This window comes from Papio anubis, chromosome 16 (assembly GCF_008728515.1).
Source record: "Papio anubis isolate 15944 chromosome 16, Panubis1.0, whole genome shotgun sequence".
Taxonomy (NCBI): domain Eukaryota; kingdom Metazoa; phylum Chordata; class Mammalia; order Primates; family Cercopithecidae; genus Papio; species Papio anubis.
In genome coordinates, this window is record NC_044991.1 from 9,503,103 (window position 1) to 9,647,281 (window position 144,179).

Here is a 144,179-nt window from a genome sequence, read left to right on the forward strand (position 1 = left end):
ATGTAATCACAAGAGAAAACTAAGTTATAAACAAAAACCTAGGAACTATTAGCCTTGATTTCACTTTCTCCCACTTGCAAATCTGTGAGCAGGTTCTGAATCTGAACGACTTCTCACCACAAAACGTATCTCCAGTATGTCCCCTTTCTGCATCCCCACTGCTACCACCCTTGTCCAGCTCCTGAGTGGCTCTCTCCTGTGTTCTACCACCGCAACTCCCAACAGTTTCCCAAATCACTGGCCGAGGGAAACTCCTCTCACTGATTAGAAATCTTCTGTCCTTATTAGGCTAAAGCAAAGAATCAGGTGTGTTATTAGGGCTGTAATGTCTATCCTGAATGAACATTTTTTGGCTGTCTTATACCCTAACAGCATGTCCATTTATCCCTATTACTGGTTTCAGTGGGGTCTGATTCATATGTCATGGCTTCTCATGAAGTTGCTTCAACTGCAGTTCACTTTGTTGTTACATCACAAGACCTTTTAAGCAACAGCCAAGGGAAATGTGTGTAGACTGAACTTGGGTGTCCACGACCTCAACTGTGGTGCAGTGTGGGAATTTCTGTCATATCTCAGTTCCAAAATGTAAAAATACTTGTTGCTTTTGTTTCCCTTTTTTTTTTTTTTAAAGAGACAAGGTCTCACTCTGTTGCTCAGGTTGGAGTACAGTGGTGCAATAATAGCTCACTGCATCCTTGAGCTTCTGGTCTCAAGTGATCCTCCTGCTTCACCCTCTAGAGTAGCTGGGACTACAGGCCTGTATCACCATGCCGGGCTAATTAAAAAAAAATTTTTTTTTTTAGCTGGGTGCAGTGGCTCACGCCTGTAATCCCAGCACTTGGTAAGGCTGAGACAGGCGGATCACCTGAGGTCAGGAATTCCAGACCAGCCTGGGCAAAACCTGTCTCTATTAAAAATACAAAAAATGAGCCGGACGTGGCACGTGCCTGTACTTCTAGCTGCTCGGGAGGCTGAAGCAGGAAAATCTCTTGAACCCAGAAGGCAGAGGTTACAGTGAGCCGAGATTGAGCCACTGCACTCCAGCCTGGGTGACGAGCAAAACTTCGTCTCAAAATAATAATAATAATAATAATAAATAATAAAAGAAAAAAAATTTGTTGTAGGGATGGGGTCTCCCTATGTTGCTCAGGCTGGTCTTGAACTCCTGACCTCAAGTGACCCTCCCACGTCAGCCTCCCAAAGTGCTGGGATTACAGGCATGAGCCACTGCGCCCGGCCAATAGCTGATTCCCCCGCCCCCCCAGTCTTTTGGATACAATCATGTAACTGATTGTTTTGAACTCTTCCCTTCTGTGGCTAAGAAGCTAAAAGTCAAATCTGTGACCCTGTCCTTGCAGGTGTATGGATCTGATGGCATGTATTTTGAATACTAACTTAATCCCTGTTTCAACTTAATTTTTTAAAAATAGAAGTGTAAATTGTATTTAATATTTTTGCACCATATTCTACCGTTATAATGATTTCTATAATAATAACTTAGTTCTATATGCTCTAGAACTTCATATAAATATAATCATGCAGTATGTACTCTTTTGAGTTCTCCTACACAGCATAGTGTCAGATTTAGCCATGTCAGTGCACATATTTTTTTTTTTTTTTTTTGAGACGGAGTCTCGCTCTGTCGCCCAGGCTGGAGTGCAGTGGCGCGATCTCGGCTCACTGCAAGCTCCGCCTCCCGGGTTCACGCCATTCTCCTGCCTCAGCCTCCCGAGTAGCTGGGACTACAGGCGCCCACAACTGCGCCCGGCTAATTTTTTTGTATTTTTAGTAGAGACGGGGTTTCACCGTGGTCTCGATCTCCTGACCTTGTGATCCGCCCGCCTCGGCCTCCCAAAGTGCTGGGATTACAGGCGTGAGCCACCGCGCCCGGCCGTCAGTGCACATATTAGTAGTTATTCATTTTTGTTGCTGTGCAGTATTCTGTTGTACCAATTTGTTTATCCATTCATCTGTTGCTGGACATTTGAGTTGTTTCCAGTTTTTAGCTACTGTAAATAATCCCGCTGTAAACATTCTTTTTGTGGACAAATATTTTCTTCAATAAATACCAGAAGTAGAACTCCTGGGACATAGGGAAAATGAATGAGTAACTATATAAGAAATGGCCAGCCGGGCATGGTGGCTCACGCCTGTAATCCCAGCACTTTGGGAGGCTGAGATGGGCAGATTACCTGAGGTCAGGAGTTCGAGACTAATCTGGCCAACATGGTGAAACCCTATCTCTACTAAAAATACAAAAATTAGCCCAGCATGGTGGCAGGCGCCTATAATCCCAGCTGCTTGGGAGGCTGAGGCAGGAGAATCGTTTGAACCTGGGAGGCGGAGGTTGCAGTGAGCCGAGATGGCTCCATTGCACTCCAGCCTGGGCAACAAGAGTGAGACTCCATCTAAAAAAAAGTAAAAAATAAAAAAAATACATAAAAAGAAATGGCCAGCTGGATGCGGTGGCTTATACCTATAATCCCAGCACTTTGGGAGGCTGAGGCAGGTGGATCACCTGAGGTCAGGAGTTCGAGACCAGTCTGGCCAATATGCTGAAACCTCATCTCTACTAAAAATACAAAAATTAGCCAGGCATGGTGGCTTGTGCCTATAGTCCCAGCTACTGGGGAGGCTGAAGCAGGAGAATTGCTTGAACCTTGGAGGCAGAGGTTGCAGTGAGCCGAGATCACACCACTGTACACTTCAGTCTGGGTGACAGAGCGAGACTCCATCTCAAAAAAAAAAAAAAAAAAAAGAGGCTGGGTGCCATGGCTCACGCCAGTAATCCCAACACTTTGGGAGGCCGAGGTGGGCAGATCCCCTGAGGTCATGAGTTCGGGACTAGCCTGACAAACGTGGAGAAACCCCATCTGTACTAAAAATACAAAATTAGCCAGGTGTGGTGCTGCATGCCTGTAATCCCAGCTACTGGGGAGGCTGAAGCAGGAAAATCTCTTGAACCTGGGAGGTGGAGGTTGCAGTGAGCTGAGATCGCACCATTGCACTGAGCCTGGGCAACAAGAGAAAAACTTTGTCTCAAAAAAAAAAAAAAAAGGGCCAAACTTTTTTCCAAGATAGTTTTACTATTTTTACATTCTACCAGCATTAGATGAGAGTTCCCATTGCTATTGTCCATCATTTTGTTTTAGCCTTTTTTGTGAGTATGACTAGTGTCTTATTGTGGCATTCAACTTCATTGAGATATAATTTACATACAATAAAATCCATCTTTTTAAAATCTCTGCTTCAGTGAGTTTTGACAGACATACACAGTTGTGAAACCACCACCGCCATCACTTCCATCACCCCAAAAAGCTCCTTTGTGCCCCTTGCCCTTTCCCAACCACTTTCCCCTCAAAACCGCTGCTTTCCTTTATTGTCTTTTCTCGAAATCCATATGGGATTTACTCTTTTGCATCTGGCTTTTTTTTTTCTTTTCTGGCTAGTTATGATTACTCATTTTCTTTTATTTTATTTTTGTAGAGACGAGTGTCTCACTATGTTGCCCACGCTGGAGTCAAACTCCTGGTCTCAAGTGATCCTCCTGGCTTGGCCTCCCACAGTGCTGGGATTACAGGTGTGAGGCCTGTACCCAGGCAAATCTGGCTCTTTTCATTTAGCATAACGCTTTCAGATTCATTCATGTTGTGTTTATTTGCTGTTTGTTCCTTTTGATTGCTGGGTGACAATGCATTGTTTGGATGTATCATGATTGTTTATGCCATCTAGTAGCTGTTAGGCATTCTGGTTGTTTCCATCATTTGGCTATTTTTAATAATGCTATCAAATGCTATCAACAGTCACATGAAGGTCTTTGGACATACGTTTTTATTTCTCTTGGGTAAACAGACATGGGATTGCTGAGTGGTATGTTAAATGTATTTTAAAGTTTTGATACATATATATTTTTATTTTTTGAGATGGAGTCTCGCTCTGTTGCCCAGGCCAAAGTGTACAGTGGTGTGATCTTGGCTCACTGCAACCTCTGCCTCCCAGGTTCAAGTGATTCTCCTGCTTCAGCCTTCTGAGTAGCTGGGATTACAGGCATGCGCCACCACACCTGGCTAATTTTGTATTTTTAGTAGAGACGGGGTTTCACCATGTTGGTAAGGCTGGTCTCAAACTCCTGACCTCAGGTGATCCACCCACCTTGGCCTCCCAAAGTGCTGGGATTACAGGTGTGAGCCACCCCGCCTGGCCTAATGTTTTATTTTGTAGTATAACTCAATAAAAATATTTTTTAGTTTACTGATTTTTTTCTGTGTATGCTCATGAATGATACTGATCTGTAGTCTTCTTTTTATGCAGTATCTGGTTTTGGTATGAGCTGTGCTGTCCTCATAAATCAAGCTGGGAAGTATTCCTTTCTCCTCTACTTTCTGAAGGATTTGTATAAGATTGGTGTTATATTGTCCTTACATATTTGATATAATTCACCAACAAAGCCATCTGGGCCTGGAGTATTGTCGGGGGAAGATGTTGATTATTAACTTTTTCTATTTTATTTGTTTTTTTTTTATTTTTGAGACAGAGTTTCACTCTTGTTGCCCAGACTGGAGTGCAATGGTGCAATCTTGGCTCACTGCAACCTCTGCCTCCCAGCTTCAAGTGATTCTCCTGTCTCAGCCTCCCGAGTAGCTGGGATTACAGGCATGTACCACCACTAGGCCCAGCTAATTTTGTATTTTTAGTAGAGATAGGGTTTCTCCATGTTGGTCAGGTTAGTCTCAAACTCCTGACCTCAGGTGATCTGCCCGCCTTGGCCTCCCAAAGTGCTGGGATTACAGGTATGAGCCACTGTGCCTGGCCTGAATTGCTTATACTTTTAATGAACATTTGTGTATGTGTTTTCATGTGAACATATATTTTCAGTTCTCTTAGGTGTATACTCAGGAGAATTGCTGGGTCCTATGGTAACTCTGTTGAACTTTTTTTTCTTTTTTTTTTGAGACGGAGTCTCGCTTTGTTGCCAGGCTGGAGTGCAGTGGCACAATCTCAGCTCACTGCAACCTCTGCCTCCCGGCTTCAAGCAGTTCTCTGCCTCAGCCTCCCGAGTAGCTGGGACTACAGGTGCATGCCATCACGCCCAGCTAATTTTCGTATTTTTAGTAGAGATAGGGTTTCACCATGTTGGCCAGGATGGTCTCGATCTCTTGACCTTGTGATCCGCCTGCCTCAGCCTCCAAAGTGCTGGGATTACAGGCATGAGCCACTGCGCTGGGCCAACTCTGTTGAACTTTTTAGAGGAACTGCTAGACTGTTTTCCATTTTCCATGATCACTAGCAGTGTATGAGGATTCCAGTTTCTCCCTATTCTAGCCAATACTTGGTATTGTCCTTTGGACTACTGCCATCTGAGTGGGTGTGAAGCAGTATCTCATTGTGGTTTTGACTTGCATTTCCCTAATGACTAACGGCTTTGAGCATCTTTTCACGTGCTTATTGGCCATTTGTATATCTTCTTTGGGGAAATATCTATTAAAATCCTTTGCCCATTTAAAAAATTACTCCTTTTTTTAATTGTTGAGGGTAATTTTTTTTTTTTTGTCCCCCAGGCTGGAGTGCAGTGGCGTGATCTTGGCTCACTGTAACCTCTGCCTCCTGGGTTCAAGTGATTCTCCTGCCTCAGCCTCCTGAGTAGCTGGGACTACAGGCGCCCACCACCACGCCCGGCTAATTTTTTGCATTTTTAGTAGAGACGGGGTTTCACCGTGTTAGCCAGGATGGTCTCGATCTCCTGACCTCGTGATCCGCCTGCCTTGGCCTCCCAAAGTGCTGGGATTACAGGCATGAGCCACCGCACCTGGTCTTTTTTTTTTTTTTTTTGATACTGAGTCTCGCTATTGTCACCCAGGCTGGAGTGCAATGGCGCGATCTTGGCTCACTGCAACCTTTTCCTCCCAGGTTCAAGCAATTCTCCTGCCTCAGTTACCTGAGCAGCTGGGATTACAGGCGCCTGTCACTGTGCCCGGCTGATTTTTTTTTTTTTTTTTTTTTAGTAGAGACGGGTTTCACCATGTTAGCCAGGCTGGTCTCGATCTCCTGACCTCATGATCCACCCACCTTGTCCTCTGGAAGTGCTGGGATTACAGGCGTGAGCCACCGCCCCTGGCCCAAAATTTTAAAATATAGTCTAGGTACAGAAGTATGTGATCTGCAGATATATGCTCCCATTCTGTGTCTTGTTACTTTCTTGGTCACGTCCTCTAATGCATGAAAGTTTTGAGGTCTAATTTGTTTTTGCTTTGGTTGCTTGTGCTTTTTAGGTGTTATATCTAACAAACCATTGCCTATTCCAAGGTCATGAAAATTTATACCCATATTTTCTTTCTTTTTTTTTCTTAGACGGAGTTTCACTCTTGTCACCCAGGCTGGAGTGCAATGGAGTGATCTCGGCTCACTGCAACCTCTGCCTCCCAGGTTCAAGCGATTCTCCTGCCTCTGCCTCCCGAGTAGCTGGGATTACAGGTGCGCACCACCATGCCTGGCTAATTTTTGTATTTTTAGTAGAGATGGGGTTTCACCATGTTGGCCAGGCTGGTCTCGAACTCCTGACCTCACATGATTCACCCACCTTGGCCTCCCACAGTGCTGGGATTACAAGTGTGAGCCACTGTGCCCAGCCTATGCCTATATTGTCTTCTGTAATTTTAATATTTTAGCATTTACATTTTGGTCTATGATCCATTTTGAGTAAATTTTTGTATTTGGTATAAGGTAGGGAGTCCAACTTTATTTATTTATTTTTGAGATGGAGCCTTACTCTGTTGCCCAGGCTGGCATGCAATGGTGCTATCCAGCTCTCTGCAACCTCTGTGTCCCAGGTTCAAGTGATTCTCCCACCTCAGCCATCAGAGTAGCTGGGATTACAGGCCCCATCACTATGGTAATTTTTAAATTTTTAGTGGAGACAGGGTTTCACCATTTGGCCAGGCTGGTCTTGAACTCCTGACCTCAAGTGATCTGCCCACCTCCACCCCACAAAGTGCTAGGATTACAGGTGTGAGCCACCGCGCCTGGCCTCCAACTTTATTCTTTTAAATGTGGATGTCTAGTTGTTCCAGAACTATCTGTTAAAAAGGTTATTCTTTCTCTATTGGATTATTTTGGCAACCTTATAAACAATCAATTGACCATAAATGTATGAATTTTTTTCTGGATTGTCAGTTCTGTTCCAGTGATCTAAATGTCTGTCCTTATGCCAGTACCACAGAGTCTTGATTACTATAGCTTCACAGTAAGTTTTCAAATTAAGAAGTGTGAGTCCTCCAAAATTGTTTTTATTTTTCAAGATTATTTTGGCTGTTCTGGCTTCTTTGGATTTTCAAATGTATTTTAGGGTCAGCCTTAATCCCAGCACTTTGGGAGGCTGAGGTGGGCGAATTGCTTGAGCTCAGGAGTTCAAGATTAGCATGACAAAATCCCGTCTCTACAAAACAAAAGACAAAACAAAAGAAAAATTAGCCAGGCTTGGTGGCATGTGTCTGTGGTCCCAGCTACTTGGGAAGCTGAGGCAGGAGGATCACTTGAGTCCAGGAGGTGGAGGTTGCAGTGAGCTGAGATCCTGCCACTGCACTCCAGCCTGGGTAATGGAGAGAGACCCTGTCTCAAAACAAAAAAAATTTTTAAGTAGGCTTTTATGTTTTATTTTTATTTTTTTTTGAGACAGGGTCTCACTCTGTAGCTCAGGCTGGAGTGCAGTGGTGCAGTCTCAGCTCCCTGCATCCTCCACCTCCTGGGTTCAAGTAATCCTCCCGTCTTAGCCTCCCGAGTAGCTGGGACTACAGGCGTGTGCCACCACACCCGGCTAATTTTTGTATTTTTAGTAAAGGTGGGGTGTCACTATATTGGCCAGGCTGGTCTCGAACTGACTTCAGGTTATCTTCCTGCCTCGGCCTCCCAAACCCAAAGTGCTGGGATTACAGGTGTGAGCCACTGTGCCCAGCCTGGTTTTTTTTTTTTTTGAGATGGAGTCTCACTCTGTCGCCCAGGCTGGAGTGCAGTGGCACAATCTTAGGCTCACTGCAACCTCCACCTCCAGGGTCAGAGGGATTCTCCTGCCTCAGCCTCCGAGTGGCTGGGGTTACAGCACGTGCCACCACACCTGGCTAATTTTTTGTATTTTTAGTAGAGACGGGGTTTCACTGTGTTAGCCAGGATGGTCTCGATCTCCTGACCTCGTGATCTGCCCGCCTCGGCCTCCCAAAGTGCTGAGATTACAGGGGTGAGCCACCGCGCCCGGCAATGGTCTCGCACTTTTGTCCAGACTGAGTGCAGTGAGGCCATCACGGTCCACTGCAGCCTCAACCTTCCAGACTCGAGTGATCCTCCCACCTCAGCCTCCCAAGTAGCTGGGACCACAGAGGCATGCCACCATGACTGGCTAATTTTTTTGTATTTTTTATAGAGATGGGGTTTCACCATTTTGCCCAGACTGGTCTTGAATTCCCGGGCTCAACTGATCCCCCCACCTCAGCCTCCCAAAGTGCTGGAATTACAGGCATGAGCCACTGACCCTAGCCCAGGAACACTGCTTTAACAATATACGGTTTTCTGATTTATAAACAAGAATGTCTTTCCATTTATTTAGGTCTTTAATTTCTTCCAACAGTCTTTTCTTTTTTTTTTTTTTTTTTTTTTTTTTTGAGACGGAGTCTAGCTCTGTCGCCCAGGCTGGAGTGCAGTGGCGCGATCTCGGCTCACTGCAAGCTCCACCTCCCGGGTTCACGCCATTCTCCCGCCTCAGCCTCCGAGTAGCTGGGACTACAGGCGCCCGCCACCACGCCCGGCTAGTTTTTTGTATTTTTAGTAGAGACGGGGTTTCACCATGTTAGCCAGGATGGTCTCGATCTCCTGACCTCGTGATCCACCCGCCTCGGCCTCCCAAAGTGCTGGGATTACAGGCTTGAGCCACCGCGCCCGGCCATCAATGTACAAGGTTTTTGCACTTCTGTTAAATTTATTCCTGGCCGGGCGCGGTGGTTCACGCCTGTAATCCCAATACTTTGAGAGGCTGAGGCAGGCGGATCACCTGAGGTCAGGAGTTTGAAACCAGCCTGACCAACATGGAGAAACCCCATCTCGACTAAAAATACAAAATTAGCCGGGCGTGGTGGCGCACGGCTGTAATTCCAGCTACTTGGGAGGCTGAGGCAGGAGAATTGCTTGAACCCAGGAGGCGGAGGTTGTAGTGAGCTGAGATCACACCATTGCACTCCAGCCTGGACAAGCGTGAAACGTCTCAAAAAAAAAAAAAGATTATTCCTAAACATTTTTTCTTTTTTTTTTTTTTTGAGACAGAGTCTTGCTCTGTCACCAGGCTGGAGTGCAGTGGCGTGATCTCAGTTCAAGCCATTCTCCTGCCTCAGCCTCCTGTGTAGCTGCGGCTACAGGTGCACACCACCACGCCCAGCTAATTTTTATGTATTTAGTAGAGACGGGGTTTCATCATGTTGGCCAGAATGATCTCGATGTCTTGACCTCATGATCTGCCCGCCTTGGCCTCACAAAGTGCTGGGATTACAGGCATGAGCCACTGTGCCCGGCCAACTTTATTCTTTTTGATGCTGGCCTTTGTCCTTTGTCTTTCAATAGGATGACCTCATCATTAACATAATACTGTCTGGAGATGTTTCCTTGGTTGTAAAATGAGAAGCCTAGGGAGATTATTTTTATGACTCCTTAGTTGTCCCCCTCCCCTCCACTTTTCAGTGTTTAGTCTGTATTTTGAGTTTGCTTGAAAGAGGTCCCTACGACACATCCGCTGGTTAATCTGCAGCCATCACTGGGGCTTCTCTACCGTAAAGGAGATAAAGGACATGGAGAGCAATGGCTTTGGAGTCCAACAGGCTATTGTCCTGGTAAGCCTTTTACTGGCCGTGTGATCTTGAGGATGTTATTTCACCTGAGCTTGTTTTTCATTTGTTGAGTGCGGCTGTTACTGAGGATTCAATAGGCGAAGTGAATGACAGCACCTGGAGCACTGCTAGCCTACTGGGCCCATTTCATAGATTGACGTGCTATAACAGCCTGGGAGGGTCTCACTTGGCCACCCTAGCAGAAGTGCAGTGCCACAATCATGGCTCACAGTAGCCTTGATGTCCTGGGCTCAAGCAATCCTTCCCTGTCAGCTTCCTAAGTACCTGGGACTCCAGTGTGTGCCACCATGCCTTGTTTTTTTTTTTTTTTTTTTTTGAGACGGAGTCTCGCTCTGTCGCCCAGGCTGGAGTGCAGTGGCCGGATCTCAGCTCACTGCAAGCTCCGCCTCCCGGGTTGCGCCATTCTCCTGCCTCAGCCTCCCGAGTAGCTGGGACCACAGGCGCCCGCCACCTCGCCCAGCTAGTTTTTTGTATTTTTTAGTAGAGACGGGGTTTCACTGTGTTAGCCAGGATGGTCTCGATCTCCTGACCTCGTGATCCGCCCGTCTCGGCCTCCCAAAGTGCTGGGATTACAGGCTTGAGCCACCGCGCCCGGCCTGTTTTTTTTATAAATTATTTTTTATCGTAGAGATGGGGCTCTCACTGTTACCCAGGCTGCTCTCCCAACTCCTGTCCTCAAGCAATCCTTCCTCCCTCAGCCTCCCACAGTGCTGGGATTACAGGTGGAAACCTGCACCTGGCCTCTTCTTAACTTTTCATTGTGAACATCCAAAACACTACAAACGTTGAAATCATCTTCTTGTATTGCTGACTCTGGATTAATCCATATCTTCTACCTCCATAACACGATTTCTGATCTGGGCAAGGGCAGCTTTTCCCCCCTGCCCTTTTTTTTTTTTTTTTTTTTTCTGAGACGGAGTTTTGCTCATCTCCCAGGCTGGAGTGCAGTGGCGTGATCTTGGCTCACTGTAACCTCTGCCTCCTGGGTTCAAGTGATTCTCCTGCCTCAGCCTCCTGAGTAGCTGGGATTTCCAGTGCCCGCCACCACACCCAGCTAATTTTTTTTTTGTATTTTTAGTAGAGATGGGGTTTCTCCACATTAGCCAGGCTGGTCTCAAACTCCTGACCTCAGGTGATCCACCTGCCTCTGCTTCCCCAAGTGTTGGGATTACAGGAGTGAGCCAGTGTGCCTGGCCTCCCTCCTATTCAATGACTTCTGCTGCTACTTCCTGCTTTCATTATTGCAGTGAGAATGTGCTGGTCTAACACTTCAACCTGGCTGTCTTTAGCCAGAGGCAGAATTTGAAAACTGGGAATTTACTGCTTGGAAATGGGATAGAATTCTAAACATTTCCTTTTTGAGGGTTTATTCAGATGAATCCTGGGCCTAGTCTTAGGGAGCTGAAAGGCTGTCTTTCTGGAACAGGTATTCACTACTTCCTGGTCTCAGCTAAGTAGACCTGGAGCTACTCCCTGGCAGAATCTGGTGCACTCTTCTGGGCGCCTCCTCTTCCTATCTCCCCTCCAACATCCAGCTTCCATGCTACCCTTTCCAGAAACATTTCCAATTCCCATCAGCTAGGTTTTCTTTTATAGATTCCCTCTTGCATTCCTTGCATACATCACTTGGTACTTTGTCACGCTGTCTTCTAGACCTTAAGCTGGTTAGCTTGAGGGCAGGGCTGCATGCTGTTCATGTGTGCTCTGCCTGGTCTGGCACAGATGTAGCTGCTCCATGGCTACCTGCTGGGTCACTGAGCTGAAGCAGGTGGATGCTTGATACATTTTCTGGGGCTGGCTCTGATTAATGCTGAGTGAGTTCACCTCTCATTAAGATGCTGGTAAGGTGGCTCGTGCCTGTAATCACAAATTGGGAGGCCAAGTTGGGAGGATCACTTGAGTCTAGGAGTTCGAGACCAGATTGGGTAACATAGCGAGACCTAGTCTCTATAAAAATTTTAAAAAAATTTATATGTCATGTCAGCCAGGCATGATGGTACACACCTTTGAGTCCCAGCTACTAGGGAGGCTGAGGTGAGAGGATTGCTTCAGCCCATGAGTTTGAGGCTACAGTGAACTACAGTTGTGCCACGGCATTCCAGCCTGGGTGACCAGACTGTCTTAAAAATGAAAGATGCTGGTTTTTTTCAGACTGTAAAATAGTAGCAACAGGTCAAGGTATCTGAAAATCTTCTTTAGCAGTCATATATGGTTAGTGTAAATCTCTGTGATAAAAGATCTGGAACTGATACCAAAGCAGCTCAGTACTTTTTAGTGTACTAACGTTTTAAGAACTTGTTCACAGTCAGTGCAATGTTCAGTTGGAGGATCAATAACCAATAACCTCTCCATAAGCATCTAGCGTATTACTGGACTCGTCATCTCTCTCAGCCTTCTAGGTTTTATTTCCACACATTTTCCTTCCCTTCAACCTGATTCCAACTAACTTCTTAGTATGCAGTTATTAAACAGGAGTGTTCCCCTAGCTTCGTCTTGTTTTTTTTGAAGGATGGAGTCTTGCTCTGTCGCTCAGGCTGTAGTGGTGCGACCTCGGCTCACTGCAACCTCCACCTCCAGGAGTCTAGAGATTCTCCTGCCTCAGCCTCCCAAGTAGCTACAGGTGCCTGCCACCATGCCCTGCTGATTTTTACATTTTTAGTAGAGATGGGGGTTTCACCATATTGGGGCTAGGCTGGTCTTGGAACTCCTGTCCTCATGATCTGCCCGCCTTGGCCTCCCAAGGTGTTGGGATTATAGGCATGAGCCACCGTGCCTGGCAAGTCTTGTTTTTTTCAAGAAGTTACTTGGGACTTAGGCAGGTATGATCCGTCGTCTTAAGTCCTCCTCCTCATCCCTGTAAGATGGTGATTAGAAGACCATGTGGTCATCCTTAAGCGATCCTGTATCAAGGTGTTAAGTAGGTATCACTTCCACCTTGACTGTTAGCTGGTACCTGCAGTCCTTTTTCCCAGAACTTTGGACAAATTAACCAAGATCTACTTGTGAAAAATTGTATGTAGTAAAGAGGCTATAAGCTAATGCTTTCACTTTTTCCTCTGAATCCTAAGCACGGGGCACTTAAACTGGTGCACACCAAGACAAAGATGTGTTATCAAGTGAAACAAAGTCAGGGTGTCTGTCTCACACAGTTTATTTAACAATAGGTAATAAGAAATCAAATTTAACAGTCTATACAGTGATCCAAAGTTCATATTTATAAGTAATCAACTTTAATTGCATGATTTACAACAGTTGAGGGTTTTTGCTCTCTATTTTCAAGTTTTATAGAAAGTGTGTGTGTGTGTGTGTGTGTGAGTGGGGGTAGGGTAAGGAGGAAGAAAGCAAGCAAAGAAACCCCCAGGGACATTTTGCATGTTAAAATCATCCCACCGGAATCGTTTCTTACCCTCTTTTTAATTTTTTTCCTTTGTTAGATGTAAAAATAACGAAAAAAATTCTTTCAAGAAACAGAAACCACAATATATAATACATCAATTTGGCAGCTGCCCCTGTATATTTTTGAAAAAGTCATTTTTCTCTCTACATGTACAAATTATTTTAATACTTGAAGTTTTACGCTCAGACTTACAGAATAGAAAATTTTCTGGAGCACAAAAGTTGACTTGAGGGGAAGAAAGGGAGTTTTTTTTTTTTTTTTTAATGTTTTTTAAAAGAATGAACATCTTTGCACCCAGAGAAAAAAAACTGGTATTTTAATATATATTTATATATATTTATATATATATAGAATGTAATTTTAAAGTAACATTAACCCCTTTTGTCCTCTGGTTTTAGAAATGTTTTAACTCTTCCATAAAGTGAGGAAAATAGGGAAAAATGTCAACCATCTGCACCAGTAAATAATAACTATTAATATTACATATTTTCATTAATTTAAAAAAAATAATAAAACCTATTGGAGGTGCAAGGCAGGAGCATATTGTTTGGCTTCACAGGCCTCAGCCTCCTCCCAGTGCACACTTGAACCACACACACAAGGGGAAAAAAAGGCTGGTGGTAACCAGCCATAACAAAAATATATTCTTTGTATTCTATCATCCCTCAGGTTCATCTTGCATGTTTGCTTTAAACCACAAACGGCTACTGCACAGTTCTTACATGTTCCAAGGAAAATTGTCTTTTAGGCTACGAAAGATTCAAAAAAATTGTTTTCAGTACAAAAAGTCTTGTTAAGAGAAAATAATCTTTTTGCTCCCAAAATACTACAAGGTGTCTCTAGTGTATGTCTAGTGTACTCTGTGAGAGGTTTGAATTCAAGTCTGAGTTATCGGTGCTGAGTCCCAGGTCCGTGGCGCTTGCACCATGGAGGTTTGCCATGCCTGGATTGCTAGCAAGCTGAGAAAGCATTGAATTCTGGTCCGGGCTGGCAAAATGCCCTTGTTCCATGGGGTTGGCCTGGGCAGCTACCAGTCCAGGATGCGGGGAACTTGTCTGTGGGGAAACGTGGTGTGGAGAAGGCTGAGGCTGCATCCTTGGAGAAGGGCTGGAGTGGGGGGGCTGGGACTGTGGCCGTGGAGAAGGGACAGGCTGCGGAGAGCGCACTTGATTGGAGAGAGAATTAGGGATCTGCTGGCCTTGTAGGTGTGGAGACTGGGCCTGATTTGGGAGCATATGCTGCTGGGGGCTCATGGGGTTGGGCTGAGCAGGAGACCCCATCTGTTGCTGAAGGAGTCGCTGCTGATAGGCCTGTAGACTGGCACCTGCCTCTGCTCCCAAGGCCTGGGGGAGCTGGCCCATCTGTCCCATATTTCCTTGTTGCATCTGTTGCATGTGATGTTGCATCCGCTGCTGCTGCTGCTGCTGTGGTGGGTAGCCAACTCCTTGGGGTTGCTGGAACTGGTTATGGTTGGCCATTCCTGGGCCTATTCCTGGCCCTGCTCCCTGTTGCTGCTGCTGTTGCATCATCTGTTGTCGTCTCAAGATGTCTCGGAATTGTGAAGGCATGGTGTTGTGGTTCATGTTCATCTGCTGAGCCTGGGGGCTCATCCCTCCCATGGGCGGCTGGAGTTGCTGCTGGGGTTGCTGCTGGGGCAGGCCAGCCCTCTGGACGCCCGCCTGCATTGGATTCATGTTCTGCATGGCTGGATTGGAGTGGACCCCCTGCTGACCTGGCATGGTAGGTGGCTGCAGCCCTGGCTGCCCCTGGGGCATGCCAGGCTGCCCAGGGATGGGTTGTGGATTAGAGTTGGCATACTTGGCAGCCCGCTGCTTGATGAATGCAGCCAACAGCTGGGGGTTGGCGTGAAGGATACTAAGCACCTGTTGCTGCTGTAGGGGAGAGCTGGGAGACCTGAGAGTCCGCAAAAGGTTTTGTAAGGCTTGTTGAGACACAGTGCCTGGTTTGAGTGGGCTCACACCTACCTGGCCCAATCCTGGTTGTGGAGCCATGTTCAAGGGTTGACCATGCTGGGCCACTGACATCATGGCTGGCCTTGGCATCCCAGACTGTAGTTGCTGGGGCTGAGGCAATCCTCCTTGGCCCCAGGGTGGCTGCTGCTGCATCCCCGTCGGTCCCATCCCTGGCTCCAAATGCCCACTGGGACCTCTGGTCATGGGAGGTGGGTTCATACCCATGGGGGCCATGGGAGTCATTGGGGGCATCTGATGTTGGATTGGCCTTTGAAAAATTTGCACGTGGGCCATCTGGCGCTGCGTCTCTGCTGCTCTCTGAATCTGCATTGCCATTTCCACTGCTGCAGGTGGGGGCCCTGGAAGGGGTGGCTGAGCAGTCTGAGGAGGGGTTGGAGGGGTCACCTGGCCTGCTGCCTTACCCTGGGACACAGGGCCAGCAGCTTGAGTCCTGGGCAAGTAGGGTGGCATACTATTGGGAGGGGTAGGCTGAGGCTGAGAGGTGGGCTGGGGCGTCTGTGGGGTGGTTGGCTGTTGGCCAGTTGGTGTCGTTGGAGTGGCAGGAGTGGGGGAAGGGAGGCCCTGTTGCTGCCCGACCACACCAGTCCGCTGCATGCTGGCCATCCTCCTGCGAAGCATTTGGGCCTGTTGTAGTCGGTGCTGCAGCTGCTGCTGCCGGAGCTTCTGCTTGATGTTTAGGCAGAACGGCACTGGGCATTTGTTCTCCTGGCAGTGCTTGGCATGGTAGCAGCAGAGGGCGATGAGCTGCTTGCAGATGGGGCACCCGCCATTGGTTTTCCGTTTGCAACCCTTGGTATGCTGCACAACCCGCTTCATCTTCTGGCAGGATGGCAGGGAGCAATTGGCATTCCGACACTGGCAAGCATGGACCAGAGACTGGATGCAGCGCTGGATACTCAGGCGGCGAGAATCGCCTGGGCTCTGGGTGGCTGCAGCCTGCTGGTTGTTGCTCTCATCATCTAAGCCAAGACCTAATTTCTCCATTTTGTGGTCATGGTTTTTAGTGTTATAGCAGGTGATACACAAGTCATAATCCTAGAGAAAAAACAGGAAGTGCAGGTAAACTCTCCAAGATTTAAATCATTCAAAAGTATTTTGGATACTCTCTGGGCTGGAAAAGCCCCTTTCGTAGAACAAAAACTAGCCTCTTCAGCTCTGCCTCGCAAACACAAGGCCAGGCCCCTGCCATCCCACAGGCCTATATACAACACGAGGCTGCATGGCCCCTCAGAACAACCCTGCAGAGCTCACCTCCTTGTTCCCACAACCCAGTGCCTACCTCACAGACAGTACAGTGCCAGCGTGTCTCCACATGGTGCTTGCATTCATTGCAGGTGTAGACAAAGCGGTCCTGGCTCTGCGTGTGCAGCTCCACCAGCATGCACATGGTGGACCACTGGGCTCTTCGGAGTGAAGAGAACTCCAGGTGCTTGTCTCTTGCCAGCGTGAGAAACGCATCCCGACCATCCATCAGATCACAGGGGATGAGAGGGTCAGGATCAACAATGGGAGGCAGGGAGTTGGCAGTAGGACCAGCAATGAGGCGGATCACAAAGAAGACCTGCAAAACACACAATCTCTTTTTCTGAGACAGGGCCTCAGCCTGTCACCCAGACTGGAGTGCAGTGGTGTGCTCTTGGCTCACTACAACCTCTGCCTCCTGGGCTCAAGCAATTATCCCACCTTGGCTTCCTGAATAGCTGAGACCACAGGCCCACACCACCACACCTGGCTAATTTCTGCATTTTTTGTAGAGACGAGGTTTTACCATGTTACCCAGGCTAGTCTCAAACTCCTGAGCTCAAGTGATCTGCCTGCCTCAGCCTCCCAGAGTGCTGGGATTACAGGCTTGAGCCACCGCGCCCGGCCATGCTGAGTTAGTTTTACCATACTCCTCCTGCTCTCCTTTTCCTGCTTTACCTTTTTGGTCTCTTGAGACTGCCTATAAATAGAACTGAAACGCACATCCTGTGATTTTTTCTCCCTCATTCAATAACTCCTTCAGAGTAAGAATGGTCTACGTCAGGTAGAGCACCACACACAGTGGACATTTTGCCCCAAGGCAGTCTACTTTAAGATGCAATCCATGGTTTAACCTCAAACTAATTACAACAAACCAGACAAATCCAAATATGGAGACAGTATGAAAAACAACTGGCCTGGACTCACGAAGGTCCCCTGTGCAACTTTCCTGTGTAACTTTTCCTACAGGTTTGAAAGGGAGTGGAATGGATAAAAAATCTTAGTCCTTGTAGACAGAGCAATAAAATTCTGGTTCACTGAAGTTTGAAAAGAACTCGTTAACAACCATCAATTCTCATAACCATTAGTGTAAAAGGTATAAAAAGCTGGTATTATTAGGTATTTGACATTAATTAGTATATAACTATAAATGCCTATTAAAGTAACAAAATGTAAAACATCACCTTAAGAAATTAGGGACTTGTGAGAAACTGCTGTATTGATCACAGATTATTCAACATCTGTGCACACTGGCAGCCACACTCACAGTGTCTCTGGCCAGCAATGTTCGCTGCTTCTGCCACCCTACAACCAGGCCAATACCTACATTTACAACCTAAATTGAATGTGTCCACAATTTAAGTCAAACCTATTACAATATATTCTAAGGGCTTTTCCCAACTGCCTAGGATTCTGTGGCATTACTTACTGCTTGAAATAGCTAGTAACTATTAATTGTTAATAATCATTACCTAAGTGAGGTAACCTCCAAAGTGCTGGGATTACAGGCATGAGCCACCATGCCCAGCGAACAGTGATTTTATTCATTTTTTTTCTTTTTGGAGACGGAGTTTCGCTCTCGTTGCCCAGGCTGGAGTGCAATGGCACGATCTCGGCTCACTGCAACCTCCGCCTCCTGGGTTCAAGCAATTCTCCTGCCTCTGCCTCCCGAGTAGCTGGGATTACTGGCGCCTGTCACCACACCTGGCTAATTTTTGTATTTTTAGTAGAGACAGGGTTTCACCACGTTGGTCAGGCTGGTCTTGAACTCGTGACCTCAGGTATCTACCACGCCTGGCCAGAAATCTTGCTGTTTTCCCCCAACTGTGTGGGTGGCTGCATCTTACCTCTTTATGCTTCTCCATGGTGGCATATAGTTTCTGTGAGAGGTCGTTAGATACATTGGGCATCCCAGGTTTCTTCTTGTTGCCCCTACTTAGGCTGCTCTTATTTTTGCTGGTTTTCTTATTATTCTTCTTTTTAGCATTTTTACTGTCTCCCTTGGTCACCTGCAGAGTAGCACAAAGGAGACAAGAAAATAAGGTTTTTGTTAAGTAATCTGGGAATAACACTATTGAATATCTCCATTCTTTGAAACTAGGTATCATAATCTTACGCTTGTATCTTATTTTACTAGCTGTTCTCTTCACTTATTCCTTCTCCTTTGTTATTTGAACTAATTTTCTCCCAGTGATCCTTCATTAAGGCAATGGCAGCCATTTAGCTTTCTGCCTACAAGAGGCCACAGAATGTACAGACCCTGTAGATTGAATGTATTCCAGATTGGAGTTAGGGAACAAGGAAGGGTTGGCACTTTGGGGTAGTGCAGAGTGTATCAAAATGGGGAGCCAGAAGACCTTGGTTTTATCTCCTTCCACCCACATTCTAAAATGTATGAGCCCACAAATACAAAACGATAAGGCTGTAAGAGTTTGTTAACAGACTATCTAAGGGAGCCTTTTGTAAGTTAAATTCAATGGAGGTAATTCTAGATATGCTATAGGGAAGTAACTGGTGAGGTTACTAAGCTGTAATAACAGGTAAATTCTGGCTCAGGCCTGTTTTGCATAGCTAAGAATGGTTTTTACATTTAAAAAGAGCGTGTGTGGTTTTAGAAGAGAGAAAATATGCCAGAGATATGTGACACACAAGGCCTATAATATTCATAACCTAGTCCTTCACATAAGTTATCAGTTTTTCAGGATTTCCTTCAGTTTCTTTTATCATTTCACATTACTCATAGTCTGAGATACCATTTTAAAATGGGGTCTGATGCTTTGAAAGTTTAATACCACTGAAACGGAACCCTAGTAACCTTTCTAAGCCAACATTTCTTGCCCAACTTAAAGAGCTCTTTCACACCTGAGAGGTTTAAAACCCAATTGAAAGTTTAAATGCACTTCTGGATTAAATATTATAGAAGTTTCAAAGGAAACTCAATGCCCTTACATCTGTGCTTTCATTGCTGGTGTTTTCTTCTCGTTTTCTCTCTTCTTCCTCCTGTTCCAGTTCCTTAATGCTTTCTTCCAGAACATTGGGCCAGAAATCACCCTCGAAGTAAGGCAATTCCTTTGCACTTGTTAATCTATCTTCAGTAGCTTGTTTAAAAATATCCTGTGAAAACAAGCATGTACAAATAGGAATTCCTATGTTCTTTTAAAGCATTGATTATAAAGAATCATGGCTGACAAGAAACATGAAAGCTTAAAATGTCTTGAAAGCTGGCAGAGACTATATACCTAAGCCATAAACCAGGGAGCTATTTAGAAAAACAGTGAAAAGGCCTGGCCTAAAGTCAGTATTTCTGGTTTTCTATTTCTTCTACCCACAAAAGCAGGGAGCTTATCTGCCTTTATATAATCAAGTGGCAATTATCCTTCGAGGATCGATGTCAGGGTGGTAGCACCATCATGCAAGCCATGGCCCTTACCACAGAGTATGTGGTGTGAAGCATGCCCTCCTCACACCCATCTCTGGAATTTCAGCAGCTTTTATTGATAGCTTTGTTCAAAATGCCCAAAACTACAAATACTGGAAACAGTATCTGCTGCAGAATGATTCGCTGGGCAGCTTAGGAAAACTTCTTTATTTAGTTGAACTACTAAATTGAGGAAGACAAGTCTGTATCATGAGACAGCCTATATTCATGAATGTTTAAAATAATATTAAGTAAGAATATATTTTTGGCCAGGTGCAGTAGCTCACACCTGTAATCCCAGCACTTTGGGAGGCTGAGGCACGTAGATCACCAGAGGTTGGGAGTTCGAGACCAGCCTGACCAACATGGAGAAACCCCATCTCCACTAAAAATACAAAAAATTAGCCCAGTGTAGTGGTGCATGCCTGTAATTCCAGCTACTCGGGAGGCTGAGGTAGGACAATCGCTTGAACCTGGGAAATAAGAGATTGCAGTGAGCCTAGATCGCACCATTGCACTCCAGCCTGAGCAACAAGAGTGAAACTGTCCCAAAAACAAAAACATATTTTTGGCTGGGTGAGGTGGCTCATGCCTGTAATCCCAGCACTTTGGGAGGCTGAGATGGGTGGATCACTTGAGCTCAGGAGTTTAAGACCAGCCTGGGCAACATAGTGAAATCCTGTCTCTACAAAAAATATACAAAAATTAGCCAGGTATGGTGGTGTGCACCTGTAGTCCCAGCAACTCAGGAAGCTGAGGTGGGAGGATGGCTTGAGCCTGGGAGGCACAGGTTGCAGTGAGCAGATATCATGCCACTGTACCCTAGCCTGGGTGACAGAGAGTGACCCTGTCTGAAAACAAAACATCCCCACCCCTAAAACCCTAACCAACCCAAACCAAACAAACAAAAAAACAAAACAAAAAGATATATTTTAAGGCCAGACACAGTGGCTCATGCCTGTAATCCCAGCACTTTGGACTGCTTGAGGCCAAGAGTTCAAGTCCAGCCTGGGCAGCATGGCAATACCCCAACTCTACCCCCCTAAAAAAAAAAATAAAATAAAATTTTGGTTACATGTTTAAAACAGGGATCTCTTGATCTTCTTGATCTACCACTCTTCAAAACCTGGTTTTTCTTACATTAGAAAATTTTGAATATACAAAATAAAAGCAATCAAATTAGCATTTTTAGGAATTACATGCAAGAGGTACAACAAATAAGACTTGTTTAAAAAAAAAAAAAGTTAAATGACAGAATACAGAGCAGCAACATTAGTGTATTTCCAGATCTACTGTCAGCACCTGGCCCCCATGTCCCAACTGACCTTGTAGTCATGGACAATACGCTCTGATACAGCCTTGTCAAGCATTTTTTTGTACCATTCCTGCAGTCGCTTGGGCTTGGGTATCTTCTGGTCAGGAGGATGGCAATGGAAGATATAATCATCTCCCTCACTTGGTGGACATGCCCAAATATGCCCTGTTGTGTAACTAGCAATACAAAGAGAACATTAAGGAAAAAAGATCATCTATTCTAGAAGGGCTACACTTTAAACCACAAGGTGGAGTTGATATAGATACCAGTAATTTTTCCCAAGATAACACAGTGTATAACCCAGCATGAGATTAACATTGTGAGACCAAAATTAGGCATAACTCACAGTAATTTAAACAATGGATCTCATACTGCCTCTACTTATTTTTGGAGGCTATGGCGGGATGTTGTGAATCTCAGCCAGAAAGCAGATGACTTAGCCCTGGATCCAAAAACCCTAAGTTTGCATGTTAACACCAAATGAAGATTACGTTGTGAAGGAAAATGGACCCGTTTAACAAGAGAGCTAAATTAAAAGGCACACTATTCAGAGAAACAGTCTTCAAGATGAGGGAATGAATGTTTCCAATGACATACATACTCTAAAGGTAAGAAGTATTTCCAGAGCTGTTTCTGGTCTTGATACCCAGGTTATAAAAGGATCAAATGCAGTTAAAATTCTGCCCTCAAATGAGAGGCACAAATCAAACTTCAAAGCAAACTGGACCCAATAGCTCAGCTGAACAAAACAAAACTGATGTTGGATAGGTGATAGAGTCAACATATCCATTTCTCTCCTACTGACAACATTAACTTCAAAGGGGCTCTAACAAAGTTGAGAGACTTGTTAGGTAAGAACTAAAATGAGGAAAAAAAGGCAAAGAGTTACATATTTGCAAATTTAACCTGTATCTCACCAGAATGCCCTAATAAAAAAAAATTTATCAAAATATGCTTACCCTAATTTCTTGACATATTCTAAATATCCAATCAGGATTTCATGATAGACTGCAGTCCTCAAGCATTTAGGACGGAAGAAATGAACACTATCGAGGTAAGATATGTATACTCTCCTATACAAAATGAAGAGAAAAAAAGAAAAGTCAAGTCTACTGAGTTATTTACTCCATGTGCCTAGTAACTCTCTCTCACTCTCCCAGGCTCTTTGCTCACATCGTTATCTGTGAAACTCATCACAGGCAGGTGGGCGACTCCACTGTGAACCCTTCAGGAAAGTTCAGCGAGCCTGTGGTTTCCTTCTATTTGAAGTAACTAGCAGTGCCTGGCACATACACATCCATCAGTATTTGGTGATTCCTATACATTATCCAGATTTAAGCTCATTTTCTGAAGAGTAGTACGTTTGTTTCCAAATTCCCATTTCAGGTTGCTATTCATATCCTTTATTATTATGGCCACAGAAGAGCAGAATCAAGCAGTTATTTTGTTTGGGGGTTTGTTTTTTAATCTGTTTCACTTTACAATTATTGTACACTTGAGATTTTGCATTTCCAAACCAAGCACACTCAACATTTTCTTGCCTGTTATACTCTTCTGCCTATTATAATTTGGAACTCCCACACAAATCCGGAGCTAGCCACTGTGAGCCAGTCATACCTCTGGTTGGGTGGAGGGCAGTCAGAGCCATACTCTTGAACATGCATGCCAAAGAAGCACAGGTCAACGCCATCAATTTCTTCAAAGGCAAAGAGGGCTTTGGTTCGGTATGGAAAGGATTCTGCCATCTCTCCACTGTCCACAAACCTATACGATTGAGATAGTGGGAGGACCACAACATAAATTCATTCAGATTGCAATCACCAATGGTAACCACGTATGAGCAATTTTGGATCCACGAGAGAAGAAAAGTGAAATGACTAGATACCTTGCTTTCATGCCTGGTTTTACTTCCACGGTTTTGTCAGAAGCATGAACTACTCTAACAGTGACCTCTCCTGACTCAGGGTGATTCTGTCGCCTCAGAAAGTCATTCACACGATTCTCTAGAAAGGTGCCAAGTCTGGTAGATGGCAACCCTAGGAATGTAAAAGTTAAAAGTTACTGAGGTGCAGATTTACTATTGTTAGTCTTAAGGTTCAACCTTAAATCTCATTTGTACTTTTTTCAATACAAACAGGGTAACTTGGTGAAATTTTAAAAAATCACAGCATATTTAAGTATTCACTACTTTGCAGATTTGCATGTCGTATTAGTGCAGGGAACATGCTAATCTTCTCTGTATCATTCTAATTTTAATATATGTGCTGTTAAAGCAGACACAGTACTCAATAATTTCTAAATGTCATTTTCCCCAACTTGTCATTTTGAAAAATTTCCAATTTTGGAAGAGTTTATAAAAATACAGAACAGGGGCTGGTTGCAGTGGCTCACGCCTGTAATCCCAGCACTTTGGGAGGCTGAGGCGGGTAGATCACCTGAGGTCAGAATTTCGAGACCGGCCTGGCCAGCATGCTGAAACCCCCGTCTCTACTAAAAATACAAGAATTAGCTGGGCATGGTGGCACACGCCTGTAATCCCAGCTACTCAGGAGGCTGAGGCAGGAGAATCGCTGGAACCTGGGAGGCGGAGGTTGCGGTGAGCCGAGATTGTGCCACTATGGGTGTCAGAGCGAGACTCTGTCTCAAAAAAAAAAAAAAACCCAAAAAACAAAAACAAACAAATAGAACAATGGCCAGGAGACAAGGCTCACACCTATAATCCTAATCCCTGCACTTTGGGAGGCTGAGGTGGGAGGATTGCTTGAATCCAGGAGTTCAAGATCAGCCTGGACAACACAGTGAAACCTTGTTTCCAAAAAACAAAAACAAAATGCAACCAACCATATATATATATATATATAAAAATGTAATGAACATCTCCATGTACTTCACCTAGATTGCAGTACTATTTTAAAGTAACAAAGACTGGGCATTTTGAGAAACCTTACAAGAATCAAAGTAATCTGTAGATCAGTAAAACACACCAAAACTAAATCAAATGCTACATTTAGATTATTAGTGTTAATTACTTATATGATAAAATTTTTGACATCCTCCTGGCACAACAGAAAAGAATCACATACGGCCAAAAGGCAGCCCATATAAATGGTGTGAACTGAGGGGCTGGGTATGGTGGCTCACACCTATAATCCCAGTACTTTGGGAGACCAAGGTGGGTGGATCACCTGTGATCAGGAGTTTGAGATCAGCCTGGCCAACATGGCAAAACCCCATCTCTACTAAAAATACAAAAATTAGCTGGGTGTGGAGGCACATGCCTGTAGTCCCAGCTATACTGGAGGCTGAGACAGAAGAATCACATGAACCTGGGAGGTGGAGGTTGCAGTAAGTTGAGATCGTGCCACTGCACTGCAGCCTGGGTGACAGAGCGAGACTCTCAAAAAATAAAATAAAAAATAATAAATAAACAAACAGAGGGATGGCAATTCTGGCCAATCATTTCCACGCCTTATTCCTCCTTTATGAAATGCCTCAAATAGGGAAAAATATAAGAACAGGAAAAACACATATCTTGTGCATTCTACAAATCCGTTCCTTGGAAATTTTTCTTTGGTCTAATAGATTTCACACCAAAAAGCATATTGCAGATCAACTCATAAAGAGATTATAGAATTATTTTATTTTTACTCTGATTACTACTGTGATTAAAAACAAAGTAATTCACTTTGAATGGTTTCTTATCTAGGCTTCAGGTAAGTTTTGCCAAAATTTACCTTTAAGAATAAAACTTACTTTTAGCAGAAAACTTATTTTCTTTCCTAGTTCGTGCACTTTTCTTTAAACAGCCATCACAGACGAATCTAAATGTAAACCAAAACTTTGCTTACACAACTTAAAGAAACCATTAAATTTATATTAACAAAAAGTTAAAATTCAAATCTAGCGGAAGTATTTCTAAACTTCTAGCGAAGAGTTAATAAAACTAATATACAAAGAGCTTTTAGAAACCAGTAAGAACAAAAAAGATAACTGAAAAACAAGCAACAGACATGAAGGGCATATAAACTGGCTTACACATGAAAAGATGATCAAGGATCACAAATCAAGGTAGGATTTTTTTCCCCAACCACACTGGCAAAACCTAAGTGGTGACATTCCCTATATGCTACTAGTTGGAATGTACATTTTCAGAGTAGAACCAATAGTTTCAGTTACTGCAGATGCACATGATATGTGTCGCTAAGTAGAGTTTCTTGTATAAACTTGTTCACCAACCAAGTAAATAAATGGATTATAGTATATTACAGAATACTATGCATCCATTAAAAATGCAACAGATATACGTAAGTGTCTATGACCAGCTGGGTGTGGTGCCTCATGCCTGTAATCCCAGTACTTTGGGAGGCCAAGGTGGGTGGATCATTTGAGGCCAGGAGTTGACCACCCCGACAACATAATGAAAACCCGTCTCTAATAAAAATACAAGAATTAGTCGGGCATGGTGGTACGTGCCTGTAATCCCAGCTACTTGGGAGGCTGAAGCAGGAGAACTGCTTGAACCCAGGAGGCGGAGGTTGCAGTGAGCTGAGATCGCACCACTGCACTCCAGCCTGGGCGATGAAAGTGATACTCAAAAAAAAAAAAAAAAGTCTATGACCTATAACAAGAGACAAAAATTAAATACACATAAATCAAGAAAATGTGCCGGGCGCAGTGGCTCATGCTTGTAATCTCAGCACTTTGGGAGGCCAAGGCAGGCGGATCACCTGAGGTCAGGAGTTCGAGACCAGCCTGACCAACATGGAGAAACCTCGTCTCTACTAAAAATACAAAATTAGCTGGGTCAGGCGTGGTGGCACATGCCTGTAATCCCAGGTACTAGGGAGGTTGAGGCAGGAGAACTGCTTGAACCTGGGAGGCGGAGGTTGTGGTGAGCCCAGATTGCACCACTGCACTCCAGCCTGGGCAACAAGAGTGAAACTCTATCTCAAAAAAAGAAAAGAAAATGTATGATTCTATGTACAAAAGAGTGTTATTCCTGTGGCGAGGAATCTGGGTGGGAAGAAAGAAGCTAAGACTGTCACTTTTTACTTCATAAATTGTCATACTATTCAAATTTTATAATGAACATAAATTACTTTTAAAAAAAAGGAAGCTTAACACAGTAATAACAGATTATTTTCATTCAGCTGACTGATCCTAAATTGGAAGAACCACGAGAAGTCTCTTAATCATTCTTACAAAGTCTGTAAGGAAAGCACTAAAAACGCACACTTAAAAGACAAGTCACGCTGAAGATAAAGTATCCACTAAACCATCACCTATTTTCCTTAGTGTTATTTTCTATGTGAAAATAACAGTGAAAAAAAGAAAAGTGGAATTTGTCAATTAGCCTGCCCTTTCTTGTAACCTCCAAATCAGGAACAACAATCAGTCCAAGAACAGAGCAGAAGACATGGAGATCCCATCCTAATGAGAGGCACTGGATGTCCCATATACCCACTTCCTTTGGAACATGGCTGGGATCAGTTCCTCTTGTACAGAGCGATAGCCCCTCCCTTTTACTAGGCAATTACACTATGACTACAGCCTTATAACTTGCTGTCCCTGCCCTAACCAAAAGGTGACACTTACCAGGGCCAGACCACTTGGTATGCCATTAGCAGCATGATCCTAGTTTCTAGATGCCTGAATAAAAGCATTTACTTTTTGCTTCGAGACAGAGTCTCACTCTGTCACCCAGGCTGGAATGCAGTGGCGTGATCTCAGCTCACTGCAACCTCCCACTCCCAGGTTCAAGTGATTCTCTTGCCTCTGCCTCCCTCCCGAGTAGCTGGATTACAGGCGTGCACCACCACGCCAGGCTAATTTTTCTATTTTCAGTAGAGACGAGATTCTGCCATATTGGTCAGGCTGGTCTGGAACCCCCGACCTCAGGTGATCCACCCACCTCAGCCTCCCAAAGTGCTGGGATTACAGGCGTAAGCCAGCTTGCCTGGCCAAAAGCATTTACTTTGGATGTGTAATAACTACAATATAATTTTAAAAATCCAGCAGAATATATTTATATGGCTAAAAAGAATGCATAAAAATAAGATAAAAATCTATTTTTGGATACTAGGTTACTTAATTTTTAAAAAGTGAACTGTTAATTATCGAGGCCAAAGAAAACAATTTAAAGATAGTGACTTTGAAGATATAATACAGTCATTGCATAGAATAAAAAAACTTGTTAATATTCATGATAACGAAAAATTCCAGAGAAAGTAACAATGTAAGCCTTACCCAGCGGGCCAGATGATCTCATGGTGAAGGACACAAATCTGATGCATCTTTCTTCCGCACTCTGTACATTCAACAAACCTGGAAGAGCAGAGCCAGTTCCAACATTAACCCCAAACCTTAACCAAATGAAAACTTCCAGTATTTCCCATGACTTCTGACAAAGACAGCCAAGGTCATGACCAAATAACCAAAATAGTTTAAATAACGTTTCTGTTTCTTTAGAGATACGGTCTCTGTTGCACAGGCTGCAGTGGGTGGCACGATCACAGCTCACTGTAACCTTGAACTCCTGGGCTCAAGCCACTTTCCTGCCTTGGCCTCTCAGCTACCTGGCTAGGACAGGCACACACCATCGTGCCTGGCTAATTTTTTTTTTTTTAGATGGAATCTCTCTCTGTCACCCAGGCTGGAGTGCAGTGGATCTCGGCTCACTTCAACCCCTGCCTCCCAGGATCCAGCGATTCTCCTGCCTCAGCCCCACCGAGTAGCTGGGATTACAGGCACGCACCACCACGCACAGATAATTTATGTATTTTTAGTAGAGACAGGGTTTTGTCATGTTGGCCACGCTGGTCTCGAACTCCTGACCTCGGGTGATCTGCCTGCCTTGGCCTCCCAAAGTGCTGGGATTACAGATGGGGGCCACTGTGCGCAGCCAAGAGATTACTGGTGCTGAAAATTCCAAATAAATCAAAATACCATCCCATCCATTTTAGGAACATCTAGAAAACACACATTTCAGTCCTCCATGCTCTAAAAGGCCTCACTGCAAACTAGAAGTTTAGATCTTTAATGTTTCGCATTCAACATCAAGAACATTAAAATTAACATTAAGAAATAATCTTCCGGCCGGGCGCGGTGGCTCAAGCCTGTAATCCCAGCACTTTGGGAGGCCGAGGCGGGTGGATCACAAGGTCAGGAGATCGAGACTATCCTGGCTAACATGGTGAAACCCTGTCTCTACTAAAAATACAAAAAACTAGCCGGGCGCGGTAGCGGGCGCCTGTAGTCCCAGCTACTTGGGAGGCTGAGTGAGGCAGGAGAATGGCGTGAACCCGGGGGGCGGAGCTTGCAGTGAGCCGAGATCGCGCCACTGCACTCCAGCCTGGGAGACACAATGAGACTCCGTCTCAAAAAAAAAAAAAAAAAAAAAAAAAAAGAAATAATCTTCCTTAGTACTTCAATGTTTTCCATAGTTTTACTATCCATTACATGTATGTTATGTAGATTTAGCCCAAAAATATAGGATCATCTGATTGGTCATGCAAACCAAGAGAATAAAAGGGAAAAAGAAAAGTCAAAGCGTACTGACTATTCAAGGGGATCGTACTTACAGTTCAGGATCCAGTGTGTCATTTTTTCTTTTGGAAAATTGTTCTTTATTTATTGTACTAAGGAGAGAAAAGGGACACAATGAGAAAAAGAGATAGAGATGAGCAATCTGACTGTATTCTAACCAAAGTAACAAACTTCACAGTATAAACAGATTCAGGTTTTTTAAGAATACATATTTAAATAGCTGCATTTCTGGCTCACACAAAATGCATGTTTATGTAAAGGAATGTTCTATAGGACTTCATAGTAAATAAATTTCCTCTTATCAGAAATTGAGAACCCAGGAAGAACTAGAAATACGATTCCTTCTTTTCCTTTTAAAATCTTGTCTATTACTACCCTTGGTGTTAGGTATTTATATCTTTTTACAGTTTAATGTTCCTAGACTGAATTACAAAAGATGGTGTGTATACTGGGAAGTAAATCACTACTTAAATAAAAAGTCTTTTTTCACAAACAACTTTTTACATCAATATAAAATTTCAACATTAAGAATGCATGTTTTGGGGTAATTTTGAAGTACAAAAATCCCATATTTAACATTTTAAAATTTCACATGGCTTCCCATCCTGAAACCCAGCATTAACACACTGCTCATAGCCTCACTACATACAAAAACTAACAGTCTTACCATTCTCCAACTAGAATTCACATTAGGGGGCCCAACTTGGACTTCCGTTATACTTCCTTACAAAAATGAGGACATGTCCACACTGAAAACTGTGTCTTATACTAGTTATAGTCTAGAGATTCATTCGTCTCTGTTAATAGCATTTTCCTGAATGGCCTGTCTTGCTACTCCAAGTGCAATCTGAAGACCAGCAGCACCGGAACAATCTGGGAGTTAGAAACAGACACTTGGGTCCACCATAGGCCTGCAGAATTGGGAAGGGTCTTGTTCCTACACTTTTCAAAGTTAGAGATGTACTGCCTTAAAGTTTAGAGTATTTGGTAAGCCACCTGAGAGAGTTCAATGGCAAGGCTTACATCTCTTCTGGCATTAAGGAAACTTACCCTAGAGCTAACCTTCCTGGCTTAACCAAGTGTCAAAATGTTTCAAGGATCAAAGCCTCCTAGTAACTACTCTCCTAGCTAGCACCCAGACACTGCTATCATTACAACCCAATTTAGAAAAATTAACCAGCTTTTCTCAGAAGCCCCATTTTTACTAGGAACAAGACAATTCCATATGTTTGTGCAATGTCCTAAACAGAAGAAAGAACCTGCAATAATATTAAATTTACACTAAACAATTTTTCCTTCTTAAATAGTCCCAGTATGAATTCTAAAACTATTAGACTATCTGTTTGAAATTTTTTTCTTGGCCATTTACTAAGTGGTAAGAGCTTGTGAGATTGCAAAGCACAAGCAAATCTCTTAAACCCCTGCATGTTGTTAAAGTCTATTATTCACTATAACAGTGACTTGGATCTTCTGTTAACCTACAAGAGAAGGGCATAAGGTGGTTATCAGTTCAATTACCCTCAAACTCAGAACAGTTAATAATGATATTTTCTTGTACTAACCTTCCAATTTTTCGAAGATAAGCTGATTGCTTCCTATACAGAACACTTTTACTAGAACTAAGATGACTGCCTACCGCTGACATATTCCCTAGTTCAGTGATGTCTCCATAAAGCTTTATACTATGATGGATATGTTCTCTATCTGTGTTGACCAATATGGCAGCCACCAGACACAGCTATAGCTACTGAACACTTGAAATGTGAGTAGTCCATGTGATAAACAATTTTTATTTAAATTAATTTGCATTTAAATAGCAACATGTGGCTAATGGCTACCATATTCAACAGCATAGCTTAAGTTCATTTGGAAATAAGCCTATGCATAATCACCAGACAACAAACTAATTAGCACTTTTCAAAATAATGCAGTTACTTACGTTTGAGGCTGGGAAGGGTCATCCCCCAAAGAAACGCTCTCCCCTTGGATCTCATTGAAACACTTCTCACAGAAATGATACCTGTCGGCAAGAAGGCCATACTGGGGTGAACTGTTCCGTTCACACAACACAGCCCAAGCCAAGCAACGAAGCCACCAATCACAGCAGGCCAAGGAGGGGGACGGGAGCAGAGAGCAGGTCATCAACGGCGACAAGGACATTCAATGATGCAGATATATGGGCCCCACAGTTTGGGTTTTGTTTTTTTTTTTTGTTTTTTTGTTTTTTTTTGTTTTTTTTGCAATCAAAGCCAAGTGCAGACAACGACAAGCATGAGGGAGAAAAAAAAAAACACAAAACAAACGAAGAAATGAGGGATTGCAAGACAACAAAAAACATAAAAGCAAGACAGAACAACACAAAGCAGAAAGCCAAGGCAAAGCACAGATTAGCATTAAATATCTCAAATGGGATCACAAGTAGCAAATGATTACTGCAAATAAAAGCAAAAGTTTCAATTACACAGACCCATATCCTTTCATTTCAGCAATTAACGCTATGTGATGTAAATAATCAAAAGGAGGAAGAAGGATAAATATACCAGGGAGAGAAGAACTGCTACTCATTACCTAAGTATAGGCATCACACCTCTTCCCATTTACAAAACAAAAAACCACAGCCCCTGCCCCCGACCCCAAAAGCCCACTATAGATACAACTGCAGAAAACAATAATCTAAAACAACCATTGCCAGGCACAGTGGCTCATGCCTGTAATCCTAGCACTTTGGAAGGCCGAGAGGGTGGATCACCTGAGGTCAGGAGTTCGAGACCAGCCTGGCCAACATGGTGAAACCCTGTCTCTACTAAAAATACAAAAATTAGCCAGGCATGGTGGCACACATCTGTAATCCCAACTATTTGGAAGGCTGAGGCAGAAGAATCGCTTGAACCCGGGAGACGGAGGTTACAGTGAGCTGAGATTGCGCCACTGCACTCCAGCCTGGGTGACAGAGACCCTGTCTCAATAAACAAAGAAAAAAATTTTTTACTGAAAAGCCTGCACAAGTAGTTAAATACTGACTACAGCCATCAAGTGACACATTTCAAAAGGAAGTGATGTGTGCAGGTACCTGATTAAAGATGGCTTGGTGCAAAGATAAACACTTTAGACTACTGTTGTAGTAAACATGAGAAAAGTTTCCTGTCAAGTTACTTGCTTTTTTAAACATAAGATACTTATAAACAACTTGAGTCCCACCTTTTCTAGGTTTCAAATGAATAAAAAGCTAGATTTTTACTCACTGCAAAATCAAAGCATTAGAAGCACACCTAACTTTTTGTAAATAAAAGAAAAAGTTTAAGTGACTTTTCAAAGCTAGAAATGCATCTGCAGCACACAAGTTCAGCAAAAATGAACACCATGGATTTGGTATTAACAAATAAAGGGTAGGCTGGGCACGGTGGCTCACGCCTGTAATCCCAGCACTTTGGGAGGCCGAGGCGGGTGGATCATGAGGTCAGGAGATCGAGACCATCCTGGCTAACACGGTAAAACCCCGTCTCGACTAAAAAAAAAAAATTAGCCGGGTGTAGTGGCGGGCGCCTGTAGTCCCAGCTACCCATGAGGCTGAGACAGGAGAATGGCATCAACCCGGGAGGCAGAGCTTGCAGTGAGCCGAGATAGTGCCACTGCACTCCATCCTGGGTGATAGAGCAAGACTCCGTCTCAAAACAAAAACAAACAAACAAACAAAAACAAATAAAGGGTATTAATACCATCCTGCCTTATTATTGTATCAGAGCCCCAAATAAATACCCAATGCAAGCTGTATTTGTAGGTGATCACTGATAACAGCAGACAAATTGTGGTTAAGATAGATTAGTGAATGCGATTTATGTAATTACAGCCATTGATTGGGCAGGAGAAAATTAGGGAGGTGCCTCGTTTATTAGACTCAAATCATCCTCTGTCATATACAAGGCTGTATTGGGAAAAGTAAGGTACAAACCTATGTGAGGTTTTCCTTTTAATTTGCTTAATGAGGCAAAGAAAAGACTCCAGAATCCTGTTTTCATGTATTCTAAGAACAACTACTTAGGGATAGGCCTCATATAAAAAGGAAACATTTCCAAAACGCTGTCTAGCGAGTTTCAAAGTTTAAGAATCTTCTCAGTTTTGCCTCAGGCTGTGGTGATCAATAAAAACACAGTAGAAAGAGAAGTGGGGCCTGGCATATAGGCCCATCTATGCCAACAACTCACAAAGTTGCTTAACTTCTCAAGGTTTTGGGAGGAACCCCGGTAACTGATCCAAGGCTACTCTGATAGAAAATTTTATAATTCTGCAAACAAAGGCAGAAGGCAAAAAACAGAACTTGTGCTATACAGCTGTCTTCAAGCAAAATACACATGAACCATGACTGTATGTGTGCTGGCCCATCCGCATGCACTCCCTGGACAAGTGGACACATGGACCATAGCCCACACCTGGCCAAGCTTACCTGTTCTGGTAACTGTAATACGTGGCATCACGAGGTATTGTGCACAACTGTTTGCCGTAGCAACACAGTGTCTGTGGAGAGAACTCCAACTGCAAAAGAAACCATTTGTTAAAATGCATAGAGGCCTTAAGGACAAGCTAGAACAGTAAGAATGGCAAATTAGAAACAAAAGTCAGTGGTGTCTTAGTTCTCATTTATGTTAATTATAATGGGCTAATTCAGTTCTTGAAAATCATTCTTGGTTTACTACTACATTATTTCAAAACACTGAGGTAAGCTTAGCAGTCATATCCTTCCATCACTTTACCAAAGAACCCAACAGGAGTATCTGGGCAGGGTAGCACACGCCTGCAGTGCTCAGGAAGCTGAGGTGGGAAGACTGCGTGAGCCCTAGAGTTCCAGACCAGCTTAGGTAACACAGCAAGACCACAATCTTATTTTAAAAACAAAAAACCAATAATGTGAATTAGTATGTACAGGAAAGTCAGCACATGCTGAGGAATCTGCACCCATAGGTGAATATAAGAATGCCCCTACTCCAGATGAGCTCACAGTCTGTTGATTATTTAATTGATCAACTTTTCCATACAATTGCCACTTCTGAAAAAATGCCTTTAAAGAAAGTCCATTTTTTTTTTTTTTTTTTTGAGACGGAGTCTCGCTCTGTCGCCCAGGCTGGAGTGCAGTGGCGCAATCTCGGCTCACTGCAAGCTCCGCCTCCCGGGTTTACGCCATTCTCCTGCCTCAGCCTCCCGAGTAGCTGGGACTACAGGCGCCCGCCACCTCGCCCAGCTAGTTTTTTGTATTTTTTAGTGGAGACGGGGTTTCACCATGTTAGCCCATGTTAGGATGGTCTCGATCTCCTGACCTTGTGATCCGCCCGTCTCGGCCTCCCAAAGTGCTGGGATTATAGGCTTGAGCCACCGCGCCCGGCCCAGAAAGTCCATTTCATATTAAGAGACATTACTACTGTGGCACACATTAAGAGACTGTGTCGGCTGGGAGAGGTGGCTCATGCCTGTAATTCCAGCACTTTGGGAGGCGGAGGCAGGAGGACTGCTTGAGCCCAGGAGTTCAAGACCAGCCTGAGCAACATAAGACCCTGTTTCTATAAAACAAATTTAATAAAAAAACCAGGCATGGTGGCGTACAGCTGTAGTCCCAGCTGCTCAGGAGGCTGAGGCAGGAGAATTGCTTGAGCCCAGGAGGTTGAGGCTGCAGTGAGCTATGACCTCACCACTGCACTCCAGCCTGGGAGAGTAAAACCCTGTCAAAAAGAAAAAAGAAAAAGGGGGAGAAAAAAAAAAAAAAGCCATGTCAAAGCCAGAAGCAGGATATTCTCTTACCCCAGACACCACTGTATTATTCTAGGCATCCTAGAAAAGTTAAAGTCAAATCTGAAACACATTTCTTACCTTTCTGCCACAACAGTATCCAAGGCTTTGCATCACTGGGTCAATTTCTTGTTCAAAGACCTCAGAGAGCTTGGAGCAGTATTTGTATACCCGTGATGTTTTCCGGTTATACAACCAGGCATTATTGAACATAAGCCAAATATCATCGACATATTGCCAGGGCTCCTGATACTGTCCAGTGTCTAACTTCCTCTTAATGGTAGAAAGATCCATGGGGCTCTTCACAATATCAAAGTAATCCTAGAAAGATGACAAGTGATATCAAACATTACTCAAGTCTAACTATTTTTACGGGAGATAGAGTATCATCCATTATCATTGCTAATCTTCCAGGCAGTGTTTTAGTTTCTGGCCTGTCTATATTCCCCAAGAGGTGACTGATGTATATCACTTCTTTAAATCATTAGTCTACAGAGATATTAAACTACTCAAAGGGCAGAGAAACAGAACTACTATGGACTTTCCAGACTTCAGGCTGATAGTCTACTGAAGCAACTTCAGGTACTTTATGAAAGTACATGTGAGATCAGTAAAGTTAAAGACGCTTAAAATTTTAGTACTAGAAGGGGTGTACAATGAGGAAACTAAGTCCACAGAACTTAAAGTGTTCCATCTGAAATGACAGCAAGATACAGGAAAAGAAAATTCCTAAAAGGCTTTTGTCTCTGGAAGTGCTTGACCTTTGAGACAGAGTCTCTGTCAACATGTTGCCCAGGCTAGAGTGCAGTGGCGCAATCCTGGCTCACTGCAACCTCTGCCTCCCAGGTTCGTTCAAACTATTCTCCTGCCTGAGCCTCCCAAGGGATTACAGGCGTGCACCACCATGCCCAGCTAATTTTTATATTTTTAGTAGAGATGGGCTTACAACAAGTTGGTCAGACTGATCTTGAACTCCTGACCTCAAGTGATCTGCCTGCCTTGGCCTCCCGAAGTGCTGGCATTAGAGGCATGAGCCACCATGCCCGGCCAAGTAACAGTTTAAAACCACCAAATGAAACCTGCCAGCACCCCAGTATATGGAGGCAACTTTAGAGAAACCCCGTCTCTACTAAAAAAAATTAGCCAGGTGTGGTGGCGCATGTCTGGAATCCCAGCTACTTGGGAGACTGAGAGACAGGAGAATTACTTCAACCCGCTAAGCAGAGGTTGCGGTGAGCTGATATTGTGCCATTGCACTCTAGCCTGGGCAACAAGAGTGAAACTCCATCTCAAAATAAAACAAAACAAAACAAAAGTAAACAAACTGTATAACCCAGGAATTCTGCTCCTAGGTAAATACCAAGAAGAAACAAAAACTTAAATCCATACAAAACTTATACATCAATGTTCACTGTGGTCCTATCTTAATAGTCAAAACGTGTAAACAACCTAAATGTCTATCAACTCATCAACAGGTAAAGAGAAATAATGGAATATTATTGGGCCATAATAGGTATGCGGTACTGATTCATGCTACAACATAACATGGATGAACCTTGAAAACAATATGCTAAGGAACGTCCTGGCACAAATAATCACATACTATATGTTTCAATTTAATGAAACGTGTAGAACAGACAAATAAATCCAGAGAGACAATGAAGTCTGCTGATGTTGAGGATTGGGGTGCTACGGGAGAAAACAGTGAGTGACTATTAATGGTAAAGGATTTTTTTCAGATGATGAAAATAAAAGTGTCATGCACAACTCTGTGAATATACTAAAAATCACTGAATTAAGGCCAGGCCCAGTGGCTCACACCTGTAACTCAGCACTCTGGGAGGCTGAGATGGGCCAATTGCTTGAGTCCAGGCGTTCAAGACCAGCCTGGGCAACATGACAAAACCCCGTCTCTACTAAAAAATACAAAAAACTAGCCAGGTGAGGTAGCGCATGAATGTAATCCCAGCTAACTCAGGAGGCTGAAATGGGAGAATCACCTGAGCCCAGGAGGTCGAGACAGTAGTGAGCCAAGATCGTGTTACTGCACTCCAGCCTGGGCAACCAGAATAAGACCCTGTCTCAGGAAAAAAAAAAAAAAACACTGAACTGTAAATCTGAAATGAGTGGCTACACTGTTTGGAAAGTAAATTGTCTCTCAACAAAGCTGTTATCAAATTAAAAAACAAAGTCAGAAGTACCACCAAATACTTACAGGAATTCCTAAAAGCTGAGGGTCCACAGGTTGACGAAAAGGAAGGGATTCTGGATCCTGACGGTAAAGTGCCTCCAATGTTGGCATCAGTGCCTGTCGTAGTTCTTCTGGTTTGAAAACTTAAAAAGTGCATTTGAAATTAGTTATCAATTAAGCAAAAGAACTTTAAAAAACCATTCAGGCTGAAGCTCTAAAAGCATCCCAAGAATCAAATAACAAAATTAACTACTCTGTCCCCATGGAAATATCGCTACGGGCTCAATTACTGATTCTAGATTCTAAGCCCTGCTTTGCTTCAGGCAGCTCCTAAAAAACTGCATCTTATCACCTTTAAACACCCTTCACCCTCAGCTTAACTTCTCAGTCACAAATTCAGTGAAGACAGACTTGGTCAATTAGAAACAGAATCCAAAGGCTTCTAAAAATTTATGAAGAGACTGCCAAATGGGACAGTCCATGGGACCAAGCACAGTGGCTTGCGTCTATAATCCCAGCACTTTGGGAGGCTGAGGTGGACGGATCACTTTGAGGTCAGGAGTTTCAGCCTGGCCAACCTGGTGAAACCTCATCTCTACTAAAAATACAAAAAATTAGTTGGATGTGGTGGTGCGCTAGTCTGTTACTCAGGAGGCTGAGGCAAGAGAATTGCTTAAACTCGGGAGGCAGATGTTGCAGTGAGCCGAGATCGCGCCACTGCACTCCAGCCTGGACAACAGAGTGAGACTCCATCTCCAAAAAAAAAAAAGAGTTCACAAGATACAAGATACTCATGTTTAGAGGGAGATGCAGTCAAGCAAGAAAGGAAAAGTCTTTCTTCATGACATCAGTATTTAACAAGTCAGGAACTAGACTAGATCTGGTATTGTCTTATACTACAAGGAGTCAGGGGCACAGAACAGAAGACTCCTTCATTAAACTGTTTGGTATTTTAGACCCAATGAAAAAGAGACACGTACTATTTTAATGACGAATGTTAGGTTTAAGTTTAAGAGACGGCCGGGCATGGTGGCTCATGCCTGTAATCCCAGCACCCTGGGAGACTGAGGCAGGTGGATCACGAGGTCAGGAGATGGAGACCATCCTGGCTAACACAGTGAAACCCCATCTCTACCAAAAATATAAAAAAATTAGCTGGGCGTGGTGGTGGGCGCCTGTAATCCCAACTACTCAGGAGACTGAGGCAGGAGAATGGCATGAACCCAGGAGGCAGAGCTTGCAATGAGCCGAGATCGTGCCACCGCACTCCCTCCTGGGTGACAGAGCGAGACTCCGCCTCAAAAAAAAAAAAAAAAAGGCAGGGCGCGGTGGCCCACGCCTGTAATCCCAGCGCTTTGGGAGGCCGAGACGGGGGGATCACGAGATCAGGAGATCGAAACCATCCTGGCTAACACAGTGAAACCCTGACTCTACTAAAAATTCAAAAAAAATTAGCCGGGCGTGGTGACGGGCGCCTGTAGTCCCAGCTACTCGGGAGGCTGAGGCAGGAGAATGGCGTGAACCTGGGAGGTGGAGCTTGCAGTGAGCTGAGATCGTGCCACTGCAGCCTGGGCGACAGAGCGAGACTCTGTCTCAAAAAAAAATAAAAAAAAAGAGAGAGAACAAAAACGATGTTGCTAAAACAAGTTAGTTGATCAAATTAAGTTCAAAAGTGTTCTCAATGATATTTCCCTGAAAGTCCGGAAAAATTTGCCAGTGTGTCCCAAATAGAATTAAACAGTTATGAGAAGCTAGTGATTTAGAAAGCTTTCAATTTCAGCAAGGGTCTTATTTTTTCCTAATTTGCAAAAAAATTTTCATCATGAGAGTATATTTGTTACTTTAGATATTTTTCACCTCTGGGGGGTTGTCATGGAGGGGGGGAAAATCAGACTACAAAGATGCTTGTCGCTCATACTTAGCTATGCTAAAAATAAGGACTACTTGAATAAACTTGTAAAATTAAATATTTTATTTATTTGTTTGAGACAGAATTACTCTCTGTCACTCAGGCTGGAGTACAGTGGCGCCATCTTGGCTCACTGCAACCTCCTTCCACCTCCCGGGTTCAAGTAATTCTCCTGCCTCAGCCTTCCAAGTAGATTGGACTACGGGTGAGAGCCACCACACATGGCTAATTTTTTTTTTTTTTTTTTTTGAGACGGAGTCTGGCGCTGTGGCCCAGGCTGGAGTGCAGTGGCCGGATCTCGGCTCACTGCAAGCTCTACCTCCCAGGTTTGCGCCGTTCTCCTGCCTCAGCCTCCCAAGTAGCTGGGACTACAGGCGCCCGCCACCTCACCTGGCTATTTTTTTGTATTTTTTAGTAGAGACAGGGTTTCACTGTGTTAGCCAGGATGGTCTCGATCTCCTGACCTCGTGATCCGCCCGTCTTGGCCTTGCAAAGTGCTGGGATTACAGGCTTGAGCCACCGCGCCCGGCCACATGGCTAATTTTTGTACTTTTAGTAGAGACAGAGTTTCACCATAATGGCCAGGCTGGTCTTGAACTCCTGACCTCAAGTGATCTGTCTGCCTCGGCCTCCCAAAATGGTGGGATTACAGGCATGAGGGACCAGACATTTTAAAGAGAGATTGCCAATAGTAAGATTGGGTTTGTTGCAGCCCATATTAAAACACCTCAATATATACGAGTCTTATTTTTAAAATGAAAATAATTTTTTAATCCCGACATTTTACAACACATTGTATTAATGGAACACTTTTTAATATACATCATCTGTAAGAGCGAGCAGACTCACTCCTCAGGTATGTCCTACCTGGTGCCTTTTGCAGATCACTAGAGCTATAAAAAGTTCTAGTCCTAAAATAGTCAATTAACACTTGCTGGAATGGTTAGATTTGAGCACTCTGCCTCAGACTGCCTGCGTCTGCATCCTAGCCTACGCACTGGGGTCAGCTGAGTAACCCATGGAAAGTTACTTAACTTTGCTAAGCTTCAGGCCAATAACTTCAGAGTTGTTGTGAAATTATTAAATGAGGCCGGGCGCGGTGGCTGACGCCTGTAATCCCAGCACTTTGGGAAGCCAAGGCGGGCCGATGACGAAGTCAAGAGATTGAGATCATCCTGGCCAACATGGTGAAATCCTGTCTCTACTAAAAATACAAAAATTAGATGGGCATGGTGGCATGCGCATGTAGTCCCAGATACTTGGGAGGCTGAGGCAGGAGAATCGCTTGAACCTGGGAGGTGGAGGTTGCAGTGAGCTGAGATCCCGCCACTGCACTCCAGCCCGGCGATGCAGCGAGACTCCGAATCCAACAAAAAAAAAAAAAAAGAAAAAAAAGAAAAAAAAAAAGACAAAGAAAGAAATTATTAAATGAGACAATGTGGGTACTTAGTTAGCACACAGGAGGTGAATGACAAATGCTATTATTATTGCTATTCTTTCCTGCATTTTAGTCAAGGCTATTTACAAACATTGCTCTCTTGAAAAATAAGAAAATTTTTAGGGGGTACTAACACACGGAACCCTGAAGAAATGAGGGGAATGACTAACTCATTGGTTGCTGCAAGTGAATATTAAAAAAAAAAGAAAGAAAGAAAGAGAAAAATTATTAACAACAATGAAGAGACCAGGCCCAGGGCTTCAAGGTTAATGAAATCACATTAATGGCAACTTCTGAGGCCCAAGAGGCATGATTGCAATTCTGCCCTGGGTCTTTGGTTTCTTCATCTACCTCCAGAACAAACGGTTTAAGAGACTCACTCTTTTTCTTTGACTGCCCCGGAGCTGGAGATGACTGGGTAGCTGAAGTACTTGGCTGATCTTCCTCCTCTTTTATTTCAGTTTTTAACTCAGTGCTTCTCTCTTCTGTTTCTGTAGGTTCCATTTTACAGTCTTCCACTTTAGACTAAAAGGTAAGAGTTTTTAGTATTCCAAAGATATCTAGTTGGGAATCAGTAGTCTGAACATCCTTTCTCATGCAAAATCTATGCCATGAGATCTAATTATCAAAGTATTTTTCTGCAATATTTTTTAAAAACTGGGTTCCTAGACTGGGGTCCTAACCAAATCAAACAGTAATTGCCCTACTCTCTCACCTCTGAAGTATCCTCTGGTTGAGTATCTGCTGGTTCTGGTTGATCCACTTCCATTTTGGCCTCCATCTTCACTTCCTGGGAAGGCTGCTTCTCAGGAATGGCCTGAGAATTCACTTCTGTGCTGCTAGTAGATGGAGGGTTTGACACCTGTCCTTCAATGCTTACAGCTGGCTGGGAAAGCTGGGCAGAAAAACAAGGGGAGTGGGTGACACACACACAGAGTTTGCCAATGATACAATCAGAATGTAAGGTAAGCAACAAGCCAGCAGAATTAGCCACCTATTTCTTGGCTTATATTCATTCACGGTGTTTTCATTTGCTCTGCCCATTTTACCTCCTTTAATTATACTTAAGAACAAGAGAATTAAGACTTGTAAATACTGGTTGGCTGGTTGTACATCAAAGAGCCAGCAACTATTTCATTGATAACTATCATTATCTGGCAGTGTGTGGGGATTTCAAAGATGTCTGCTTCAGAGGAGCTCACATTTATACAGAAGCGAATGAAAGAAAATAATAAAGACTGGCTATCTTTTTTGTTTTTACCTTCTCACCAGAGAAAATTTCAAAGATACAGAAAAGGAGACAATAAATATAATGATGTCCCACAGAGTGGCTGTTTGGAATCACTAGATTCTAATGAGATAACTGGCATTCTCTGTCTTTTCCCTAAGGCTTGTCATAAGAAACCTCCTAATGAGAAGTCAGTATTTTCTGGAACTACTTTGATTTTATAAAGAATAAAATCAAGCAGATCCACTGGTTCCTCTCTCATTCTGTCCCTCCTTGTCTATCAGAGGCCACGATGAACCAGTTGTCCATGAAGTACAGTACTTTATAAAATGGCTGTGACTCATGGGACTTCTCAGTTCATCAACGTGACTGAGAATATATTAGTATCGATATCAAAGTAGAAGCTTCTAAACCCTTAAAAAAAGTTATATTAATAAGGATTCAACTATTAGATAAGAATTTGGATTTTTATTATATACATAACCAACCTCTCACAAGGAAGCTACAGGTTGTTCTGGGTATATAATTCTCTCATCTTAGATAATTTTTTAACTTTGGTTAGGGCCACAGGGACTCATAAATCTGCAATTTTTTTTTTTCTTTAAAGACAGAGTCTCACTCTGTCGCCTAGTCTGGAGTGCAGTGGCGTGATCTTGGATCACTGCAACCTCCATCTCCCAGGTACCCACTACCATGTCTGGCTAATTTTTCTATTTTTTTGTAGAGACAGGGTTGACCTGTCTCTGACCACCACGTTGGCCAGGCTGGTCTCAAACTCCTGACCCCAAGTGATCTGCCCACCAAGGCCTCCCAAAGTGCTGGGATGAAAGGTATAAGCCACCGCGCCTGCCCAAATCTGCAATTTTTCAATTTAATCTCTAAGTTTTATAGCTCAAACTGTTTGAAAAAGATTCTTTAAATATATGTAAAATTTATGTGTTACACTAAATAATATACTAAATAAAGAGAAGGACTGTGTCCCCTTGTCATACCCCTCTATGTACCTTCAGACCTCAGGATACAACATGAAACATAATGGTCAAAGTCAGAGCTAAATAAAACCTTTACACTCCTGCTACGTTAGGTCCTATCACAGGAATGCAAAACAGGATAAGAAAGTCCCTAATGAAAAACAGATTACACTCTACTTGTGGAGAAAACAGTAAGAGATAAAGCAAAAGAGAGTAATAGAAATGACCCAGAAATAATATAATACTACAGTACAGCTCTAATGATTCTGCCTAAATCAAATCTCTACTTACTGGAGTTGCAGGCTGTGGAGCAAGCAGCGGTGCTGTTGGGGTAGGAACAGACGCTGCTGTGCTCTGCTGTGAGCGAGGCTGCTGCTGGGGCTGGTCAGCAGAAGGTGCAGCAGGAAGTGAAGGCTGTACTTGTTGGGGAAGTTGTGTTGTTGGTGGTGTAGGTGTCTGCCTTGGAGGGGGATGTAGAGCCTGGGACTGTGGCCCAGGTGGCATGGCAGGAGGTGTAGGAACAGGGGCTGGAATTGTTGTTGCTGGTGGCTGTTGAGCCCCTATGCTTGGGGGAGTATGGTGAGGGGTCGGGGTACGACTAGGTACAGGCGAGGGTGAATTCTGATGCAAAGCTGGTTGAGGAAGCTGGGGACAGTGAATGTGGCTCCCCTGAGACCCCGGAGGCATTATAGGAGAGTTCACCGGGCAGGAAGAACTAGACATTTGTGCCTGTTAAAATAAAAAACATAAGACAGCAATTCAAAACAGAATTAAGGAAATACTTACATGGCACGTTATATGAATTTAGGACACAAACTGGTTAAACAAAGAGTAGCAATGTGTCTATTTCAAAATGTGTACAATACCCTGTTACTGGGGATATAGCTTTGGACAGCACCATTGATACAGTACTTAAGTAAAGAGACTTCAAACCATTCAGCCGAATGGCCTCAGCCACTGCAGAAAAACAACAGAACTGAGTGCACAGTGCTCTAGGGCCTGCCTATGCTCTCCTCAGCCAGAATTCCTTCTACATTGTGTTTAATTCTAAGATTTATTTAAAAGTGTTCACTACTAAAAACAAAACCATCCATTTATATTATTTCCTAATTTGTAACAATTAACACCATTGCTATGTCACAGAATAATCTCTTAAGGTTCAGAACACCCTAAGTCTAAAACTGTTATTTTTTTTAAAAATGTTTTTTTTTTTTTTTTGAGACGGAGTCTCGCTCTGTCGCCCAGGCTGGAGTGCAGTGGCCGGATCTCAGCTCACTGCAAGCTCCGCCTCCCGGGTTTACGCCATTCTCCTGCCTCAGCCTCCCTAGTAGCTGGGACTACAGGCGCCCGCCACCTCGCCCGGCTAGTTTTTTGTATTTTTTAGTAGAGACGGGGTTTCACCGTGTTAGCCAGGATGGTCTCGATCTCCTGACCTCGTGATCCGCCCGTCTTGGCCTCCCAAAGTGCTGGGATTACAGGCTTGAGCCACCGCGCCCGGCCAAAAAATCATGTTTTCACCCACTATTTGCTGCCACTCTTTCCTATAAAAACCTACGTCAAGAGAAATTTCAAGAATCAAAAAAAAGTAAAAAATCCACTTATGAGACATACTTGAGACACTGGAGCTTGACCACTGGACGGAGCCAAAGGCATATTTGTTACATTCATTCCCTGTGATGGGAACTGAGTCTGAGGAAGGAACTGGCTCTGGTTGGAAGGCTGCTGCATACGAGGCCCATAGCCCATAGGCTGCAAAAAAACACAGATCACCAAACTGCTTCATTACAGTTATTCTACTATAACTAAAATCATCAAAAGGTCCTAATGTCAGATTTATTAAGCAAAGTCAAAGACAGGAGTATAGGTGAAGAGGGCTGGAGAGGAGAAGGAAGAAAGTTGTAGAACAACTGACTCTTGTGCAGAAAAAGGGAAATAGCCTCACAGTTTACCTAGGTCTACTCTCAAGAAATAGTAAGAGGATGGAACAAACACACATTCTCTTGGTACACAAATATGTCTAGCACAAGGATAGCAGGTAACTTTCTTTGCATGCTCTGTTAAGTGAGGAGAGTTAATCACAATTTCATGAGCTCATGTCAGTGATGTAGTAATAACACAAATTCTAAGACCCATAATATGTAAAAACAAGTAAAATCTTACAAGTTGTGGCAGAATCTGGTAGCATTCATGGTCCACAAATGCTCTAGCAATGTTATATTTCATTTCTAAAATTACCCTACACAAATTCAGGCCTTAAAGAAAGAAATCTCCAAAGGCAAAAAACTTCATAAGACAAGAAAGGGCCCCAAAGGGGCCAAGATTCAGAGGCACCAGCTAACTCTAAAGGGCAGCAGGAGGGTCGGGATCAAGGTAGAGAGATGGAGTGGTTAAGAGTTCGCATAAGGAGCAGAAGCCTAGCCTCTCTTCTCCGAGCTCAAGAACCAGGCAAATGCACCATCAACCTTGCAAAAAGACAGTTCTCTGCCTGGAGAAGGGAAGACAGACATCAGGGAAGAGAGGTGACCATGAAAACGCATGCAGGCCACTAAACATTGACACTCCAGGGACAAGGGCCTGGCTGTTTTCGTTTTTTGGTCAGCTTTCTAGTAGAATTAAATACAGAAGAATTACAGAAGAACTAGGAGTTATGGTCTGTTTAAATAACTGTGAGCATTTATAAATTAGGAACAAACAGGATTTTCAAAATACCAGGTAAAGGCCAAAATGATTACTAAAGACGTCAAACTAACCGGGTTGAGCGCTCCAGGCTGAGCCAACTGTCCATGGTGTTGAAGAGGAGCGGTTTGCCGGGGTACGATAGGGGGCTGGGCCATGCTCATCTGGCCAAATTGATTCAAACCTGTGAATATGTGCAAAATATTAGATCTGAACGCCTTTCTGAAACTGAAGAATAAAAGACAGAATTCTTATGTCTGATTCTACATCTTTTTTTGAAACAGAGTCTTGCTCTGTTGCCCAGGCTGGAGTGCAGTGGTGTCATCTCGGCTCACTGCACGCCTCCCGGGTTCATGCCATTCTTCTGCCTCAGCCTCCCGAGTAGCTGGGACTACAAGAGCCCACCACCACGCCTGGCTAATTTTTTACATTTTTAGTAGAGACAGGGTTTCATCGTGTTAGCCAGGATGGTCTCGATCTCCTGACCTCGTGATCTGCCTGCTTAGGCCTCCCAAAGTGCTGGGATACAGGTGTGAGCCACCGTGCCTGGCCCTCATTCTGTATGATTTTATCAAGACTAATAAACTGGCTTTCAACCTTGTAAGTATAAATAAATATGTCTCACAGCAGTTGTAAACAGACATTATTAACAGGATCTTCAAACTGAATTTTACAAATTTTACAATCTGCTTTTTTTTTTTTTTTTTTTGAGACGGAGTCTCGCTGTCACCCAGGCTGGGGTGCAGCAGCAAGATCTCGCTTCACTGCAAACTCCACCTTCTGGGTTTAAGTGATTCTCCAGCCTCAGCCTCCCGAGTAGATGGGATTACAGGCCTGTGCCACCACACTTGGCTAATTTTTGTATTTTTACTAGAAGGCAGGGTTTCGACACATTGGCCAGGATGGTCTCATACTTGACCTCAGGTGGTACACCAGCCTCAGCCTCCCAAGGTGCTGGGATTACAAGCGTGAGCCATTGCGCCCAGCCTGCAGTTGTTTTTAAATGGATGTTTGATCATTTAATGTCACCTGCCCTGTGATCTGTCAGCCAACCTGCTCTTCACCCCCTCTTCCTCTATGGGCAGGTAATCATGACACTTGCTGTTGGTATAAAGTGGGTATCAAGGTAGCAAGTATTATCTTGCAGTACACCAGGGATTCTTTTAAAATAATTTTTTTTTTCACTATTTACCAGATTGTGGAGTTATCCGAGGCATCATCTGGTTTGGCACACTGCCACGGATCATAGTTGGGTCAGGCAGAGGACCATCTAGAGTAAAAAAGAGAAATAAAGAAGTATCTTTGCACCATCTGCCCTTAAACAACCAAAAAAAACCTCACTGCACACACAAACCCCACAAAATATTTTTAATAATACCTTTGAAAATTGAGTATGAATCACATAAAATAAAGCTCTGAACTAGACAGAAACTTGAAGAAAATGTTATTTCTGGAATACAGAAAAATGTCTCCAAGAGGATTTGTTGGTATTCCTTTATAAGCCTGGGTGCTTTCAACGTTGATAGAAAAATAAGCTATTGAAGCCATTATAGGCCAGGCACAGTGGCTCACGCCTGTAATCCTGGCACTTTGGGAGGCTGAGGTGGGTGGATCACTTGAGGTCAGGAGTTCAAAACCAGCCTAGCCAACATGGCGAAACCCCATCTCTACTAAAAATAGAAAAAAATTAGCCAGGAGTGTTGGTGGGCACCTGTAATCCCAGCTACTCAGGAGGCTGAGGCAGGAGAATCGCATGAACCTGGGAAGCGGAAGGTGCAGTGAGCCAAGATTGCACCACTGCACTCCAGCCTGGGCTACAGAGCAAGACTCTGTCTCACAAAAAAAAAAAAAAAATAAGTGAAGCTATTACAGCATTTAATATGTTACTGTTTAACAAAGTCTGCCTCTGGCTGGCATGCAACAGAGTATCTCCATGGATAATAGCTATGAATCATGTCTAATGGTGGCCAAATCTGATCATGTAGCACAATGTTTTTATGCACACAAACTGTGAACATTGATTTTAAATAATACGCACATTATACCACACTACATATCATGTACCTCTTAAATACAAAAATAGAAATAATTCTTTTTTTTTTTTTTTTTTTTTTTTTGAGACGGAGTCTCGCGCTGTCGCCCAGGCTGGAGTGCAGTGGCCGGATCTCAGCTCACTGCAAGCTCCGCCTCCCGGGTTCACGTCATTCTCCGGCCTCAGCCTCCCGAGTAGCTGGGACTACAGCCGCTGCCACCTCGCCCGGCTATTTTTTGTATTTCTTAGTAGAGACGGGGTTTCACCGTGTTAGCCAGGATGGTCTCGATCTCCTGACCTCGTGATCCGCCCATCTCGGCCTCCCAAAGTGCTGGGATTACAGGCTTGAGCCACCGCGCCTGGCCAGAAATAATTCTTAATAAAGTAAAATATACATACATAAATCCTAAGGTCTTCTTCCTGGATTATCAGCACATGCTCTAGTGTAGCACTTTCAACACAGTGCACAGAGAAAATAATATTTTTACAGCACCCTGAGAAAGGACAGATGTCTGCAGTGACCTGGCTCCACCCTGGCCACACCCTTCGTCAAGGGCTGTGCACTCAAGCCTAAGGCACAGGAGAGGAAGACATGCTACTCTTCTAAGTAGATGTCTATTCCTTCAGACAAATTTCAACCTTTAGTAAACAAGCAAAACTGACAGAGGAAATGCTCAACATTTATATAAACTTTTATCTGTAACTCTGCAAGCTTTATAAAAAGTACATGCGGCCGGGCGCGGCGGCTCAAGCCTGTAATCCCAGCACTTTGGGAGGCCGAGACGGGTGGATCACGAGGTCAGGAGATCGAGACCATCCTGGCTAACCCGGTGAAACCCCGTCTCTACTAAAAAATACAAAAAACTAGCCGGGCGTAGTCCCAGCTACTCGGGAGGCTGAGGTAGGAGAATGGCGTAAACCCGGGAGGCGGAGCTTGCAGTGAGCTGAGATCCGGCCACTGCACTCCAGCCTGGGCGACAGAGTGAGACTCCGTCTCAAGAAAAAAAAAAAAAAAAGGACATGCATAATCCATGCTCGTTACATAAAAATTGTGCAGTGGCACAATCATGGCTCACTGCAGCCTCCACCTCCTGGGCTCAAGTAATGTTTCTGCCTCATCCTCCTGAGTAGCTGGGACTACAGGCACATACCCCTATGTCTGGCTAACTTTTGTATTTTTTGTAGAGATGCAGTTTCTCCATGTTGCCCAGGCTGATCCTGAATTCCTGAGCTCAACTGAACTGCAGCCTTAGCCTCCCAAAGAGCTGGAATTACAGGCATGAGCCACCACCATGCTCAACCCTTTTTATGCTTCTTTTATTTTCTGTGTATCAGATAAAGGTAAAAATCTCATTCTACAAAATGTCAGATTTAGTACGAGCTAAAGGTCAATATATACTTAAGGCTGATACTCAGTTCCACTACCATTTATTCCTGCTTACATCAGTACCATACTGTTTATACTGACATTAGAATACAATTTAATATCTCAGAGACTTTAGACTTGGCTCAAATTTCACCCAGAACTTGAGTAAATTCTACCAAAACCAAGTATCTCATGTATGTCCACTTGTTTTTTTTGTTTTTTTTTTTGAGATGGAGTCTTGCTCTGTTGCCCAGGGAGGAGTGCAGTGGCGCAATCTCAGCTCACTGCAAGCTCCGCCTCCTGGGTTCACACCATTCTCCTGCCTCAGCCTCCTGAGTTGCCGGGACTACAGGCGCCCGCCACCACACTCGGCTAATTTTTTGTATTTTTAGTAGAGACGGAGTTTCACTGTGTTAGCCAGGATGGTCTCGATCTCCTGACCTCGTGATCCACCCGCCTCGGCCTCCCAAAGTGCTGGGATTACAGGCGTGAGCCACTGCGCCCGGCCTTTTTTTTTTTTTTTAAAATCTTTAGTTACTACTCAAGTTCAAATCATGTACTGAAGCAGTCTCAACTCTAATCTCGACTTTTTCATTCCTCAAAATTTGTTCTCTAACAAACTACTCAAAAAATATGTGTTTTTCCTTACTATTGGGCAGCCTCCACATATGCTATTTCCTCAGCAATGTTGCTCCTGCCATCTTTTTACACATCAGAAAACAGTACCTGGCACACTTCAGTTAGCAAATGAGGCTGCTAAAGGCCAGTGGTAACCAATGGTTATTTACTTTACTACTTCAATGAATGAAAGAGATGAACTTCTTAGCCCACCTATAATCTACTGATGGTAGGAGGTTTACTACCTGCTGGCTCAGCTGGCACTTTCTGATAGGTCATGAGCATTTCCTAACTCAGTATATGCAGGTTTTTCCTATCACAGCCTTGCTCACAGCATTTAAACAGCCTGTGTCATTCCTGAAAATGGTGTGCCTGCTCCATATTTCACTACTTTGATCCTACCAATAAGTCAAAGATTAAGACAATTTATCATAGTCTTGGCTATCTGGTTAATTCATCAGGTCAATAATGATGCTATAACCAGAAACTGAAGCTGTCAAAATGTAATTTTAAATGATGCTTCTAGGCAGGGAGTGGTGGCTCATGCCTGTAATCTTAGTACTTCGGAAGGCCAAGGTGGGCTGATCATTTGAGGCCAGGAGTTTGAGATCAGCCAGGCGAACAGGGCAAAACCCCATCTCTATGAAAAATAAAAAAATTAAGACAGGCGTGGTGGCACGTGCCTGTAATCCTTGAACGTGCCTGAATCCTTGCTTGATTGAATCAAGCAATCCCAGGTTGCTTGAACCTGGGAGGCGGAAGCTGCAATGATCCAGATCACGCCACTGTACTCCAGTCTGTTTGACAGAGTGAGACTCTTGTCTCTTTTTAAAAAACAAAAACAAAACCAAAAACCTCTTTCCCTAAGCGGCCTGAGGTAATCTGTGAAAATGGTTTGCTGTTCACTTGACCCGGAGAACCCCATGAAATCATGCAAATCAAGAGGTTCCAATCTTCATATGTTCACTTTAAGAACACTCGTGAAACTGCCCAGGCCATCAAGGGTATGCATATTCGAAAAGCCACGAAGTATCTGAAAGATGTCACTTTACAGAAACAGTGTGTACAATTCCGACCTTACAATGATGGAGTTGGCAGATGTGCCCAGGCCAAGCAGTGTGGCTGGACATAAGGTCGGTGGCCCAAAAAGAGTGCTGAATTTTTGCTGCACATGCTTAAAAACGCAGAGAGTAATGCTGAACTTAAGGGTTTAGATGTAGATTCTCTGGTCATCGAGCATATCCAAGTGAACAAAGCACTTAAGATGCGCCGACGGACCTACAGAGCTCATGGTCGGATTAACCCATACATGAGCTTTCCCTGCCACACTGAGATGATCCTTACTGAAAAGGAATAGATTGTTCCTAAACCAGAAGAGGAGATTGCCCAGAAGAAAAAGAGATCCGAGAAGAAACTGAAGAAACAAAAACTTATGGTAACGGGAGTAAATTCAGCATTAAAATAAATGTAATTAAAAGGAAAAAAAAAAGAAAAAAGAAAAAAAGAAAAGCGTTCCTAACCTTAGAATATTTTATGTCAAGAAGGAAGTGTGACAGTCTAATATGATATTATGTGTGCCACAGGGCTCCTGAACCTGGTCAGCCTACAAACATCTACTGCCTACTTACCACACAAGCCAGTCTCAGAGAAATCTGTGCATATCTGTAGGCTATCGCTTTCCAGGTGTCACTATTAGAGAAGTTTACACCTTGGGCTCTAAAAACATTGCCAGATTATCAAGGTATGTTAAGTACCATGCCCAGACATCTTAAATATACTTGTTCTGCTGTTTTTACTAGTAGATGAGTTATTTTCTCTGCAAAGGCAAATGGTTATTTACAAAACTCCAGAATAGTTACACAAGCTTATAGAAATTAATGGCTCTGGATAGAAACTATTTTATTATCAATTTCTCTCAAATAGAAATATAACAAAAAACACTTACTAGAAGTCATTCCTGGTTGCGGCTGTCCCATGTTAGGCCCTGGATTCATGGAAACTGGAACCATGCCTGCAGCATTTGGTAGCATGTTCTGTTTCTGTAGTCTAGTCCTTCGTTTTTCTTCTAGCTCCTTCTGGATCTTATAAATTTTCTCAGCTAGAAGGTGGTAGTACTCCGCCTTTTGAATTGTTGAAGTAAAATAAGGGAGATGAGGAAAAAAGGAACTACCACCAGGTAACAGAAAAAATCTGAGAACAGATACTAGTTTCATTCTATATGGTGCCAATTTAGAAAGTTCAACTTACGTAGAGAAACTGAACTGCCGTTAACAATAGTAAGTCGCTACTTCATTATATTCCAGTGAAGAGAGAACAGAGCTTTTAACAGCTCAGCACCATCCTCTCCTGTTTTTAGGAGAGACAAGGTCTCCCTCTGTTACCAGTGGCACAACCATGAATCACTGTAGCTTGACTTCCAAGGCTCCGGTGATTCCCCCACCTTAGCCTTTTGGGTAGCTGGGACTACAGGCATGCGCCACCATGCCTGGCTAATTTTTTTGTATTTTTTGTAGAGATGGGGTTTTGCTATGTTGCCCGGGCTGGTCTCCAACTCCTAGGCTCAAGTGATCCGCCCACCTCAGACTTCCAAACTGCTGGGATTACAGGCATCGAGCCACTGCACGCACTCAGCCACTTTTTAGGTTGACAGGACAACCAGATAAAGTGCCACATGAGTGCATTGCATTAGGAGGAAAAACATAAAATTCTTGATGACATACACTTAAGAAATTGCATTGTTATCCTAACTGTGCTTGGTGATAATAAGACAGGGTAGCTACAGCGTGTCCCCGTCTGAAGCACATGTACTACTTGTACATGCCAAAAAGGAATAAAATAACCACAACAGGCTCGATCTTGGCTATTAATAGAAAAAAAACTAGACACTCACTCGATTGTTTGCAGATTCATACATGTCTCCTTCGACTTTCCGAGCATATGCAACTAGGTTTTCCATCCGTCTGTCTTTTAAAGCAGCAGGATCCGGTGTAGGAAATATGGCTTGGACGCTGGAAAAAGAAAATCCTACCAGTGTAATAGCATGTCAGCTTTTTTTTTTTTTTCCTGAGACGGAGTCTCACTCTTTTTGCCCAGGCTGGAGTGCAATGGCACGATCTTGGCTCACCACAACCTCCGTCTCCCAGGTTCAAGTGATTCTCCTGCCTCAGCCTCCCAAGTAGCTGGGATTACAGGCATGTGCTCCCATGCCCCACTAATTTTATACTTTTAATAGAGACGGGGTTTCTCCATGTTGGTCAGTCTGGTCTCAAACTCCCAACCTCAGACAATCCGCCCGCCTCGGCCTCCCAAAGTGCTGGGATTATATGCGTGAGCCACTGTGCCCGGCCAGCATGTCAGATTTTAATTAGACTTTTTCCAATTTTTATACACTGAACACACAGAGGAACACATAAAGAAAAAGTGGCAAGGTGAGATACATTAAAATATAATACTTACTGAAACGAAATTGTCTTTCTGTGATAAAAGAATTTTTGTCTGTATTTCCGAGCACAATATAAGAAATGACTCTATAAAAAATACTCTTTGGTCCCGTTACTCTAGATGTAAAGCAAAATATTACAGTGGGCTACATACTAAAGACAACGAGGAAAACAGGCCTTGTCATAGAATCAGGTAGCAGAAGCCTTCAGAGTTCCATCTACTCTTCTAAATTTATTACTTAGCTTACTGAAATAAAATGTATTAACCACTCTAAAATGTGAAGACATCAAAAACTTGAAGTGTTCTGACAAAGGCCTGTAAAAAACAACCAACCAACCAAAAACTCGAAGTGGAGAGAGCAGAAATTCATAATGATTCTGTTAGATTGTTTTTCACTTTCATGCAATTCCCTAACAGAATGTTTTGCACTAGTATTTCTTATGACTAATAAATGTGGTCTTTAGGCATTAATTTTATTTGGATATCTCGTACTCAGTTGCATAGGACTTGAAGGAACCAGATAAAGAAGATATAAATGGAAGACCAGAAGAATACCGAGTTGGTAGAAAAATTGAGCATATATAATAAACTTTTAATGTAAAGTCAAATATCAATCCCAAATAATCATCTCTGTCCACTAAATAAAAGTTACTGAATAGTTTGTCACAAAATAAGAGATTGGTTATTCTTTATTAAAGGAATAATTTCATTAAACTTGTGAAGTTCTTTCCTTGTCAAATTCCATTACTTAGTGCTACCAATGAAGAACTCCTGGCTGAACGCAGTGGCTTGCGCCTATAATCCCAGCACTCTGGGAGGCCGTGGTAGGTGGATCACCTGAGGTCAGGAGTTTGAGACCAGCCTGGCCAACACAGTAAAACCCCATCTCTACTAAAAATATAAAAATTAGCCAGGTGTGATGGCATACACCTGTAACCCCAGCTACTTGGGAGGATGAGACAGGAGAATCGCTTGAACCCAGAAGACGGAGGTTGCAGTAAGCCAAGATCATGACACTGCACTCCAGCCTGGGCGACAGAGCAAGACTCTGTCTCAAAAAAAAAAAAAAAATTCCTAAATGATTGGCAAGCATGGGTTCCTGGGAGGAAAAAAGAATTCCTAAATGAAACATATATAATTGGTAGTCTGGTGTAACTCAAAAACAAATTAAGACAAAATGATAAATAGTTCCTCAATCAATTAAAAAATATGGATACAGTAAAGCAGACCCTGCTATTAACTGGAAGTGAAATGAAAAGACTTCTCCAAGAAAAAATACTGCATGGTGTTTGAAGGGTAAACTCTGTAATCGGCGAGGTCCAAGCTCTACCTTTTTATGATGCTGAGCACATTTCATTACCTTGCTCTATATGCCTCCCCCTCCTTCATCTGACAAAAACTCTTTAGATTAAGATGGAGTTTATAAGGGGAGAGTACCTGAAAATATCAACTTCTCAAAAAATAAACTGCCATGTGCACATTTGGAGGACGAGAAGCCCAGAGAGACCAACCTACCAGATTCAACTTATCAACATAATAGAAGTTCTACCAGGACAGGCGCGGTGGCTCATTCCTGTAATCCTAGCACTTTGGGAAGCCGAGGCAGGCGTATCACTTGATGTCAGGAATTTGAAGTCAGCCTGACCAACATGGTGAAACCCCGTCTCTACTAAAAATACAAAAATTAGCCAGGTGTGGTGGCGCATGCCTGTAGTCCCAGCTCCCTGGGCGGCTGAGGCAGGAGAACTGCTGGCACTCGGGAGGCAAAGTCTGCAGTGAGCCAAGATTGTGCCACTACACTCCAGCCTGGGCAACACAGTGAGACTCCGTCTCAAACAAAACAACAACAACAACAACAACAACAACAACAACAAAAACCCACTCCACCAGGAGTAACAGAAAAGGATGTTATCATTGCAATATTTTAATGAGCTGAGGCCTAGTTTTTCTCAGATATTTAAGTTTTGCAAAGGCAATAGCTAAAAACAATGTTTAATTAATGTATTATTTACTGGTACTAGACAGAATAGTTCACATACTATTAAAGCTGAAAGACTACTATAGATGGTGAGAAAGGTTGAAAAGGAAAAAAGCAGCAGCAGTAAGAAATCCACAAGAGTAGAAGTATTGACATCAATGTCCATGCTACAGAAAATTTGCTAATATTCCTTTAGTGATTAAATGCCCAGGAGACTGAAAGCATGTTAACATAACATCTCTTTACGAATGAGAAATGTCCACGATCTTACTTACAGTTTGTGAACAAGATGATTTCGAAGATCCTGAGTAATATCTTCATGCCACTGTTTCCGAATTCCAGTAGTGGATGGTTGAGCTGCTGTTGGCATAGGACCCAGGGAGGGCACACTCGCATTTTCACTCATCATTGGGCTTCAAAAAGGGGTCACCAAATAGTTTTAGTTAAGAAAGGTAGGAGAAAGAAGACCTCATTTAATTCAAGCTGACACTTATTATTGTAATGGGATCAATATGCTATGTCACTTCTATTTGCATTTAGGAGTTAGGCAGGGAGAAGTGTGTAACTAGACTGATTTTAAAGTGTGCATGCTCACACCTGTGTGAGGGAAAGCTGTATTTCTTTGGAGGGCAGAATGACGTCCTAACACAAGATATCATAAGACTTAATTTTCTGGGTTTTGTTGGTTATGTTTTCTTTTTTCTTTTTTTTTTTTTTTGAGACAAAGTCTTGCTCTGTCACCCAGGCTAGAGTGCAATGGTGCAATCTTGGCTCACTGCAACCTCTACCTCCCGCGTTCAGGCAATTCTCATGCCTCAGCCTCTTGAGTAGCTGGGATTACAGGCGTGCATCACCATGCCCAGCTAATCTTTTGTATTTTGTTTGTTTTTGAGATGGAGTCTTGCTCTGTCACCCAGGCTGGACTGTAGTGGCATAATCACAGATCACTGCAATCTCTGCCTCCTGGGTTCAAGCGATTCTCTTACCTCAGCCTCCCAAGTTGCTGGGATTACAAGGCACCCGCCACCACGTCTGGCTGATTTCGTATTTTAGTAGAGATGGGGTTTCATCATGTTGGTTAGGCTGGTCTCAAACTCCTGACCTCAAGTGATCCGCCTACCTGGGCCTCCCAAAGTGCTGAGATTACAGGCGTGAGCCACTGCACCCAGCCATTATTTTTTCTTGAGACGGAGTATCACCCTGTTGCCCAGGCTGGAGTGCAGTGGCGTAATCTCAGCTAAATGCGACCTCCGCCTCCGGGGTTCAAGCGATTCTCCTGCCTCAGTCTCCTGCGTAGCTGGGATTACAGGTGGGCGCGCGCCACCATGCCCAGCTAATTTTCGGATTTTTAGCAGAGACAAGGTTTTGCCATGTTGCCCAGGCTGGTCTTGAGCTCCTAAGATCAAGCAATCTGTCTGCCTCAGCCTCCCAAAGTGCTGGGATTATAGGAGAGCTGCCATGCCCAGCCCACACTTAGTTTTCTAAGGCTTGTGTTATTGGACTAAGCTGTCATTTTAACACAGCTCACCTCAGGGAATTATTTGGATGATGGACTAATTCTTTTTTTAAAATAATAATTATTATTTTTTGAGACACAGTCTCACTGTCACCCAGTCTAGGGTGCAGTGGTGTAATCACAGCTCACTGGAGCCTTGACCTCCCAGCCTCAAGTGCTCCTCCCACCTCAGCCTCCTCAGTAGCTGGGAGTACAGATGCATACCACCACGCCTAGCTAACTTCTTTCTGTTTTCTTGTAGAGAAGACGTCTTGACATATTGCTGAGGATGGTGCACTAATTCTTAACATCAGGATAACGCCGACTGTTACGGAGCTGTAACCTTGCAACATTCTACTCTATTAGGGAAGGTGTAGGCTACACTAGATAATTAATACAATTTCGATTAAGGCTGTAGAAAGAAGAAAGAATAGGCCGGGCAGGGTGGCTCAAGTCTGCAATCCCAGCACTTTGGGAGGCTGAGGCGGACGGGGATCATGAGGTCAAGAGTTCAAGACCAGCCTGGCCGACATGGTGAAACCCCGTCTCTACTGAAAATACAAAAATTAGCTGGGCATGGTGGCGTGTTCCTGTAATCCCAGCTACTCAGAAGGCTGAGGCAGGATAATTACTTTAACCGGGAACCAGGAGGCAGAGGTTGCGGTGACCCAAGATCACACCACTGCACTCTAGCCTGGGCTACAGAGCGAAAAAAGAAAAGAATGGACTCAAACATCTGTCTGTATTCAAAGACATCGTCAAACCTAGGAAACTATGTTAAAAATTCAAACAATTAATTGTTAACCAGTATTTGTAATATGACTCAGGGTACAAACCATGGTAAGACTTACTTTTGAGAATTTATGGCTGAATGCAACATTGAGTCAGAAAGAAGACTCGGCGTTTGAACTCCTACACCTCCATTTACTCCCATAGGACTAGCACCTAAGTCAAAATGAAATAACAAAAGACAGAAATAAATACAACAGCCACCATACAATAAATACCATAAAGTTAAGACACAAATGACAAATCAGGAAAAAAATATCAGCAGCACATACAATAAATAATTGACAATATAACTGGCAACACATATGTAAAGGCTGATTTGAAGTACCCTTATAAGCAGGTAAGAAAAACATGAACCACCCAACAGTAAATATAGAAATCTAAACAAAAATAAATAAATAAATAAATAAATGCAAATGTGGCCGGGCGCACAGGCTCACACCTGCAATCCCAGCACTTTGGGAAGCCAAGGTGGGCAGATCACGAGGTTAGGAGTTCAAGAACAGCCTGGCCTGGCCAACATGGTGAAACCCCCTCTCTGCTAAAAATACAAAAAAATAGCTGGGCGTGGTGGCAGGCGCCTGTGATTCCAGCTACTTGGGAGGCTGAGGCAGGAGAATCGCTTGAACCCAGGAGACGGAGGTTGCAGTAAGCTGAGACCATGCCACTGCACTCCAGCCTGGGCAACAGAGCGAGAATCTGTCTCAAAAAAAAAAAAAAAAAAAAAAAAAGCAAATTGTGCACAATAGCAATTATGGTTAAACTTAAAACATATTTTCATGTATGAAATTCTCAAAACTTTTAGAAGTTGATTTTCTAAATCCAAGTGTTGAGAATGATGTGTGGAAATACACATTTTCAACCAAAATGCACAGATGTATATAAACTGATAATCTCTTGGAAGAGCTATTTGGCAAGTGCTAACATAAAAACATTCTTGAATATATTCTTAGAATTTCCACTTTTGATGTCTTACAGTTATATATGTCTAGAAGGAGCAAAGAATTCTCAACCCAAAATTGTTTAGAGAATTTAACTATACATGCAAATGCTTCCATAAGCAACAAAAATTTATGTAAGCAGATAGGAGCCTAAGTACAGATCCTTAGAGAGAGGGACACAAAGCAGTGTACGGGTGAAAGAAAAACACATTTTATCGAACATTCCAACACTCCTTTCAAAATGGCTTAAATAGCTCTAATGTGCATACATTACTTCTTCAATTAACACCTTTAATGAATATCCTTTTTTTATTTTTTGAGATGGAGTCTTGCTCTGTCACCCAGGCTGGAGTGCAGTGGCACGATTTCCGCTTGCTGCCTGCTCCGCCTCCCAGGTTCACGCCATTCTCATGCCTCAGCCTCCTCAGTAGCTGGAACTACAGGCGCCTGCCACCATGACTGGCTAATTTTTTGTATTTTTAGTAGAGACGGGGTTTGAACACGTTAGCCAGGAGAGTCTCGATCTCTTGAGTTTGTGATCCACCCACCTCGGCCTCCCGAAGTAGATGCCGAGCACAGTGGCTCACACCTGTAATCCTAGCACTTTGGGAGGCCAAGCCGGGCGGATCATAAGGTCAAGAGATCAAGACCATCCTGGCCAACATGGTGAAACCTTGTCTCTAATAAAAATACAAAAATTAGCTGGGAATGGCAGCACGCTCCTGTAGTCCCAGCTACTTGGGAGGCTGAGGTAGGAGAATCGCTTGAACCCCGGAGGCGGAGGTTGCAGTGAGCAGAGATCACGCCACTGCACTCCAGCCTGGCTGTAGAGCGAGATTCCATCTCAAAAAAAAAAAAAAAAAAAAAAAAAAAAAAAAAAAAAGAGAGAGATGGGGGTTCTCACTATGTTGCCCAGGCTGGTCTCAAACTCCTATGCTCCTGTGTTGGCCTCCCAGTTGTTGGGATTACACGCATAAGCCATCATACCTGGCTGTATATTCTACTGCTTTAAACACTAATAACAACTTAAGTGACTGGAGAGATAAAACAACAAATGAACAAACAAGAAAGAAAAACTAAAAGCATTCAAACCCATGTTGTTCAATGTAAAACAAAAACAAAACAAACAAAAACACTAAAAACAACCAACAGCAACACTCACATCAAACCAAATTTTCATGTGGTTAAAAGACTTTTGATACACAGTTCTATTAATACACCCCTCAAGTTATTTTTAGTTAAAAACAAAACTTCCCACTAAAATGAAAATAACTGGCTCAATTTACAAACAATTTTTAAAGAGAGAAATGCTGTTGTCTTCCTTCATCATGCTCCCTAAAAGCTTAGGCTAAACTTTCCTTCACTGTTTTGTTTTCGAAACAAGATCTCACCCTGTCACCCAGGCTAAAGTACAGGCACACGATGATAACAGCATCCTGAAACTCCTGGGTTCAAGCAATCCTCCCACCCTGGCCTCCCAGTGATGGAATTACAGGCACGAGTCACTGCGCCTGGGCAGAATTTTCCTTCTAATATTATTAGGCTCGCTCTCTGAAATTTAGCTGTTAGAAGTGGTCTTTTTCAAATAGAGTTGTGATGTCATTAATTATGTATGTGTTACTGTAAAAATCGTGTGTAAAATTACATTTGTATATAAATTATTAATTTAACAAATTTTTTTTTAGTTCAATGAAATAAAAAACTGATTACACTGTACATGAATCTGCTTATCTTAGTGCCTTCTGATGGTACATGAAAATACAGCTACACATTCTTTCCAAGGTCTCCAGGTCTATTCTAGAGATTTTTGTTCACTAAGACAGTTATTACTACAAAGGTACTATAAACTGAAGAAATAAAAACAAAGGAAACTTGAGTGATCTTAAATCTAATTCTAAATAAGACACCAAGAAATGGGGGGAAAAAATCCCCCAAAATTATCATTCAAATAATTCTGCATATATATAAAAGTACATAGGCAAGATAATATAATGAGAGGAAAAGAGCTATAATAGGAACTATACATAGAAGTTTGAAAAATAAAATGGAACTACCCAATTACAACAATGAAATTCCAGGCCACGGGAAGATATCAACCTAAGGTCAACATCCTAAAACTTAAGGAAAAAGGTAAGATGCATTCTGCGTAACACGGAATGGGAGATAAAAAAAAGTAATGCTGGGCATGGTGGCTCATGCCTGTAATCCCAGCACTTTGGGAGGCTGAGGCGGGCGGATCATGAGGTCAGCAGTTCAAGACCTCCTGGTGAAACTCTCTCTCTACTAAAAGAAAATACAAAAAGGTGGTCCCAGCCACTCTTGGAGGCTGAGGCAGGAGAATCGCTTGAACCCCAGAGGCAGAGGTTGCAGTGAGCTGAGATCACGCCACTGCACTCCAGCCTGGGTGACAGAGTGAGATGCTATCTCAGAAAGAAAAAGAAAGAAAAAGAAACAAAGAAAAAAAAGAAAGAAAGAAACAATGCTAATTCCAAGATAGAAGATATAAAACAAGAGGGGAAAATATGCTAGTCTCCAAGTCCAACTTTCCATTACCCCTATACATGTATTTTCAATACAGAAGAGGTAAACGGAAGCCTGAAAAGGCAAGATTGCTCCTCATCCCTTTTCCTAGTCCTGCTTAAAAACTCCTCACTCAATAATTATTTAACAAGTTAGCACTGATTGTCATGGAAGTAATGAAAAACACAAACTACTTTGGGAAGCTGAGGCTGGTGGATCACTTGAGCTCAAGAGTTCAAGACCAGACTGGACCACATGGCGAAACCCTGTCTACACAAAACATACAAAAATTAGCCAGGCGTGGTGGTGCATGTGTATGGTCCCAGCTACTTGGGAGGCTGAGGTAGGAGGATCGCTTAAGCCCAGGAGGCAGAGGTTGCAGGCCAAGATTGTGTTACTGCATTCCAGCCTGGATGACAAAGCAAAACACACACACACACGAGACCAATCTCAAACACACACACCCGTTTCTAGTTATCAGACCCAGTCTCAAACACACACACGCACAGGGAGACCAATCTCAAACACACACATGTACGTTTCTACTTATCCAAAATTTATCTAAGAGAACTTATCTAAGTCCCTGATTAGATAAAAAGAAAAACATCCTCTTTGAAAATACTGCTTTCAAGACTGAAATCAGAAAAAAAAAAAAAAAAAAAAAAAAGAATAAATTCTTATTCTTAAGTAATAAACAATAACAATTCTTATTCTTAAGTAATAAACAATAACAATAGGGCAGGAATGAAGAATCTGAGGAGTATTAAAGTAGAATCGGTGTGGTACAATGAACATTATTAGCACAACTGTCTAAAGCAGTCATGCCAGTGACTGCAAAATCTGACTTACAAACTTGAATACAAGAAGCTCCACGTCACTATCTATCTATCATTTTGGATCTTGAATTATTAAAAGTCAAAATCAAAATTGATGGGTCTAAAAATGTTTGCATTTCACTCTCACAACTTGCAGTTTCCGACAAAACAGTTGTTAAACAGTTTATGAACACAGGTAGCATTAAAACTTCACTGCACAGTGGCTCAATATGTGCTTAAAAGCAGATCACTGGTTTGAAAATACTATTATTACAGTAAAGAAAATATATAGCAAAGAAAAAGCGGAAAAAGAAAACATCCTAAAGATTAATTCAAAAACTAAAAATGGGAGCAACAGAACACAGCAGTGGAAAATAGGAAGAAAGTAAAAAATAGCAGTATGGGTTTGGCATCCCAAATACAAAAATCCAAAACTTTCTGAATGCCAACATGATATTCAAGGAAAATGCTCAATGGAGCATTCTGATTTTTGGATTTGGGATTCTCAACTCAACCAGCAAATATAAACATTCCAAACTCCGAAAAAAATCTGAAGTACTCTGTTTTAAAGCATTTCAGAAAAGGGATACTCAATCTGTACTAAAAAACAATCTTAGAGGGCCAGGCATGGTGGTTCATGCCTGTAATCACAGCACTTTGGGAAGCCAAGGCGGGCAGATCACCTGAGGTCAGGAGTTCAAGACCAGCCTGGCCAACACGGAAAACCTTGTCTCTATCTAAAAACGAGAAAATAAAAAAAATTAGCCGCGTGTGGTAGAGGGCACCTGTAATCCCAGCTATTTGGAAGGCTGAGGCAGGAAGAATTGCTTGAACCCAGGAGGTGGAAGCTGCAGTGAGCCAAGGTCCGTGCCACTGCACTCCAGCCTGGGTGGCACAGCGAGACTCTGTCTCCGGGGGAGGGGAAATAATCTTAGGCCAGGCGCGGTGGCTCACGCCTGTAATGCCAGCACTTTGGGAGGCCAAGGCAGGAGGATTGCTTGAGCCCAGAATTTTAAGACCAGCCTGGACAAGACGACCCCGTCTCTACAATGCTGGATGTCTAACTACTCAAACAAAATAGCTTAGATATTTGAATTGCTTGACAGTAGAGGAACAGACACAGAAAAAAGCTGTTTGATTTTATCATATGCAATTAGAGAAACATACATATTCCAAAATTAAGATACTAGAACAATTCTCCCAATTTTATCGTATGCAATCAGAGAAACATATATATCCCCAAATTAGGATACTGGAATACTACTCCCTCTTCCCTCTCAGTCATACAACAGGAAGTGAGGCAAACAAGTCACAAAAAAAGTATTTGAAAAGGCACACTATTCCTCCTACCAGACATGAGGAAATCATTACCAACTACGCTCACTTCTGTATGTTTCAACCCAAAATGCCTCAGGTCAAAACACAACAATTTCTGTTGTATAGTTTAAAACAGCAGAATAATTGGAGATCTTAATGTCCATCTGTAAGAGATTGTTGAGCCGGGCGCAGTGGCTCACACCTGTAATCCCAGCACTTTCGGAGGCCCAGGCGGGCAGATCATGAGGTCAAGAGATTGAGACCATCCTGGCCAACATGGTGAAAACGCTATCTCTACTAAAAATACAAAAATTAGCTGGGTGTGGTGGCGTGCGCCTGTAGTCCCAGCTACTCAGGAGGCTGAGGCAGAAGAATCACTTGAACCCAGAGGCAGAGGTTACAGTGAGTGGATATTGTGCCACTGCATTCCAGTCCACCTCAAAAAAAAAAAAAAAAAAAAAAAGAATGACATACTATACAACCATTTAAAATGATACATGGAGTACTGACTATGAAAGATGTCTACACAGTTTTGTTTTTTTTGAGACGGAGTCTTGCTCTATCACCCAAGCTGGAGTGCAACAGCTCAATCTCAGCTCACTAAAACCTCTGCCTCCCAAGTTCAAGCCATTCTCCTGTCTCAGCCTCCCATGTAGCTAGGATTACAGGCACGCACCACCACACCCTGTTAATTTTTGTATTTTTAGTAGAGACAGGGTTTCACAGTGTTGGTCAGGCTGGTCTCAAACTCCTGACCTTGTGATCCACCCACCTTAGCCTCCCAATGTGCTGGGATTACAGGCATGAGCCACTGTGCCCAGACCGTCTACACGATATTAATCAAAGTTTGTTGTGGAATAACATATGGGATCTCATTTCTGCAAATCTAAACTCACATAATGCAAAAAAGGATCAAGGAAGATACAAACCAGTGGCGGTTACCTCTTGCAGATGAACTGTAAGGGCCCTTTTACACTGTAATCTTTAAAAAATTGTTTCAAAAATTAATCATGTAGCAGAAAAAACAAAAAGGAGCTAACGACCCTGTATTTATAGCTGTCATTTACTGACACAACCAATACTGTTACTAGGATGACACAAACTTACTCATGTTGCTCATGGGTCGCATGCCTTGGGGAGACTGCCCAGGCTGCTGATTCTGCTGGTTCTTTGCTTGCACCTGGGGTTGTGTCGGCATCTGATTTACTTGATAGGGTAGTCCGAGAGCTGCATAGGCTCTTTCTATAGAGCTGGGATCAATCTGACTAACAGTGCTTAGGCTGGGGGTAGACTGTTGACCCACCCCTAGAGAGCTAGGATTTCCAAGTCCAACAGGTGCTCCAGTCAAAATTGCTAGAGAAGACAAAAGATATAGTATTACAACATTAACGCTGGTGAGAAAAAAAGACTAACATGTCTAATAAAAAAAAAACACACACACACACAAAATTATTGTTACGTGACCATGAAACATCTGAGTATGTGGATCGTCTTCCATTATTTCCTTGAAGAAATTTCTAGATGCAGAACTGATTCGTAAAGGGGGACCACTGGCATACAAGACTTTTGATTCTGAATGCCCAATAGCCTTCCCAAAGGGCTTTATTAAAGTTCCTATCAAATGCTTTAGAGCCATTCAACTGCCAACACCTGGCAGCATCATTTCTGCCAACACGACAGGAGAGAAATGGTACCTTATTTATCTTCTTAATAGTGAAGTATATTGGGAGTTCCCTTCTCTCCTCCCGCCTCTGGTGAATTGTCTATTTTCTATTCCCAATTCTTGTTATAAAATTTAATTCCATTTTCAAATGCTGTACAATACTTCCCAAATTTGTCCTTTAACCCTAAAAGATTAAATTTTTGTTGCTACACAGATGTGGTAGTTACGCTTTTAAAATGTTAGTCATCTTTTCTCTTAAAAAAAAAGTTCTCCTCTATCCCAATATTATAAAAATAATCTCAATTTTTTCTTTTTAAAATAATTTCCAAGTACTGGAACGTTTAGATCACAAGTATAAAAGAGTAACTTGCCCAATGAGAAAGCAACAGTCTTTAAATTTTCATACGTTCAAAGCAGAACATAAATTTACCTATTGCTGCTTGTAAAAAGAATGAATATTGAGAGTTACTGGATCTTATTTTAGATGTTAAGCAGTGTTTAGTTCTTTCTTTTCTTTTTAGACAGGGTATCACTGTGTCACCCAGGCTGGACTGATGTGGTACAATCATAGCTCACTGCAGCCTCCAACTCCTGGATTCAAGCAATCCTCTCATCTCAGCCAGGCACACACCACACACAGTTACTTTTTAAAGTTTTTGGAAGATACAAGGTCTCCCTAAGTTGCCTGGCCTCAAGGAATCCTCTTGCCTTGGCCTCCAAAATTGTTGGGATGACAGGCGTGAGCCACTGCACTGTTTTTTTTTGTTTTTTTTTTTTTAAATAGAAGCAGGTTCTCACTCCATCACTCAGGCTGAAGTGCAGCAGCATGACCATAGCTCACTGTAGCCTCAAATTCCCTAAGCAGTTCAATTCTATGCACTAATATGAGGGAAGCAGAAAAATTAAAAGGGAAAAAAACATTTATTCAACATAGTACAATACCACAGGTCCCTCACATAATCAAGTAGTACTATAAATGGCACTGGTAAGACTTTAACAACTTTTCATATAAACCTTCAAAAGATTTCATCACTTACGCTGTTGATTTCTCTTATCACCAGCATTTTTGAGGGGCAGACACACAGGACAGTCATGTCTTGTACAATTCTTCCAGTGTGAAATGATTTGTCGAGAAGATGCACAGTGTGCCACTAAAGAGAAGAAAAAAAATTTTTTTTTTGTTTTTAAGAGCAGGTTATGTTTTTACATTAATAATAGCTAACTTGTTGACCACTTAATAAGTAATATAAATGCATTAACTTATTTCATCTTCTCAACAGTCCTGTAAGGTAGCTCCTATTAATACTCAGAATTTACAGTCAAGAAAGGCAAAAAGAATGGGTAAGCAATTTGCACAAAATCAGAGTACTCAAAGTGAGATTCAACCTCAAGCAGTCTCGCTCTAGAGTCCTCATTTATCATCATCATACTATACAACCTATTTTATTCTAAGCAAATGTACTCTAAATCAATGGTACGACACACATGAACACTTTTTAATGACTCCACACAAACTGTATTAGATGGGGTAAAAATGATTCTAGCAAATTGTATTAAACTGAACACTTGCTTACATGACAGCAAACCCTCAATAACATTTAAAGTATGCTATGCTGGGGCAAATAAAAATCAAAGTCTATGAGGATCACCACATGCGAAAACCTTTGAAATTTCTTCTCTTCCCATATCCTTAGATACATGCTCACAAAAATGATACCATGTTTTGGCCGGGCGCAGTGGCTCACGCCTGTAATCCCAGCACTTTGGGAGGCCGAGAAAGGTGGATCGCGAGGTCAGGAGATCGATACCATCCTAGCTAACACAGAGAAACCCTGTCTCTACCAAAAATACAAAAAAAATTAGCCAGGCGTCATCGCAGGTGCCTGTAGTCCCAGCTACTCAGGAGGCTGAGGTAGGAGAATACTGTGAACCCAGGAGGCGGAGCTTGCAGTGAGCCGAGATTGTGCCATTGTACTCCAGCCTAGGCGACAGAGCGAGACTCTATCTCTCAAAAAAAAAAAAAAAAAAAGATACTATGTTTTTATCATTTCCTAAAATAATGTCACTACCAGTAAAGGAGTCTCAAAATTGATTTTGTTTATGGCAGCTTTATCCATAATTGCCACAGAATGGACGCAGTCAAGACGACTTCTACTGAGTGAGTTAACCGGGATGATGCATTTAGTCAATGGAATTTTTAAAATGCTTTGAGGTATAAATAGTTTTTAAATTGCACATACTGGCCAGGTGCGGTGGCTCATGCCTGTAATCCCAGCACTTTGGGAGGCCAAGGCGAGCAGACCACAAGGTCAGGAGATCGAGACCATCCTAGCCAACACGGTGAAACCGTGTCTCTACTAAAAATACAAAAAATTAGCCGGGCGTGGTGGCAGGTGACTGTAGTCCCAGCTACCCGGGAGGCTGAGGCAGGAGAATGATGTGAACCCGGGAGGTGGAGTCTGCAGTGAGCCGAGGTGGCACCACCATACTCCAGCCTGGGCAACAGAGCAAGACTCTGTCTCAAAAAAATAAATAAATAAATAAATAAATAAAATTTAAAAATTGCACATATTTATGCACACTTTGTTTCTTTGAAATAGAGTTTGGCTTTATCGTCCAGGCTGGAGTGCAGTGGTATGATGTCGAATCACAGCAACCCCTGCCTCTTGGGCTTAAGCCATCCTCCCACCTCAGTCTCCCAAGTAGCTGGGACTACAGGCACACACCCAGACACCTGGCTGATGTTCTTTAGTATTTTTTGTAGAGACAAAGTTTCACCATATTGCCCAGGCTGGTCTTGAACTCCTGACCTCAAGTGATCTGCCCACCTCAGTCTCCCAAAGTGCTGGGATGACAGTCATGAGCCACCGTGCCCAGCCTTTTCTTTAAAAACATGGTCTCACATTGTCACCCAGGCTGGAGTACAGTGGTGCAATCATAGCACCCTGCAGCCTTGACTTCCTGGGCTCAAGCAGTCCTCCTTTCTCAGTCTTCTTAGTCCCTCAGCTAGGACTACAGAGGCATCATGCCTGGAGAGGTCTTTCTATGTTGTCCAGGCTGATCTCAAACTCTTGGCCTCAAGCAATCCTCCCCACTTGGCCTACCAAAGTACTGGAATTATAAGTGTGAGCCAACACACCTGTTCTAATGTATACATTTTGGTGACTTTGTACATACATAGACACCATCACTACAATTAAGGTACTAAACATATCCATCACCACAGAATAGGACTTGATCACATTTTCCTTCTTCTCCCTGACTGTAAAAATTAATTGCTGAGTACAGTAACCCTGTGAATCCACTTACCTTGGCAAGACTTGCCTGACTGGCAGTGTGTCATGTGGTTTAGGACATTCTTCATTGTGCGACAGTGGGGAAGGTTGCACTGCCTCACTTCCCCATTGGCCTGCTCCCGGCGCTGGCACTTGTGAGCATGCAAAAGGAGAACAAGTTGCTGCTGGATGAGCTTGCGCTTCTCTGGATCAGCTGTATGTGCTCCAGAACCCATCCCTTGGGCAACTGGAGTCACCAGGCCTGGCTGCTGGACCTGCGGGGCTGGTTGTTGACCCTGAGAGATATAACAATATATTTAATGGTAGGAGTCATAGACATGTGCATATTTTCAATTAAAACCTTTATGGTTAGTCTACTATAAGCCAGACTCCATTTTTCGACATAGGGAATTCATAAACCAAGGCTCCTACCTTTAAGAAGCTCGATTTAGTAAGAAAAAAATGACATTACGAAGTGATGTAAGTATGTATAATACACAGAGAGTAAAAGCAGAGAAAAGGACATGGTAAACTCCAGTGGGAGAGGGAAGGGTGAGAAGGTGTCTGTAGTTAAAAGCACACCCAAATTAGGTTTTAAAGAGCAATGAAGAACTCCTCAGGAGACTCGGCAAAGGGGTCTTTCAGATTGGCGAAAAACTACTTTCTCTAAACTCTGGGAGAAATTTAGTTTTTTAAATTAAAAAGTGAATATTTCAGGCCGGGCATGGTGTCTCACGCCTGTAACCCTAGCACTTTGGGAGGCCGAGGTGGGTGGACCACCTGAGGTCGGGAGTTCGAGATCAGCCTGACCAACATGGAGAAACCCTGTCTCTACTAAAAATACAAAGTTAGCCGGGCATGACAGCACATGCCTGTAACCCCAGCTACTCAGAAGGCTGAGGCAGGAGAATTGCTTGAACCCAGGAGGTGGAGGATGCAGTGAGCCGAGATCACACCACTGCACTCCAGCCTGGGCAACAAGAGTGAAACTCCGTCTCAAAAAAAAAAAAAAGGGAACATTTCTCAGAATAGAGATGACATGTTTCATTCATCTGTATAGCTCTAGTACTTGGCAAAGTATCTGAAATATAGGCAGTCCATAAACATAATGACACAAAGGACAAAACTAAAAAGGCTGAGGCCGGAGAATGGCGTGAACCCGGGAGGCGGAGCTTGCAGTGAGCTGAGATCCGGCCACTGCACTCCAGCCTGGGCGACAGCGCGAGACTCCGTCTCAAAAAAAAAAAAAAACATCTGAAAGATCATTTTTTCAGACAATTTTTTCCAAAGTTGAATGCAGACACATTTACTATTAGTAATTTGAGTGTTGTTCAGAAACAACACTAGAAGTTTCTGAAAACTTTATGTAACAAAAATCACTGTTTAAAATAATACATTACTTTTAAGAGGGAATTTACTTTTGTGTAGTAGAATCAAATAATATCGATAAATATGGTGACTGAGAGTTCGAATCCTTTGCCAGAGAGTCCTTCCCCCAAAAGAGAAAGGTTCCACTTTCGCATCCTATGGAAATACTCACAAGACCAAGCTGCTGAATGGCAGGCCCCTAAAACTTCAACGTAGCAGTCCACTTACCCCTGTTTGGATCAACACGCTCACTGATCAATAACCACAAGGAACAAAAAAACCACAAGAAATGGAAAGGAAGCACAAGCCTCCTCACAGGGATGATGATTACATATCAATTTAGGATCCTAGTGGGTACAAACCCCGGTTTATATAATAGAAGGGTGAAAGTTTAACACAATTGTTTTGTCAAAATGCCAGTTTGAAAACAAGTCTGTAATGGATTAGTACTCACCATGTTGGGCATTCCTCCACCAGGAACTGTCTTTTTGTCCATAGTAAATGGAGATAAGTTATTTGATAGTACAGTCTTTGTCTGAATCTGGAGACCAAGGCCACTGGCTCCAATCTGCTGTCCAGGATTCTGAGTGTATGGTGAACCGTAAGGATTGGGGTTGTTCATCATTCCCATCTAAGAGTAAGAAACAAAAGAAAACAAAATGAGGAATAAAATTTAAGACATTATTATTCCTTTTCTCGTTTTACTTCCTAGTTCACAAAGACAGTTTCAAAGGAAATTCTCAGCTTCTATTAGAAAACACACTACAGCCTGGGCAACGTGGCAAAACCCCAGAACTACTAAAAAATACAAAAATCAGCTGGGCATGGTGGTGCATGCCTGTAGTCCCAGCTAATTGGAAGGCTAAAGTGGGTGATCAGTTAAGCCCGGGAGGTAGAGGTTGTAGGGAACTATGATCGCAATGGACCTAGTGGCTGGCCTGGCTACTCACACCTGCAATCCCACCATTTTGGGAGGCCAAGGCAGGAGGGTTTCTTGAGGCGAGGATTTTGCGAACAGCCTGGGGAACATGGTGAAACCCCATCTGTACCAAAATACAAAAAAACAAAGACAAACAAACAAACAAACAAAAAAACCAGTCCAGCACGGCGGCTCACGCCTGTAATCCCAACACTTTGGGAGGCTGAGGCGAGTGGATCATGAGGTCAGATCAAGACCATCCTGGCTAACATGGTGAAACCCCGTCTCTACTAAAAATACACAAAATTAGCTGGATGTGGTGGCATGTGCCTGTGGTCCCAGCTACTCAGGAGGCTGAGGCAGGAGGATCACCTAAGCCTGGGAGGTCAAGGCTGCAAAAGTAATCAGGCCACCGCACTCCAGCCTGGGCAACAGAGTGAGACGCTGTTTCCAAAACAGAAATAAACAAACAAAAAAACCCCACTATACAAAATATGCTAATGACAATACATTTTCAAGATTAAGATCAAAATTCAGATTTAGGGGCCTTGGGTATGGTAAATTTACAGAGCTATTTTCGTAAATATTTGAAATAAAGATGTTTTAGAAATACTTTTAATCATCTTCATTTAATTCTATCTGCTAAACAAGGTTTGCCATTCATTTCCATTAAGTCATACATGATGCTCTTTGGCAAATTCAACTTAATAAGCCATCTGGCCGGGCGCGGTGGCTCAAGCCTGTAATCCCAGCACTTTGGGAGGCCGAGACGGGCGGATCACGAGGTCAGGAGATCGAGACCATCCTGGCTAACACGGTGAAACCCCGTCTCTACTGAAAATACGAAAAACTAGCCAGGCGAGGTGGCGGGCGCCTGTAGTCCCAGCTACTCGGGAGGCTCAGGCAGGAGAATGGCGTAAACCCGGGAGGCGGAGCTTGCAGTGAGCTGCGATCCGGTCACTGCACTGCAGCCTGGGCGACAGAGCGAGACTCCGTCTCAAAAAAAAAAAAAAAAATAAGCCATCTAACCCCTTTGTCATGCTCAAGCATTTGAATGTTTTCTTATTTTCTTTTTTTTTTTTTGACTATTAAAAAATAGAGACAGGGTCTTGCCATGTTGCCCAGGCTGGTCTCAATCTCCTGGGGTCTAGCAATCCTTCTACCTCAGCTTTCCAAAGTGCTGGGATTATAGGTGTGAGCCACCACGCTCGGCCTCATTTGAATAATTCCTGTATTTTGTTTATATAGAAAGTAGAAAACAGAGGGTTTGGGAATATGTCTTTTTTGTGTAGGGACACTGATAACAGTTTTTTTTTTAAACTTCTGATTCTGACTCCTTTACATAGAGCATGTGAAAGTCCAGACTCCACACCATTCCTTACTGTTTTAAACCTAGCTGTTCTATTAAGTCACCTGCTTGGCCCTTCAAGTCATTTGATTTTGTAACCCTGATGTACTTTTCTGTTTTTGAGACGAAGTCTCGCTCTGTCACCCAGGCTGGAGTGCAGTGGGGCAAATCTTGGCTCACTTCAACCTCTGCCTCCTGGGTTCAAGCGGTTCTCCTGCCTCAGCCTGAGTAGCTGGGACTACAGGTGTGCGCCACCATGCTCAGCTAATTTTTTTACTTTCAGTCAGGATGGGGTTTCACCATGTTGGCCAGGCTGGCCTCGAACTCCTGACCTCAAGTGATCTGCCCACCTCGGCCTTCCAAAGTGCTAGGATTACAGGCGTCAGCCACTGTGTCAGCTCCCTATGTACTTTAAAAAGTAGTTTCTTTTCTATATTTAAGTTCACCTGGAGCCAATATACTGTAATAATAATTGAAAAACAGCATTGATTATTCAAAGGTCAAATGTTTTACTGATAATGAAAATTATAAAAATGCATTTTCATTAATCTTTCAAATTAATTATTTTAAATAATTCAAAAACGGGGTCAACTTTATATCCCAAACAAAGTTTGAAGCCACCCGCCTCTTCTGTCAAATTACACAGAGCATCCCAACTATAAGTCAACATCACTACTAGAAACACTGAGTAGCTGGGCACAGGGGCTCACGTCTGTAATCCCAGTACTTTGGGAGGCCGAGGCGGGTGGATCACGAGGTCAGGAGATCGAGACCATGGTGAAACCCCGTCTCTACTAAAAATACAAAAAAACTTAGCCAAGCGCGGTGGTGGGCGTCTGTAGTCCCAGCTACTTGGGAAGCTGAGGCAGGAGAATGGCGTCAACCCGGGAGGCGGAGCTTGCAGTGAGCGGAGATCATGCCATGGCACTCCAGCCTGAGCGGCAGAGCAAGACTCCATCTCAAAAAAACAAAACAAAACAAAACAAAAAAAACATTGAGCAAGCACTCAGAATAACTCAAGATGCTATAGCTACTGCCCAAGTAAAGGATTCATACCAGACTTCTCTCTCTGTCTGCCAAGACCAGTCAAAGGGTCCTTCAATTCTACCTGTAAAAGCACACATGCACACTAAAATCCTTCCCATGTATTCCTACCCACTGTGACTGTCTCAACTCAAACCTATCCCAGTGCTTGTACAGACTGTGGACAACAGGTTTGCCTGTCCTCTGTTTTCACCTGCCTCTATAAAAGAAAAAAATCAATCCCACAGTACGTATACCAAAGTCTTTATGAAGTCTGACTACCTACCTATGGTATCTTATATAAATTTCCCATACTGATTTTTTAAAATCTGAAAGTATCATGCTCCTTGAGCCTCCAGCATTTGCCTCAAGCTTTTCCTTTTCCCTACAACTGAACAGTAGCACACTTACTTTCCTATTTGACTCCTTAATGCTAACCTGGAAATAAACACCAAGTTCACAGAGAGGCATTTTCTGTTGGTTCCTTAGATAGTACAACCTAACTAAGAAACACCTGCAGATTCTACTCATCCTTATAATTTCAAATGTTACTACCTCTGTGAAGCATCTGTTTTAGACAGGTACAGAGCTCTTGATAAAATCTTTTTCTTTTAAATTTTCTATAAAAAGACAGGGTCTCACTCTATTTGTATGGTACCACCATACAAATAGCTACCTCAACTAAAAAGACAGAGGGTGAAGAAGCCACAAGCAGTTCTAGGCAGCTACAAGAAATGGGTCCTGCAGACAACTGTTCTTTTTTGGAAAAAAGAAAAGTAGAGATGGGGTCTCATTATGTTGCCCGGGCACATCTAACTTCTGGCTTCAAGAGATCCTCCCACCTCAGCCTCTGTTGCCTAGGCTGGAGTGCAGTCGCATAATCATAGCTCACTGTAATTCTCAACCTCTGGGCTCAAGCAATTCTCCCATCTCAGCCTCCCATGTAGGTGGGACTACAAGGCTGCACCACCATGCCCAGCTAATTTTCACTTTTATTTTTGTAGAGATGTTGTCCAGGAGTTGACCGAACTCCTAGCCTCAAGCAATCCTTCTGCCCAAGTGCTGGGATTACAGGTATCTCCCACCATGCCTGGCCTAAAATTTATTCTTTAAATCATATGCAGTATCTATACTCTGCAAATCTATATGAATATGACATCTTTATTGGTTCGGCAGTTTGCCTGTATTTTAAAAAAGACAAATTTTTTTTTTTTTTTTTTTTTTGAGACAGAGTCTCGCTCTGTCGCCCAGGCTGGAGTGCAGTGGCGCGATTTCGGCTCACTGCAAGCTCCACCTCCCGGGTTCACGCCATTCTCCTGCCTCAGCCTCCCAAGTAGTTGGGACTACAGGCGCCCGCCACCATGCCCGGCTAATTTTTTTATTTTTAGTAGAGACGGGGTTTCACCGTGTTAGCCAGGATGGTCTCGATCTCCTGACCTCGTGATCCGCCCATCTTGGCCTCCCAAAGTGCTGGGATTACAGGCGTGAGCCACCGCGCCCGGCCGACAAAAAATTTTTAATCTTCTTTATGCTATTCAAAAAAAAAAAAAAAAAAAAAAAAAAAAAAAAGTTGAACATTTTCATTTTCCAGATGAAATTCAGAGACTAAGGTAAGTAATTTACAAGAATGATTTACAAGTACTTTACAAGTGGCAGTTTGATGGAAGCATAAAAGAATGAGGTGGCCTGAAATGAGTAGCATTCAGAGAAAATAATTTCTTGGCCAAGCGCAGGGGCTCACGCCTGTAATACCAGCACTTTGAGAGGCAGAGGTGGGTGGATCTCCTGAGGTCAGGAGTTTGAGACCAGCCTGGCCAACATGGTGAAACCCTGTTTCTACTAATACAAAAATTATCTGGGCGTGGTGGCACACACCTGTAATCCCAGCTACTCGGGAGACTGAGGCAGGAGAATCACTTAAACCTGGGAGGCAGAGGTTGCAGTGAGCCAAGATTGCGCCATTGCACTCCAGCCTGGGTGACAAGAGTGAAACTCTGTGGAAGAGCGGAGGGGAGGGGAGCGGAGGGTAGGGGAGGGGAGGGGAGGGGAGGGGACCTTCTTGCCAAAAAGACTGCAGAGGCAACAGAATGCAGAAACAGGTTTAAATCAAGTCCAGGCTACTTTTGGTAGTTACAAATCTGGCTGCAAGTGCTGCTGCCGCCTATGTTTTTCTTTTTTTTTTTCTTTTTTAAAGTACTAGTATTTATCTAATGTGGCTCCAGTAATATGCATACCTATACATGGGGGAGTTGTTTCACCTGTTTCTTATTAGCATGAAAATTCATGATAGACATAACATGAAAGTCATTCTGTCACAGAACCCGCAAGACAGACAATAAATTATGCCCTCAAGAGTCCTATTATCTGAATCAACAAAATGCTGGAATTTCTAAGCTGCCTTGTTGTCTCTTGTTAATAAATGTAATGTCTTTATCCAAATATTTCCCCAATTTGGTCCTTCATGATTGCATGCCTTGCCTGCCTAGACCAACTGAATTTCAACCAGTTCCTGACACTGCTTGTTCCCTTAATCACGATGCATTACCTGGAAACTCCAAGCTCCTCTATGGGCAGACTATGGGTTCAAATACACAGACTACACTGATCGCTGAGATCAGCTGGCAGTAATTTCTTCCTGACACTTTTGGTCACTGTGACCAAAAAAGATTCTCTAGTTTTTGTTTTTCCATCTCCCACAGAGATCTGTTGAAGAGTTAGAAAATAAAATAACAACCAACCTCCAGATCATTGCCCCTTCTATCTCCTGAGCCCCACTTCTTTACTCCCCACACTAAATGTAATAAGGAATATTTTGTACTTAATTTCTGCTACACTATAGTTTTTTGATCTTGTTTCTTTCTCCATAGCTAATATACTCCAGATGTCCAATGACCTACCACCATACAAATGCTACCTCAACTAAAAAGACAGAGGGTGAAGAAGCCACACACAGTTTTAGGCAGCTACAAGAAATGGGTCCTGCAGACAACTGTTCTTTTTTGGAAAAAAGAAAAGTAGAGATGGGGTCTCATTATGTTGCCCGGGCACATCTAACTTCTGGCTTCAAGAGATCCTCCCACTTCAGCCTCCCAAAGTGGTAGGAATACAGACGTGAGCCACTGAGCCATGCCTATTTTTTCTTCTTGAAAAAAAATGTGGCCAGGCTCAGTGGCTCCTGTCTGTAATCTGAGCACTTTGGAAGACCAAGGTAGGTGGATTGCTTGATGCCAGGAGGCTGAGAACAGCCAGGACAACATAGTGAGACCCTGTCTCAACAAAAATAAAAATAACTGGCAGGGCATGGCAGTCCCTGTAATACCAGCTACTTAGGTGGCTGAGGTAGGAGGATCGCTTAAGCCTGGGAGATCAAGGCTGCAAGTGAGCTGTGATGGTGCCACTGCACTCCAGCCTGGGTGACAGAAAGAGATCCTGTCTCGAAAACAAAAGTAACTTAAAAATATTTTGGCTTTGATTAGTTTATGCTGAATCTAAAGATTGGGGTAAAAGGCAATATGATCCAAGTTTCTTCCCATAAATCACCATGGGTCAGACTTTTGGAAGACAGCTGTAGTAGTAACATCACCACCTGCCTGCACATCCTGAACCACAGATTCCTCCATGAAAAGAACTGTGTGCAAAAGCTGATGTCATTTGCCAACAGGCTTACAGTCATCAAATCTCACTGAAAACTTCCTCACACCTTAAATCCTAATTCTTAAATATCATGAGTCTTAGGAGTTTTAGAAGAAACGTAATGAGTATAATTCACTCTACAAGATAATTTTAGGACTTGGTACCGTGGAAGGGCAACTGCTGGTGTGGGTGTGCCATGACACCAGGATAATTTTTTTTTGGTAGAGATGGAGGTCTCACCAGCTGGGGCTGGTCTGGAATGATTCTAGGTGTGAACTGCTGCACCCAGCCTTAAGTGGTTATCTTATCCTAAACCTACATAACTTAAAATTTTTTTTAAAATTTATTAAACAGGAGCGATTGTTTCCTGGTCCTCGCCTCCTCCGCGCTCTCCCTGGAGTTCTTGCAAGGCGGCCAGGGTGTCTCAGGCTGAGTTTGAGAAAGCTGCAGAGGAGGTTAAGCACCTTAAGACCAAGCCAGCCTATGATGAGATGCTGTTCATCTATGGCCGCTACAAACAAGCAACCGTGGGTGATGTAAATACAGAACGGCCCAGGATGTTGGACTTCACGGGCAAGGCCAAGTGGGATGCCTGGAATGAGCTGAAAGGGACTACCAAGGAAGATGCCATAAAAGCTTACATCAACAAAGTAGAAGAGCTAAAGAAAAAATACGGGATATGAGTGACTGGATTTGGTTAGTAGGCCATGTGTTTCTCCTAAACTGAGACAATGCCTTGTTTTTTCTAATACCGTGGATGGTGGGAATTCCGGAAAATAACCAGTTAGCCCAGCTACTCAAGGCTGCTCACCATACAGCTCTAACAGATTAGAGGCTAAAACGATCACTGACCTTCCTTGAGTAGTTTTTATATCAATTAAAAGTGTATTTGTTACTTTAAAAAAATATATATATTAAACATTTAAATCTCCCTCATTTGTCAAACACTGATATAAGTACTTTACAAAATATCAATATAGGCAGGCTCACTTTAAAATAAGGAAATAGGTCCGGGCGCGGTGGCTCATGCCTATAGTCCCAGCAGCACTTTGGGAGGCCGAGATGGGCAGATCACTTGAGGTCAGGAGTTCACAATGAGCCTGGGCAACGTGGTGAAACCCCTTCTCTACTAAAAATACAAAAATTAGCCAGGCATGGTAGCACATGCCTGTGGTCCCAGCTACTTGGAAGCCGAGGCAGGAGAACTGCCTGAACCCAGGAGGCAGAGGTTGCAGTGATACAAGATCACACCACTGCACTCCAGCACTGGCAACAGCAAGACTCTAATAAACATAAAATAAGGAAATAAAATATCATTTAACAGAAGTTTAAAATTTGAATTCCTCCTTCATATCAAAACACAAGCTCCACAAGGACAGGAATTTTTGTTTTGTTCACTTTTATATAAACCCATTTTCTGAAAGAAATTTAGATTACAACCGTAATAGTGCCACACCCCCAAGTAGTTGTCAATGAGCCTTTCCTTCATTTTTCTCCATAGCACTTACCTGGCATACTCTAAAATTCGTATCTTATGTGCACAGTAGAAAGTAGGTTACATGAAGTAAATTCATTCACTACTTTAACCCTTAAGTATTTTGTCCACCAGGGAGGGTTTATTTTAAGTCTGGCATCCCTCCTCTCCATAGCAGAATTGGTGGCAAGGACTTTATCTCTTCATAGCTATGTTCCTAGATTCCAGAAAAGGTACTTAATAATTTACCTTATTGTTTCTTTTCTCACTCCAAATATTCTAAGTAAGCTACACTGACACGGCAATCTAAAAGTGTCAGAGGCTGGGTGCAGTTGCTCACACCTGTAATCCTGGCACTTTGGGAGGCTGAGACAAGAGGATCACTTGAGCCCAGAAGGAGTTTGAGATTAGCCTGAGCAACATAGTGAGACCCCACCCCATCTCTTTAAAAAAAAAAAAAAAAAAAAAAAAATCAGCCAGGCGTGGTGGTGCACGCCTTTAGTTCCAGCTACTCGGGAGGCTGAGGAGAGAAGATTGTTTGAGCCTGGCAGGTTGAGGCTGCAGTAAGCCATGATTAAGCCAGCGCACTCCAGCCTGGGCAGCACAAGAAGACTCTGTCTCAAAAACAAACAAACAAAAAAATAAGTGGCAGGAGGTGAGGGGCAGAAAGCGAGAACCTACAAAGCAGGAATGCTAAAACAGAATCCTAACTTGTCAATATTCTTGTAGTAAAAAAACCATTTAAGGCTTCTGAATTCCTACATGTCATCCCAGTTTCCCCCAACACAAGTTTTTCCATCTGTCTTCAATTCACATTTGCAGTCTCTGTCACCATCAAGGTTCTCTTTTTTTTTTTCCCCCTTAAATAGAAGATGGGGGTCAATGCTAACTGGTTGGTCTCTAACTCCTAGGTGCAAGAGATCCTCCTGCCTTGGCCTCCCAAAGTGCTGGGATTATAGGCATGAGCCACTGCACCCAATATTCTCAGGAACACAGAAGTCCTGATACCTGCTCAAATTATTCCTGTTACAGAGAAAACTTGCTCCTGACTCCTTGTGAAAATTGTACCTATCTCCAACTTAATCTTCCAAGTGAAGCCATCATGCCAGGCACTGGCAACCATAGTGTGATCCCATTTTAAGAAAAACGGATAAAATATGTAAAGAAAAATATGGAGAAATAAGCACTGAAGTATGTGTGATTATGTCTTATTTATGTATACAGGGTACACATTTAAAGAGTTTAAAGTATTTTAAATAATATACTTAGCATTCTCTAAGCTAACAGAAGTCTCTGGCCAAGTTCTGGTTCACTGAAACATCTACACTGTTGAGGTCTCATATAAACAAATGCACCTTAATTTCCATCAACCAATAAAGAAAAATACCAGTTAATACATTTCTTAGAATAAACGTCTCTCTTGAAAACCAAGGAGAGTCAAAGCAATAGGAACAAATGGAGTCTCCATCTGAAGATAGTGTAATGCCATCCATCTCCAAACTGTAATTTTATAAGGAGGCTACAAGGCTAAACTGGACTTGGAAATGAGATAAAAACATTCCAATACTTGTGCCAGAGAGAACCAGTATTAGCCAGCAATCATTTGGAAGTATGAAGTTATAGAATACCAGTTGTAAAATAAATGTTTTACTTAAATTTAATACAGGCACTTCTTAAAACTTATGACAGCCCACAGTAAATTCCTGTCGTGTAGTATGTGGAAACTGCTACACAATGTAAGGCAAACCCTCCATCCGTCATGGCAATACTCACATGTGTGCCAATTGTGCACAAAACCATAACTGTACTTACCTTAAGAGGCTGGGGGCCTCTCAATCCTGTTTGTCCTCCCATCTGGGGAGAGCCCTGCTGAAGAGGCTCAGTCAGTAAGTTGCCAGCACTTCCCATGCCTGGGTTTGGGTACTGCATATTCTGTCGCCCTCGGCCTGCTCCAATCGAACCGTTCATGACTTGATTAGGCATTATCCCTTGTCCATTGCCTGCAGCCAACATTCCAGGATTCATGCCAGCATTCATCCCTGTGTTCATTCCCATGGCAGGCTGATTTACTGGACTGTTCATCATACCTGTTGACTGCGTGGGACCCTGATTTGGTCCACTAGTGCCCATCCCCATGTTGGGAGAAGTCAAGCCTGCCTGTGTCATTGGGCTTTTCACCATGCTATTTATCAAACCTAATCCAGGACTGTTTTGTTGGGCCTGGCTGGCCATGACTTGACCTGGGCCACCAACTCCCATATTGAGGTTAGGGGAACTACCAGATCGCAGCAATTCTGATAGCTGTTTATGTTTAGAAGCTGCATCTTGTACTATGCCAAGACTTGTCTGAAGCTGATTAATATCACCACCATTGGTTAGTCCCAGTTCTGTAGAGTTGATTAATTCATCTGGTAAGTCGTGCTCCAAGTCAAACAGAGAGCCAAAATCTAAAAGCAAAGGGAAAACATAAAGGTCAAAGTATGACAAAACCAAAATTTAAAAACTGCCCTATATTTTGTTCTTAATAAGCATTAAATATCGTTTCCAAACCTCACTCCACGTTTTTCTATTTATTTGAGACAGGGTCTTGCTCTGTTGCCCAGGCTGGAGTGCAGTGGCGCAATTTTGGCTCACTGTAACCTCCATCCACAGGTTCAAGTGATTCTACCATCTCAGCCTCCCAAGTAGCTGCAACCACAGGTGCGCACCACCACACCTGGCTAAATTTTGTATTTTTAATAGAGGTGGGGCTTGACATGTTGACCTGGCTGGTCTTGAACTCCTGAGCTGAAGCTATCTGTCCGCGTCGGCCTTCCAAAGTGCTGGGATTACAGGCATGAGCCACCACACGCAGCCCTATATATTATTTGTATCGTAGTTTTTTAGGTCATACTAAAACAATTGTATAGATTTTTTAAATTGAGGGGATATTTGGTTACCTCAACAGACTTAAAACACTTAAGAACTGTACCTAAAATAAGACCAAGGAATAAAGGGATTGAAAGTACAACACCCCCCAACAATGATAGACTGGATAAAGAAAAATGTGGCACATATACACCATGGAATACTACGCAGCCATAAAAAAGGATGAGTTAATGTCCTTTGCAGGGACAAGGATGAAGCTGGAAATCATCATTCTCAGCAAAATAATATAGGAAAAGAAAACCAAACACCGCATGTTCTCACTCATAAGTGGGAGAGCGAACACATGGACACAGAGAGGTGAACATCACACACCAGGGCCTGTCGGGGAGTGGGGGGCTAGGGAGGATAGCATTAGGACAAATACCTAATGTAGATGACAGATTGATGGGTGTAGCAAACCACCATGGCACGTATATACCTATGTAACAAACCTGCATGTTCTGCACATATATCCCAAAGCTTAAAGTATAAATTTTTTAAAAAACCCTAGCATTCTAAATAATGTTATAGAATTAGCGTAATAACTGAAATAAAGTTTTATTTTTAGTTAAAAAAAACCAAAAACACAACACCCATTACTACATGGGTTGCCAGCTAAAGGTTTGTATCCACCATCATGGAAAAAAGAAATGCAATTAAGCTGTATTAATATTCCCAAGTTCCTTAGAAGAACAGTTAAAATAACTTATCTATACACAAACTAAACTCAGGATGGGAAAAAAAACATTTTAAATATTGTAATACATAAAGACAGACAACTGATACAAAAGACCCGTCATTTGCGGAACATTCAGTGTGTGCTCCAGTTAAGCAGAGGGCTATCCACCATTTTTACCAAGTTCCTATATAGTACCTGTCTCAAAGTAGGCCCTCAACAGGCTGGGTTTTTGACCTGTAGCCTACAGAATAGCTTTCCTTAACCAAAATCTAGCCAGAATAGGGTACAAAACCATGCCTCTGGCTCCTTCACCATCCAAACCACCCCTATCAAGAACAGCGCTAGACTAGCCCTGGAGGTTCACATCTGTAATCTCAGTACTTTGGGAGACCAAGGCAGGAGGAATTCTTCAGCCCAGGCCAACACAGCAAGACCCTGTCTCTAGAAATAATAAAGTTAGCTGGGTGGGGTGGCACTAGGCTATAGTCCTAGCTATTCAGGAGGCTAAGGTGGGAGCATTACTGGAGTCCAGGAATTTGAGGTTGTAGTGAGCTCTAACTGCACAACTGCACTCCAGCGTGGGTGACAGAGCAAGACCCTGTCTCAATAAAGAACAAACAAACAAAACAGGGTGCTAAGTATAGATTAATGCAGGGTTTCTTAACCTTGGCACTTAACATTTTGAGCTGTGTGATAATTCTTCGTTGTGGGTGGAGGGGGACTGTCGTGCGCCCTCGAGTATCATCAGGAGACTCCTGGTCTTTCTACTTATGCCAGTAGCACCCATATCCCAATTGTGACAATCAAAACTGTCTCCAGACATCACCAAACGTCCCCTGGGGGAACAAAATTACTCAATATTGACCTACTGACAGTATTAACCTATTATAGAAATTATTTGAGTTTTCTTCCCTTTTAATTCTCTACAGTAGTTTTCACATTAAAGAGGCATTACTGGGAGCTGGGCACAGTGGTACACACCTATAGTCCCAGCTACTCAGGAGGCTGAGGCAAGAGGATAGCTTGAGCCCAGGAATTCACATCAAGTCTGGGCAACACTGTGAGACCCTGTCTACTAACAACAACAAAAACTCTACAGCTATCAGCCTCTTAAAAAACAGTCCATCCCTTGAAGACAAAATATTTTCCTAATGGTCTACTGGATCCAATCAATCTTGGTTCCTAAGTATGACTCTTTCTGTATGTGCCCTTCCTGTTCTTGTTTTTTTTTTTTCTTTCCTTCCCAGTCCTGCTCCTTCTATATCTTACAGCATTTTATCATGTCACTGAAATTATCTCCGGGTTTGCCTCCTCTCCTCCCCCTGCCATCCCTTGTGACCACCCCTCACTCCACTCATGCGCTCTCTGGGAAGGACATGTTTTACCACTTACACACCAACTCCTTGCCTACAGCGTAACATAGTAAGCACATGATCATATACGAACTATACCAAATTGTATCCCAAGATCTCAGGGCATGATTTAGAGTCCAGAGTTTTACAGAATTACTCTTTCCTTTTAAAATATCATATGGGCCGGGCGCGGTGGCTCAAGCCTGTAATCCCAGCACTTTGGGAGGCCGAGACGGGCGGATCATGAGGTCAGGAGATCGAGACCATCCTGGCTAACATGGTGAAACCCCGTCTCTACTAAAAAATACAAAAAACTAGCCGGGCGAGGTGGCGGGCGCCTGTAGTCCCAGCTACTCGGGAGGCTGAGGCAGGAGAATGGCGTAAACCCGGGAGGCGGAGCTTGCAGTGAGCTGAGATCCGGCCACTGCACTCCAGCCTGGGCAACAGAGCGAGACTCCGTCTCAAAAAAATAAATAAAATAAAATAAAATAAAATAAAATAAAATAAAATATTATATGGGCTCCTCCATCAAAAATGTGTCACAAGGCTGAGTACTCTGGCTCACACCTGTAATCCCAGTACTTTGTGAAGCTGAGGAGGACAGATGGCTCGAGCTCAGGAGACCAGCCTGGGCAACATGGCAAAAACCAAACTGTACAAAAAAATACAAAACTTAGCCAGGCCTGGTGGCCTGTGTCTGTCCCAGCTACTACAGAGGCTGAAGGAGGAGGATCACGGCAGCTTAGGTGACTCTAGCCTGGGTGACAGAGGGAGATCCTATCTCAAACAACCACCACCACCACCACCACCACCACCACCACCACCACCACCACAACCAATCACCACCACCACCCAAATGTGTAACAAAACTGACTTAAACTCACTATTCAAAAATGACTGCTTAATATACTGATATAGTTCCTTATTTCCTTATATTTATGTGATTTACAAAACTGAGATCGTACTTTACTTGCAATTTTTACTTTTCCCTTGGAGTATCCAAGAAAATATTTTATCATTAGCATAGTGAACATAGAGGGCAAAAAAAATCTTCACTTTAGAAATTTTAAAAGCAGGCAGTGGTAAGTTACAGCAGAAATCACAAAGGAAATTGAGTAATAAAAAATATATTTCAAAACCTAAAGGCCTATGTTAGAAAATAGAGTTAAAAATTAATGAATTCTCCAGTGAGTCTCCTGAGGTTGCTAAAAAATAGTGAATTAAGTATACAAATTATATGAGAAAAATAGTATTTATAGGAAGAAGACAAAGATAAAAGCATAAATGAAAGAGAAAATACGAATGTAACAGCATTACCAAAACTAGAAGTTAGTTTTTTGCAGTAACAAAAGATGAACTTCAAGAAGGTTAAGAAAAAAAGAAAATTAAAAGACAAAGCAATACTATTATCAACTTTATACAAAAAAATGAAAATATACAAAACAAATACATTCCAGAGAAAATACTCAAACCTTAGCAAAAAAAGAAGTAATATAGGATATGGAATGTCCCAGTTTCTCCAACAAATTCATAGCGTAAGCTGGGAGGTGGAATCCTCATTCAAACAAGCCAACTATAAAAACATTTTGAAATGAGAGTAAGGGATATTTAAGTACAGACTGAGTAATGGGTGATATTAAGAAATCATTAACTTTATTGACTACAACAATGGCATAAAAGATACACACTGAAATATTTCTGGTGAAATGACATGGTTAGGATTTGCTTTAAAATACTACAGCAAAAAAAGGGTGGAAGGGTGGTATATTAGTAAACTTGAAGCTGGGTAACAGGCACATGGGATTTCTTTATAATACATTCTATTACATTGAAATTTCCCATTTATAAAAGTTTAAAAGAAAACCACATGGGAAGCCAGACCACTGTAATCCTACTACTACTAAAGAAAATAAATCCTTGGTTAATTTTTCCATAAAGAAAGCACCATATCCGAACTGTTTACAGGCATGCCCTACACCAAACGTTCAAGAAAAAGACAATTTCAAGCTAACACAAATACTTCTAAAAAAAACCAGAAATAATATTATAGAAATTACACATGGCCAATATAAAAAAACACAGGCCAACCTTCTTCATGGACACAGAAACAAGACTCTTTAAAGAGAGCAAACCAAAGTCTCAAAAACCATCATCAAGTTGGGATAATCCCAAGAATCTAGGGGACACCAGAACATCTATAAACTGTCATTCACCATAGTAACAAAGGATAAAGAAAATATAAGATTCATCTTGGCCAGGCACAGTGGCTCACGCCTGCAATCCCAGCACTTTGGGACGCCAAGGTGGGCAGATCACTTGAGGTCAGGAGTTCGAGACCAGCCTGGCCAATATAGTGAAATCCCGTCTCTACTAAAAACAAAACAAAACAAAACAAAACAAAACAAAAAATTAGCTGGGTGTGGTGGCGGGCGCCTGTAATCCCAGCTACTTGGGAGGCTGAAGCAGGAGAATCGCTTGAACCCGGGAAGCAGAGGTTGCAATGAGCAGAGATGGTGCCACTGCACTCCAGGCTGGGTGTCAGAGCGAGACTCCGTCTCACACACACACACATAAAAAAAAAGGTTACAAATTCTATAAAGGAAAAAAAAGAAGAAAGGCCGGGCATGGTGGTTCTTGCCTGTAAACCAAGCGCTTTGGAAGGCCAAGGCAGGTGTTTACCTGAGGTCAGGAGTTCGAGACCAGCCTGAGGAGAAACCCTGTCTCTACCAAAAATACAAAATTTGCGGTAAGTGGTGGCGCATGCCTGTAACCTCAGTTACTCAGGACGCTGAGGCAGGAGAATCGCTTGAACTCGGGAGGTGGAGGATGCGGTGAGCTGAGATAGTGCTACTGCACTCCAGCATGGGTGACAAGAGCAAAACTCTGTCTCGATAAAAAAAAAAAAAAAAAAAAGAAAAGAAAGAAAAAGGAAGAAACAAAACTTATTGTCTGCAGATAATATAACTGTTGACATAAAAAATTCAAAGCAAATACATATAACATCAACTATACCCCATGAATATACACAACCATTGTCAATTTTAAAGAAATACACACAACTGGAAATTCTGAGAGGTTAGCAAGGTGACTGATTATACCATAAATATAAACATATCAAAGTGAATTTCTGGGCCGGGCGCGGTGGCTCACGCCTGTAATCCCAAGCACTTTGGGAGGCCGAGGCGGGCGGATCACAAGGTCAGGAGATCAAGACCACGGTGAAACCCCGTCTCAACTAAAAATACAAAAAATTAGCCGGGCGCGGTTGTGGGCGCCTGTAGTCCCAGCTACTCGGGAGGCTGAGGCAGGAGAATGGCGTGAACCCGGGAGGCGGAGCTTGCAGATCGCGCCACTGCACTCCAGCCTGGGCGACAGAGCGAGACTCTGTCTCAAAAAAAAAAAACAAAGTGAATTTCTGTATGCCAGCAACAAATGGTTACAAGTAATTTTTAAAATAATGTATAGCCCGGCACGGTGGTTCACGCCTGTAATCCTAGCACTTTGCGAGGCTGAGACGGGTGGACTGCTGGAGGTCAGGAGTTTGAGACCAGCCTGGCCAACATGGTGAAATCCTGTCTCCACTAAAAATACCAAAATTAGCCAGGCATGGTGGTGCACGCCTGTAGTCCCAGCTACTGAGAAGGCTGAGGCACGAGAATCGCTTGAACCCAGGAGGCAGCGTTTTCAGTGAGCAGAGACTGTACCATTGTACTCCGGCCTGGGTGACACAGTGAGACTCTATCTCAAATTTAAAAAAAAAAAAAAAAAAAGATTTATAACATAGGAAAAAACTGACAATGTATAAAACAGGTGTAAACTCAAAAGTAAAGGCTGCCTAAAAAGAATATCTCAAACACTTAGACAGAAATCCTCAGTATTAAAGACATTCCCCAGTACTGACCTACAGATTCAATGCAATTATCAAACAGACTTCTAAAGTCTGTCAAGAAACTGGACAAGTTGATTCTAAAGTATACACAGATCCCAAGGACCACTGGAGGTGTGAAAAAATAAAAAGGAAAAGAAAGCCAGCAGAGTGGCTCATGCTTGTAATCCTAGCACATTGGAAGGCCAAGGGGCGAAAGACCACCTCTCTACAAAAAAAATTTTTGTAAATTAGCTGGATGCAGGCCGTATGCGGTGGCTCACGTCTTGTAATCCCAGCACTTTGGGAGGCCGAGGCGGGCGGATTGCTCAAGACCAGCCTGGCCAACACAGTGAAACCCCATCTCTACTAAAAATAAAAAAATCAGCCGGGAATGGTGGTGTGTGTCTGTAGTCCCAGCTACTTGGGAGACTGAGGCAGAAGAATCGCTTGAACACAGGAGGTGGAGGTTGCAGTGGCACCACTGCACTCCAGTTTGGGCAACAGAGTGAGACTTTGTCTCAAAAAACAAAAAAAAATTAGTCGGATATGCTGGCATGCACCTACAGGTCCCAGCTACTCAAAGTGCCTGCTTGAGCCCAGGAGGTAGAGGATGCAGTGTGCTATGATCCTGCCACTGCACTCCAGCCTGAGTGACCAAGTGAAGCCCTGTCTCAATAACTTAAAAAAAAAAAAAAAGGACGGGATGGGCGCTGTGGGTCACACCTCTAATCCCAGCACTTTGGGAGGCCGAGGCGGGCGGATCACTTGAGGTCAAGAGTTTGAGACCAGCCTGGCCAACATGGTGAAACCCCATCTCTACTGAAAACACAAAAATTAGCTGGGTGTGGTGGCGGGTGCCTGTAATCCCAGCTACTCAGGAGGCTGAGGCAGGAGAATCACTTGAGCCTGGCAGGCAGAGGTTCCAGTTAGTTGAGATCGCACCATTTGCACTCCAGCCTGGGCGACAGAGCGAGACTCCATCTCTGGGGCAACAAAAAAAGCACGGCCTAAAGCTTGGGTCTCAGAAGCTCCAAAAAAACCAACTCCGTCCATCCCCATCCTCCTCCCTCTGCCAAAAAATAAAAAATAAAAAATAAAAAATAAAAAATACAGGGAATAACCTTGTTTCCATCTCCGCAAAACAGGAAAGTGTCTACTTCATGCTATTTGTGATTAAATGAGTAAATAAATGTATGTTATTTGTGATTAAATGAGTGAATAAATGTAAAGTGTTTAGAACACCTGGCACACACTAAGCACTATAAACATGTTACCTATTGTTATTCAATGGACTCATTACATTATCAGGAGACAGCCCAGCTTACAATGATGACAGCATACATTTATCCAGCACTTTCAACGTGTCAGGCATTTTTCTTGGCACCTCACATGTATTATTCTCATTAATTTCAACAACCTCAGAAGTCCATACTAGCTACGTGTACAGAGTTCATCAAATAGTAATCAGCTTTAGTAATATAGAAGTCTTTGTTATTCTAGGGCCTACAGCGAGGGTTTTAATTTAATCTGTACTGAAGCCAAATCTATTGTATTTGATTGCTGTCTCATGTTTTTCCTTTTTTTTTTTTTTTTTTGAGACAGGGTCTTGCTGTGTCGCCCAGCCTGGAGTGGAGTGCCGGGATCACAGCTCACTACAGCCTCACCTCCTGGCTCAAGCAATCCTCCTCAACAGCTGCCACCAAAGGCACGCATCACAACACCTAATTTTTTTTTTTTAACTTTGTTGAGATGGCGGTCTCACCATGTTACCCAGACTGGTCTGAATCTCCTGGGCTCAAGCAAGCCTCCCACCTTGGCCTCCCAAAGTGCTGGGGTTACATATGTGTGCCATGGCGCTGGGCCAGCAAGTATTTTTTCTAGATAGTAAGGTGAGCTCTTAGGTATTTATCTAGTTTTGCCCCCTTTATATTTAATTAAAAATTCATAAGTCTGAAGTTTGTCCATCACCTTTTAACTATCCTACGGCAAATATTAAAAAACAGTATCACAAATAACTGTTGAAATGAATGAACTATCTCCAGTAAGACATTTCCTGCTTACTAAAGTATCAACCAATCAACATTACCAGGCTGCTTCTACCAAGCAGTCTGTTCACAAGTTCCTTTATGCCTTTAATGATGCTCCAATACAAAATTGACTTTCAGTAAAATGTTTCTTCTGCCTCACAAGGAGCAGTATTTTTTTTTTTAAGTTTCTTCATCTGAGTGTACATTTAGTCCAATCATGGTGAAGTAAAACAGGACAAGACACATTTAAATCTGATTTGAAAAGTTTAGCATAGGTTGGACACCATGGCTCACGCCTATAATCCTAGCACTTTGGAAGGCCAAGGCTGGAGGGTTGCTTGAATGCAGGAGTTCAAAGCCAGCCTGGAATGCAGAAAGACTCTAGTATCAACAAAAAAATACAAAAATTAGCCAGGCATGGTGGTGCACACCTGTAGTCCCAGCTACTCAGGAGGCTGAGATGGGAGGATTGCTTGAGCTCAGGAGGTTGAGGTTGCAGTGAGCCATGATCACGCCACTGCACTCCAGTTTGGGCGACAGAATAAGACCCTGTCTCAAAAAAAAAAAAAAAAAAGAAAAAGAAAAGTTTAGCCTAATACATGGTTTACCCAATGGACCACGTATTAGAAATGTGACAACTTAAACAACTGAATTTGGATTAAACACGTGGGAAACTAGTGTTGAGTCAAAACATCCTTTCATTATTACATACTGATTCTGTAGATCACCCTTGCTGTCTCCTATTATTTCTTGTGGTCTGCTCCTTACAATAGATTTAACCATATAATAATCCCTTATAAAATAAACTCGGCGGCCAGGCGTGGTGGCTCACGCCTGTAATCTCAGCACTTTGGGAGGCCGAGGCGAGCAATCACCTGAGGCCGGGAGTCCAAGACCAGCCTGCCTAACATGGAGAAACCCTGTCTCTAAGAAAAAAATACAAAATTAGCTGGGTGTAGTGGCACATTCCTGTAATCCCAGCTACTTGGGAGGCTGAGGCAGGAGAATCGCTTGAACCCAGGAGGCAGAGGTTGAAGTAAGCTGAGACTGCGCCATTGCACTCCAGTTTGTGCAACAAGAGCGAAACTCCAAGTAAATAAAAAAAAAACCTGTTCATTTAGCCTTTCCAAAAACAAAAGGATCAAAACAATTCAATGATATGTGAAAAATTAAATGAAGTAGTATATATAAATGAAGCATAACCTTTAAAATTAGGACCATTAAAAATATAATCCCAAACACTGCACTGTGAACATAAATCAGATAATTTTCTAGTTACTTAACTATGACACAAAATGCAACTGAAAATTAAAATAATTTTGGCTCAAAATCTAATTCTACTATATTAGTATCTCTCTCAGTTACTTTTTTTTTTTTTTACTTAAAAGGCTCACAAATTATTTGTTGAGTAAACACACTTACCTTTGTAATTTCGGTAAAATGAAGTAAAATCAACTCAGTTCTCTTAAACTGTGTTCAGTAAGTAAAATACTTTTATTAATTATTTCAAATCTAGTCAATTTTCTCAAATCCCACAGAATTCATCTACTGCTCCTCCTCCCTTTAGCTGGCTTTCTCCGTGGCATTAAAATGCTTTTAGGCCCGGGCACGGTGGCTCACGCCTGTAATCTCAGCACTTTGGAAGGCTGAGGATGGCGGAGGTCAGGAGTTTGAGACCAGCCTGGCCAACATGGTGAAACCCCATTTCTACTAAAAATACAAAAATGAGCCAGGGTGATGGCACACGCCATCCAGCTACGCAGGAGGCTAAGGCTCCAGAATCACCTGAACCTTGGAGGCGGAGACTGCAGTAAGCCAAGATCGCGCTACTGCACTCCAGCCTGGGCGACAGTGCAAGACTCCATCTCAAAAAATAAAAATAAAAAAATGCTTTTAGGCCAGACTCGGTAGGCGGCTCACACCTGTAATTCCAGCACTTTGAGAGGCCAAGGCAGGTCGCTTGAGCCCAGGAGTTTGAGACGAGCCTGGGTAAGATAGCAAGACCCTGTCTCTACAAGAAAAATTTATAAATTAGCCAGGCATAGTGGTGCAGCTACAGGCTGAGGTGGGAGGATCATTTAGCCCAGGAGGTCGAGGTTGCCGTGAGTCAAGATTGCACCACAGCACTACAGCGTGGAAGACAGAGCGAGACCCGGTCTCAAACAAACAACAAAAAACACTTAATGTTTTTAAAGAGTGGACATTTCAAACTTTTCTTTCATCTAACCCAGAGGTTGAGTCCACGGGATGAGTAGGAGCTTGACAGATGAAGGGTGGAACAACCTAAGGTGGGGAGGAGTAAAAGCTCAGCCAGTTCAGCAGTTGAAATAAAGTGGGGAGCCGGGCGCGGTGGCTCAAGCCTGTAATCCCAGCACTTTGGGAGGCCGAGACGGGCGGATCACGAGGTCAGGAGATCGAGACCATCCTGGCTAACACGGTGAAACCCCGTCTCTATTAAGAAATACAAAAAACTAGCCGGGCGAGGTGGCGGGCGCCTGTAGTCCCAGCTACTCGGGAGGCTGAGGCCGGAGAATGGCGTAAACCCGGGAGGCGGAGCTTGCAGTGAGCTGAGATCCGGCCACTGCACTCCAGCCTGGGTGACAGAGCGAGACTCCGTCTCAAAAAAAAAAAAAAAAAAAAAAAAAAGAAATAAAGTGGGGAGAACAAAGTGAGTAATGAGGTGGTCAGAGATCAGAACACTCACCGTACCTAGTCTAGGTTAGAGATTTGGAATTTTTTAAAAAACAAAACAAAAAAAGAATGGAGTTGAAAATCAAACTTACATTAGTCATTCTAATTGTGATAATGGTTTGGCTAAACACTGAAACTACCAATCTTACAAAGACTTCTTATTCTTATTGCTTTCGGACACTCCTACTCTTACACCGGATGCTTAAAAAGCGTGAAATTTTAAAACTGAAGCTTTTGAAATGAGAAAATTTTGTAAATCTTACAAATTTATCAGGTTCAAACAACTTTCCTAACCTCAATTCAGTACTTCATTTAAAAAAGGTACTTTAACCCTCCGTAGATGAAGAATTATCATATAAACAACCCACCTAGCAAGGAAATAAAGATGCACAAACATTTCAAACTACGTAATTTGAAGGAACATTAATTATAATAAAATATCCATGCTGGATTAAAATAAAATATCCATCCATATTAAAATAAAATATCCAAAATAAAATTTAATTTTATAATTAAAATATCCATTTATTAATTAAAATAAATAGCTATTAATTAACATTAATATTTAATTAATTAAAATAAAATATCCATGCAATAAAATAAAATATCCATGATAGACAAGATTTCTAATACTTCCAAAAAATTAGGATAACTTGTTAAGTTTTATACAAATTTGGATAAAAGATGATAATTATACAGGATTACATAGCTACAAATGCTGGCAGCTATTGAATTTTGAAATCCAATAGTGAAAGAGCAAAAGTGCAAGCAAATTTCAAAATATGTACTCTTAACATGGTCCTTCTATCATGACATCAAAAGGTGTACCCATACTTTGGAAAGAGATTAACTTGAAGTTTATTCTTAAACCCCAACAACGCCGGGGATGGTGGCTCACACCTGTAATCCCAACACTTTGGGAGGCCGAAGCGGGCGGATCATGAGGCCAGGAGTTCAAGACCATCCTGGCCAACATAGCGAAACCCTGTCTCTACTAAAAGTACAAAAATTAGCCGGTTGTGGTGGCATGCGCCTGTAGTCCCAGCTACTCGGGAGGCTGAGGTGGGAGAATCACTTGAACCCAGGAGGCGGAAGCTGCAGTGAGCTGAGACCTCACCACTACACTCCAGCCTGGGTGACAGAGTGAGACTCCATCTCAAAAAACAAAAAAACCCAACACATTTCAATTTTGAGTAATAATTATTATTTTTTTTGAGACGGAGTTTTGCTCTTGTGGTCCAGGCGCAATCTCAGCTCATTGCAACCTCTGCCTCCCAGGTTCAAGAGATTCCCTTGCCTCAGCCTCCCCAGTAGCTGGAACTACAGGCGCCTGCCACCACATCCGGCTAATTTTTGTATTTTTAGTAGAGATGGGATTTCACCATGTTGGCCAGGCTGGTCTCGAATTCCTGACCTCGAGTAATCTGCCCGCCTCAGCCTCCCAAAGTGCTGGGATTACAAGCGTACACCACTGCGTCCAGCCTTAAGTCTTGAATTTTAAACAGAGATGAAGTGCTTTAATTGATCCAGAATGTGACCTGGGGCCATGTTTAGAAAATTCACATTGACAATCTACCTTGCTCTTTTTCAATGTATTAATATAGTGACACTTCTTGTGAAAATAACTACATGAGGCTGGGCATGGTGGCTCACGCCTGTAACCCCAGCACTTTGGGAGGCCGAGGCGGGCAGATCGTCTGATGTCAGGAGTTCGAGGTCAGCCTGGCCAACATGGCAAAACCCTGTGTCTACTAAAAATACAAAAATTAGCCGGGTGTGGTAGCAGGCGCCTGTAATCCTAGCTACTTCAGATCACACCACTGCACTCCAGCCTGGGCAACAGAGCAAGATTCTGTATTTAAAAAACAAAAACAACAACAACAACAAAAAACTACATGATGAAGACAGTATTATTCATTAAAATCCCACCTTAAGAATCAACTCAAGAACATGTTTTACAGTAAGCCTAAACTGTGTGCTAACTAAACTGTCACTGAACAGTTCCTGATTTTGAGCAAAACTTGGGATTTGTTACAAGGGAATGCCTATAGAGAATCCTGGATGGAGAAACATACCCTTTAAAAACAAAATGAAACAAAAAACAACAAAAAAACTTGCATATCTGTAAATAACAGGGAGAGTGAATGGTTTCTAAGTTGGTATCTGATATATTTTCTACATTTATGACAACTGGTAAACCAAACATGGATCTTGAACAAAATAAACAATTCACTTTATTGATTACAATTTACCAAAAATTTCCAAGGCAAATGACAAGCTTATTACAAAAGAGGTAAATAACATATTCCTAGTCTCCCTGCCATAGGTTCTACCTACTGCTGCTCTGTACAGCATTACCAGAATTAGTCTTTCCCCAACCTGGTCATAAAATTTTTACCCTGATGCTAAGATAAATGGCAAATTCCTTAACATATATCTTTTTCCATAATAGAACCCCAACATCCTTTCCCATCTGTCTCCCATGAAAAACCCTACCACACAGCGTATATTCTAACCACATCAGAACCATGTTAGCTCCATCTGAAAAACTCTTCCAACTTTCCCCACCTCTAAGGTATGTTACTTTAATTTCCACCAACCCTATTCAAATGCATTTTCTCCGTGAAGTTTTCCACAAACACTCCAAACCCACTCTGTCAAAAACAATCCCTATCCCCTGCCTTTATACAGAACATTTAAAAAACCTTTTAAAGCGTAACTTATAGGAAAATTGTTTAGACATGTATACCAACCCCACTGTATCTCTAAAGGTTTTGACAGCAGAAGGCACCTTAATTCGTCTTTACATTGCAAATGCCTAAGACTTGGTAGGTATCCAATGTTTGTTGGCTAAAATGAGATAAAGGTGCAGCAAATGAAAAGAACGACTGCTCAACTCAGAAGAACCACACTTCAAAATGCCCCAAATGTAACATCACTAGCCCTATCACACCTGCACACCCACTTCACAAATACTATGCTTCCTATGCTCCCCAATTTATTAAATAATTATCCAGCTGGGCACAGTGCCTCAGGCCTGTAATCTCAGCACTTTTGGGAGGCCAAGGCGAGCAGATCACTTGAGGCCAGGAGTTCAAGACCAGCCTGGCCAACATGGTGAAACCCTATCTCTACTAAAAATACAAAAATTAGCTAGGTGTGGTAGCGGATGCCTGTAGTCCCAGCTACTTGGGAGGCTGAGGCATGAGAATCGCTTGAACCCGGGAGGCAGAGGTTGCAGTGAGCTGAGATCACACCACTGCACTCCAACCTGGGTGATGGAGAAAGTCAATAAATAAATAAATAAATAAATAAATCATCACCCATCGAGTTGCTCAAACTTTAAACTTGGGAATTATCCTTGATTTATTCATCTTACTACCTAACTTCTAATCAATCGCCAAGTTCTGTTGACCATCCATCTTCCCTCAAATCTTTCCACTTCTTTCCGTCTTCTATGGTAAGAGTGGCTGGAACCCTAAAACAGCTGTTTCACTGGTCTCCCTGCCTCCCATTTTTCCCTGCTTCTTTCCAAACTATTCCTCCTTTTACTTAACTGCCTAAGACACAATTCTGCTCCATCCATTAAATGGGTAAAACAGAAGGTCTAAATTCCTGTATTATAAGCCCTCCATGATTGGCCCCTTGCTCACCTCTACAGTCATGTTTTTGGCTATCCTACCAGTTAGATAGTACTTATAGGTTCCCAACAGGATATACTCTGGCCTCACACAGTCTCCTTTCTAGCCTGGGCTCATTTTTACTAACCCTGTCTCTATCTGTGAGATCCCAAAATCAGACACAATTCCTCAAAGAGAGCCACCAGGGCCTGTAACTACTGGGTTAGGTCCTTCTATTCCTCCCACTATATGTGTACTTCCCAAATACAATGCTGATCACACCAGACTTAGTGAATGCCAGTCTTCTTCCCTTATCTATAAACTCCAGGAAGGAAAGAAGGAACAATGTACAGAGGATAAGTGCCTAGCATACAGAAAATGTTGGCCTAATACAGAATAACTGCCATCTTGTCAACTCCACTACACCAGTATTCTTCAAATTATGGCTCACAAGCCAACAGTGGATCATAAAAATCAATATAGTAGGCTGCAACCAGTACTAACAAAAAAAAAAAAAAGAAAAAGAAAACAACAGAAAATATGAGCGTACATTACAATAAGGGTAAGTATTCTTTGTTTATGCTTTGAAACAGAAATCTCTAGTGCTACAAGTAAAAGGTAGTTCTTCCTTAACTGTTGTAAAAAAATTCTTTGGAGCACCGTACTGCTCCTACTTTTTTCTCCTTTATAAGAAAGTTTCTTGGAGCCAGGCATAGTGACTCACGTCTGTAAACCCAGCTACTCAGGAGGCCGAAGCAGGAGGATAACTTCAGCCTGGGCAACACAGCAAGACTCTACCTCAAAAAAATTTATTCTTGGCCAGGCGTGGTGGCTCACACCTGTAATCCCAACACTTTGGGAGGTCGAGGCAGGCGGATCACAAGGTCAGGAGATCGAGACCATCCTGGCTAACATGGTGAAACCACGTCTCTATGAAAAATACAAAAAATTAGCCGGGGGTGGTGGTGGGCGCCTGTAGTCCCAGCTACTCGGGAGGCTGAGGCAGGAGAATGGCGTGAACCTGGGAGGCGGAGCTGGTAGTGAGCCGAGATCGCGCCACTGCACCCTAGCTTGGGCCACAGAGTGAGACTCCATCTCAAAAAAAAAAAGACCCAGGTAACAAAATGAAAAACAGAAAAAATTATGCTTAATTGGCCAGGCACTGTGGCTCCCGCCTGTAATACCAGCACTTTGGGAGGCCAAGGTGGGCAGACTAAAGTCAGGAATTCGAGACCAGCCTGGCCAACATGATGAAACCACGTCTCTACTAAAAATACAAACATTAGCCAGGCATGGTGGTGGGTGCCTGTAATCCCAGCTACTTGGGAGGTTGAGGCAGGCGAATCGCTTGAACCCAGGAGATGGAGGCTGCAGTCAGCCAAGATTGCACCACTGTACTCCTGTCTAGGAAACAAAGTGAGACTCTGTGTCTAAAAAGAAGAAAGAAAAAAATTATGCTTAACACAGTTCTTTATCAAGAAGCCATTCTTTTCTTGAACATTTCTAACAAGAACAATGTTTTCCATTTTCTCATTATGCCTTGAATATCTGATTTTCATTTCAATTACTTATGTACACAAGACATCTTAATGATTGTGTGTGTGTGTGTGTGTGTGTATATATGGTTGTCCCTTGGTATCTGCTAGCTAATTGGTTCCAGAATCCACTCCCTCCACTGCAGATACCAAAATCTGAGGAAGCTCTAGTCCCTGATATAAAGGAGATATGTAATATTTGCATATAACTTACACACATCCACCTATATACTCTGAATTCTTTCTATATTATTAACAATATCTAATGCAGCGTAAATGCAACATAAATAGTTGTTATGCCGTATTGTTTAGGGGAAAATGACAAGGAAAAAAAGCCTGTACATGTCTAGTACAGACGCAACCATGCATTTTTTTCCCCTAAATATTTCAATCCATGGCTGAATCCACAAACACGGAACCCACAGATATGGAAGGCTAACTGTACAGTATTTTTCTGTTTTAAGCTCTGTTCCCATATTCTGATACTCCTAGAAAACCTTTGGATAGATGCCATAAGGCTTACTCCTAAGACTCCTCTATGAACATCATGCACTTGACTTTCTCTTTATCCAGTCTATCTACACAGTAGTTCATCTTTATCTTCTGTTTTGCTTTCTACCATTTCAGACACCTGTGGTCCAAAATATTACAAAGAAAACTGCAGAAATAAACACTAATTTTTGTGGTTTTAGAAACAGAGTCCTGCTATGTCACCCAGGCTAGAGTGTGCAGTGGTGTGATCATAGCTCACTGTAATCTCAAACTCCTGGGGTCAAGTGATCCTCGCACCTTAGCCTCCCAAGAAGCCAGGACTACAGATGCACCCCATCACGCCTTGCTGATTTAAAAAAATTTTTTTTCTAGAGACGGTCAGGGGTTCGGAGGGGTCTCACTGCATTGCCCAGGCTGGTCTTGAATGCCTGGCCTCAAGCAATCCTCCTGCCTCAGTCTCCCGAAGTGCCAGGATTACAGGCGAGAGCCACAACAATGTTTTAAACTGCATGCCATTCTGAGTAGCCTGACAAAATCTCACTTGACCAGGTAGTGAATCTCCCCTTGGTCTAATGTATTCACCTGTATAAACTACCAGCCATTTGTCACTTAGTAGCCATCTCAGTTATCAGACTGACTGTCAGACTGACTATGGGGTAGGGCAGTGCTTGAGTTTTAAGTAACCCTTATTTTACTTAATGATGATCCCTAAGTGCAAGAGTGGTAATGACAGCAATTTGGGTATGCCAAAGAGAAGCTGTAAATTGCTTAAAGGTGAAAGTTCCTGGCTTAATAAGGAACGAAAAAAAATTGTATGCTGAGGTTGCAAAGATCAAATCTATCTGTGAAATTGTGAAGAAGGAAAAAAATTTGTGATAGTTTTGCTGTTGCACCTCAAACTGCAAACATCACAGCCACAGTGCATGACAAGCGATCAGTTAAGAAGAAAAGGCATTAGATTTGTGTGTGGAAGACACGGACAGAAACATGTTCTGATGACAATTATGTTCACTACTATCCACGGTTTCAGGTATCCACTGGAGACCTTGGAATGTATCCCCCAACGATAAGGGGGGACTACTACATATCCACTTGGAAAAAAAAAAAAAAAACAGGCTGGGTGTGGTGGCTCATCCCTGTAATCCCAACATTTTGGGAGGCTGAGGTGGGTGGATCACGAGAGGTCAGGAGTTCAAGACCAGCCTGACCAACATAGTGAAACCCTGTCTCTACTAAAAATACAAAAATTAGCCGGGCGTGGTGGTGCATGCCTGTAGTCCCAGCTACTCAGGAGGTGAGCAGGAGAATCGCTTGAACCAGGGAGGTGGAGGTTGCTGTAAGCCAAGATCACTCACTCCACTGTACTCCAGCTTGGGCAATAGAGCAAGACTCCATCGCAAAACAAAAACACAAAACAACCCAAACCACCTACCACTGCTTTCCTTCTGGTATATTTAACAATAAAGTTAAAAACAGTTAACAATGAACACACACTACACAGAAGCAAGCATAGTCTTAAGCATCTGATAAAGAGAATTCTCATTTATTCCTAACCACAACCCTGTAGACTGGGTAAGTAAGGTGGATTCCTATAAGGTGGGTACCCACCTTACAGGGTTGTGGTTAGGAAAGTGAGGAGGTTGAGCCAAGTTAAGTATTGGGCCCAAAGTTCAGAGCTAATAAATACAAGTCTGGGATATGAACTCTAGCAGTCCGACTCCAATACTCATTCTCTTAGCTACTCTCTTATTCTTTTCAATACTTTTAGTTTTACTCTCTCTCTCTCTCTCAACAAAATTACTTCTAATTGCTTTGGGGCATTTATAAGAAAGAATCTGTATCTAAAAACAAATTATATCCAAATTACTCAGAAGAGGCTTAACACCTCAATTAATATTTATCCTCTTAAGCATTTCTGGGAAAGTGAGCAGTAATAAAAAAATTTCCCATTAAAATTTCAGAACAAAACTACTGTCTACTAAGTGGAAAAAAAAATCACCTGTGAAGTTCAATGTTAAAAAATTTTTGCCAGGTGCGGTGGCTCACGCCTGTAATCCCAGCACTTTGGGAGGCTGAGGTGGGAGGATTACGAGGTCAGGAGATCGAGACCATCCTGGTCAACATGGTGAAACCCTGTCTCTACTAAAAATACAAAAAATTAGCCAGGCGTGCTGGTGGGCGCCTGTAGTCTCAGCTACTCAGGAGGCTGAGGCAGGAGAATGGTGTGAACCTGGGAGGTGGAGCTTGAAGTGAGCCAAGATCATGCTACTGCACTCCAGCCTGGGTGACAGAGGGGAATTCTGCCCCCCAAAAAAAAAAAAAAAAAAAAAAATAGACTTGGTATAATTTGTTTCATTTGCCCATTAATTTTACCTCTTGCCTCACTTAAAAAAATTCAACTTTAGGCCGGGCATGGTGGCTCAAGCCTGTAATCCCAGCACTTTGGGAGGCCGAGACGGGCGGATCACGAGGTCAGGAGATCGAGACCATCCTGGCTAACACGGTGAAACCCCATCTCTACTAAAAAATACAAAAAACTAGACGGGCGAGGTGGCGGGCGCCTGTAGTCCCAGCTACTCGGGAGGCTGAGGCAGGAGAATGGCGTAAACCCGGGAGGCAGAGCTTGCTGTGAGCTGAGATCCGGCCACTGCACTCCAGCCTGGGCGACAGAGCGAGACTCTGTCTCAAAAAAAAAAAAAAAAAATTCAACTTTAGAAATCTTCAAAGGAGGAAACCCTAGAATCTGGACAAACACAAAAGTAGCATCTTTTACTTTTCCATTAATTGCTGGGTATATGAATTGGCAGAATAACTCTCAAATTGTTTTTGTAAATATACCAGGAAAAAGTATTTTACACTCCCACTTGTATCTGCAACATTCTTCCTACTCTTTTTTCTCTTTGCTATTTACCACTTAATGTCCCTACAAGTACTACTTCACATTAATTTTCAGCTGTTTCCATTTTTTTCTTTTTATTAAATAGACTAAAAAGGAGATAGAAAAGCAAAGAAAAACACAAAATAATGCCAAAAGGCCACCAAGGCAGAAATCTTTTCCTCCCTCCTCCCTATTATCCATTCACTGGACATGCCAATACAATTCCAACCTCTGCAAAAGAAGATGAACTCCTCCTGGAATACTGTAACGTATACAAGAGTTACAACTTAAAAGTCACTTTATCTCATTATCAACCAGAGACAACCTTATTGAAGTCCTATAAATGAACTTCCAAGGCCTTGAGAATAATTGCCAGAAAAATTTAAGGCACTTTAGTAAAATGTTTTGCAATTTAATACTGAGGAGAGCAATGCCTCACTAAATCAAGGAGCTGTATCTGCAAGACTCCAGAAGCAAACTCTAATGTAAACATTCAAGCCAAAATAAAATAAAACAAAGTATATCACAAGTTACAGAGCTGGAAAACAAACGGTCTTGATCAAAATGTTTTGGTTAGGATGATGAATCACTAACACACAATGGCATTTTAACAACGTAGAGCCTACAGACAGCCGGGCGTGGTGGCTCACGCCTGTATTCCCAGCACTTCGGGAGGCTAAGGCAGGTGGATCACCTGAGGTCAGGAGTTCGAGACCAGCCTGGCCAAAACGGTGAAATCCTGTCTCTATTAAAAAATACAAAACTTAGCTGGGCATGGTGGTAGACACCTGTAATCCCAGCTACTCAGGAAGCTGAAGCAGAGAATCGCTTGGAGGTTGCAGTGAGCCAAGATCACGCTACTGCACTCCAGCCTGGGTAACAAGAGTGAAACTCTGTCTCAAAAAAAAGGAGAGCTGACATTTTAAAAATCCTTACCACTTATCCATTGTGTACATTAATCTACTGGTCAAAAGGCAGGTATGCTTTCATATACTCTCTGCCCTGTGTCTTTGAAATGGGGGAAAAACCCAAAAAACAAAAAAAGCCCAAAACTCAGGGTCACAAAACTGTACCAAGACCAGAAGGATCTTTACCCTACTTAATTATATGCCAGATCCTAAAATCCTATCTTTCCAGGTGCTTTTTAAGTACATATGGCATTAAGTGCTTACGAAGCAGTGACAAAACATGTTCACTGAATAATGAAGACAACAGATGACCCTCATCATTTCCATCACTCAGATCATCAGAAACAGCTCCAAAAAATATTTCCAGGATTTGCCTAACATTAACTTTTCCAGTCTTGCGGTCATTTTTACAAAAAAAAAGTTTACAAGCGGCTTTCATAATCTTTTTTTGGAGGGAGGAGAGGTAGAAAAATATGTCATTTCTCAAATGATCTGTTTTACCCTAACGATACCAAATGAAATAAAAATTTCAATGGATCAAATGCAAATACTGAAACAACATAAAGGTGTGAAGACTACAAATAAGTCTCTTCCCCATCCCAACACGTAAAAGTTGAGTTTAACTTACTTGAATCAACCTGGAAATTTCTTAGGAGAATATCTGAGTATTAAACAGAAATGCAGACGTTGAAACTTAAGTACTAATTTGGTTTGTAACACTTTAGCATGTCATCCCATTGGATTCCAGTTTTCTTTCCTTTAAAGCTGACATCAGAACCCTCTTGGTGGATATATTTACATCACGAGATTTGCAAGCCTAAATCACTTAAAAAAAAAAATAGTTCCTACATGCTAGAATTTAGGGCTTATTTCAACCAGTTCTAGACAAAAACCATAATATCAAGGACAAATTTTCTTTCACCCAAGTGACAACTCAAAAATCAAAAGTTACAAGTTTGAAATTTAAAGTTTTAAGAGGTGATGTGCCTCCAATAACAGTTACCTGCAAACATATTACAAACTGCAGAATGCCAAAAAAAAAAAAAAAAAAAAATCAAGATATAATGGTACCCCTGGCCAGGTGGCTCACACTTGTAATCCTAGCACTTGGGGAGGCCAAGGTGGGTGGATCACTCGAGGGCAGGAGTTCTAGACCAGCCTGACCAATATGGTGAAATCCCATCTCAACTAAAAATACAAAAATCAGACAGGTGTGGTGGCCTGCGCCTGTAGTCCCAGCTACTAGGGAGGCTGAGACAGAATTGCTCGAACCCGGGAGGCAGAGGTTGTAGTGAGATCACACGCCACTGCACTCCAGCCTGGGTGACAGAGCGAGAGACTCTGTCTAAAACAAACAAATAAACAAAAAAGGTATAATGGTATCCAGCTTGAAGTAAGTTCACAGAGGGACAGTATTTTCTTTATACTCATTTCTCCCCCCCCCCAAACTTTAAATGTAATCCAGATTGGTTACAATTAAAAACTGTACACCAAAGAATTCCTGGAGTAGAATCTTGATTTGGGGAGGAGGGGGGAAGTCAACCCTCATTACAAAATTTAGAAAAGTAACTAAGATAAACTCTGAGTATTATGAGTGAATGAATTAATCTCAATGTTGAGGGTTTTTTAAACTGTAAAAGCCCACTTGATACATTTAGAACTCTTGTAATTATTCGAAGATATTTCAAGTAGCAAAACAGACCGACATGGAGAAAGCAGTAGCACACCTGAACAGAAGTATTACAATACAGCTCCAAGATGAACCTGCTCAAATCAGGACTCCTCAAAGTACATAAAAAAGTTTCCCCTACGTTCCAAGTCACTGGCTAACTCCAACGTAAAATCTCCTACCACGTTACACCAAAACTAAAAAGCAAAAACTACCACATTACACAAATACTAAAGAAACACCACAAAAATCTACAGGTGATTAAGTGTCTAAAGATGATCTAAAAAATCCTTCTGAATGGCACGTTAGCAGGTGCAAAGGAATACAACGATGTGTGTATGTGTATGAATTCTGAAGGAAAAAACCCAGCTAAAAAATTCCCTGGACACTACAGTACCTTCATAGAACACGTACAGATCAAAGTTCATGCATAATCAGTGTTACAAGAGAAACTCTGCAAGATTCCTACTGCTCAATTTTTGTAGGTTAACTTAAATTCATTTCACATCTTTCTTATAAAAGCAACGAATTCAAAGCATTAGCTCTGTCTTCCCATTTTCACTCTCTGAAATGAAGCCTACTTAGAAACATGCTCTCGAAGTTCTCCACAAACTCAAAGGGTACATTTAACTCCATTATGCACTCTCACTGGCAGATGGAGGGATGACGTTGAGCCTGTTCTCAGGGAGTTAAAGAGATGCTCCGTAGTAAAGGGGAACATCTTGTGGACTGTCAGATGGCCAGCCATTCTTCATCTTCATTATCCCAGCAAAGAAAAGGTCCTTACCCATCAGGATAACACCATTAAACTAACTGTAAGAGAAGAATGAAGGGATGATGGGGGAAGTCTCCCTGAACTTCTCCTGACAAAGGGGCTAGTCCACAACTGAATGAACTAAAAAATCCGTAAAGCTTTTACACGAAAATCTTGATCTCCAAGTATGTTTAAAAGTGTAAAAAGACAAAGACACACACAAACACAAAATCTAATGCACATTTTAAACTTTTGTACAATCAGTTCATGTTTGTAGTTGATGACTGGAACTCTTTCAACTTCTAACCTTGATTTCCAGGTACGTAACTCTACAAAATTGTTTATCTTTTTTATTTCCCCTAAAATGAGAAAGTGACTGAAACTGCAAAGAACATGCCCCTGTTCTCCCAATCTAAAAATCCGGAGTTTCAGACATTTTGGTCTCACACCAAAGAACTGGGAGATGTGAAATGAACTGCGCTCCATATTGATTCTTAAAGCAAATAAGAAGAAAAAGAAAAAAAAAAAAAGCTAAGAATGGTAGGTGAGATAAAAGAATTGTTAAATTTCACCTCTAATCTGAAATCTTCGATCTCGCACACACAGTATCAAGATTTTCTTACACCCTATTCTTCAACATAAAATATTCTGCAAAGGAGAAAAAATCTTGAAAAGAGTGGAAAGTAGAGGAAACAGAGTAAGTACAGTAAGGAGAAAGGATTCTAAATTCTTCATTTACCAAGAACAAAAGAATTGAAACTTAAATTGCATAGGAGTTCTTACACACAAATGCATTGGCATTTCCCAAATCAAACTGCACGGGAGCAACAATACAGGCCATTTCTATACAGCACCCACTTACGAGCTCTAATTCCAGAACACACACCGATATGACATAGTGTTGCAACCAATGTATTAGGAGGCAAAGAAAATGGTTGGGCTACTGGACGTCTTCGACCCGCTCATTCAAATACCTTTAAAATTAATTAAGGGGCAGGGAACTAGAGAGAGAGGAAGAAGAAAAAATGGAAGAATAAAGGCGCACCGAGTAGAAAAGATTAAGGGGAACGTGGAAGGCCGGGGCTGCCGAAACTAACCTGTGCCATCGCTGGCGGACGCCGAGAGGGCCGGAGATGAGAGTTTAGGCCGCTTGGCTGAAGGCGGCCCCGGTTCCACCACATTCTCGGCCATTTTTAATTCTTTCGGAGATACAAGCGAGGAAAACCAGAATCCTCAGGAAATCTCTTCTTCGGCCCAGGGTCCCCGCCCCGCACCCAGGGGTGGGCTGGGGGGCTCCGACGGCACCCGAGGGGATAGGGGAAGTTCCTTTTTCTCTTCGCCGGGTCTCAGTGGCTGGAGAGGGATGCAGACTCGATAGAAAAGGTAAGGGCAAGTGCGAGGGGCCGGGCCTGGGCCCAAGCCCGGAGGAGGGCACAGGAGCACAAATTCGCCGAGCGCGTCCGCTGCGGCGAATTCCCGAGAACTCGCGGCTCTAGAGGCGCAGTCCCCGGCCCGCCACGGCCGGCCCCTGCCCAGCCGAGGTCTCTCGGAGCTCCGCCGCCGCCATCAGCCTCTTCCTCCTCGGCGCTGTCCTCCTCCTTCTCATCGCCACAAGGAGGCGGGGGCGAAAAGGGGGGAGAGGAGGAGGCGACAAGAGACACTCACCTCCTCCCGGTGCCCCCTCCCGGGCCTGCGCCCCCACCCTCCGAACCCTCCTCCTGCCGCCGCGCTCCGCGCCGCCGCCGCCGCACCGGCCCCTAATGGCCGCAGAGAGCTCGCCCGAGCCGAGAGCCAGGCTGGCGCCGCCGCCTCACATCGCGCGGCGGCCGGCGGAGGCGCGGCAAGGACGCCGGGAGCGGAGCTGGCCGGACCAGAGGACCGAGGGGGCCGGGCCGAGCAGCGCCACCCGCACGCCCGCGCCGAAGCCGAGCCCACCGAGGAGGCCCCGCTCCGGCGGCGGCGCAGGCGGCCCCTCCTCGCGCTGCGCTCCCCTCCGCCTTCCTCTCCCGCGGAAAATAAATAAATACGGCCGCCGCTACGGCCCCCACCGCCGGCGGCCAGGTGCTGGGAGCGCCCGCCCCCCGGGGCTCCGCTCGGGGCCGCCCGCGGCGGCGGGCTAAGGCGCCGCGGGGCGCGGGGTTATGTAATGGTCCCCCCTAGGCGTCGACGCCGGCCCGGCTCCGGGGCCGCGGTGGGGGTGTGTGCGGACGGGAGGGGGCTGGGGGTCGCCTCAGCCCGTGCGCCCCGGGCCCCCTGCCACTGTCTCGGCCCCTGCCGCCTCTCTCCGACCCGGCTCCCCTCCGCACTCTCTCGCTCCCGCAGTAAGCACTCAGCCCGGCGTCCCGCTTGCCCACACTCGCCCGCTCCCTCTCGCCCTCTCTCCCCCCCAGCCTAGCACACAAACAAGATGGCGGCTGTTGTTTCTTCCCTCTGCCGAATCCTCCTTACGGGCTGGGGGGGGGGGGGGGGGCCGGAAAGGGGGCAGGGGGGGGGGGGGGGGTGAAAAAGGGGAGGGGCCGGGTCTCCGAAGGGAGGCGGGGCCTAGGCCCGAGCCGCTCACACAATGGGGGAAGTGGAGCCGGGGGCGGGGCCTGTTCCAATCACGGGATCCGCCCTAGGCCCCAACGCGGTTAGCGCTTCCGCAAACTCCCCCGGCGTCACCCGGTGGCTCCCTTTAAAGGGGAGGATTTTAGCGGGGGGAGGATTTTAAGGGGGGAGGGGCGGGGGCGGACTCAGAATCTATTTTCAGTCGGTGGATAGTTACGAGGGAAGGTGCCTGGCTTTGGTGTCTGCGTAAGGGACCAGTGGGAACCGGGACGACGGAACCCCGGAGCTGCGCCGAGGAAGGCGCCAAGTCGCCACTCAGGTGGCCAAATGGGAGCGCCCGTAGGGCGGCCCTGCTCTTCGGCCCTTGGTCGGCGGGTCCCCCAAATCCCGGTCGAATCCACCTGGCAGGGGTGTACCCACTGCCGGCCGTTCCGGGCCAGATACCCAGTGCGTCCTCACTTCTCCATTGCCCTCCCAAAGGGAGCAGTTCACATCCAAAAAGCACGTTGATTACGAGTTGTTTTCATATTCTCTGAATTTTCCTTTTCCTTTTTATTTTTATGTATTTATCTTATAACGAGCACTATTACTCTGACCAGAAAACAAAAATCACAGCAGTGGGAAGATGTTTCGGCACCAGACTCAAATTCATTTCTTGCCTTCCACGTGTGTCCACACGCCCCTACCAGGTAGCACTCTCACCACAGGAGCCTTTAAGTATTTTTCTAAACACGCTTGGGACCTGAAGACAGTTTTAGGGTTTGTCTTTTTTTTTTGTCTGCTCCCAATAGACCAAGTTAATAAAAGATCACGTCCAGCCAGTGCCTTATCTAATGTAATTATGGGGGCCGGGCGCGGTGGCTCAAGCCTGTAATCCCAGCACTTTGGGAGGCCTAGAGGGGCGGATCACGAGGTCAGGAGATCGAGACCATCCTGGCTAACACGGTGAAACCCCATCTCTACTAAAAAAATACAAAAAACTAGCCGGGCGAGGTGGCGGGCGCCTATAGTCCCAGCTACTCGGGAGGCTGAGGCAGGAGAATGGCGTAAACCCAGGAGGCGGAGCTTGCAGTGAGCTGAGATCCGGCCACTGCACTCCAGCCTGGGCGACAGAGCGAGACTCCGTCTCCAAAAAAAAAAGAAGATAAAATGAAGGAAAATGATATAATTGGGAAAAAAAAAACAAAAATGTGGTAAAGGTAAGGATGGAAAAAAGCAAAAATGTAATGGTGGGAGGAAATGTTGGAATATAAAGCCTAGTGTGTGGGACTCCACAGTTTTGCAGCTGAGGTCGGAGACGTGGTTTCAAGTTCCTACACATTACCCTGTGTTTGGCCATGGCTAAATTGGTACTGGAGGAGGTGGCAAGGGTGTAAGTGACCCTCAAAGAAACCCCCAAACCAATATCTACTGATACTGGTTAAAAGCTTTTTCTTGGGCAGCACGGTGGCTCACATCTGTAATCCCAGCACTTTGGGAGACCGAGGCGGGTGGATCACCTGAGGTCAGGAGTTCGAGAGCACCCTGGCCAACATGGTGAAACCCCGTTTCTACTAAAAATGCAAAAATTAGCCGGGTGTGGTGGTGCGCGCCTGTAATCCTAGCTACTTGCGAGGCTGAGGCAGGAGAATCGCTTGAACCCAGGAGGCAGAGGTTGCAGTGAGCTGAGATTGTGCCATTGCACTCCAACCTGGGCGACAAGAGCAAAACTCTGTCCCAGAAATAAAAGAAAAAAAATAATTCTTTTATTTCATATCTCATGCTCTGTAGTTAGTATTTGCGAATTGTTGGATTTTCTTTGTTTTTTTGATATTGTTTCTGTTTGTTTTTTAAATGAATGTTGGGATGAATAAATAAGAACCTAATAGTGACTAATGGAGCAATTGAAGTTGCTGACAGGGATGGATTCTGTCCTGTAATGTTCAGGCCTAGATCACCCAAACTGCAGTAGAAAAGCAGGCAAATTTAAAAGGACAGAACCTCTTTATCTTAAAGTTGTTACAGTATGAATTCAATGTGTAGGAGTAAGATCAAGATTGGCCTTCAGGCATAATTTTGTTATTTTTAATAGTTTATACCCATATTCAGACTAAGGAGTACAAAGCAAAGAATGTTGGTCGGGCACAGTGTCTCATGCCAGTAATCCCAGCGCTTTAGGAGACGGGGATGGGAGGGTCTCTTGAGCCCAGGAGTTTAAGACCAGCCTAGGAAACATAAAGAGACACCCTTATTCCCCATCTCTACAAAAGTTAAAAAAAAAAAAAAATTACTTAGACGTGGTGGCGTACACAGCACCTGTAGTCCCAGCTACTCCAGATACTGAAATGGGAGAATCATTTCAGCCTGGGAAGTCAAGGCTGCAGTGAGGCGTAGTCATGCCACTGCACTACAGCCTGGGCAATAGAGTGAGAGATCCTGTCTCTTAAAATAAATAGGGCCGGGCGCAGTGGCTCAAGCCTGTAATCCCAACACTTTGGGAGGCCGAGGCGGGCGGATCACAAGGTCAGGAGATCAAGACCATCCTGGCTAACACAGTGAAACCCCGTCTCTACTAAAAAATACAAAAAAAAAACTAGCCAGGCGAGGTGGCGGGCGCCTGTATTCCCAGCTACTCGGGAGGCTGAGGCAGGAGAATGGCGTAAACCCGGGAGGCGGAGCTTGCAGTGAGCTGAGATCTGGCCACTGTACTCCAGCCTGGGCGACAGAGCGAAACTCCGTCTCAAAAATAAATACATACATACATACATACGTACATACATACATATTTTAAAAAACAAAGGAAAGAAATGAGAAATGCGAAGGACACCTGGAAACTTGCTCTGTCATTTCCTGGTGGGAGATTGCTTGCCCTGTTTTGTTTTGTTTTGTTTTGTTGTGAGACAGAGTCTGGCTCTGTTGCCAGGCTGGAGTGCAATGGCGCCATCTCGGCTCACTGCAACCTCTGCCTCCCTCCCGGGTTCAAGCGAGTCTCCTACCTCGGCCTCCTGAGCAGCTGGGACTACAAGCGCGCACCACCACACCCAGCTAATTTTTGTATTTTTAGTAGAGATGGGGTTTCACCATTTTGGCCAAGATGGTTTCAATCTCTTGACCTCGTGATCCGCCCGCCTTGGCCTCCCAAAGTGCTGGGATTACAGGCATGAGCCATCGCACTTGGCCTGTTTTTTGTTTGTTTGTTTGTTTGTTTGTTTTTAGATGGAGCCTTGTTCTGTCACCCAGGCTGCAGTGCAGTGGCATGATCTCCACTAGCTGCAACCTCTGCCTCCCAGGTTCAAGTGATTCTTCTGCCTCCCTGGTAGCTGGGATTATGAGCATGAACCATCACGGACCCAGCTATTTTTTTGCATTTTTAGTAGAGATGGGGTTTCACCATGCCAGGCTGGTCTCAAACTCCTCACCTCAGTTGATCCACCCACCTCAGCCTCCCAAAGTGCTGGGTTACAGGAATGAGCCACCGTGCCTGGCCCCAGCTGTTTTTTTTTCTTTTTTTTTTTTAAGTTTCTTTTTTTCCTTCTTTTGAGACATAGTCTCACTCTGTTGCCCAGGCTGGAGTGCAGTGGCATGAACTTGGCTTACTGTAGCCTCTGCTTCCCAGGTTCAAGCAATTCTCCTGCCTCAGCCTTCCTAGTATCCCTAGTAGCAGGGATTACAGACATGAGCCACTGAGCCTGGCCTTTTTTCTTTTCTTTTTTCTTTGTTTTTTTTTGAGACAGAGTCTCACCCTGTCACCCAGGCTGGAATGCAATGGCGCGATCTCGGCTCACTGCAGCCTCCGTCTACAGGGTTTAAGCAATTCCCCTGCCTCAGCCTCCCGAATAGCAGGGATTACAGGCATGCGCCACCATGCCCAGTTAATTTTTTGTATCTTTAGTAGAGATGGGGTTTCACCGTGTTGACTGGGCTGGTCTCAAACTCCTGACCTCATGATCCGCCCGCCTCGGCCTCCCAAAGTGCTGGGATTACAGGCATGAGCCGCCGCGCCCAGCTTTTTTTTTTTCTTTCTTTCTTTTTAAAGAGTTTCTGTAAACTTTAGGAAAAGATTTGTTTAGTTTTACAGAGGATCCAGGTTGAATCAAAGCAGCATTCAAATATACCTTGCCCACCTGGGCAAAAACACTTTTGGACTAGATATAAGAAGTGGATTGAAGGAAATCTGAGGAACATCCCATGAGAAAATTCAACCAAAAGAAATCAGAGGCCATGGCCCCCGGCTCTGCTGTAAATGGAGAACTCTGATGCTTGGTGCATCTCCTTGAGATGTGCTCCTCTGGCCTTTCCCCAGGACCCTGAACCTGAAATTGGCCATGTTGGAAGTGGCTGATGGCAAGAAAATAAAGATCACACAAAGGCAATCAAAGTGACTCTTAAGATGGCTTCAGAACAGCAGAATTGAGGCTGGGTATGGTGGCTCACGCCTGTAATCCCAGCATTTTGGAAGCTGAGGTGGGCAGATCACTAGAGGCCAGGAGTTCGAGACCAGCCTGGCCAACATAGCAAAATCCATCTCTACTTAAAATACAAAAAAGTTAGCTAGGCATGGTGGCACATGCCTGTAATCCCAGTTATTCCGGAGGCCAAGGTATAAGAATTGTTTGAACTCAGGAGGTAGAGGTTGCAGTGAACTAAGATCGTACCACTGCACTCCAGCCTGGGCAACAGAGTGAGACCCTGTTTCAAAAAAAAGAAAAGTAGATCACGCCTATAATCACAGCACTGTGGGAGGCCAAGGCGGGTGGATCACCTGAGGTCAGAAGTTCAAGACAAGCCTGGCCAAGATGGTGAAACCCCGTCTCTACTAAAAATACAAAAATTAGCCAGGCTTGGTGGCGGGCGCCTGTAATCCTAGCTACTCGGGAGGCTGAGGCAGAGAATTGCTTGAACCCAGGAGGTGGAGGTTACAGTGAGCCGAGATCGTGCCACTGCACTCCAGCCTGGGCAACAGAGTGAGACTTGGTCTCAAAAAAAAAAAAAAGAGAAAGAAAAATAGAAAAAGAAAAATATTTTATTAGCCAATATTGGCAAGGAAGTGGAGAATTTGGGCTTTCATACACTGTTAGTGGAAATAGAGCGTGGTACAAACTTTTAGGTTCATACTGAATGTTTATAGCCTTTGAAAATCTCAGAATCTAGGACACATTCTACAAGTGTACAAAGATGCGAGAATGTTCCCTGCAGCAGTGTAATAGTCCCTCCTCTCCACTTTCCCCAACAAAGGGAAACAAACTAACAGCCTGTATGTAGGCGATTGGTTAAAAAACAAACAAACAATGGATATGATTCTCCTTATATGAGGTATCTCCAGTAGCCACATTCATAGAGATAGAAAGTAGAACAGTGGTTGCCAGGGGCTGGGGACAGAAGGGAATGGGGAGATCTATTTCATAAGTACAAAGTTTCTCTTTGAGCAGATGAGCAAGTTCTGGAGATGGATGGTGGTGTTGGCTGTACAACAGTTTCAGTGTACTTAATGCCAATGAACTGTGCACTAAAAAATGGTTAAGAGGAAGCAGGTGTGGTGGCTCATGGTTATAATCCCAACACTTTAGGAAGCTGAGGCTGTAGGATCGATACTTTGAGTCTAGGAGTTTGAGACCAGCCTGAGCAACATGGTGAGACCCCCCCCCACCACCCCGTCTCTACAAACATTAAAGAAAAAGTTAGGCATGATGAGGCACACCTGTGGTCCCAGCTACTCAGGAGGCTGAGGTGAGAGGATCACCTGAGCCTGGGAGGTCAAGGCTGCAGTGAGCCGTGATCATGACTCCACTATTTTATGTATGTGTATTTCATGAGAACTTATTAACGTTTTTTAAATGGTAAAAATGATAAATTTTATGTTCTTTCTCTATATATATGTTATATATATAACATATATAATATATATAAAACATATGTATATATTCTTTTTGACACAGAGTCTCACTCTGTTGCCCAGGCTGGAGTGCAGTGGTGCAGTCTCTGCTCACTGCAACTTCCACCTCCTGAGTTCAAGTGATTCTTGTGCCTCAGCCTCCCAAGTACCTGGGACTACAGGTGTGTACCACCACACCAGCTAATTTTTGTATTTTTTTTTGTAGGGATGGGGTTTTACCATGTTGGCCAGGCTGGTCTTGAACTCCTGACCTCAGGTGATCCACCCTCTTTAGCCTGCCAAAGTGCTGGGATTACAGTCGTGAGCCACCACACATGGCCTACGTACCACAGATTTTATCACAGCTAGACAACAACAAAAACTATGGAACAGTCTTACAATGATGGGATACTATGCAGTCATTTGAAAATGAGTAGGCAGATATATACTACCGTAGAAAGATGCCCATGTATTACTAAGGACAAAAAGAATATTGTTGAATAGCAGGTATAGAATGTCTCTATTTTCACAAATATAATGATTAATAATAACAAGTTAGACCAGGCACAGTGGCTCATGCCTGTAATCCCAGCACTTTGGGAGGCTGAGGCAGGAGGATCATGAGGTCAGGAGTTTGAGACCAGCCTGGCCAACATAGTGAAACCCTGTCTCTACTAAAATTACAAAAATTAGCCCAGCATGGTGGTGTGCGCCTGTAGTCCCAGCTACTCAGGAGGCCGATGCAGGAGAATTGCTTGAACCCGGGAGGCAGAGGTTGTGGTGACCCAAGATTGCACCACTGTACTCCAACCTGGGCAACACAGCGAGACTCTGTCTCAAAACAAAACAAAACAAAATAAAAAATAAATAAAGGGTTAGGGCCAGGCACAGTGGCTCACACCTGTAATCCCAACACTTTGGGAGGCTGAGGCAGGAGGATCACGAGGTCAGGAAATCCAGACCATCCTGGCTAACAACGTGAAACCCCGTCTCTACAAAAAAGTATCTAGGCATGGTGGCAGGCGCCTGTAGTCCCAGCTACTCGGGAGGCTGAGGCAGGAGAATGGCGTGAACCCGGGAGCTTGCAGTGAGCCGAGACCACACCACTGCACTCCAGCCTGGGCGATGAAGCAAGCCTCTGTCTCAATAAATAAATAAATAAATAAATAAATAAATAAAGGGTTAGAAGCTGATGGAATATGCACCAAACTGTTAGCAGTACTGGGGTGAGAGAAGTGTTATGAGTCGTGTTCATTGTACACTACAAATTTTTGTGATGTTTGAAGTCAAAATCAGAAAGGATTTTTTCTAAAAAAAAATTCACGCAGCCGGGCGCGGTGGCTCACGCCTGTAATCCCAGCACTTTGGGAGGCCGAGACGAGCGGATCATGAGGTCAGGAGATCGAGACCATCCTGGCTAACACGGTGAAACCCCATCTCTACTAAAAAAATACAAAAAAGCTAGCTGGGTGAGGTGGCGGGCGCCTGTAGTCCCAGCTACTCGGGAGGCTGGGGCAGGAGAATGGCATAAACCTGGGAGGCGGAACTTGCAGTGAGCTGAGATCCGGCCACTGCACTCCAGCCTGGGCGACAGAGCGAGACTCCGTCTCAAAAAAAAAAAAACAAAACAAAAAACTAACATTCATGCCAGGCACAGTGGATCATGCCTGTAATCCTAGCACTTTGGGAGGCCAAGGCGGGTGGATTGCTTGAGCTCAGGAGTTTGAAACCAGCCTGGGCAACATGGTGAAACCCTGTCTCTACTAAAATACAAAAAAAAAAAAAATTTAGCCGGCATGGTGCCAGCCGCCTGTAGTCCCACCTACTAAGGAGGCTGAGACAGGAGAATAGTTTGAACCTGGGAGGCGGAGGTTGCAGTGAGCTGAGATCACACCACTGAACTCCAGCCTGGGTGACAGAGCGATACTCCGTCTCAAAAAACAAAAACAAAAACACCTTCAATGGTTACTCTTTGCTGTTAGGGTAAAGTTTCAATTGCAGGGTTTCGTACATGCTTTACCTACCTTATTTCTCTGAACTTCCCTCCCTGCAGCCAAGTGGAATTATTTCTATTCTTCTGGTGCCATGCTGTCTCTGTTGTTGGGAGAGTCACACATATACTGCTTCTGTCTGAAACACCACTGCAGTCCTTTCTTTACCCACAAATTCCTGATCACCCTTCAGGTCTCAACTAACATATTCCTTTTTCTATAAAGCCCCGCCCCCAGATCCCTCTGAGCCCTAGTTACACACTCCTCCTGTGCCCTCCCTGGCAAATACTCTGTACTTATTTTATTATTTATTTATTTTAAATTAATTTTATTTAGTTTTTGATTTTTTAATTAATTAATTAATTTTTTGAGATGGAGTCTCACTCTGTTACCCAGGCTGGAGTGCAGTGGCGCAATTTCAGCTCACTGCAACCTCAGACTCCTGGGTTCAAGCAATTCTTCTGCCTCAGCCTCCGAAGTAGCTGGGACTTCAGGCGTCTGCCACGCCCAGCTAATTTTTTTGTATTTTTAGTAGAGATGGGGTTTTACCATGTTAGCCATGATGGTCTCGATCTCCTGACCTCGTGATCTGCCCCCCATCAGCCTCCCAAAGTGCTGGGATGTGAGCCACTGTGCCCAGCCTTTTTTATTCTTATTTTTTGAGACAGAGTCTCGCTCTGTCACCCAGGCTGGAGTGCAGTGGTGCAATCTCGGCTCACTACAGCCTCTGCCTACCGGATTCAAGCAATTCTCCTGCCTCAGCCCCCCAAGTAGCTAGGATTACAGGGGCCTGCCACCATGCCCAGCTAATTTTTGTATTTTTAGTAGAGATGGAGTTTCACCATGTTGGCCAGTCTAGTTTTGAACTCCTGACCTCAGGTGATCCTCCCGCCTCAGCCTCCCAGAGTGCTAGGATTACAAGCATGAGCCACTGTGCCTGGCCTTCTTTTATTATTATAGTTATTATTTTATTTGTTTATTTATTTATTTATTTTGAGACGGAGTCTCCCTCTGTTGTCCAGGCTGGAGTGCCGTGGCGCTATCTCGGCTCACTGCAAGCTCCGCCTCCCGGGTTCACGCCATTCTCCTGCCTCAGCCTCCCGAGTAACTGAGACTACAGGCGCCCACCACCATGCCCAGCTAATTTTTTGTATTTTTAGTAGAGACGGGGTTTCACCGTGTTAGTCAGGACGGTCTCGATCTCCTGACCTCGTGATCGGCCCACCTCGGCCTCCCAAAGTGCTGGGATTACAGGCGTGAGCCACCGTGCCCGGCCTATTACTATAATGTTAATAGAGACAGCTCTCAGTATGTTGTCCAGGCTGGTCTTGAACTCCTGACCTCAAGCGATCCTCCTGCCTCAGACTCCCAAAGTGCTAGGATTATATGTGTGAGCCACCATTCCCAGCCTATCCTGTACTTTTGAATCACCTACATTGCACATCATATTATAGTTGCCTGGGTCCTTGTCAGCCTTTCCTGCACAGCAGGGAAGGTGACCATGTCGTCCATCTCTCTCTCCCAGCTCCTGATTTAAGATCTGATGAAGAGGGACTCAACCCAAACTTATTGATCAGATGAATATTGATTTGTGAATCTGGTCGGAGTTAGTGGATCCTCACCTGCCCCAACCTCATCTATGCTGCTACAGCAACAAGGGCTTTCTGGCCCTGAAAAGGACATGATCTAGCTTACTTGTCCATCAGGGTGCCAGTCAACCTCTCTCTCTTCTGAAATCTCAGATAGCTTGATTGGATTCTTTATAATTACACCAGAAAAGAGGAAGTGTTTACTCTGGGCAGTGAGCTCTAAAGGAAATGAAATGTCCTTCATGAGACCCCAAACTGAAGCAAAAGGAAGGTTGGAATGGAGGTCTTCCAACATGATATCCAGGACTCTTTCTACAGAACCCTTACTACTTTCTTTGGGCAGGAGGCAGGTCTTATGCTTCCTCAAGACCCCAGCACCTAGGACAGGAACTGGGACAGAATTCATAGCCAATGAGTGTTTATTGAATGAATAAAGAAAGAGGGAAATTCTATACATAAACATGCTCACAAACACACACTCACATGCACACAATATCTTTTCCACAAAATTTAAAAACAGAGTGGTAAACTCACAAAAGCAGCCACAGAACTTGTGACTTTCCATATCATTAGGCATGACTGTGCCACCATCAGGAATGAAATGCACCAACGGAACAAAAGGTAACCAAGGATCTTGCACTCTTTTAAAAAGAAATTGTTTTTATAGAGACAGGATCTCGCTCTGTTGCCCAGACTAGAGTGCAGTGGTGCAATCATGGCTCACTGCAGCCTCCAATTCCTGGGCTGAAGTGATCCTTCCCACTCAGCATCACTGCAGGCGTGCAGTGCCATGCCCAGCTAATTTTGGTGTTTTTTTTTTTTTTTTTTCCAGACAGTATTTCATTCTGTGGCCCAGGCTGGAGTGCAGTGACATGATGTTGGTTCATTGCAACCTCCAAGTCCCGGGCTCAGCTGATCCTCCCACCTCAGCCTCCCGAGTAGCTGGGATTACAGGTCTGCGTCACCATGCCGGCTTATTTTTCTATTTTTAGTAGAGACTTTAAATAAGAGGGAGAGTAAGTCTTTGTACTCATTAATCAAGGACATTTCACTTGCTTTAGAGCTCCATGTTGCCCAGGCTGGTCTTGAGCTCCTGGGCTCAAGCGATCTGCCCACCTCAGCCTCCCAAAGTGCCGGGGTTACAGGCAGGAGCCACTGCACCCAGCCAAATTTTTGTATTTTTTGTAGTGACGGGGTCTCGCTGTGTTACCCAGGCTGGTCTCAAACTTCTGGCCTCAAGCCATCCTCCTGCCTCAGCCTCCCAAAGTGCTGGAATTACAGGCATGAGCCCCCATGCCTGGCCAGAACTTGCACTCTTTATACCCCAACCCAACCCTTATGAAGCCTCTTCTCTGTGCCCAGCACTGTGCTGGGTACTAGGAATTCAAAGTTGGGGTACACACTGTTCCTGCCCTGGTGGCACACCATCTACTTGGAGAGAAGCTCATGGAGATAAATAGTTACTGGCCAGAGTGGTGGGGCTCCTGCAAGGCAAACATGGATGGATAATGCATGAGCATAAGCACCTGTCACACTGGAGCCTGAATGCTGCTCACCATGGGTATAGCATCATGTGCCCAGGCAGGAGAGGACACTGAAAAGGTGGGCCCCGCCAGACCACAAAGGGCCATGGGTACCACGCTGGGAAGTTTGGGCTGACACCTACGTCCTGCTTTTCGTTTGGAATATGTGGTCTTTTTTTTTTTTTTTTTTCAGACAGAGTCTCACTCTGTCACCCAGACTGGAGTGCAGTGGCGCGATCTCAGTTCACTGCTACCTCTGCCTGCAGTGTTCAAGTGATTCTCCTGCCTCAGCCTCCTGAGCAGCTAGGACTACAGGCGTGCACCACCATGCCCTGCTAATTTTTTGTATCTTTAGTAGAGACAGGGTTTCGCCACGTTGGCCAGGCTGGTCTTGAACTCCTGACCTCAGGTGATCCACCCGCCTTGGCCTCCCAAAGTGCTGGGATTACAAGTGCGAGCCACCATGCCCGGCCGTAGAATATGTGGTCATCTTATCTATCAATGAGCACATCTGTACAATAATTCAGTGGAATATTAAAATATGTTAACAGTAGTGGAAACAAAAGCCTGATTGACTTCACAACTAGAAAAAATACCTAAATTTTTGTCATATATATATATACACATTTTTTTTTTTGAGACATGGTTTCACTCTTGTTGCCCAGGCTGGAGTGCAATGACGTGATCTTGGCTCACCACAACCTCTGCCTCCCGGGTTCAAGCGATTCTCCTGCCTCAGCCTCCTGAGTAGCTGGGATTACAGGCATGTGCCATGACGCCCAGCTAATTTTTTTGTATTTTTGGTAGAGACGGGGTTTCTCCATGTTGGTCAGGCTGGTCTCAAACTCCCGACCTCAGGTGATCTGCCTGCCTCTGCCTCCCAAAATGCGGGGATTACAGGCATGAGCCACCGCGCCTGGCCTGGTCCTTTATATTCTAAAAGGATTCTCCAAATGATGGCAAAAGAAACTGATATGCAAATAAGATTTTTTTGATGCCTTGTACCCCCTAAGCTGATGCCATGTGTGGTAACTATAGCCACAATGTGTGGACCTATCAGACTGTGACTTTACCTAAAGGATCTCAAAATAGCTCTGCTCTGCTCTCTGCAGCAAGCAAGCGTCTGCTCTATTCGGCAGTAGCTCTTTCTTTACTATTGTTGCTATGTGACAAACTATTGGCTCTCAGTGTTAATCCAAGCCTGCCAGAGAAGGAGGGTGGGCAGGCGGCTTTGGGAGAAGCATCTTTTCTAGAATGTAACAAACAGGTCCTGAGCATTTCTTAGGTAACTGGCCCTGAAGATACAAATATCTGATTCAGTTAAATGAATATGAATTAACTCCTATGTGGCAAGCACTGTGTCAGGCAGCAGGGATACAAGAATAAATGGGCTGGGCACGGTGGCTCACGCCTGTAATCCCAGCATTTGGAAGGTCAAGGCAGGTGGATCACGTGGTCAGGAGATCGAGACCATCCTGGCTAACATGGTGAAACCCCGTCTCTACTAAAAATACAAAAAATTAGCCAGGCAGGCCGCGCGTGGTGGCTTACGCCTGTAATTCCAGCACTTTGGGAGGCCGAGGCAGGCGGATCACGAGGTCAGGAGATCGAGACCATCCTGGCTAACACGGTGAAACCCAGTCTCTATAAAAATACAAAAAAATTTAGTCAGGTGTGGTGGCGGGTGCCTGTAGTCCCAGCTACTCGGGAGGCTGAGGCAGGAGAATGGCATGAACCTGGGAGGCGGAGCTTGCAGTGAGCCGAGATCGCGCCACTGCGCTCCAGCCTGGGCAACAGAGCGAGACTCCGTCTCAAAACCAGGCACTTGTAGTCCCAGCTACTTGGGAGGCTGAGGCAGGAGAATGGCATGAACCTGGGAGGCGGAGCTTGCAGTGAGCCAGGATAGCGCCACTGCACTCCAGCCTGGGCGATAGAGCAAGACTCCGTCTCAAAAAAAAAAAAAGAATAAATGAAACTCACCTGGTTTCTGTCTTCAGTTGCTCACTACCTAGTAGGAGAGACAGACTCATAAATAGGAAACAGCAAGCTCATGTGGGAGATGCAATGATAGAGGCTTGGGTGCTGTATAGACATTCAGAGAGTGCTTCAGATGAGTTCAACAGTGGGCATGGTGATGTGCCCGTGGGATGCCCACATGGAGATCATGCATGGACAACTGGACAAACAAGTCCACAGGAAAACCAGACTCAGTCCATGTTCTTGAGGGTCTTACTATCTAGTGAAACAGAAATGTAAACACAATGACACAATAGATCTATGACAGTATTTTTTTTTTTCAGACGGAGTATTGCTCTGTCACCAGGCTGGAGTGCAGTGACACAATCTGGCTCACTGCAACCTTTGCCTCCAGGGTTCAAGCGATTCTCCTGCCTCAGCCTCCCAAGTAGCTGGGATTACAGGCATGCGCCACCACACCCAGATAATTTTTGTGTTTTTAGTAGAGACGAGGTTTCACCATGTTGGCCAGGATGGTTTTGATCTCCTAACCTCGTGATCCGCCTGCCTTGGCCTCCCAAAGTGCTGGGATTACAGGCATGAGCCACCGTACCTGGCCCAATGACAGAACTTTGTAGTGGAAGTTAACACAGAGGTTCACACAAAGGTGATGATATAACTACCACAGCCTGGAAATGTTGACGTTCATCTAGGAGACAACCTAGGAGCTGATTTTTTTTTTTTTTTTTTTGAGACAGAGTCTTGCTTTGTTGCCCAGGCTAGAGTGCAGTGGCTTGACCTTGGCTCACTGCAACCTCTGCCTCCCAGGTTCAAGCGATTCTCCTGCCTCAGCATCCTGAGTAACTGGGATTATAGGTAACTGCCACCATGCCCAGCTAATTTTTGTACATTTAAATAGAGATGGGGTTTCACCAAGTTGGCCAGGCTGGTCTTGAACTCCTGATCTCAAGTGATCTGCCTGCCTCGGCCTCCCCAAGTGCTGGTATTACAAGCATGAGCCACCGCAGCTGGCAGGAGTTGAGCCTTTTTTTTTTTTTTTGAGATAGAGTTTTACTCTGTCACCCAGGCTGGAGTGTGGTGGCTGGATCTCGGCTCACTGCCAGTTCCGCCTCCCAGGTTCACGCCATTCTCCTGCCTCAGCCTCCCGAGTAGCTGGGACTACAGGCGCCCACCACCATGCCCAGCTAATTTTTTGTAGTTTTAGTAGAGACGGGGTTTCACCATATTAGCCAGGATGGTCTCGATCTCCTGACCTCGTGATCCGCCCGCCTCGGCCTCCCAAAGTGCTGGGATTACAGGCGTGAACCACCATACCCCACCAGGAGTTGAGTTTTGAATGATTCCGAATGGTTTTCCTGGGCAAAAGGAAGAAGCCTGTGTGAAATAATTGGACAACTGCTTGGCTCTGCAGTCCAGGCACAAATAAGGCGGACATGGCCAGGGCCGGCACAGCAAATCTGTAAAGCCCAGCACCCGAACGATAGGCATGGTGATGTGGCTTTTACTAGAGAGGGGAATATATGGCACTGCCTGGTGATGGAAGACGTATGGGGGTATCCAGGTTGCTAGAGGCATACAAGACAGCACGCCTTGGCCAAGCATGGTGGCTCCTGCCTGTAGTCCCAGCACTTTGGGAGGCCAAGGTAGGAGGATCATTTGAACCAGTGGTTTGAGACCAGCCTGGGCAACACAGCAGGACTTCATCTCTACAAAATAATAGAAAATTAGCCAGGCTTCGTGGCGCATGCACACCTGTAGTCCCAGCTACTCGGGAGACTAAGGAGGGAGGATCACTAGAGCCCAGGAGTTCAAGGCTGCAGTGAGCTGTGATTGTGCCACTGCACTATAGCCTAGATGACATGGTGAGACCTCTGTCTCATAAAAAGAAAAAAAAAAAAAAAAAAAAAGACGGCAAGCCTTCACCATTCCGTGCTCCTCCAACCTGACAAACATCATATTCCATATGGACTGCCAAGACCGCAGGGCTTCAGGTGCATCTCCGTGAGACACAAGAGGAATGCCTGCCTGGTCTTCCTCCTTGCAGTCTCACTGCAGGTTGATCTTTTGTACTACTTTGATTCATCTTTGCATAAGTAAAAATAAACGCAATTTCAAATCAAATCCAAATTAGTACCTCGGTTTAAATTCTTGAACTTCAGTTAAATTCTGTGCTTTGACCTAGCTCAGCTTTCTGGGTAAGAGAAACAGACTCTTGGCCGGGCGCAGTGGCTCAAGCCTGTAATCCCAGCACTTTGGGAGGCCGAGTCGGGCGGATCGCGAGGTCAGGAGATCGAGACCATCTGGCTAACACGGTGAAACCCCATCTCTACTAAAAAAATACAAAAAACTAGCCGGGCGAGGTGGCGGGCGCCTGTAGTCCCAGCTACTCGGGAGGCTGAGGCAGGAGAATGGCATAAACCCAGGAGGCGGAGCTTGCAGTGAGCTAAGATCCGGCCACTGCATTCCAGCCTGGGTGACAGAGCGAGACTCCGTCTCAAAAAAAAAAAAAAAAAGAGAAACAGACTCTTGATAGGGCTGATGAAATCACTCTTGCTGCTGCCAAACGTGTAGAAAAACCAGTAGGGAGATTCATTAAGTGATTTATTTATTTATCAGAAATGTATTGAGGCCAGGCATGGTGGCTCACACCTGTAAAGCCAGCACTTTGGGAGGCTGAGGCAGGAGGATTGCGTGAGCCCCAGAGTTTGACCAGCCTGGGCAACATAGTGAGACCCTATCTCCACTAAAAATAAAAATAATTAGCCAAGCGTGGTTGTGCTTGTAGTCCCAGCTACTCAGGAGGCTGAGGTGGGAGGATTACTTGAGCCCCGGAGACTGAGATTGCAATGAGCCATGATTGCACCACTGCACTCCAGACTGGACAACAGAGTGAGACTTTGTCTCAAAAACAAACAAAAAAATTATTGAAGTGGCACCTTATGTGGCAAACAAAGGGTGAGTTTATTTAATCTATAGAGGTCTTGTAAATGGATAAGAAAAAAAAAAGGGGGAGAAAATAGGCAACACCTCCCAAAACAATAAGCAGTTGTAGCTGACTAACCCTCAGGAGAGTGCTAATAATTCCCACCTCCTAGTGTCCACATCTTTGTGTGATCCCCTCACTTTGCTTGTGGGCAGAACCTATGACCCACTTCTAATGAATATGGCAAAGGTGGTGGGCTGTCACTTCCAGATTATATCATGTTATATAAGACTCTAGGCCGGGCGCGGTGGCTCAAGCCTGTAATCCCAGCACTTTGGGAGGCCAAGACGGGCGGATCACGAGGTCAGCAGATTGAGACCATCCTGGCTAACACGGTGAAACCCCGTCTCTACTAAAAAATACAAAAAACTAGCCGGGCGAGGTGGCGAGCGCCTGTAGTCCCAGCTACTCGGGAGGCTGAGCCAGGAGAATGGCGTAAACCCGGGAGGCGGAGCTTGCAGTGAGCAGAGATCCGGCCACCGCACTCCAGCCTGGGTGACAGAGCGAGACTCCGTCTCAAAAAAAAAAATAAAAAAATAAGACTCTATGTTAGCAGATTGAATCAGTAGATTTCCTTGCTGGCTTGATGAAATAACCCACATGTTACGGAAGCCCACTTGGCAAGGGACTCTGGGTGGCCTCTAGAATCTGCCACAGGCCTCCTGCCAACAATAAAAAGCCAGGGCCCTCAGCCACATAGCCACAAGGAAATGAATTCTGCCAACAATCTGCACGAGCTTGCAAGCAGATTCTTCCCCACTGGAGCCTCCAGATGACAATGTAGCCCAGTCCATACCTTGATTGCAGCCCTGGAAGACCCTGGGCAGAGGACCTGGCTAAGTTATGCCTGGACTGCTGACCCACAGAAATTGTGAGACAAGGCCCGAGCACAGTGGCTTACGCCTGCAATCCCAGCCCTTTGGGACGCTTGAGCCCAGGAGTTCGAGAGCAGCCTGGGCAACAAAGTAGAACTCCCCACCCATCCCACCTCTTTTTTTTTTCTTTTTTTTTGAGACAAGATCTCACTCTGTCACCCAGGCTTGAGTGCAGTGGCATGGTTATAGCTCACTACAACCTCTGCCTCCTGGGTTCAAGCAATTCTTCAACCTCAGCCTCCCATGTAACTGTGTCTACAGGCTCGAGCCACAAACACCTAACTAATTTTTGTATTTTTTGGAGAAATGAGGTTTTGCCATGTTGGCCAGCCTTGTCTTAACTCCTGAGCTCAAAGCTATCTGCCTGCCTCAGCCTCCCAAAGTGCTTGGATTTGCCGTGTTGGCCAGGCTTGTCTTGAACTCCTGATCTAAAAGAAATCCACCTGCCTCAGCCTCCGAAAGTGCCGGGATTACAGGCGTGAACCACCATAGCTGGCTAGGCATGGTGACATGTATGTGTAGTCCCAGGGAGCTCGAGGATCACTTAAACCCAGGAGGTAGAGGCTGCAGGGAGCCATGTTCGTGCCCCTGCACTCCAGTGTGGGCAACAGAGTAAAACTCTGTCTCAAAAAAAAAAAAAAAAAGGAGACTGCGTCCACCCAGCAAGCACAAAGCCTCTCCGTCACCACTCCGCTGCTTGTCCACACCCGCAGCCAGCTCACCATGGATGATGATATCGCTGAGCTTGTTGTTGACAACGGCTCTGGCATGTGCAAGGCCAGCTTCACAGGCGAGGATGTCCCCTGGGCCGTCTTCGCCTCCATCGTGGAGTGCACCAGGCACCAGGGCATGATGGTGGGCATGGGTCAGGAGGACTCCTATGTGGGCAACGAGGCCCAGAGCAAGAGAGACATCCTCACCCTGAAGTACCCCATCGAGCACGGCATCGTCACCAACTGGGATGACATGGAGAAGATCTGGCACTACACCTTCTACAACGAGCTACGTGTGGCTCCCGAGGAGCACCCTGTGCCGCTGACCGAGGCCCTCCTGAACCTCAAGGCCAACCGTGAGAAGATGACCCAGATCATGTTTGAGACCTTCAGCACCCCAGCCATGTACGTGGCCATCCAGGCCGTGCTGTCTCTGCACGCCTCTGTCCGTACCACTGGCATTGTGATGGACTCTGGTGGGGTCACCCACACTGTGCCCATGTACAAGGGGTATGCCCTCCCACATGCCATCCTGCCTCTGGACCTGGCTGGCCGGGACCTGACTGACTACCTCATGAAGATCCTCACTGAGCACAGCTACAGCTTCACACCACAGCTGAGCGGGAACTCGTGCGTGACATCAAGAAGAAGCTGTGCTACGTTGCCCTGGATTTCAAGCAGGAGATGGCCATGGCGGCCTCCAGTTCCTCCCTGGAGAAGAGCTACGAGCTGCCCGATGGCCAGGTCATCGCCATTGGCAACAAGCGGTTCCACTGCCCCGAAGCGCTCTTCCAGCCTTCCTTCCTGGGCATAGAATCCTGTGGCATCCACGAAACGACCTTCAACTCCATCAAGAAGTGTGACGTGGACATCCACAAAGATGTGTACACCAACGCGGTGCTGTCTGGCAGCACCACCATGTACCCTGGCATCACCAACAGAATACAGAAGAAGATCACCGCCCTAGCGCTCAGCACAGTGAAGATCAAGATCATTGCTCCTCCCGAGTGCAAGTACTCCGTGTGGCTCAGCGGCTCCATCCTGGCCTCGCTATCTACCTTCCAGCAGATGTGGATCAGCAAGCAGGAGTACAACGAGTCCGGCCCCTCCATCGTCCACCACGAATGCTTCTAGGTGGACTGTGACTTAGTCGCATTACACCCTTCCTTTTTTTTTTGAGACAGAGTCTTGCTCTGTCGCCCAGGCTGGGGTGCAGTGGCCAGATCTCAGCTCACTGCAAGCTCTGCCTCCCGGGTTTAGACCATTCTCCTGCCTCAGCCTCCCGAGTAGCTGGGACTACAGGCGCCCGCCACCTCGCCCGGCTAGTTTTTTGTATTTTTTAGTAGAGACGGGGTTTCACCGTGTTAGCCAGGATGGTCTCGATCTCCTGACCTCGTGATCCGCCCGTCTCGGCCTCCCAAAGTGCTGGGATTACAGGCTTGAGCCACCGCGCCCGGCCTACACCCTTTCTTGACAAAACCTAACACGCAGAAAACAAAATAAGATTGGCATGGTTTTATTTTTGTTGTTGTTTTATTTTGGGCTTTTTTCTAGGCTTGACTCAGGATTTAAAAACTGGAACGCTGAAGGTGACGGCAGTCGTTTGGTGCAAGCATCCCCCAAAGCTCTACCATGTGGCTAAGGACTTTGATTGTACGTTGTTCTTTTTTTTAATAGTCATTCCAAATATCGTGAGATGCATTGTTACAGGAAGCCCCTTGTCCTCCTAAAAGCCACCCCACTTCTCTCTAAGGAGAATGGCCCAGTCCTTTCCTGAGTCCACACAGGGGAGGTGATAGCATTGCTTTCATGTAAATTATGTAATGCAAAATTTTTTAAATCTTCGCCTTAATATTTTTTATTTTGTTTTATTTTGAATGATCAGCCTTCATGCCCTACCTTTTTTGTCCCCTAACTTGAGATGTATGAAGGCTTTTGGTCTCCCTAGGAGTGGGTGGAGGCAGCCAGGGCTTACCTGTACACTGACTTGAGACCAAGTTGAATAAAACTGCACACCTCAAACAAAAAAAAAAAAGGCAGAGGCTCTGCCCTCATGACCTAATCAACCTGACCACCTCCCAGAGTCCCACCTCCTAATATCATCACCTTGGTGACTAGATTTCAACATGATTTTTGGAGGAACATATATATATACATTCAAAGCTGGCAATCATACACACAAGGCATACGTGAAATATAATAAGTACAATTTAAAGATAAAGCCAACATTTGTGTAATCATTATCCAGGCCATGAAATAAAATATAGCCAGTCTTAGCAGACCAGCTCCCAACTGTGTGACCTTCCCATATAGCCTTTGCTTCTCTGAAGATGTCACCACTACACTGACTCCATCACTGTTATTCCCTTTCCTTCTGGCAATCCAGCCACATTGATGTGTAAAGCTGTGATTTGTTCGTTTTATTGCTGTGTGATTTCCACTGTATTAATAAACCACAATTTAGTTTTCCACTTTACTATGAACAAACATTTGAGGTCCCCCCCTACTTTCTTATTTTTAGAGACAGGGTCTCACTGTGTTTGTTGCTCAGGCTGGAATGCAGTGGTTAAATCACAGCTCACTGTAGCCTCAAACTCCTGGGCTCAAGTGGTCCTCCCACCTTAGCTTCCTGAGTAGCTGGGACCACAGGTGCATGCCACCAAGCCCAGCTAGATTTTCCATTTTTGTTCTATTAGAAACACTTCTGCTCCGAACAATAATCTGTAAGACTCCTGGAACGCATAGGGAAGGCTTCATCAAGGAGTGTGTATACTAGGAGTGGAATTGCTGGGATAAAGGGTATGTATATCTTCAGTTTTTCTAGATAATGCTAAACCATTTGTCTATACAGTTTACCAATTTCTACTCCTGCCCCAGTGTGTGAGAGTTCCCACTTTTCCACTTCACTGGCAATATTTGGTTTTCACGGACTTCTTAATTTTAACCACTCAGATGAGCGTGCAATGGTGCTTTATTGTGATTTGAGGGTTTTTTTTTTTTTTTTTTTTTTGAGACACATCTCACTCTCTTGCCCAGGCTGGAGTGTAATGGCACGATATCGGCTCACTGCAACATCTGCCTCCCGGGTTCAAGTGATTCTGGTGCCTCAGCCTCCCGAGTAGCTGGGATTACAGGCGTATGCCACAATACTGGCTGATTTTTGTATTTTTACTAGAGACAGGATTTTGCCACTTTGGCCAGGCTGGTCTTGAACTCCCAACCTCAGATGATCCGCCCACCTCGGACTCCCAAAGTGCTGGGATTACAGGCGTGAGCCACCATGCCTGGCTGACTCTAATTTTTAATTGGTAGTTCCTTTATTGCCCATTTGGATTTCTTCTTTTGTGACATTCCAGTTCAAGTTTTTGTTCAATTTCTTGTTTATCTTCGTCTCATTGATGTGATTTGTAATCTCCCACTTTGTTATTTGCCCTTTAAGTTTGCAAATGATCTTAAGTATATGATAAGATGTTCAACTTCAACTATAAAAAGAGATATGACAAAACCACAATGATATTCTTTTTGACACTATCAGATAGGCCAAAAACCAAAGGGTTAAATAATACCATGTTGACAGTCATGTGAAGAATGTATGGATCACAGTGTAAATTGGTGAACTTCAGTGGAAAGCAGTCTGGCATATCTAACACAATATTAAAATTGTGTGAGGCTGGGCCTGTAATCCCAGCACTTTGGGAGGCCAAGGCAGGCAGATCACAAGGTCAGGAGTTCAAGACCAACCTGGCCAATATGGTGAAACCCCATCTCTACTAAAAATACAAAAATTAGCCGGGCATGGTGGCGTGCGCCTGTAGTCCCAGGTACTCAGGAGGCTAAGACAGAAGAATCGCTTGAACGCAGGAGGCAGAAGTTGCACTGAGTCGAGATTGCGCCACTGCACTCTAGCCTGGGTGATAGAACAAGACTCTGTCTCAAAAAAAAAAAAAAAGTGTGTGGGCCGGGCCTATAATCTCAGCACTTTGGGAGGCTGAGGCAGGTGGATCACTTGAGGCCAGGAGTTCAAGACCAGCTTGGCCAACATGGTGAAACCCTGTCTCTATTAAAAATACAAAAATTAGGCCGGGTGCAGTGGCTCACGTCTGTAATCCCAGCACTTTGGGAGGCCAAGGCGGGCGGATCACCTGAGGTAGGGAGTTCGAGACCAGCCTGACTAACATGGAGAAACCCTGTCTCTACTAAAAATACAAACATTAGCCGGGTATAGTGGTAGGCACCTATAGTCCCAGCTACTAAGGAGGCTGAGGAAGGAGAATTGCTTGAACCCAGGAGGCGGAGGTTGCGGTGAGCTAAGATTGCACCATTGCACTCCAGCCTGGGCAACAAAAGCGAAACTCAAAAAAAAAAAAAAAAAATTAGCCAGGCATAGTGGCACTTGCCTGTAATCCCAGCTACTTGTGAGACTGAGGCATGAGAACCACTTGAACCTGGGAGACGGAGGTTGCAGTGAGCCAAGATTGTGCCACTGCCCTCCAGCCTGGGCAACAGAGCCAACAGAGCGAGACTATCTCAAAACAAAAAAAAGTGTGTGTCCAGTTTCCCTCAACTATTTCACTTTTCAGAATTTGTCCTATGGATATACTCACTTATGTGTGAAATGACAGGTTCAAGGATATTCAGGGTAACATTGCTTATAATAGCAAAATATTGAAAAGAACTTGACCAGGCGAGGTGGCTCAGACCTGTGATCCCAACACTTTGGGAGTCCAAGGTGGGTGGATCCCTTGGGCTCATGAGTTGGAGACCAGCCTAGGCAACATGATGAAAGCTCATCTCTACAAAAAAAAAAAAAAAAAAAATACAGAAATTAGCCAGACATTGTGGCATGTGCCCGTAGTTCCAGCTACTCGGAGGCTGAGGCAGGAAGATCAATTGAGCCCAGAAGATTGAGGCTGCGTGAGTCCTCATCATGACATTGCATTCCAGCCTGGGCGACAGAATGAGACCCTGTCTCAAAAAACAAACAAGCAAACAAACAAACACAAAATACTAAAAAACCCAGCCTGGACAACATGACGAAACCTTGTCTCTACCAAAAAAAAAAAAATTAGCCAGGCGTGATGGCATGCATCTGTAGTCCAGCTTCTCAGGAGGCTGAGGAGGGAGGACTGCTTGAGCCCAGTAGGTTGAAGCTACAGTGAGCTGTGACTGCACCACTGCACTCCAGTCTGGGTGACAGAGTGAGACCCCACTTCAAACAAAACAAAAAGAACTTAATTTAATTTATTATTTATTTGAACTTAAATAAAGAACTTAAATGCCCAGTGATGAAGGCTGATTAAAAAATTTATGATACGGCCGGGCACGGTGGCTCAAGCCTGTAATCCCAGCACTTTGGGAGGCCGAGACAGGCGGATCACGAGGTCAGGAGATTGAGACCATCCTGGCTAACATGGTGAAACCCCGTCTCTACTAAGAAAATACAAAAAAAACTAGCCGGGCGAGGTGGCGGGCGCCTGTAGTCCCAGCTACTCGGGAGGCTGAGGCAGGAGAATGGCGTGAACCCGGGAGGCGGAGCTTGCAGTGAGCCAAGATCCGGTCACTGCGCTCCAGCCTCGGCGACAGAGTGAGACTCCATCGCAAAAAAAAAAAAAAAAAAAAAAATTTATGATACATCTTTACAAAGGTACAGTATACTGAGTTTTAAAAATCCATTTTATATACACTGAAAAGGTATATTTTCCAAGATACAATATTAAGAAAGTAATCAGGTGTAGAATATGTGTAAAATATACTCTAATCTCCAGATTGTATATGCATATATGCTTGTTTTAACATAGAATATCTTAGAGAAGGCCAGGCACGGTGGCTCACGCCTGTAATCCCAGGACTTTGGGAGGCCGAGGTGGGCAGATCACCTGAGGTCAGGAGTTCGAGACCAACCTGGCCAACTGATGAAACCCATCTCTACTAAAAATACAAAAAAAATTAGCTGGGCGTGGTGGCAGGTGCCTGTAATCCCAGCTACTTCGGAGGCTGAGGCAGAAAAATCACTTGAACCCGCGAGGTGGAGCTTGCAGAGAGCCAAGATCGCTCCATTGCATTTCAGCCTGGGCAACAAGAGAGAAACGCCGTCTCAAAAAAAAAAAAGGTATAGAGGTATAGTCAGTGGGTGATTGGGGAATCAGGGTGAAAAGAGATCTTTTTGTTTTTACTGTACATCACTTTGCACCTTTCAGATTTTCTATGATATGCATGTATTCCCTATGAAAAGTAAGTCAAATGGCAAGGCACAGTGGCGCACGCCTGTAATCCCAGCACTTTGGGAGACCAAGGTGGGTGGATCACCTAAGATTAGGAGTTCGAGACCAGCCTGGCCAACATGAGGAAACCCTGTCTCTGGGCGACAGCGTGAGACTCCGTCTCAAAATAAAATAAAATAAAATAAAAAATAGTAAGTCGAGTGATTTCAACATGTCAGCCTGTACTAAATGCTAGAGGTACAGTGGTGAACAAAACAGAAACCTTGCCTTAGGGAGCTGCCAGTCTGGTGCCGGGAGACACTCCCTGAACCCAGCGCTGCAGGGATGTGTGATGAGCGCTGTGACGGGGCACACCAACACCAAGGCACTTCGGAGGAGAGGGACGCACAGCAGGGATACCCAGCAGTCTTGGAGGTGGGCAGGCAGCCTGAAATTTACATGGGGGGCAGAAAGAAGAGGGAGCCAGTCCATGGAGGTGGCTTAAGGGACAGGAGGCCCCAGCAGAGAAAACAACATTTGTGGAGGAGGGCAAAGCTCTGTCAGTTTGAGGAACTGAAAGAAGTTCAGCTCAACCGGAAGCTGACGAGTCAAATTGGTTTTCAGAAAAAGCCATGCTAGAAATGTGGAGAAAGGATTGAAAGGGGTAAGAGTGGAGTCAAGAAGATGGGTTAGGCCAGGTGCGGTGGCTCATGCCTGTAATCCCAACACTTTGGGAGGCCAAGGTGGGTGGATCACCTGAGGTCAGGAGTTCGAGACCAGTCTGGCCAACAAGGCAAAACCCCATCGCTACTAAAAATACAAATTAGCCGGGTGTGGTGGCGTGTGCCTGTAATCTCAGCTACTTGGGAGGCTGAGGCAGGAGAATCACTTGAACCCGAGAAGCGGAGGCTGCAGTGAGCCAAGATTGAGCCACTGTACCCCAGCCTGGGCGACAGAGCAAGACTCCATCTCAAAAAAAAAAAAAAAAAAAAGAAAAGAAAAAAAGAAGAAAAGAAAAGAAGTGGGTTAGGAAGCTTCTGTAGTCATCGGACAAGAGAAGACAGGAGGCTGGATTAAGGAGGCTAAAACAGGCAGATCTCTTGAGGTCAGGAGTTCAAGACCAGCCTGTCTAACCTGGTGAAACCCCATCAACACTAAAAATACCAAAAAAATTAGCCGGGCATGGTGTCGGGCACCTGTAATCCCAGCTACTCCGGAGGCTGAGGTTCAAGAATCACTTGAACCCAGGAGGCAGAGGTTGCAGTGAACCGAAATCACTCCACGGCACTCCAGCCTAGGTAACAGAGAGAGACTCTGTCTCAAAAGAAAAAAAGGAAAAAAAAAAAAAAAAGAATTTCCTATATGGGCAGCACCTGTCCAGCACTTGGTGTGATTCCGTCACTCAGTCTTCTCAGCAACCAGGGAAGTAGGTACTGCCATAATGAGAATTTACAGATTAAAAGTTGAAGAAGGTTAAGAAACTTCATTGAGGCCAGGTGTGGTGGCTCGTCCCTGTAATCCCAGCACTTTGGGAGGCCAAGGTGGGTGGATTGCTTGAGCTCATGTGTTTGAGACCAGCCTGGGCAACACCACGAAACCCCATCTATACCAAAAATACAAAAATTAGCTGGTCATGGTGGTGTGCACCTGTGGTCCCAGCTACTTGAGAGACTGAGGTGGGAGGATCTCTTGAGCCCAGGAGGCAAGGCTGCAATGAGAGACCACCAAGTCCAGGGAACACAGAGACAAACCCAACCCTGTTTGTGTCCTCATGGAACTTCAGGGCCAGGAATGGTGATGTTAGTGACCTTTATGCTAAGAGAAGGGTAGCAGGGCACCGGGAGCTGTGGGAGCATAGGGCAGGGAGAGGAGATCTAACCCAACTTGGGGAGAAGGTTCCTTAATACAAGATGTGGCTGGAGGTAAATCTTATTTAAAAAAAAATTTTTTTTGAGACGGAGTCTGGCTCTGTCACCCAGGCTAGAGTGCAGTGGCACAATCTCTGCTCACTGCAACCTCCACCTGCCAGGTTCAAGCGATTCTCCTGCCTCAGCTTCCCAAGTAGTTGGGATTACAGGCATGCACCACCATGCCTGTCTAATTTTTATTTATTTATTTATTTTTGAGACCGAGTCTCTCTCCATCATGCAGGCTGGAGTGCAGTGGCGCAATCTCGGCTCACAGCAATCTCCACCTCCCGGGTTTAAGCGATTCTTCTGCCTCAACCTCCCGAGTAGGAGGGATTACAGGCATGTGCCAGCATGCTCGGCTAATTTTTTTTTTTTTTTGTATTTTTAGTAGAAAGGGGGTTTTGCCATATTGGCCAGGCTGGTCTGGAACTTCTGAACTCAGGTGATCCACTTGCCTCGGCTTCCCAAAGTGCTGGGATTACAGGCATGAGCCACCGTGCCCGGCCAATTTTTTTTTTTTTGTATTTTTTTTAGTAGAGACAAGGTTTCACCATGTTGACCAGGCTGGTCTCGAACTTCTGACCTCAGGTGATCCTGAGGCCTGCCTCAGCCTCCCAAAGTGCTGGGATTACAGGCGTGAACCACTGTGCCTGGCCTGGGTAAATCTTGAAGGACAAGTAAATCTTGAAGGACAGACAAGTAAAGGAGAGAGCCTCAGGCGGACAGAGTGGTGTGGATGAAGGTGCCTGCCATTAAGTGAAGGTGTCTCATTACACTGTACCCTATCAGCACACATCTTCTTATTCCTTCTTATTCTGGAAACCATGCTGAACAATAGCCACTATCTGGGGCACATTGCTTTCACAGAGGAGGACTAACCAAAAGTACCCCAGCCAAGCTACACAATTGCATTTCAAGCTCTGCTCAAATGTGACAAAGTTCAGGCCGGGCGCAGTGGTTCACATCTGTAATCCCAGCACTTTGGGAGACCAAGGTGGGAGGATCACTTGAGCCCAGGAGATCCAGACCAGCCTGGGCAACATGGTGACACCGCTTCTTTAAAAAAAAAAAGGCCGGGCATGGTGGCTCACGCCTGTAATCCAGCACTTTGGGAGGCAGAGGCAGACGGATCATCTGAGGTCAGGAGTTCAAGACCAGCCTGGCCAACATGGAGAAACTCCATTTCTACTAAAATACAAAGATTAGCTAGGCATGGTGGTGCACGCCTGTAATCCCAGCTACTCCGGAGGCTGAGGCACAAGAATTGCTTGAATCCAGGAGGTGGAGGTTGCAGTGAGCCAAGATAGAGCCACTGCATTCCAGCCTGCGTGACAGAGTGAGACTCTGTCTAAAAAAAAAAAAAAAAAGGACAGGGCTGGGCATGGTGGCTCACGCCTGTAATCCCAGCACTTTGGGAGGCCGAGGTGGGCGGATCACGAAGTCAGGAGATCGAAACCATCCTGGCTAACACAGTGAAACCCCGTCTCTACTAAAAATACAAAAAATTAACTGGGCGTGGTGGTGGGCGCCTGTAGTCCCCGCTACTTGGGAGGCTGAGGCAGGAGAATGGTGTGAACCCGGGAGGCAGAGCTTGCGGTGAGCCGAGATTGCACCACTGCACTCCAACCTGGGTGACAGAGACTCTGTCTCAAAAAAAAAAAAAAAAAGGGACAAAATTCATGTCCACTCATATCCCTTTGTTCAAAACATGTCATAATGTCATATGGCCAATTCTTTTTTTTTTTTTTTTGAGACAGAGTCTTGCTCTGTCGCCCAGGCTGGAGCGCAGTGGCGCGATCTCGGCTCACTGCAAGCTTCGCCTCCTGGGTTCACGCCATTCTCTTGCCTCAGCCACCTGAGTAGCTGGGACTATAGGCGCCCGCCACCACGCCCGGCTAATTTTTTTTTTTTTGTATTTTAGTAGAGGCGGGGTTTCACCGTGTTAGCCAGGATAGTCTCGATTTCCTGACCTCCTGACCTCCTGACGGGTGATCCGCCCGTCTCGGCCTCCCAAAGTGCTGGGATTACAGGCATGAGCCACTGTGCCCAGTCTCTATATGGCCAATGCTAAAGTCAGTAGGGCAGGCAAACATGTTAAGGGTTGGAGGGTCATTGTGAACTTGTAAGATAGTGTGTGGCAACCTGTCATTGGGGACAGAGAGGAGAAATAGGTTAGAATCTTGAGATTTGGTGGCTGATTTGATGTAGGGGATCTGACATGGATTGCCTCAGGTGATTAAGTAGAAGATACTACTATTAAACAAGAAAAGGGGTGCAGGAAAAGGAGCCTTGTCATAGATGTTTGTTGATGTCCAACATCAAATCTGGCTTCTTGACTAGTCCAATGGTAGTGTGTTGTCAGAGCTTGTTAACATCAGTGTCACTACATTTGGTATACAACCTCCTGCTCAATTTGGCTATTAAAAAAATTGTCATAACAGTACCTTGTTTTGTTTTGTTTTGTTTTGAGACAGGGCCTTGCTTTGTCACTCAGGTTTTTGTTCAGTGGCACAAACACGGCTCACTGCAGCCTCAACCTCTTGGGCTTAAGCAATCCTCCCGCCTCAGCCTCCTGAGTATGTGGGGCTACCGGTGGCTACCACCACGCTTGGCTAATTTTTAAATTTTTTGTAGTGACACGGTCTTACTTGGTTGCCCAGGCTGATTTCAAACTCCTGGGCTCAAGTGATCCTTCTGCCTCAGCCCCTCAAAGTGCTAGGATTACAAGCATGAGCCACTGAGCCCGGCCAATGTTTTGATATATGCATGCATTGTGGAATGGCTAAATCAAGCTAATTAACATATCCATTAACTCACACACATCTTTTTTTTTGTGATAAGAACATTTAAACCTACTCTTCACAATTTTCAAGTACACAATATATTGACATTAACTATAGTTACATGTTTGACAATAGATTTCCTGTACTGTGTGCTCCTGTCTAACTGAAATTTTGTATCCTTTAACCAAAATCTTTATAATCCTCTTATTCACTGAGCAGGTAGAAATACTGATATGAAACATGATAAATTGGTTGCAAACGGAGATTAGCCTTTGAAAGTATCATCATATAATTAAGACTTGATGCTAAGGGGTGAATGAGCTTTCTCAGGGAGACCTGATAAAGCTAAAATTTTGGTCTTGGACCTTGGAGAACTGCATCATCTAAGGAGCTGGCCATGGTATGTGGAACAGCACAGTGTCAAGACTCAGAACGCAGGTCATGGAGGAAGGAGAGGGGAAGCGCTGCAGAGGCCAAGGGATTCAGGAGTCTCCAAAAGTAGGAAATCTTTCTTTTTTCTTTCTTTTCTTTTCTTTTTTTTTTTTTTTTTTTTGAGTCAAGAGTCTCGGCCGGGCGCGGTGGCTCAAGCCTGTAATCCCAGCACTTTGGGAGGCCGAGACGGGCGGATCATGAGGTCAGGAGATCGAGACCATCTTGGCTAACACAGTGAAACCCCGTCTCTACTAAAAAATACAAAAAACTAGCCGGGCGAGGTGGCGGGCACCTGTAGTCCCAGCTACTCGGGAGGCTGAGGCAGGAGAATGGCGCAAACCCGGGAGGCGGAGCTTGCAGTGAGCTGAGATCCGGCCACTGCACTCCAGCCCGGGCGACAGCGCGAGACTCCGTCTCAAAAAAAAAAAAAAAAAAAAAAAAAAAAGAGTCTCACTCAGTCACCCAGGCTGGAGTGCAGTGGCACAATCTCGGCTCACTGCAACCTCCGCTTCGGATTCAAGCGATTCTCCTGCCTCAGCCTCCCTAGTAGCTGAGACTGTAGGTGCATGCCACCACGCCCCGGTAATGTATTGTATTTTTAGTAGAGACGGGGTTTCACTGCAAGCTCCGCCTCCCGGGTTCACACCATTCTCCTGCCTCAGCCTCTGGAGAAGCTGAGACTACAGGGGTTTCACCGTGTTAGCTAGGATGGTCTCGATCTGCTGACCTCGTGATCCACCCCCCTTGGCCTCCCAAAGTGCTGGGATTACAGGTGTGAGCCACCGCGCCTAGGGCCAATTTTTGTATTTTCAGTAGAGACGGGGTTTCTCCATGTTGGCCAGGCTGGTCTCTAGCTCCTGAACTCAAGTGATCTGCCTGCTTTGGCCTCCCAAAAAGCTGGGATTACAGATGTGAGCCACCGCGTCCGGCCTACATTTAATCTTTTTCATGTAATCTTTCTTTTTTTGACTTGTTGCCCAGGCTGGAGTGCAGTGTCTTGATTTTGGCTCACTGCAACCTTGGCCTTCCGGGTTCAAGTGATTCTCCTGCCTCGGCCTCCCAAGTAGCTGGGATTACAGGCACCCACCACCATGCGTGGCTAATTTTTTGTATTTTTAGTAGAGACGGGGTTTTTATCATGTTGGCCACGCTGGTCTTGAACTCCAGACCTCAGGTGATCCACCTGCCTTGGCCTCCCAAAGTGCTGGGATTACAGGCATGAGGCACTGCACCCGGCCGTCATTTAATCATTTTTATGAAAAAATGCTTAGGGGAAAAGCAAATGAATTGTTGGAACAAAAAGGCCAGGGAATCTTTATCATTTCTAAGTGAACAAAGGAAAATCCTATCAATAGGAAGAAATTATATTTTTCATGTGACTACCCGGTGTGAGGTTGGGAGAAAATGAATTCTATGGCGATGAGGTAACTTTGCCCTTTGGTAACTGAGGAGCAAAACACCTCCAGCCACTGCTGATAGAGACTGAACCGAAGAGGAAATGCCAAAGATTTTACAGCTCCCTAGGAGGTCCAGAGCTCCCTCTCTGCCCCATCTTCTGTGGAGACCAAGTAGACCTCCAAGTGGAGGAAGGCTCCACTGGAATGCGACATCAGAAGCGCATCAGCTGGGACTGCTGTCACACCAGAGGGATGGGGAGAGAGGGGAACAAGGGAGTATTCACTTGCTGGCAATGGGGAGGCTTCACTGCTCTTCAATCTCATTTTCTGGGCTCTCCGCCCCTGCTTTTAAAATGCTGAGCTTGGCCTGGCCTGGTGGCTCATGTCTGTAATCCCAGCACTTTGGGAATCGAAGGCAGTCGAATTACTTAAGCCCAGGAGCTTGAGACCAGCCTGGGCAACATGGCAAAATTCCGTTTCTAAAAAATACAAAACTTAGCTGGGTGTGGTGGTACCTGCCTGTAGTCCTTGCTACTTGGGAAACTGAGGTGGGAGGATTGCTTGAGCCCAGCAAGTTGAGGCTGCAGTGAGCCTTGATTGAGCCACTGCATTCCAACCTGGGCGACAAAGTGAGATCCTATTTCAAAACGAAACAAAACCAATAAAATGCAGCACTAAGGGCCAGGCTCGGTGGCTCACGCCTGTAATCCCAGCATTTTGAGAGGCCAAGGCAGGAGGATCACTTGAGCTCAGGAGTTCAAGACCAACCTGGGCAACATAGCAAGACCCTGTCTCTGAAAAATAAAATAAAAAATAAAATAAAATAGGCCAGGTGTGGTGGCTCATGCCTGTAATCTCCAGCACTTTGGGAGGCCAAGGCGAGTGGATCACCTGAGTTCAGGAGTTCGAGACCAGCCTGGCCAACATGGCGAAACCCCATCTCTAGTAAAAGTGCAAAAATTATCCGGCCATGGTGATGGGCGCCTATAATCCCAGGTACACAGGAGGCTGAGGCAGGAGAATCACTTGAACCCCAGGGGCGGAGGTTGCAATGAGCTGAGATCGTACCATTGCACTCCAGCCTGAGCGACAGGAGTGACATTCTGTCTCAAAAATAAATAAATAAAATAAAATAAGAGAAAATAAAATAAATACTGAGCTCAGGCTGGGCACATTGATTCACATCTGTAATCCCAATACTTTGGGAGGCTGAGATAGGAGGATGGCTTGAGCCCAGGAGTTGGAGACCAGCCTGGGCAACACAGGAAGACCCCACCTCTACCCCTCCAACCCCCCCAAAAAAAAGAAAGAAAGAAAGAGAGGCTGAGTTCCCTAGGACACTATTCTTAGCCCTTTATGACCACAGCCTATCCCTGGACAGCCTCATAAAGTGCCATTTCTACATGTTTAGTAAATGTGTATTGAATGACTCAGTGAATAAAGGAAGGCAAAAGTTTCTGGGAAAGACGATATATGGGACTGAATCATGCTCCCCTGCAGATTCGTATGTTGAAGTCCAAACCCCTAGTACCTCAGAATGTAATGATATTTGGAGAAAAAGGGCCTTCAAGAGCTGATTAAATTAAAATGAGATCATTAGAGAGGGGTCCTAATCTGGTATGACTAGTGTTATAACTAGTGTTCTTTTTTTTAATTAAAAAAAAAATAGGCCGGGCGCGGTGGCTCAAGCCTGTAATCCCAGCACTTTGGGAGGCCGAGGCGGGCGGATCACGAGGTCAGGAGATCGAGACCATCCTGGCTAACACGGTGAAACCCCGTCTCTACTAAAAAATACAAAAAACTAGCCGGGCGAGGTGGCAGGCGCCTGTAGTCCCAGCTACTCGGGAGGCTGAGGCAGGAGAATGGCGTGAACCCGGGAGGCGGAGCTTGCAGTGAGCTGAGATCTGGCCACTGCACTCCAGCCTGGGTGACAGAGCGACACTCTGTCTCAAAAAAAATAAAAAATAAAAAAGAAATAGACATGGGGTCTCACTATGTTGTTCAGGCTGGTCTTCAACTCCTGGGCTCAAGTGATCCTCCTGCCTCGGCCTCCCAAAGTCCTGGGATGACAGGTGTGAGCCACTGAGCTCAGCCTATAACTGGTATTCTAACAAGAAGAGGAAGGGACACCAGGGATGTGCACATACAGAAGAAAGGCCACACGAGCACACAGTGGGAAGGTAGCCATCTGAAGCCAAGGAGAGAGGCACCAGGAGAAACCAAGACCTTGATCTTGGCCTTCTAACCTCCAGAACTGTGAGAGAATAGAGTTGTGTTGTTTAAGCCACTTATCTGTAGTATTACGTTCTAGCAGTCCTAGCAAATTACAGATGATGAAGCCATCAAGACAGATGGGCCTGGGAAAGGACCACGCACTAGGGCAGCAGGCAGCTGGATACCTGTGTGTCAGCCTCACGGTGGGGTCTAAGCTGGATAAAAAAATTCTGCAGGGCCGGGCGGGGTGGCTCATGCCTGTAATCTCAGCATTTTGGGAGGTGGAGGCAGGCGAATCACCTGAGGTCAGGAGTTTGAGACCCACCTGACCAATATGGTGAAACTCTGTCTCTACTAAAAATATAAAAATTAGCTGGGTGTGGTGGCATGCACCTGTAATCCCAGCTACTTGGGAGGCTGAGGCAGGACAATTGCTTGAACCTGGGAGGCAGAAGTTGCAGTGAGCCAAGACTGTGCCACTGTACTCCAGCCTGGGAGACAGAGCGAGATTCCATCTCAAAAAAAAAAAAAAAAAAAAGAAAGAAAGAAGGAAGGGAGGGAGGGACGAACGAAAGAAAGAAGGAAGGAATGAAGGAAGGAAGGAAGGAAGGAGAGAAAGAAGGAAAGAAAGAAAGAAAGAAAAAGAAAGAAAGAAAGAGAAAGAAACAAAGAAAGAAACAAAGAAAGAAGGTTTAGTGGTTCTTCAAAAAGTTAAACACAGAATTACCCTATAATCCAGCAATTCCACGGCATATATCCAAAAGAACTGAGAGTAGATGTAGGCTGGGCGTGGTGGCTCACACCTGTAATCGCAGCACTTTGGGAGGCGGAAAGCGGGAGGATCACTTGAGCTCAGGAGTTCAAGGCTAACCTGGGCAACATGGCGAAACCCTGTCTCTACAAAAACTACAAAAATTAGCTGGGCATGGTGACTTGCACCTGTAGTCTCAGCTACTTGGGACTCTGAGGTGTGGGGATTGCTTTGGCCCAGGAGTTTGAAGCTGTAGTGAACTATGACTGCACCACTGCACTCCAGCCTGGGCAACAGAGTGAGAAGAGGCACCAGGAGACCCTGTCTCAAAAGAAAAAAAAAAAAAAAAATTGCTGGGCATGGTGGCTTATGCCTGTAATCCCAGCACTTTGGGAGGCCGAGATAGGCAGATCACCTGAGGTAAGGAGCTTGAGACCAGCCCGGCCAACGTGGTAAAACCCCGTTTCTACTAAAAATACAAAAATTAGCCAGGCATGGTGGCGGGCACCTGTAATCCCAGCTACTTGGGAGGCTGAGGGAGGAGAATTGCTTGAACCTGGGAGGCAGAGGTTTCAGTGAGCGGAGATTGCACCAGTGCACCCCAGCTTGGGCAACAGAACAAGATTCCATCTCAAAAACAAACAAACAAACAAACAAAAAACACACAAAAACAAAAAAGAAACAACAACAACAAAAAATTAGCTGGGCATGGTGGTGCATGCCTGTGTTCCCAGCTACTGGGGAGGCTGAAGTGGAAGGATCGCTTGAGCCAGGGAGGTGGAGGTTGCAGTGAGCCTAGATCTTGCCACTGCACTTCAGAATGGGCGACAGAGCCAGATCCTGTCTCAAAATAAATAAATAGATAAAAATAACAATACAGATGTTTTAAAGTGTCATAGGTTGAATGATAAATTATATCATCTATATATATACACACACATCTATATCAATATATAGAGATGTATATATATTTTTTATATATATGTGGAAAGATATATATCTTTTCACATGTAAAGCACTCACCTGCTCCTGAATAGAGAAAACAGGGTTGGAAAGGCAACATCTTTACTCACAGTGTGTTCAGCTCACAGTCCATAACTGTTCATTAGGTCTGGATACAGCTACCACCTGTAAACTGAAAGACAAACTATCTTTCAATATACAATTATGGAATAGGAAAAAAATAATCACAATAAAAATGACCACTGGGCTGGGTGTGGTGGCTTGTGCCTGTAACCCCTGCACTTTGTGAAGCTGGGGCAGGAGAATCGTTTGAGCCCAGGAGTTTGAGACCAGCCTGGGCAACATAGCAAGACCCCATCTCTAAAAAAAAAAAAAAGAATTAAAATAAAAAGGCCAGGTGCGGTGGCTCAAGCCTGTAATCCCAGCACTTTGGGAGGCCGAGGCGAGCAGATCACGAGGTCAGGAGATCGAGGCCATCCTGGCTAACACGGTGAAACCCCGTCTCTACTAAAAAATACAAAAAATTAGCCGGGTGAGGTGGCGGGCGCCTGTAGTCCCAGCTACTTGGGAGGCTGAGGCAGGAGAATGGCATAAACCCGGGAGGCGGAGCTTGCAGTGAGCTGAGATCTGGCCACTGCACTCCAGCCTGGGTGGCAGAGCGAGACTCCGTCTCCAAAAAAAAAAAAAAAAAAAAAAACAGAATTAAAATAAAAAAATTAGCCTGGTGTAGTGGCACATGAACACCCGTAATCCCAGCTCCTTGGAGGTGGAGGTGGGAGGATCCCTTGAGCTCAGGAGGTTGAGGCTGCAGTGAGCCCTGATTGTACTACTGCACTCTTGCCGAGGCAACAAGAGCTAGACCCCGTCTCAGGAAAGAAAAAAAAAAAAAGGGCACTCTGAAAGTGAGTGGATATGAAATGAGCTGCAGATGCTGGTCCCTTGCAGTCGTAAGGGTATCTGGGCAGGAACAGGTTAGATTCTCTTATATGGCAGTAGAATTCATTCTTGGGTGCAACTGTCTGATAGCCCCTAGCTCTGCCTTCTGGGAGGTTCTTCCTTTGGCATTATCCCCCGTGGACTCGGGAGAGGTAGGCATTGGAGAGAGGTGGCCTGTTGTAAGCTGCCCAGTTTTCAGAGCCTGCATCCTGCTAGTGCAGGTTTTGGAGCCTGGAATAGCTTCAGGGGTTGAGTAGCTACAATTTTTGTGGGCCAGCTAGTGGTTTCTTTGGTAATATAATTCCTTCAAACATTTAGCAGGTTTCTGACTATTGGCTGAACTGTGCTAACGACTACAGCCAAAGATCTCATCTAAACACACCTTTTTTTGTTTTTAGGTTTTTTTTTTTTTTGGAGAGAGAGTCTTGCTTCTATCCCCCAGGCTGGAGTGCAGTGGCGCGATCTCGGCTCACTGCAACCTTTGCCTCTGCAATTCTCATGCCTCAGCCTCCCAAGTAGCTCAAATTACAGGCACCTGACACCACAGCGGCTAATTTTTGTATTTTTAGTAGAGACACGGTTTCACCATGTTGGCCAGGCTGGTCTTGAACTCCTGACCTCAGGTGAGCCACCTGCCTCGGCCTCCCAAAGTGCTGGGAGTGAGCCACCACGCCCGGCCTAAACACAACTTTTAAGCCTCAATACTGTTCTTTGGTCTTCTACAAATGAGCCTCTGTGCTGAGCTTGAAGGTGGTAGCCACCTTCAGTCCTTCTGAAACAGGGTTGGGAAGCCAACATCTTTACTCCCAGTTTTGCCTTTCAGCTCATAGCCCCTGGGGGAAGTTAAGTCTTATCTCTTGCTAAGGCTACTACTCCCAAGCCACTCCTTATAAGTACTTAGATCTGAAATACCAAAGCAGATGGCTTTTTTTTTTCAGCCCTGAAAATCTCTGCATTATAGAACTCTTGGGCAATTGTAATTGGGGATTACCAGCAGAGTACATTACTTTTATATAGGTAAATACAAAAGACAAGTATAAATACGTTTTGTTTCTCTTTTTTCTCCTGTGTGATTTAAAAAACAACTGCATAAAGCAAGAATTACAAATCTGTTGATGAGCACACAGTGTATAAAAATGTAATTTGTTTCAAGGACATGTTATCTAAGAAAAAAATGTAATTTGTGACAATAACAGCACAAGGGAGGAGGAAAACAGCCCGAGAAGTAAAGTTGTAGTTTATTAATTGGACTTAAATTGTTATTAATCCCAGCCAGAGTGTTCTACTACACTAGATCCCCCCGACTTATCAGCAATTTTGATTTCTCTGGTTACCTGCCGTTAACCGCCCTCTGAAAATATTAAATGGAAAATTCCAGAAATAAGCAATTCATGTTTTAAATTTCGAGCAGTTCTGAGTAATATGATGAAATCTCACACCATCTCACTCCATCCTGCCCAGGATGAGACTATCCCTTTGTCCAGCGTGTCCAGGCCCTAGATGCTACCAGCCGTCACTTAGTAGCTTTCTCGGTTATCAGACTGTCTTGGGATTGCAGTGCCTGTGTTACAGTTATCCTTATTTGGTTTAATAATGATCCCAAAGCACAAGAGTGGTATATTGTTATAATTGTTCTATTTTATTGTTATTTTTGTTAATCTCTTGCTGTGCCTAATTTATACATTTATAAATTAAACTTTATCATAGGTATGTATGTATACGAAAAAACATAGTATATATAGGGTTCAGTACTATCTGAGGATTCAGGCATCCATTGGGCCTTTTAGAATATATCCACGTTGGTGGTGAAACCCCATCTCTACTAAAAATACAAAAAATTAGCCAGGCGTGGTAGCAGGCGCCTGTAATCCATGCTACTCAGAAAGCTGAGGCAGGAGAATTGCTTGAAACCGGGAGGCAGAGGTTGCAGTGAGCTGAGATCGTGCCACTGCACTCCAGCCTGGGCGACAGTGCGAGACTCGCTCTCAAAAAAAAAAATAAATAAATAAAATAATAATCATAATAATAACATATCCCTGTTGGATAAGGGGTAGGGACTGCTGCAGTGTGTTGTGAAGACAAGTGAGTCATAACCAACATTTTTTGGAATGGGGTAGAATAGAATAGGAAATATCAGATGTATGCAGGCCAGTAAAGCTGTGCTTTACTCAATTCGCTGCTCAGGCTCCTTCCAAATCCCTGATCCACCCTCCATTGCTAATGGGTAGCCTTTGTCCTCAAGCTCCGAGGCAGTATCTGCAGTCCAGGCAGAAGTTTGGGGAAGGAGATGAAGAAGCTGCAGGCAAAGGGAACACCAGCAGTCTTTTATTTTCTATTCCTTGAAGCATCAATAAAGCCCCCCCCCAGCTAGAGCTTAGACATATGGCTACATCAAGAGCAAGAGAAGGTGGGAAATATTATTCCTATTCTTGGTAACTGTGTGCCCATCTAAAAGTTATATTAGAATGGATAAAATGGGCCAGGCGCTGTGGCTCACGCCTGTAATCCCAGCACTTTGGGAGGCCGAGGCGGGAAGATCATGAGGTCAGGAGTTCAAGACCAGCCTCGCCAACACAGTGAAACCCTGTCTCTACTAAAAATACAAGAAGTTAGCCAGGTGTGGTGGTGGGCACCTGTAATCCCAGCTACTAGGGAGGCTGAGGCAGGAGAATCGCTTGAACCCGGGAAGCAGAGGTTGCAGTGAGCCGAGATCAAGCCACTGCACTCCAGCCTGGGCAAGAGCACAAGACTCCGTCTAAAAAAAAAAAAAAAAAAAAGAATGGATAAAATGGAAAAAGGATGTTAATTATAAGACAACCAACAGGACTGTGTGAGTGTGTGTGTGTCTGTGTGTGTGTGATTTTTGTTGCTGTTGTTTAGTTTTGGTTTGTTTTGAGACAGGGTCTCACAGTGTTGCCTGGGCTGCAGCGCAATGGCATGATCATGGCTCACTGCAGCCTCGACCTCCCCAGGCTCAGGTAATTCTCCCACCTCAGACTTCTGAGGAGCTGGGACCACAGGTGTGCACCACCACACTTGGATATATACGTATATATTTTTTTGTAGACATGGGGTCTCACTTTGTTGCCAGGCTGGTCTCGAACTCCTGGGCTCAAGGGATCCATCAGCCTTGGGCTCCCAAAGCACTGGAATTACAACATGAGCCACTGTGCTCAACCTAGATTTTTTTTTTTTGAGACGGAGTTTCACTCTTGTTACCCAGGCTGCAGTGCAATGGCACCATCTCGGCTCAACGCAACCACCACCTCCCAGGTTCAAGTGATTCTCCTGCCTCAGCCTCCTGTGTAGCTGGGATTACAGGCATGCACCACCACACCCTGCTAATTTTATATTTTTAGTAGAGACGAGATTTCTCCATGTTGGTCAGGCTGGTCTTGAACTCCCGACTTCAGGTGATCTGCCCGCCACGGCCTTCCAAAGTACTAGGATTACAGGTGTGAGCCACTGCACCCGACTTATCTTTTAATAACATTTTTTTTCCAATTAAAAAGTAACATGTTTCCAATTAAAAAGGCATGGTGGTGCACGCCTATAATCCCAGCACTTTTAGGAGGCTGAGGCAGGCAGATTGCTTGAGCCCAAAAGTTCAAGACCAGCCTGAACAATATGGCGAGACCCCGACTCTACAAAAAAAATACAAAAATTAGCCGGGCGTGGTGGCAAATCTGTAGTCCCAGCTATTCAAGAGGCTGAAGTAGGAGGATCACTTGAGCCTAGGAAGTCGAGGGCTCAGTGAGCCATGACTGCACCACTGCACTCAAGCCTGGGTGACAGAGAGAGACCTTGTCTCAAAAAAATAAAATAAAAAGTAACACAACCTAACAATTTCACCTCTAGGAATCTATCCTAAACAAAGGATTCCCATGAACACAAAAAGATTCACCTGGTGGCATTGTGTGTAATAATATCAAATTAGAGGCTGGGCGTGGTGGCTCAACCTGTAATCCCAGCACTTTGGGAGGCCAAGGTGGGCAGATCACTTGAGGTCACGAGTACGAGACCAGCCAGGCCAACGTGGTAAAACCCCATCTCTACTAAAAATAAAAAAAGAAAAAGAAAAAAATTAGCTGGGTGTGATGGTGGGCACCTGTAATCTCAGCTACTCAGGTGGCTGAGGCAGGAGAATTGGTTGAACCCAGGAGGTGGAG

The 144,179-nt window shown here is 44.3% G+C and overlaps 1 protein-coding gene, 1 non-coding gene and 3 pseudogenes across 6 annotated transcripts; 3 read left to right on the top strand and 2 right to left on the bottom strand.

The window, feature by feature from the left end:
• Window positions 1-13,020: 13,020 nt before the first annotated feature.
• EP300 (E1A binding protein p300) lies at window positions 13,021-104,799 on the bottom strand. Of its 2 annotated transcripts, XM_003905597.5 has the most exons (31): window positions 103,473-104,799; window positions 78,808-79,442; window positions 69,053-69,229; window positions 67,265-67,526; window positions 64,993-65,106; window positions 63,400-63,645; window positions 56,762-56,855; window positions 54,691-54,828; window positions 51,887-52,004; window positions 50,942-51,116; window positions 46,173-46,250; window positions 45,055-45,164; window positions 43,916-44,053; window positions 42,596-43,033; window positions 40,821-41,000; window positions 40,486-40,630; window positions 36,783-36,901; window positions 34,649-34,888; window positions 33,234-33,322; window positions 30,732-30,812; window positions 28,828-28,884; window positions 27,494-27,571; window positions 25,001-25,068; window positions 23,133-23,283; window positions 22,865-23,011; window positions 22,207-22,320; window positions 21,258-21,423; window positions 19,464-19,628; window positions 18,362-18,523; window positions 16,552-16,833; window positions 13,021-16,307 (listed from the first exon to the last, which is right to left on the bottom strand). In XM_003905597.5, exons 1-31 carry the CDS (start codon window positions 103,564-103,566, stop codon window positions 14,118-14,120), a joined length of 7,251 nt encoding a protein of 2,416 aa, XP_003905646.2. In that variant the 5' UTR covers window positions 103,567-104,799; the 3' UTR covers window positions 13,021-14,117. The 2 variants fall into 2 exon arrangements, with proteins under 2 accessions (XP_003905646.2, XP_021777286.1); XM_021921594.2 differs by lacking the exon at window positions 63,400-63,645 and having other exon boundaries at window positions 14,118-16,307.
• Window positions 23,421-23,523, bottom strand: LOC116270849. The gene has a single exon (XR_004179157.1). It is a non-coding gene; the product is annotated as a U6 spliceosomal RNA (small nuclear RNA).
• On the top strand, window positions 49,802-50,461 carry LOC108580795 (annotated as a pseudogene). The gene has a single exon (XR_001892348.3). The product of XR_001892348.3 is annotated as a 60S ribosomal protein L17 pseudogene (transcript).
• LOC108580750 lies at window positions 75,882-76,421 on the top strand (annotated as a pseudogene). The gene has a single exon (XR_001892286.2). The product of XR_001892286.2 is annotated as an acyl-CoA-binding protein pseudogene (transcript).
• Window positions 104,800-122,149: 17,350 nt separating the features above from the next.
• LOC101002151 lies at window positions 122,150-123,676 on the top strand (annotated as a pseudogene). Its single transcript, XR_652878.4, has one exon. The product of XR_652878.4 is annotated as an actin, cytoplasmic 1-like (transcript).
• Window positions 123,677-144,179: the final 20,503 nt, after the last annotated feature.

Bases quoted from the DNA above. Each gene is read 5' to 3' on its own strand.
- EP300 (XM_003905597.5), bottom strand. From the start codon at position 103,566: ATGGCCGAGAATGTGGTGGAACCGGGGCCGCCTTCAGCCAAGCGGCCT. The intron at 65,107-67,264 runs GTAAGTGGATTC...TCTTCTCTTTAG, and splicing joins GTCAGGCAAGTCTTGCCAAG to TGGCACACTGTGCATCTTCT. The intron at 36,902-40,485 runs GTGAGTCTCTTA...GCACTTTTTAAG, and splicing joins GGGGCAGTCAAAGAAAAAGA to TTTTCAAACCAGAAGAACTA.